The sequence below is a fragment of the Girardinichthys multiradiatus genome, chromosome 19 (genome assembly GCF_021462225.1).
Source record: "Girardinichthys multiradiatus isolate DD_20200921_A chromosome 19, DD_fGirMul_XY1, whole genome shotgun sequence".
NCBI classification, from domain to species: domain Eukaryota; kingdom Metazoa; phylum Chordata; class Actinopteri; order Cyprinodontiformes; family Goodeidae; genus Girardinichthys; species Girardinichthys multiradiatus.
The window spans coordinates 23,331,142-23,438,293 of NC_061811.1; the positions used below are offsets into that span (position 1 = coordinate 23,331,142).

The window sequence follows — 107,152 nt, forward strand, 5'->3', positions numbered from 1 at the left end:
AAAAAAAATCCAAATCACACCAAAGTTGGCAGCAAGGAGGACCTTCGGGTTCCCGACAATCCTATGGGGTCATATGCTGACATCATCAAAGCCACGCCCCCTCAGAACAGGAAGTCACTTTTTTCACTTGGAAAGTTGCCTCTCTGACCCTCTTGACCCAATCAACTTGAAAGTGTGTCAGAAGGAGGAGCGAACTCCTCCTACAGCTTTTGACTTAGAGACTTGAAAATCACTCAGTATACTCTTAAGGGATTGGGGATCAAAAGTTATCAAAAGCTTTTTGATACATGAAAGCGTGTGGGCGTGGCCACGCCTCAAAATATGACTTCTCGTCATTAAACACTAAATTTATATAGCTCCTACAAGGAAAGTCACAGACAAATGAAACCTTCTGGGATTGATCTGCCTCTAGGCCTCAACAATATTCACTGATCAGATGCTGACATCATCGAAGCCCCGCCCCCTGAGAACAGGAAGTAGCAAGTTTTCCTTTACAGAGTCAATGTTTGATGTTCTTCACCTAATCAATGTGAAAATGTCCCAAGTAACAGATAGCATGATGCTCTTAGACAGTCGACAGTACTTACTGCTTTAGCTGGAGGGTGTGAATATGATAGCGTGGCGAATTCTGATGTCACGCCACGGCCATACGTTTGGCTCTAAATTACATATGCATGGTCCGATTCACTCCAAACTGAATATGCTTGATCTTTGTCATCCCCCAAACAGCTCTATTGGATTACATTTAAATTTGGATCAATAGCGCCCCCTAGGACACTTCAAGGGCTATATCTCCCTCACACATCATCGGATCCACTTGAAATGTAGTATACATGATCATGAGTTAATGATTGACATTTTGACACAGTCAATTGATGATGTCGTTTTAGCCCCACCCACAAACAAACAAGTGAGTGCAGCTTCCATCTGGAAGGTCCGATTTACTCGAAATTTTGAATGCTCTTTGCCAGACTGAAACTCTGCATGACCAAAGATTATATGACATGTTGCTCAAAGTGCCACCTACTGGCGACGTGTTGAAGTGACGCGGTGTCATCGTATGTAGGAGGCGATGCCAGGCTCCTGCGGTCGCTCAACAGCCCAAGTTGCGCTGAGGGGTGCGAGGGCCTTCAAAGCTGCTTGCAGGTTTCTAGTTATTATTGAACCCTTTATAATGCTCATCCCGAGTTCCTGTCTGCACCTTGGTCCAACTCAAAACCTCAACATGATACTATCACATGAAGTCAAACTAAAACCAACGGTACTTTGTGGTTATGATATGACTCAATGGAACACTTCAATGATATGAAAACTTTAGCCAGGAACTGTATACTATTTTCAATAAGAGAGTTTTCTTTTCTTTTTGCTAATTAATCTTCCATTAAGTAAGATGGATCTAAATTTATACCAAATTATTTTCCTTTATAATTATTTCTTCCATCTATATATTATTTACCTTCTTTAAACAGTCACTCTTCTCAACACTCTCTGTCTTATTTCTTCTTCCTCCTTTTATTTTATCTCCAACTGAGCATTAATCCTTGTCCTCCCTGGAGAAGCCCACTCAGAGCAGCAGTAATGGTATTTAGAGACTGTTGACATTGGACAATTCGTTAGATAAATATCCCCAAATCAAAACCACAAGACAAATGGCAGGCCTGAACTCTGTCTTCTGGCAGTGGATTTACCGGTGTGGCTCAGCTGTGGCCAGCTTTCCAGCAATGGTGACGTCTTACAATTTGAAGAAATGAAAAAATGTGGAAGCAGAAGGAAGGCACGGAGCAATGGAAAAAATAGGGCATCTTAGCTTCATCTTTAGAAATTATGCAAAGAAATAAAGAAGAAAAAAAAAATAACTCATTAACCAGGTGGTGGCTTTAAATATTGGTGCTCATGACATCATGTTGAGGTGGAAGCACACAGACAGCCCTCACAAGCAGACAAGGCCACATGGCTTTGACAAGCTATCTACACACACTCAACACCAAACCACATGTATACACACAAAAACACACAGATATACAGGCCCTGCTTGACAACCACCAAGTTGCCTTGGCACTGGTCAGACTGGAGCGGTTCGTGAAAAGCAAAGGAGACTCACGAGAGAGTTGGGGCTTTTGTGTTTGTGGAGTGTCACACTTCATCACGAGGGAAACCCGTAACAGGCCCGGGAAGACCTTTGAAGCTGTGGGAGGGGTGTGTGGGAATCGCCTCTGTGGCTACCTCTGATGTCAGATTCAATATTCTGATTGCAGGCCATTTCCTGGATTAGGATTGTGTTTGTCGGCTGAAAGGGAAACTGTCAGGGGGGATAGTATATCAGAGAGCAGACGAGCTAATCACCGAGTCCCACTAGACAATTTGCAGATTATAAACGTTTTCCCCAATACTGTGATGCTTCTGTTTGTATTTTACAATGGCATCCATATAAACTGAAGCTTTTATGCTTTATATTTTGTATCTTTGGCTACTCTTTTTTGCATACCTTCTAAAAGTGTTCATATGTTTTATGGTTATTAATAATGATAATGAACTAAACAGACTGCAAGACATGTGGTTTCTTTTGAGGACTTATTTAATGTTTGATTTGGATAAAACTTCAAGTAAACCATATATCTGAGGAGTTTGGATTTCTAAACTGAGAATGTCTTTGTATATACTTAAGAGTAGTTTTAGACAGCAGGATCAGGTGAAAGCAATGCATGCAGTTTGCTTTGACTCCTTGATAATTAGAGGAATGGTGGCACACTGTAACAGACCACATCCTTTTGGCCGGAACTTCACAAGCCTCAACCACTAAAGCCCTGATTTGATTCTATGAGGCTAGTAGCAGGGAAGGACAATCTAATCAGGGAGAATTATGCAGGAAAATACATTTGTCCTTAGACAATAAGGGATGGTTGGCTGGCTTGGCTGATGGGAAGTTTCCATTTGTAGTGCACTGCGTGGATAAGGAATTAGTGATTTCTTTTAGATTTATTTTGAAAGTCCTGGTTAAGGCAAAAACTTTCCATTAAGTGCAATGTTTATTTTTGTACAAGCAGATATAAACTGCCAGTCCATTAGAGCAGCATTGTTTTTTCCCCAATCCCACCAAACCTTTTACAGCATACTTATTTTGATTCTGCTGGATTTTGACAAAATGACCCATTCCTGTACATCCTGGCTGTCCAGAAATGGTTTTACTGATTATGTGCCTTACCACATCTTCCATATTAAACAATAACAAGATGTAACACGCATTCTTTGCGGCACTAGAGGCCTTTGTTTTGTCATTTTTGTTGAAGGTTGGCAGACAGGAAATGGGGTGAAGAGAGGGGGAAGACATGCAGCACAGGTTGCTGTGGCTGTGACTCGAACCAGGGGACAATCGCGTCGAGGGCCGAAGTCTCTCTATATATGGGCCACACACTACCGCCCCGCCAAATTTGCATCCCTGTTTTTGCCTTTCCAGTTGCATTTCTCTTATTTGATTTCATAAGGTGAGTTAGGGGGAAAAAAGGGGGAAAACTGGTTCTGCCAAATCCTGCATGCAAAAGTTGCATCAAGCAGACTTATGAAATCCGAGGCCAAAGCAGTCTTCTACCCCTACAGGAAGTAACAAAAATACAAATATGCCAATGATGTGTTTTTAATACATATTGTTCATGTAATAATGTTCAAAGCTGAACAAGCTCCACCTACCATGCCTTGCGAAAGTTTTCAACTGTCACTGCACGTCACTCTGATCTCACCATACCAATGGGAAGCACAGTGGAGAAAGCATCATGCTGTAGGGAATCATTTTGTTCAGTTGGGACAAGGAAACTGGTCACAGTTGATGGTAGGCTGGATGGAGCAAAATAAGGGGCAATCGTTGAAAGAGACATGTTACAAGCTGCAAAAGACTTGAGACAGGGACATACGTTCAATGTCCAGCAAGACAGCGACCCTAAACATACAGCCAGACAAAATGGAAAAGTTTGGGTCAAGGCATTTTTATTTTTTTGATATATTACATATAAGCTTTACCATTAATATTTAGCTTTCAGGTTTGATTACTGAAGAGGATCGCAGGACTAAACACCTGTGAATCTGTGAACCAATCCCATGTTTCTGAAACAATGCCCTAGATGTGCTAAACTGTTAAAGGCATTCTTTGTTTCACTTTACACTTTAACTTCTTTGTGTGGATCTGTTACACAAAATGCCCAATAAAATACATTAAAGTTTGCTGAAATCCACTTTGAGATATGTTCATGACTATATTTCTGAATTTCATTGGTCTTTTGTTGGAATCCCAGTAGTTGGTCACAAACTATTTGAACTGTTAAATGTATGTCCTACTCATTTATATATGATCACCTATTTTTTTAGCTGTTATTAAATATGAAACACATTTGCAACTTTTCTAACTGCTGCCTAATAGATCTACTGTTAATCATATCAGAAGTGCAAGATAAATAAAAGCAGCACTCATTCAACTTCACTTTAATAATTCTTCTCTAAGCAAACAGGCACTTTCCTTGCAAATACATTCTGTATAATAATCAAATGTTAGGCTATCAGTAAATTATCTCATGGCTTTTACTAAACAGCAGCAGCTTATGAAGCAAACCATTCTTCATCCATTTCATCCAATTCTTTTCTTTTGTTTAGAAGCCAACTGGAACAGGCATACAAGCCAGATTTTCATTGGGCAATTTAGAAAGAGCGAGAAAAAAGCTCCCTCAGTTACTGTTTGCAGGCTGGGGCTGTTGTTAAGGACGATGTCATGATCAAACACAATTTGGATCAAACCACGACCTTATTTAAATTCTCTCACATTTGCAATCAAGGACCGATTAGCCTCAGACATTAATGAGCCCACTAATCCATTTGGACCCTCATGATAACAGTTAATTGTCTGTAAAAATGTGTACAGATCCCCGTTTGGGTTGTTTACTAACTGATTTGGATGTGGTTGGGCCCTAAAGAGATATCATTATGCTGATAGTTCTTTGGAAAATGAGCCCCTGATGGAGAAAACACCAGAGTGAAGTAGAGTTAAAAATACTCAGGGCTGCATTCTGCTATCACTCACTTGAGTACAAATATATCACTGCTTCAGCATAACATTTGGCTGTCATCAGTGCTCATTCAGCTTCATCTATAGTTAAAGTTACTTTTTTGTTCTGCCCATTACACTTTAGAGAAAGAAGTCAAGGATCTGTTTCCTTTCTGTGATATTTTGTTAATTTAATATGAACAAAAAAAGAGAAGAAATTGGACAACCAGATGTTCCAGAGAAAGGGATTAAAGATTATCCATCTTTGCCACCTGCTTTATGGTTGCGGCTTCTTTGATTCTTCCGTCCTTTATCCAAAAACAGGAAAAGTATGGCACCACTGCAAACCTAGCAGATACATGGCCGTCCAACTATCCTGAAAGACCAGACAAAGAAAGCAATCATCAGAGAAACAACCAGGAGGCCCATGGTGTCTCTCAAGGAGTTGTGGAGATCTACTACTCAGGTGGGAGAGTCTGTCGGAGGAACTGCTGTTTATAAATTCCACATATATGGAAACAAAGAAAATAAGCCATGTGGAGGACACAGTGAACATGCGAAAGAAGGTGATCTGGACAGATGAGACCAAAGGTGAACTTTCTGGCCCACATGCAAAGCCTTAAGCGTGACAGAAAACACCACACATTACCCTGAAAGCACCATCACTACAGTAAAACATAGCATCACACTTTATCAATACTTTTCTTTAATAAGAGAAAGAGAAGCTGGTCAGAGTTAATGGGAAGATGACAGTATTTAATTACAGGTAAATTCAGGAGGAAAACCTGTTAGTCTGCAAAAGACTTAAAACTGGGGCAGAGTTTCAGAAGGACAGCAACTCTAAACCAACAACCAGACCTACAATGGAATGGTTTAGACCAAATTATATTCATGTGTTGGAATAGCCCAATCAAAGTCCAGACATAAATGCATTTCAGAATCTGCGGTAAGTTAAACGTTGCTATTCATAGACACTTCAAATAAAATCTGGCTGAGATCAGGTTTTTTCAATGAGAAGAACAGGCACATTATAATTGTAAAAAAAATGGAAACAATGGATCATTGTCCTATATATATCAAGAAAAGAAATAAAGAAAGACAGGTTGTGATAGTGCAATGAGCTTATTTTGTTTCACAGCAGAGTAGCTGACTACTCAGGCTGTAAGGTATTTGCAAGAGAGACAGGCTGGGGGAAGAAACTGTCTGTAGTTTTTGCAAATAGTGCTCTGTAGCGCTGACCTGAAAGTAATTCAATTCAATTCAATTCAGTTTATTTATATAGCGCCAATTCACAACACATGTTGTCTCAAGGCACTTCACAACACTCAGGTACATACATTCCAATTAATCCTAACCATTGAACAGTACAGTCAGAGTTAGTTATTTATTCAAATTGGATAAAAAGTTTTTCTGTGTAAGGAAACCCAGCAGATTGCATCCAGTCAGTGACTTGCAGCATTCCCTCCTCCTTGATGAGCATGTAGAGACAGTGGACAGTCACTGGCAGCAATCCCTCATACTGAGCATGCATGTAGCAACAGTGGAAAGGAAAAACTCCCTTTTAACAGGAAGTAACCTCCAGCAGAACCAGAACCAGGCTCAGTGTGAGCGGCCATCTGCCACGACTGACTGGGGGTTAGAGAGAACAGAGCAGAGATACAAAGACAACAAAGAAGCACTGATCCAGGAGTACTTTCTATGGGAAGGAAAAGTAAATGTTAATGGATGTAGCTCCTTTAGTCGTTTCACCTAGAAAGAAAGAACAGATAAACTCTGACCCAGTTTTCAAGGTTAGAGTCTGAAAGAAAGCACATACAGTTGGTTACAGTTAAGCTCAGTCAATCGCCATGTCTAGGAGAGAGAAAGGGTTAAACACTAAAAGACAGGACTATGTGGATCATTGGTAGAGAGTGAGCATTAAAAAGTAACAGTCCTAACAGTTGTTGCCCATGATATGTGGTCTGCAGATATGTTAGCTGCCCTTTTCCTGACCATAGACTTGTACAAGTCCATTTGGAGGCAAGGTTAGCCCCGATGATCCTCTATGCAGACCTAATTGTTCTTTGTAGATTTGACCTGTCTTGTTTGGTTGTATGAGCCAAACCACACAGTGATGAACGAACAGAGGACAGACTGAATACTGGCGTTGTAGAAGATGACTAGCAGCTCCTGTTGTAGGTTGTCTTTCTTGTATGGTCTCTGTTGGGCCTCACAGTGTCAGGTTAAGCTCCAGGTGGTTGTGACCGCACCAGTGGACCAACCAATCCACTTCATGTCTGTATGCAGACTCGTCATTATCCTCGATCAGACCAGTGACCATGGTGTTATCTACAAACTTCAGGAGTCTGCTGAGGTTCAGTCATTTATGCAAGGGGAGAAAGGGAGTGAGGACAGAACACACCCCTGGGGGGTGCCAGTGCTGCCCAGCTTCACAATCAGAAAGGTGGTGATCCACTGACAGGTAGAGGCCAGCACTGTAACAATTAATTCATGTAAGCTGTGCATTCATTGACCAAATTTGATTGGTTGAATACTTTATACATTCTTGCTATTTGTAGAATCCTTCCACTTTAATACAAGTTTAATTAACATATTAAATTTATAAATTTATATAAAACTTCCTATTGTAGGAAAAAAAGATATTATGTTACTGGAAACATTATTGATTCAATTTAATTCAATTCAATTCAATTCAATTCAAAAATACTTTATTCTTCCCAAAGGGAAATGAATTGTTGTTGTAGCTCATATTTTAAAGGTTTCTTCAAAGAGCTGTTTCATTTATGTAATTATTTTCTTTTGTACAAATACCTGCAGGTCTCAGCTATTGTGTGTAGGACATAAAATGCATAATATTCCAGGCACTATTTGCTTGTTTTGTCATTTTCTTGAGGGGACTTCTACCACGTAAGTGAGTCTGTATTCTGGCCAGTCAGTCCGCAACCTTGGCCGGCCTGTTGTGACACTCAATTTATTGGCTTGTGATTTGAGGCCTTCGTTTCTCATTACACCCAAAGTTTTTGTGTCCTTGTGTGGCAAAAATTAGCTTGTGTCTCTGTGTAAATCACCTGTCATATGTACATGCTCCTTTAAGAAAAGGCCAAGGGTGTCATTTGATTCCCGCTGCCTTGCTTTCATATTTATGCGTATCATATTCACGTCCGCTGGCTGTGTCTCTGCTGAGCTATCTATCAACACTTTTTATCCCCATCGCACAAACAATGTGGACATAAAACGTTCTTTTACGTCAGCAAAATGCGGCCACAAATAAAGTGTGAACAACACACCTCTTTATTTGTCTGGGTAATAAACAAAATAAATTAAAAGCAATAAGTGACACAATTTGCATTAGTCAAGTACTTTGGGCTTGGGCTTTAATGGGTATTACCTGTGGGACAGAGGCTGTAATGTAAAGTATAACTCAAGAATCAGAAGACATAGATGATATATTAACGAGTTCAGAAAACTGAAGGACAACCAGACCCAGGAGGATGTGTCCTGCTTTCCCAGGACAGGGCAATTTTTCAAACGAACATATCAAAGGAACATTTTGAAAACTGTATCACTCATTTTATTGAAAGACATTTGTAACTGAGGTCAAATAAAAAATTTATTTGCAGTTGTTTGTCGTCATGATGAATCAGATGCACTTTGGTTCACCTGCAACACTTTGTCAGATGTTCATTGTGGTCATATTAAATAAAACAGGAAATTGTTATTGTAAGCTATCATAGCTAAGTGGAAAATAAACAAAGAGGTAAAAAAAAAATAATTATGGATTTACTCCATTAATTAAAAAAATGTTATGATAAAATAATGACAATAATAACTTTTGGGGGGTTTAAGTGCATATATTTATCCCAATTGGAGATTTCTTCAGTTGCCTTTTTTAACTAGATAACCCAAGTAAATGCATAAGGCAGTTTGGTACATCCTGAATTTAAAACAGTTTTGAACAGCTGAGTTCAACTTCACTCGTCACACTCAAGCCTGATTACTGCCACACCTGCAGAATCTAAAAATCACTGGACTAGATCATCTCTAAAGGCTTAAAGATCTCAAAAACAACATAGAAAACAGGTCCTAATCTGGAAAAAATTCAAAGAACAGATAAGAAACAAAGTCACTGATATCTATCAGTTTGGAAAGGGTCACAAAGCCATATCTAAGGCTTTGAGACTCCAGCAAACCAAACGTAGAGCCATGATCCACACATGAAAAAGACATGGAACAGTGGTTAAACTTTGAAGGACCAAAATTATCCCAAGATTATATTGATGACTCATCTAGGAGGTCACATAATAACCAAGAACAGCATCTAAGCACTGCAGGCCAGACTTAAATCCAACTGAGATACTGAGATGACCATAAATAGACCTTTCATGTAATTGTGGCTGAATAAAAACAATTCTGTAAAGACAACTGGGCCAAAATTCCTTCACTCTGATGCAAAAGTCTCATTGCCAGTTATCGCTAACACTTGATGGCTGTTGTTGCTGCCAAGGGTGGCACAACCAACTATTAGGTTTAGGGGGCAATTACTTTTCACCTTGGGCCAAGATAGTTTGGGTTGCTTTTTTCTATAATGAATAAAAATCAACATTTAAAAATGTTCTTTGTATTTACTCAGGTTATCTTTATGTGGCTTTAAAATGTGTTAAGTGATCTGAAACATTTAATCAGACAAAACAAGCAAAAACAGAAGAAAACTGTAAGGGGGAAACACTTTTTCACAGCACTGTACTTTATAGCTATATTTATCTTTTAATAAAGAGATCTTTACATTCAGCCTGTTCTGGCTGTATTACAACCAAAATGATGCCCATCTGCAGGTTGTTGATTTTGTCAATTATTCCCAAGGAAAAAATAACACAAAAGAAACAAAACAACAGCAAAAAAGGGAATCTAGTTAAAAGTAAAGGGATGAAAACACGTCTCTCTCAATTTTGTACTCTCAGACGGAATTAGTTGCCTTTGGCCTGCTTAGGGGTAGAAGGTGAGGGAAGCGCACAAAAAGCAGTGCAATTATTCTGCTCTGGCACAACAACAGAGAGCAAAAGGAGCATCAAAGACTTTCCTCTGAGCAAAAAAGGGCTCCCTCAGAGGAAAAGCACAACCTGTGTGTGAACACCACTGCCTGGACTTTTTTGTCCTCCTTCAAAACACACGAAGAAGTACAGTATCTACTACTGTAGTAGATTTAGTCTACTTTAAACTTTGAAATTGTTTTTTTTCAACCTTTTTGTAAAATACATACATATAATATATACATGTGAAACAAGACTAAAAACAATAACTAAAAGCATTTAATTTTACATTATCTACTGTTAGGCATGTGAAACAGACACATTTTCTTCCTATATTTTAATTCAAATGCAACATACCGTTCAGGCCACGTTTTTTTTTTTTTGCCACTGGTAACATTATCTCACAATTTTCATGCATTAGTTATTGTGAGAAAGATCCCAAAGTTATGTGCACACCTGACAATCCCTTAAAAAAACTAACTGAAGCATTTGCTATTTTTGCCACCACAACATGCACAGTGAGTATGATGGTAAAGAAGGTTAAAAATTTCTCCATTAGAACAATTTGATGCCAACTCGTTGTTTGGAAATGATAATAGGACAAAAACGCCTTTTCTGTCCTACCATCATAAACATAAACCTGTAGAGTTTTATGACTGAGCTTTTTAGCAGCAAACACTCCAGGAAGAAAACAAATAATGAACATGTGGTAAAGCACCTTCTGTCTTTTTAGGTATGGTGGAGGGTCTGTTTCAAATATCAGGAATTGTTTTTCCAAAAACAACCCATGGTCTTTGCTAATAAAGTGTAAATATGTTGTCTTTGAGTTTGGTCCAAAACACATAGCCAAATCACAGAAATGGCTCACCAGACACATATAAAGTATGATATGTTGTTTTATTAATTATAAAATAAACATGTCTGCACATGCCCATCGAACCTGCCTGAATTGTTGGTTGTGTTAAATGCTAGGACTATCACATTGGCTTTCAGTTAGTTGTAAGTATTTTGATTTTATGCATTGCTGTTAGTTATTCAGTTATATTGTTATTGTGTTGTGGAATTATGTTACCTTAACACTTCATAATAATATTTTCTGCAGTGCACAAAGGTGAAATCTGAGACCATAGGATCTCATTGAACTGTCTTCGTTTTTATTGTTTCTATCTTTTTCTGTGATTATGTCTCATGTTTTTTATGCTTTTATGCGGTGCTTTTTTCGTTTTTGATGTATCAGGTTTCTTATTACTTGTTTTTCTCTCAAAGCATTTTTAATTACCCTATGTATAAATGGTGCTGTACAACTTAACTTGTCTTGCCTTGTGAAGCACTTTTATTGCTTTCACTAAAAATGTGCCTCTTAAAAACACAATAACCTAACCATTCTGTGAATACTGTTAATGCATAATGTAAAGAATTATATTTTATTGTTTGACGTTACACTGACTGAAATTATTATTATACAGCTTTGGTATTGTTGCTGGAACAACAACCATTTGGTGTTCATCAAAACTTAAATAAAGTTTTTATTTTAAGGTTAAAATAGAAGCAAATTTTCTTTCAGGCACATTAAAGGCCCTCTAACATTTCCAACGGGGTCCTCGTCGACCCGGAAGCTTCCTCTCACATGTTGTGTACATTTACCGGTTGCTAAGCGCACTGTCACTGGTTTCTTCTCCGTTTTTAGAGGCTACAGACTCATAAACGGGTTATAAGAAGATGAAAGTGGTCGCGTTGATCAGGTAATCAAAACCCTTTGTCTTAAATGGCTCATAGTTCCGTTTTGTGTTCGCAGAACATCAAAACGAGCAACTTAAAGAGGCTACCATCATTCAAATCTAGACTTTATAAGTTTTTAATAATTGACAATAGAAGTGTATACAATTAATTCAAGCGTGATATTTGCATCTGCAACTCAGACCTTATGATAACTGCTTCATTTTCACTCCTTTAACTCTGGCTTTACCTCTGTGCCTGTCTGGTATGCTGTGTTCCAGTGGGGGCAAAGACAGCTGCTACAACATGATGCAGTGTGTTGCTGCTGGACACAGGATAGTGGCTCTGGCCAACCTGCGCCCCGCTCACACAGGTGAGGAAAATGCTCTGATGTGGTTTACCGGGGTTCCACAGAGGTCCTCAGAGGCTACATTTTGTATTTGGGTCAGCCAGTTGGACCTCTTGTCGACATATATTTTTCTATGTCAAGGAAGTCTTACACTTTCTCTAAATAACTTAATTTAGCTATTTTGTCCAGTTGCATTGTTTTAGGTAACTTATGAGCATGTTCATTTTTGAAATATAAATGACATATGATATATGAAAGTCTTTTATCAAAAAGAAAACCTAAAACAAATAATTTGAATAAAATAAAGCCTGTGCAATAAAACTTGCTTTTGTGTTTGCTACACTGAGAGATTTGGTTCATCTTAAAGAGATAACAGCAACAATTGGCCTTTCCTTTTTTCTGCACAGTGGTAAGTCCAGCCATCCATCTATCCTCTATACTCACTTAAGCCTTACAGTGTCAAGGGAATGCTGGTGCCTGTCTACAGTGGTTAAAGGCTGAGACGCAGGGTACACCCTGGATAGTCCATTGTAGTTGTATGCAGAGCAACACAGGAAAGCCACAATACCCGAAGAGAACCCACGCATACACAGAGAGGACATGGAAACAATACAAACGTTCCCGAATGGGATACAAACCCAGGACCTTTATGCTGCAAGACAAAATTGCAAACCACTCCTGCTCATGCATTGTGGTGGGATTTCAAATAGTTGTCCACACTGCTTCAATTTTTGTATTGCTATGTGCTTTATTTCTACACCTGATTCTCGAATAAGACTAAATACACTCACTTTATTAGGTACACCTGTCCAACTGCTCATTAACGCAAATTTCTAATCAGCCAATCACATGGCAGCAACTCAATGCATTTAGGCATGTAGACATGGTCAAGACGATCTGCTGCAGTTCAAACCGAGCATCAACATGTGGAAGAAAGGTGATTTAAGTGACTTTGAACATCGCATGGTTGTTGGCGCCAGATGGGCTGTTCTGAGTATTTCAGAAACTGCTGATCTACTGGGATTTTCACGCACTACCATCTCTAGGGTTTACAGAGGATGGTCGCAAAAAGAGAAAATATCCAGTGAGCGGCAGTTCTGTGGGCGTAAATGCCTTGTTGATGCCAGAGTTCAGAGGAGAATGGCCAGACTGGTTCGAGCTGATAGAAAGGCAACCGCAACTCAAATAACCACTCATTACAACCAAGGCATGCAGAGGAGCATCTCTGAACGCACAACACGTCGAATCTTGAGGTGGATGGGCTACAGCAGCAGAAGTCCACACCAGGAGCCACTCCTGTCAGCTAAGAACAGGAAACTGAGGCTACAATTTGCACAGGCTCACCAAAATTGGACAATAGAAGATTGGAAAAACGTTGCCTGGTCTGATGAGTCTCGATTTCTGCTGCGACATTCGGATGGTAGGGTCAGAATTTGGCGTCAACATGAAATTTCAACATGAAATCCAACCTGCCTTGTATCAACAGTTCAGGCTGGTGGTGGTGGTGTAATGGTGTGGGGGATATTTTCTTGGCACACTTTGGGCCCCTTAGTACCAATTGAGTATCGTGTCAACGCCACAGCCTACCTGAGTATTGTTGCTGACCATGTCCTTCCCTTTATGACCACAGTGTACCCATCTTCTGATGGTTACTTCCAGCAGGATAACGCGCCATGTCATAAAGCAGGAATCATCTCAGACTGGTTTCTTGAACATGACAATGAGTTCACTGTTGTCAAATGGCCTCCACAATCACCAGATCTCAATCCAATAGAGCACCTTTGGGATGTTGTGGAACGGGAGATTCGCATCATGGATGTGCAGCCGACAAATCTGCAGCATATGTGTGATGCTATCATGTCAATATGGACCAAACTTTCTGAGGAATGTTTCCAGTACCTTGTTGAATCTATGCCACGAAGGATTAAGGCAGTTCTGAAGGCAAATGAGGGTCCAACCCGGTACTAGCAAGGTGTACCTAATTAAGTGGCCGGTGAGTGTATATACAGATGTAAACATGCTCATCAAATCCAGCACATGTAATTGCCACTGTTTTTTGTTTTTGTTTTTGCACCAAATCACAAATGATCAGAGAGATGGAGAAAAACACTGTATTAACTCTAGGTCCTGATCATAGGACCTTACCAAATGTACAGTAATTATTTATGTCCTTGTCTTTAGATAGTTTAATTTTATATGATGCTTTTCTGTTTTAATTAGGGGAGCACCACTTTTCTGGCCGATCACTGATTACGATCTTTAAAAAGCTTGACCTGCCAATTCCGATTTTGGCCAATACCGATTTTCTTTATAACTGACACTGTCAGGTGTCATGAGGCCACAACACACCTTCAATATTCCAATCTTATGTTATCAACAGTTGTGAACTGTGCACGTGGAGATGTGACCTGGTGGGCAGAGTAAAAATTAGCTGGCAGAGCAAAAGAGGACATTGGGTGATTTTCAGACCATTGCGGAGGTAGATGAGATCGGTTTCACATGTAAGTATCCGCCTATTACCGATCACCCAAAATTAAGGAAATCGGGGCCAATCGGTGCACCCTTAGTTTTAATGTTGAGTTTAAAACAAATTGAATGATTAGGACATGATATCCAATAACTTTATTCCTTTTAGGAATTATGTATAGTCCTAAAGGGAGCCTATTGTATTTGTCATTTCACAGTGAATTGCTACACTGTATTTGCATTTTGTTTCACTCCTGCTCATTTCGACTCCACTTTGACAACACTTTCCCTCATGCTATAGATGAGTTGGACAGCTACATGTACCAGACGGTGGGTCATCAGGCTATAGAGCTGTATGCTGATGCAATGGAGTTGCCTCTTTATAGACGTACCATTCATGGTTCCAGCTTGGACACGAGCAGAAACTACAGTGAGACAGAAGGGGATGAGGTGGAGGACCTGTATCAGCTACTGTATCTTGTTAAGGTAGGGTTCTCCTCAAGATTTTATTTTAATTTTTTTACCATTGCCTCATCCTCTCGTTTATTGAACCTGCACATGAGTAAAGGGGCAGTAAACTGCTGCACAAAGAATGTAAACTGCTGAAAAAGGGTTTAGAAACCTTTTTGTACTGTAAAATGTCAGCTAAAGGAAAAGGTTGAATAGCATGAACTGGCAACTGCAGTCCAATCAGTTTAAAATCCCCTACATTACAGGAACAGCCATCTCACACCTGCAGCCTACACCAAAATCAGAATATTTTTGTAAAGGTTTTGATTAACAGGCCTGTCCATTTCCTTTATATTCACACAGGACTGAGTCTGCACAGCAACATTAAAAATCAGCTAAAATGAGAATGGTCTCTGTAGAACGCCACTGTGGGACATCAGGAATGCAGTGCGCTCCCCAATATGAATGATGGAGCTTGAGAGTTCCTTGATCTTTTGTACATGAACAAAGCTTCTATGGCGCGATCATGGCTGCAGCATGTTAGGATCCTGAGTGCTGTGTGGAGTCCTCACACCTAAACATGATTAGCAGTGATCCAAGTAATTAAATATCAGCATGTGATCTCCACAGTGCATGAGTAAATGTATCTCACCTAACAGCTTAAATGACACACAATCTAAAATGCCTTGATCCATCCCTTGCACATGGAGATCAGTATACGCTGGGCTCCTGGAGCAACAGGGCTCCCAGTTGTGGACAGGCATACACACCTCCAAATTGTGCATGTAGGCTGTTTGAGCGAATTAACTTGCTGCAGTTCATGTGCAGTTCATGTGCAAAATGTTCCTGTCAAGAGAAATCCTGTTACTATATTTAGTTACTATAGTTAGTTTACTATAGTTCAGAGAATGAGGGTGGGAATGAAGAGAAGGAGAGAACATCTGAGCAGCAGCTCATAGGGTTTAGAACATAATTTTACATAATCAAGGAGCAACTCATAAAAATCAAATTCAGACTTTGGTCCTTCGGCCTAATTACAAAAGCAATCAATGAAAAACAAACAGTCTGAATTTTGTGTGCAACATCCTTTTCTGTGCACTCACTGAGATATGTGCACCAGATGAACATGTTTGTGGAGGGATGGCATTGTGGATGGTATTCAGCGCTCTTTACAGAAACCATCCTAATCTGCATCTCACGTTGCTGAAAGTTCTGATTGTATTATACATCCACCACAAAGCTGAAACTGATGGTACACGTGCAGAAACTTTTCATACATTGGAAGAATAAAGAGATTTTAAAGAAAATTTTTAGTGCAAATGTGATACCTATAGTGTGGGCAATGTGGTTGAGTCACGTGTGAAGGTGGCCCTAGTGAATGGTTGATAATGTTTTCTGCATCACAAAGCCTTTTATGCAAATATGCATACGCTTAATTTATCAATCCTGAACTACGTAGCAAGATTTGTGACTTATGAAGTAATTTCAGGATCTGTTTGGAGTTTTCAGTATTATGAAGCTGGTTCACCTCTTATCTGGGTGTGTAATCCAGGCCCACGGGCTTTAAGCTTCACACGTCTGATCTATGATGTGCAGTATGAAGCACTTCCACGGGTCTCTTGAAGTTGCTGTGTTTTGTCAGGTATTATTTCTCCAGATGTTTTTCAAAATGCCTTTTTTAAATGTGAAACCGTTCCTTATGTCCACCCTTTTCCTTCTTCCTGGTGACGCTCACTTCCTGCCGGTCAAAAAGATTAAGTCTCATTGGGTATTTTCAAACCCTCCCCATCCACTTTTACGCTTCCCTCGTCTTCACCAAAACCACAACTTTCTTTTGGCATGGAGTCCTTTTGACTATAGTTATCATAATTTTATATGAGCCTTTATTTATTTTCAGTCTGCTTTTGCTAAAAAGAAACGTCATTAATAGATTAACGTAACCTATGAATGATGTATGATGGATTCCTAACCTTCGGTTTGCTCATACTGCCACAACGAGCTGCTACTTATGTAGCATCAGCTGAGCTGCTGCACTCTTCCTAACACGTGTTATCATGTGCAACTAATCTGCTCGGAAAAGTAAAAAGTCATGTTAGCGCTTTTAGTCTGTCTCATTTATTATGCCATAACTACACTTCTACGTGTAGTAAGTTTTCTATTTGCCTCGGTCTGGAACAATGGTGTGAATGCTGCATCAGTTGATCAAAGTTTTATGTGCAAAGTTGGAGAGAGGTGCCCTTCAACAATGGCTTCACAGGAAGTTCCTTTTTTTTAAATCTCAGTTGACAGAAGATCAGAAACAAAAATTAATCACCGAATGAATATTTCATCAAATAGCCCGTTTGCCAGGACGCTGAGAAAATATTCATTTGATGGCAAATTATGTATGAGGACCTCGGTGGTCCAGTGCGGTGCAGGGGTGGCTGACTGACAGCTTTGAGATAAGTGCATGTGTGGTTAACTCAGCGCTGCCTATCTGACCGCCTGCAGCCATTAGGAAGCTACCTGGACAGAAACTTCAACAGCAGCAAAAGCTCTTCCTGCTGTCAGCACAAACAGCGTGCGGGGATTGATCCTGTGTAGTGTTACACGTTATCCCCGCTGCACCCCTACACAACCTCTTATTTTAGCCAGATATGTCAAAATTTAAAAGCCTGTTATGGATTGTGGGGGTTATTTTTCAGAGGAGCGTTAGCTTGATGTGCTGGAAATGAGACGGACAGTGTTTTCTCGTGGTCCTTTCTAAAGAGCTGATGTAGAGACATGTTTATCTGAAATGCAGGGCTGCTCCGGGGCCTTAGCATGTCCACACATTCAGACTTAGTGGCAAGGGCCAGTAAACCTGCCCAGGGGCATTTCAAACCCTCTGTCTGCCTTTTTATCATCTCCCATATAAATCGCCTAGCTTTACACACTCTTTTAAATGGGGAAACCTCTTGATGTAGTCTTTTGCTGTGATTCTAGGCAACTTCCCACAGCCTGGTTTCTGTTTTTTATACCGTCTCATAATCATTTACATTTAAATCTTTCTGTTGCATGTGATGCAATGCCATCCTTGCCTGTGGCCATTCCTCTAATTGCAAAAGCCTGCTAATTTCCCATTTCCAGGGCTCGTCTGGCCTGACCTCTCCAGTCTGACTGGCTATAGATCAGGCCAGTGGGACTCCCATGGGGCCCTTGCAGGCCTGCAGAAACTCCAGTCATGTCCCCATTTACCCTTCTCACCGTCATCAACAATCCTTCACCATAAACAACAGGCTTCCTCTTTTGCTTACTGAGTGATGGCAACCATAAGAGTACAACTAGATGGCTCAGATTTCAGTTTCAGCTGCCACTCTCTAAAGCTGTTTCCCACTTGGACCTTGTGCTCTGCATTTATATCAGTGATCAGTTTCATTTATTTTGTCAACCTTCCTAAAATATGCAACTTTAACCAAATCATTTAAATGTTTTATGGTAATTTTCTGTGTGGTGAGATTCTGTTATTGTTTTTAAAGACAAAAAGCAAAAATTTATATTTGGGTTTGCAAACTATTTATTTTCAGGTAGTGGATAAATTGATGGGTGAATGAAACTACTAATTAAAATATTTTCAAATTAATGTTTTGTCATAAAATAATTAAATAAAAATCAATCATTTCTGAAAATAGTTTAAAAGCAATCTATCAGTCACACGTTTTTATAGTGATTCATAAAACACAGAAAAGGTCACCTTAAGTAAACAAAGAAAGCAAGGAAAATACATTTTATTTTAACAGATGTAGTGAAGAAACACTAGAAATAAATAGAAAATAAATAATAAATAGTAGAAAATAAAATAAATAAATAATCCAAGCTTGAAAGTTACTCTTAAGAAGTTTAAGTTGATTTCAAGTTACAAGATCATATCTGGCAAAGAACACTTGCATACAGATGAAAGATTTTTTTCTTCTCTTCTCAGATGCAAAGTTGATGACTTTTAAAAGCGGATATTCCTCCCTCCTCGTCCTCCTCCTTCTGCAAGGCATACACAAACCTGTATCATGAGCCAACAGTGCCATCTATGGCTCATTCCCATTATCTGCCAAGCCAAAGTTGTCTGAGAATGTTTTAAGCCATTCAGAAAATTCAAAGGAAGAGATCATATTCTTAAGAACCTTTGTTGATAGATGGGGGAAAAAAACTGCAATTATATTACAAAAATGAGCTTTCCTTTCCCTGGCAGTGGCAATATTGGCAGAATGACAATGTGGCTCTTCAGTTGGCCTCTTTGCTCTCATCGCTGGCTGTGCATGGCAGCATTTCTTTGAAGTGTGTAACCTGATAGACATGCAAGCCATGCCGTACCCTGTCCCATCCTGCTAGGTGCAGATCTTTGAACTCTTCCTTTGAGAAGCTGAAATAACAGTTTTGGTGAAGTTTTCGACGTATTATTTGTTTCTCTTTTTTTTTTTTTTTGCTTGATGCTGCATTTTCACTGAATAAATTGCATCTTTGTGTCATCTGGGTGAAAAAAAATACAAGACTCTTAAGTGCAAAAGGATTTTTTTTTGTTGTGGTTTAGGCTTTAAACCCATTTTCTTTCAAATGAGAGTGCTGCCATTGTGAAGGCTCATGAGTTACAAAATGTGATTTTGCGAGTTGTGTGACCATACTTGACTGTGAGGTTGGTCTGCTCTGCTTTGTATGATCTGCTATGATGTGTGATACAGATCAACAGTGTCAGTCACCCCTGGCTGTATCGCCAGTCTCCCTTCTGCCCAAAGCCTACAAACCCCTCATATTAGTCATATTGCATCCCTCAAGTCCTATATCCTGTGACCTGACATAGTGGCTCTTTATGCCCCGTGACCTCATTTTGTGTGTGTGTGTGTGCTCCATGCACGCTCGTCTGTTCAAGGTCATTTCTAACCAGGACCCCTGTTACATGATAACAGGTCTATCTCTGTTCTCCTTGCACACCTTTCCACAAGTTTGCCCACTTTCAGCACTTCAGGATAGACAGAAGTGCTCTCACTCCTCTCGCTCCTCTCATTCATCCATGCACTCCTTTTCTCTTTGTTAGATCCCACTCCCACATAGCTGTATTTAGTTTTTCTTGAAACATAAACAGTGTTTTTAGAAGGAAGTCAACATGTACAGAGGTGAGTTTAAAAATATTGCGTTTTTTATCTTTAGTTGCTCAATCTAGCGGTAGATAAAGTACATTACAAAAGTGTCAAGTTATTTATTTAATTATTTGTTTTCAAAGTTTTATCATGTTACAACCACAAACTTCAACGTGATTTTATGAGAAAACTGTTGAAGTAAAAGTAAAATGTGAAAGTGTCCTGTGCATTTTTAATTATTCAGCCCCCCCGAATCATTACTTTGTAGAAACCTTATTTGTTGCAATTACTGCTGCAACGTTTTGAAACCATAGTCAGCCAGTCTTGCTTTGCACATCAAGGGAGTAACATTTTTGCCCATTGTTCTTTGCAAAATAGTTTAGACTCGGTCAGATGGTTGGAGAGTCTCTGGGTACATCATTTTTCGAGTCTTGCCACATATTCTCAGTTGACTCTAGGTCTGAACTTTTACTGGGCCATTGTAAAACATGAACATGCTCTGACCTTACCCATTTTATTGTAGCTCTGGCTGTACGTTTGGGTCGTTGTCCTGTTGGAAGTTGAAATTCTGCCCAAGCCTGAAGTCTTTTTCAGCCTTTAACATGTTTTCTTTCTCTACCATGTTTTAAGGGTGGTGTGCAGTGTTAGTTTTCCACCACATACAGTTGAATTATGGTCTGATCTCACCAGAGAAGATTACTCTACATATCTGCTGTCTCCCATGTGTGGCTTGTGGCAAACTGAGAACAGCCCCTCACAGAATTTTATCAACAATGGTTTTTTTTGCCATTCTTCCATAAAGGCCAAATTTGCAGAGTTTAAAACTAGTTTTCCTGATGACAGTTTCTCCCACCTGAGCCGATGATCTCTGCAGCTCCTCTAGAGTTATCAAGGGTTTCTTGGATGCTTCTCTGATCAATACTCTCCTTGCCTGACTTGTCAGTTTAGGTGGACAGCCATGTCTTGATAAGTTTTCAGCTCTATCATTTTTCAGACTATTACGGGTGAAAATAAAGTTTGAAATTATGCATAATTTTACCCTGACGTTTGTGGTTGTAACATGACAAAATGTGGCAAAGTTCGAAGGGTATGAATTCTTTTGCAAGGCACTGTAAAAAATAGAAAGCGAAAATGACTCTATCACATCGACTCTGCAACCTTTGAGCTGATGAATAAAGACAAAGACATTGAAGCTCATTAGAGTGATGAGGAACAATAGATGATATCTACGCATATGTTCTATTCCGCCAGCTCTAATTAGCCAGGCTGTAACATCTCTGTCACAGTGAGACCCAGCTCACAGGAAGATAGAAATGTTACTCTCACATCTAATTTTTTATTAATCCTTTAGTGTTTGACCTCTCAGAAATAGAACTTTGAAAATAGTTATTTTTACTGTCATAGATAATCTTTTCACATATGAGTCCATTGTTTTATATTTGCTTTCAGGGGTCAGGGATGGGATATGTTGGAAGAAGTCTTGAGGAGGCACACTGAGACCTTTAGCCTTTTTAGATAAAAAAAAAAAAAAAAAGCCCTCCATCAGATGTGGGTTTAAACACCTTAGCGGGATAATTCTTCTCTTGAACTCCATGTTTCCCCTGACCTTTATTAAATACACTCCCTACTCCCCCCCCACTAACGGTATGTTATTGACATCTGCACACAAGAGTGGGGCCCTTGGTGATTGTCGAGGCAGCCCGTCCACAAGTCCAAACAATCCTCTTCTTTTAGTCTTCCCTCACACTCATGCTTTCTACCTTTCCTTTTCTCTCTTGTACTGCTATCGCACTTTCATCCGGACTCTTCAGAAGCCGAAATGCGAGCGTCCTGATTGAGGTGCCTCCTGCTGTGAAGAGAGAAGGCAGAATAACTGAAGGTAGTGGAGGAAGAATGGAGAACAGTGGGGCAGGCAGGAATCTGTGGTTGAACCAGGAGCCTTGTAGTATTGATTAGGCAGCCGAGGTGTTATGAGACAACATGTTGAGGTGCGGTGTGAACCATGAAAGGTGGTGGGGAGGGGTGGGTCAGAATCAAACACCCGGCCGTTCTCTGATTACCAGCATGGTGCCGCATTAGACGTACATTGGGGGCTCAACAGGAAAATGGATTTCTTTAAAAAGCTGCTTAATACATAAATCATGACCTCTGGGGTCACTGTGAAGGTTTAGAAGATCAGATCAATAACAAAGCTAATGCAGGGTTGTTGTAGGTGCTTTGCGGTGCAGAGAGACATCTAAATGGTGTTATTGGAAGTCGCTTACAGTTAAGGGCCAACAGACAATCATTTCTGCGAAGGTTTTATGGTTGCAGGTCCAGTTCAGTGAATTTGAAAATCATCAAAAACTTTGGTGTTTTTAGTTATTTAGTTTGTAAGGTAAAACAGGGACAGATTCATTGCATCCAATATGACATATTTCAAGCGTTTATTTCTGCTAATTGTGACGATTATGGCTAATGAAAACCCTAATGAAATGAAGCTAATGAAAACCCACAATTTATGTTCTTAGGGAATTTAAATATTGTATTAGAATAACGATAAACTGTATTTTTAAGGCATGAATTTCAGCAAGGATGCACAGTGGGGCAGTTGGTAGCACTGTTGCCTTGTAGCAAGAAGATCCTGGGTTTGACTCCTGGCCTGGGGACTTTCTGCATGGAGTTTGCATGCAGAGTTTGCATGCATGTTTGCATGTTCTCCACACATGCACTTGACCATGCATGCGTGGGTTCTTACCGGGTACTCCGGCTTCCTCCCACAGTCTGAAGACATGCCTGTTAGGCTTATTAGTCTCTCTAAATTGTCCTTAGGTGTGTATTGCCCTGCACTGGACTGGCGACCTGTCCAGCCCATAGGCTGCTGGAGATAGGCACCAGCTTCCCCGCGACCCACTATGGAAGAAGCGGTGTAGAAAATGACTGACTGAATTTCAGCAATGTCAATATATCATACAATGTATGCACACTATACTTGGTTGGGGCTCCATTTGTGTAAATTATTGTATTAATGTGTTGCGGCATGGAGACGATCAGCCTGTGGCTCCGCTGAGGTGTTAAAGAAAGCCCAGGTTGCTTATAAAGTGGGTTTAAGCCTATCTGCATTGTTGGGTCTGGTGTCTCTGGTCTTCTTCTACAAAATACTCAATAGATGTTCTTTAGGTTCTAGGTCAGCCCAGTTTGCTAGCCCATCAAGCAAAATGAACGTAGTCATTAAAACAGGTACTGGTACTTTTGGCAGTGCTGACTTTGGACTTGACAAAACCCAGTGGATAAACACAGCAGACGACATGCCAGATCAAACATGACTGTAGATATTACTGGGCCTCAAGCAACTTGGACTCTGTCTCTCCACTGTTCCTCCAGATAGTGGAGCCTTGACGACACAACAAAATTAGCTTTCGTTTTAAAAGAGGACTTTGGACCTCTGAACAAGGTGCCAGTCCTTTTTCTCCTTTGCCCAAATAAGACGTATCTGATGCTGTCTTCTACTGTTACAGCCATGTCTTGCATATTTCTGTGCCTGGTTTGTGTCCCGTGAAGCACCGATTCCATCTGCAGCTCACCCTCGTGGATCTCCAACAAACTGTTAAATAGGCCTTGCTTCACAAAGCTTTAATTATTCCTGTTGCTTTTCTACTACTGTTTTTCCTTACACTAAACTTTTCATTAATATCTGTCTTTTATTGGTTTTGTGGAATATTGTAAGTTTCTGAGAAACATAATTTTTGGTTTTCAATTTCTGTATGGCACAATAATAACAATAACAGAAATAAATGGTTGAAATATTTATTTTTGTAACGATTTCATATAAAGTACCTGTTCTTTATAATTGAATTCCAGAAATAAATAAACTTTTCCAAAGTTTTTTACACTGAGATGCACCTCGGCATTCAGTTAAGTTAAGGAATGTGCAACACTTTTCACTAGTGTAGATTCCTTCAAGCAGCTGAATCTCTGGTGCTGCCTCTTGTCCTTATTATCTCCTGTTCAGGTCTGAGATTGTTGCATTTGTATTGTTCGACAAACTTGTTTTGAACTTAAGGAAGAATAGCATTAGAGGGGAGATAATGGCACTGTGTATTGTTCGCATGGCCGTGTGAAAATAGTGGGACAGGATCTATTAAATGCAGGCCCATTTCCCACAAGCTGACGCTAACAGTTAGCCACAAACATTAGATAAAGAGCCGAGCTTCCCCGAGCCTTTGTAATTTGTTTGTGTTTTTCTGCTTAATGTACTTTGCTCAATCTTGTTTAGCGATGATGGAAGCTGATAGTCTTATCTCGCCTTGCCAAGGGCATGAGCCCCCACACTCTGCTTGATTTGAACATTGTCCCAATGAAGAACAGGGTGTATTGTTTTGGTCTTTGTTTTCTGACGCTAAAGACATCATTGAACTTATTTGCACTAAAGTTTTTGGTATCGGGTTTTCCTTTAAATAAATTTACAGTGATCATAATTGTATTTTTGCATTTCCCGTTTTTACCCTCTGGGTATTTAATCTCTATTTGCCTCATAGCAGGCAACATATTAAGTATTTCAACTCCCTCCCAGTCATCTACTTAACTTTTAGAGGACTTTTGTGTTTTGTTCTGTGAACCACTCCTCCTCAAGAAATATTTGCTGCTGGCCTCATCACCTCCAACAGTTAAATAACATCTATAGAAAAAAAGCCACCGTCTGGAGTATGAACAGTAGGTTAAACCAGCAACGGTGCTATATATTCTTTCTTGTCTCTCTCTGGGGATCAGAGGAGGGGTCAGTCACGTCTTTTGGATCTATGGAGGATGCAGGGCAGAAGAGTTATATCGGCAAAAGCCGGAAATGTGACCTACCTAAAGGAAAAAAGAAAAAACATTTACAGTTTGGAGGTTGTGTGTCTGTGTGTGTATATATGAACAAAAGTACATGACCGTGTGTAGACCCTCCGGACCAGGCGTTTTGTTTTAGGCCATAAAAAACAACTGACATAGTTTACCTCTTGGTGGCATGAGACCCACTATTTGATTTTTGTCCCTCTCACTTTCTGAAAGTAGCTTCCTGTCTGAAATGCTCGAACAAACTTTTTTTCAGCCAAATGGGAATGTTGCTATATGACTGTACTGGGATCATAACTTAGCTAATGCTACAACCTATTTTTGGAATGTTTTAAGATTTTACCAAATATGATGAATTAATTAAAAGCAAACTTTCAGTGACAGTTTTATTTAAACCTGGTGGGAAGAAAGTTTGTTTTCTGGAGCTGCAGATTCATATATCTATATCTTTCTTCTGCTTTTCTTCATTTAGTTTTCACTGTTGGCTGATAAGGAAAGCTTCTTGTCCTTGGCCTGCTGAAACAAAGTGTTAGTGCTTGCTTTGGCTAAAGACCCGTTCCTCCCTGTCTCACAACTGTCTGGGCGTGTGTTTGCATAGCCGCATGTATTTTAAGAGGAAACGTTAATCTCTCTACATTTTCAACCCTGATGGAATTCTGGATTTTCCAGCTGTGATGTATTGCGTATTATTGCTCAGGGTGTGTTGCCGAAAACGATTCTGTCATTGTAAATAAGTTACTTAGCAGGACTTGGCACGTGTGGTTGAATTCTGTGGTGGGCGCTTCGCGAAAATAATTTTTGCCTCTTAAACTTTTTGCATTTTCAATGTAATTTTTTAGGATTTAATGTGAGAAAGGTTGATGCTTTAAGTTTGGACAAATCTCAAGAAGCTTTGTCAGATTAGATGAAGAGCATCTGTGAACATCGCCTTCCATGTTTTACCACACATACCCAATTGTATTTAGGTCTGAACTTTGACTGGGCCATTCTAACACATACGTTATGATCAAAACCATTTTATTGTAGTCCTGGTTTTGTGCTTCGGGTTGTGCTCGTGCTAGAAAGTGAACCTCTACCCGAATCTCCAGTCTTTGGCAGAATCTAACAGGTTTTCTTCCGGGATTGGCCTGTGTTGATCCATCATCCCATCCTTTTGACCTGCTTCCCTGTCTCTGTTTAAGTAAAGCAACCCCAAACCATGTTGCTGCCACCACTATTGTTCACCCTTCGGACTGGGCCATATTTATGAAGATAACATTACACACACAGTTCATGGATATTAAAATAAAGGAGGCTAAATGTAAACATTTTTCAACACCATTTAGTATTTTTCTTCAGTTATGCACCACTTTGTGCTGTTATGTTATATGAAGTCTCAGTAAATTACTCCGTGTTGGAACCTGCACAAACACAATCTCAGCAATAGAATGCCACCGTAGCACCTCTATGAGTAAATTCAATATTTTTCCTTCTTTTTCAGGCACCAATCAGTTCACACTAGCCTCTCACTCCTCACATTTCTGGTTGATGAGCATATAGCGCTCGTCGGCCTGAAGAGACGTGTCATGTCATTTCCTCTGTTGGCTGGTCACACCTGCATCGCAGCCTAAGCAGAGGATTATGCTGTTCTGCAGTCTGCTTCCTCCCTCCACTTCTTCATGTCCTGACCTACATCATCGTTGGAAGTTTATGCACAGCTGGCTTAGTGGGAACTTTGTTTTCCTTGTTTCAGCACTGTGCATGGTTGAGACCTGACACGTGTTGAGTCATCTAGCCAGCCTGTCTGCAAGAGCAGAGGAAGAGACCATCATTCAGCAGCTGCTTCCAACACACAGCAACACCAGCATACCAAAGGGAATTTGTTTTTGAAAGGCTTTCCAAACAAGAGTTTGACTAATATGTGTTTTATACAGGCACCTGCTAAGCCTCCATGTCCTTTTTGTATTGTTTTTTTTATAATTGAAACCTTTAGTAGATACTCTTGAATCAGAATAGAATTTGTTAAACTTTGAATGTTTATCATGTATTATAATTTAAAAACGCTCCAAATATTTCTTGTGTATAGTTTTCCACATGCTCCTACTTACCTCTGTCCTTACTCAGGCTGTCACTTTGTACCTTACAGAAAGATAAAGAGGAACAAATAAGCAGTCTCCTTCTTTGCTGAGCCTCCTGTCATTTTAGTACGTCTAAGCTTTCAAGGCACCTCATCGAGCCCCAGGACTTTGTCAGTATTCCATCAAATGAGATCGCTTAACCCTAACAGGCCCCAACTCTGCACTGCATCCACTTTAGGTGCAACAACAACCCCCATCTCAATGTCCCCACTGTGGAGACAAGCACAGGAGAACAATCCCATTACATTAAAACGGGTTCAGAGAGCATCTAATGCGGACAACATTAAAACTGTGTCACATACTGTCACTTACATGATGGATGCTGGGAAGGTGGGGCAGAAAGGAGGCCGGATGGGGTGGAATGTTGAAGACAAGGGGGATGTGGGATTTAAAGCTATGGGGTCAGACGTGGTGATAATGTGATGTTGTGATTGCAGCATTGGGGAGGAGGAGACAGCATGCCCTTGCCCTTGTGCAAACTGTCATTCAAAGCACTTTAATTGAATTCCTCCAGCTTCTCCAGTTTCCCACTAAACTGATAGCACTTTAATTTAACAGAGGGCTTTGGATTTTTTGATGGTCAGGACATTCCGGAAAAGTTCGAAATTTGAGTTGGCAGTTTCCAATACTACAGTGCCACAGTTTGTAGCACTGTTGCCTTGCAGCATGAAGATCCTTTGTTCAAATCCCGGCCCGCGGCCTTTCAGCACAGAGTTTGCATGTTCTTCCCGTGCATGCGTGGGTTCTGTCTAGGTACTCTGGCTTTGTCTCACAGCCCAAAAACATGACTTTTAGGTTACCGGTAATTGTTTTTTTTCTAAAATTGCCCTTAGGTACAAGTGTGTGTGTGCATGGCTGTCTGCTCTGTGTCTTTGCGCTGCACTGTGATGGGGACTTGTCCAGGGTCTACCCAGTCTCTTGCCAGTGACCCTGCAAATGGGTATGGACGAATGGATGGATATTTCCAATTTGGGTATAAATATTTAGATTTCCTGATTTAAATGCCCTTTGCCATTGTCTAAAGGTTCCATCCACCCATTAATTTTTGTAGGTTTCATATTTAAAGCCTGATACCTATAGAACTGTTTGCCATGAATTCATAGTAATCTTTTGTGTTTATACGTTAGAAATAAGCTGTTCCTGTGCATTTTCCATGTCAAAACTCCATCTTTTTCCAGACTGAATTTTCTGTGTAGGAACACTGGGTGATAATTTGTTACTTCTGCATTTGTAATAGGTACAATCGGGCAGCTCGGGGCTCAGACTAAATCTGGTATTTTGGAAAACCACCATTCTGCAAATTGGAGCTTTGTATTGTTAGAGTGTATAATTAGAAGCTCATTGTGACAGCCATTCAGAGAGCATTAATGAGGGTTCTGATGGATTCCATATGAATATGAATATTGAATTTTTAATATTTTATGGCTTTCTAATTGCCTTGGTTGCTGTTAATGGCTTTGGCTGTTACACATTTCCCTGACTGAATATCTAGCCAAGTGAAAAGAGAAAATGCAGCTTCCCTCAGTCAGATTTTTGTATGTATCTTTAGCACAGATAGATGGTGTCTGAAGGCATGTCTGTGACCGTGAATACATTTGAACCAGTCTTTTACTCCCTTACAAAGATAAATGTACATATAATTATAAAATACATCACACACGCTACCTGATTTAATGTTTAATGGCTGTATCGTTTCTTTGTGGAGCAAGTCTGTTGGCCTTAATCTTTTTCACAGCTGACATCCAAATAACTCATGCCTCTCCATCTTTTTCACAGGAGACATCGGATGTGTGGGAAGAATTAGTTTAATGAATTTGACAATTAGCAATACAATTTAATGACTGCATGGAGCTAAGTATCCTGATGGACATAGCTGGGGGACTAAGGGCCTCCATTGCTGTGGGCCATAGATCCTCATTAATAGCTTCTCTCCCTGTCTGAGAAGACATGGGAAGTCAGGCCATCCCAATCTGCAGCCTGCCTTTGATGGAGCTCCTGTGGGTTTGGACTGCTGCACACCACCATGGCAGAATATGCCTAGGAAGGAGCTGATGTAGGGCCCTAATGCCTGAGCAAGGGTAGGGTCATTTATATCCAAACTAATATGAAAAAAGTAAAAGAACACAGAAAATTGCCTTCAAAAGATATTCATACCCCATAATACTTATACATATTACAACCACAAATTTCATTGTATTTTATTGGGATTTTATGCAATAGACCAACAGAAAGTCCTCCATAATTGTGAGGTGGACGGAAAATGATGCATGGTTTTCAACCAATATCTGAAAATCTGCATATGCTTTCAGTCCCTTTTTCTCTAATAACCCTAAATGGAAATTCAAAGTGACCCTTTCATTTTAAGAGTCACCTAATTATTAGATGTGTCATCTGTATGTACAGTACAGACCAAAAGTTTAGACACGCCTCATTCAAAGAGTTGTCTTTATTTTCATGACTATGAATATTGTAGCTTCACACTGAAGGCATCAAAACTATGAATTAACACATGTGGAATTATATACTGAACAAAAAAGTGTGAAACAACTGAAAATATGTCTTATATTCTTCAAAGTAGCCACCTTTTACTTTGATTACTGCTCCACACACTCTTGGCATTCTGTTGATGAGCTTCAAGAGGTAGTCACCTGAAATGGTTTTCACTTCACAGGTGTGCCCTGTCAGGTTTAATAAGTGGGATTTCAAGCCTTATAAATGGGGTTGGGACCATCAGTTGTGTTGTGCAGGAGGTGGATACAGTACACAGCTGATAGTCCTACTGAATAGACTGTTAGAATTTGTATTATGGCAAGAAAAAAGCAGCTAAGTAAAGAAAAATTAGTGGCCATCATTACTTTAAGAAATGAAGGTCAGTCAGTCCGAACAATTGGGAAAACGCTGAAAGTGTCCCGAAGTGCAGTCGCGAAAACCATCAAGTGCTACAATGAAACTGGCTCACATGAGGACCGCCCCAGAAAAGGAAGACCAAGAGTCACCTCTGCTGCGGACGATAAGTTCATCCGAGTCACCAGCCTCAGAAATCGCAGGTTAACAGCAGCTCAGATTAGAGAACAGGTCAATGCCACACAGAGTTCTAGCAGCAGACACATCTCTAGAACAACTGTTAAGAGGAGACTGTGTGAATCAGGCCTTCATGGTAAAATAGCTGCTAGGAAACCACTGCTGAGGACAGGCAACAAGCAGAAAAGACTTGTTTGGGCTAAAGAACACCAGGAATGGACATTAGACCAGTGGAAATCTGTGCTTTGGTTTGATGAGTCCAAGTTTGAGGTCATTGGTTCTAACCACCGTGTCTTTGTGTGGCGCAGAAGAGGTGAACGGATGGACTCTACATGCCTGGTTCCCACCATGAAGCATGGAGGAGGAGGTGTGATGGTGTGGGGGTGCTTTGCTGGTGACACTGTTGGGGATTTATTCAAAATTGAAGACATACTGAACCAGCATGGCTACCACAGCATCTTGCAGTGGCATGCTATTCCATCCGGTTTGCGTTTAGTTGGACCATCATTTATTTTTCAACAGGACAATGACCCCAAACACACCTCCAGGCTGTGTTAGGGCTATTTGACCAAGAAGGAGAATGATGGGGTGCTGCGCCAGATGACCTGGCCTCCACAGTCACCGGACCTGAACCCAATCGAGATGGTTCGGGGTGGCTGGACCGCAGAGTGAAGGCAAAAGGGCCAACAAGTGCTAAGCATCTCTGGGAACTCCTTCAAGACTGTTGGAAAACCATTTCAGGTGACTACCTCTTGAAGCTCATCAACAGAATGCCAAGAGTGTGCGGAGCAGTAATCAAAGCAAAAGGTGGCTACTTTGAAGAACCTAGAATATAAGACATATTTTCAGTTGTTTCACACTTTTTTGTTCAGTATATAATTCCACATGTGTTAATTCATAGTTTTGATGCCTTCAGTGTGAAGCTACAATATTCATAGTCATGAAAATAAAGACAACTCTTTGAATGAGAAGGTGTGTCCAAACGTTTGGTCTGTACTGTAACTTAATCTCAGAACAAATCCAGTGAATTCTTCAGAGGTTTGTAAGAGAACATTAGTGAACAAACAGCACCACGAAGACCAAGGAACACAACAGACTGTTCAGGGATAAAGATGTGGGGACCTTTAAAGTAGACTAAGGTTATAAAACAGTATCCTATAAACATTTCGCAGAGCACTGTTCATCCAAAGGATTGAACAGCTGGTCAGAGTTATAGGCTGGATCAAGCTAAATACAGGAGAGAAACCAGCTAGGAGCTTACTTTTTAGCAAGACAAAACTACCAAACATACAGCCAGAGCTGCAATGAAATGGTTCAGATCAAAACCATATTCATGTTTTAGAATGGCCCAGTCGAAGTCCACAACTATATCAAATTAGCATCTCACCCTTCTGAGAACTATTGCCCTTATTACTAATACCGCTCAGGTTTCATCTCTAACACAGTCCAATCATTGTTTTGTCAGAGAAGCTCTGACTTCTTATAAAGTTTTTACTTTTAACTTTAAGTTTTTTTTCAGCTGTTCTAAAAAGTCAAAATCAGTTTTTATTGAAGTGTGAATTCACCAAGCAGTCATTTCTAATCTACTCCTTATTCAAAATATTTAATCCTATGTCTTGGAATAGACTTTGTAAAACAATTTTCAGAGCAGTGCTAGCCCTCATCATTCCAGCCTGTCTCCTGACGATTCTGTAGTGGCGACAAAAACACAGTCATATCCAAAAATAATCATTTCCCAAAGACATCCCCAAATGCTCCAGTAGCAAGAGTCTGCACTGTAAACAGAAAGGGATGTATAAGAAATACATCTCATGTTATAATTAGTGGTGAGTAGGCTGTAAGGCTGTGTGATGGGATGTAATGAGAGCCTGGCAAAAAAAAGAGGTGCCATTTAATTAGACGAGGCAGAGTTGAACCTTAGAGGTCCAAGTACCCACAACCGCCTGCCTCCTGAGAGAGGGGAGATAGAGGGAGACAGATGGACTAAAATACACAAAGAAGCTGTTGTTTGTTGTTGCTCTGGCGCTCTGATACTCTTGTCAGGTCCTGCCAAGTTTAAAGCCGAGGGACTAAATTGGTGTTGATGTTGCACGCTCCTTTACAAACTCTCTCCTTTGTGAATCTTCTCAGCTTTCTGTCTGTCCTCCCTAATTCCACTCTTTGCCTCGTAATTTGCCTCTTTAGAGAGTGACAGTTGCATTTAGGCAAAAGGTTATCATTGTATTAGAGTGGTGTTTTCCTCGAGGCTTACCTAGAATTACATGACACCGCCTGCAGCCACCTTTCCTACTATGCTGGCCTGAAATGTTATCAGTCTGACTTAATTACTGTCACCGGGCAATAAGATTGACTCTAATGTATGTTCTGGTCCTGAACTCTCTGGAGAGATTTTTAGAACTTAAGGAAAATCCCTTCTTAAGATATGTCTGTGTTTGACTCTGTGTTCAGCTTAATACCTCACATCCTCTGCTGCACAGTTAGTACAGTGCACATGCACAGAGCACATCCTTTATCTGATTAGCTGGCATGCCTATGTGGAGCTGTGTGAGCGTGTTTGCTTGTGCCTCTGAGCTCAGCATCAGGCCCCAGGCAGGGCATGGATTTCATTTAGGAAAGTATCAAAGCTTTACACGCTGTTCGCTTTAATCAGCATGTTTATCAGGCAGAGAAAAATTGCAGGAAGAGACCACAGGGAGAGGGAGGGTCGTGGAGGAGGAGAAGAAGGAGGGGGGGTGGGGGGGTTATCTTAAGGACCAGTAGCCAGGGAAATTGATAATGGCTACAAGGTAATTTACTGGAGGCCTGGGCCTCCCTCCACTGCTTCTACCCTTGCCTCTCATTCTAATTACAGCCCATGTAATGTTCTAATGAATCTGCAGGTGTGTGTGGGTAAAGGAGGGGGGCCATGGAGGCATTTGTGAGGATGCATGTCCATCAGCATGTAGCTCTTGCTTGTGAGAGTGTGTGTTCGTGTGTGTGTTTGAGTGTGTCACTCCAGATCAAGCCTGTTTTCCTGTAAGAAGATTGAACGCATCTCAAGGCTGCGCCAGCATCTCTCAAGTGTATTGTTGTCCCACAGTTTTTGAAGATTGACTATGATATGAAGAGCAATTAGATCCGCCTTTAGCAATATTAAAGAAACATGCCACTCACAGAAGGAAAGTTTAGCTGTTGCTTCAAGTCATCAGTGTGGCTCCATCTTTTGGCTGGATGTGCAGAGGGTGGAAGGTTTGGACCAGATGCAGATCTGTGCTTATACAGTTGCGTCTCAGCAAATTAGAGTATTATCAAAAAGTAAATTCTGAAATTCAGTTAAAAAAGATTTTCATCACACAGATTCATTACACACAGAAACTGTGGTACCATAGTAATTAAAGGTATTGGTGCTTTTGGCAGTGTGGCTAGGCACTAAGCCTTGCAGTACAATAAAATCATCGTTCCATAAAGTTTGTCAGCAAAAGGTAGTACGACAAGCTCTAAAAAATAAAACAAAATCCACCCCAGATCATACTTGACTAGATATTTCACACTGGGCCTCAAGTAACTTTCTCTGCCTCTCCACTCTTCATCAAGACTGTTGAACCTTGATTTCCAAATGAAATTCAAAATGTTTGAAAAGAGAACTTTGGACCAACGAGCTACAGCCCATTTCTTCTTCTCCTCTACCCAGGTGAAATTCTTCTGAACATCTCTGTGGCTTAATACAAGGAATGCAACAGCTGTAGCCAATGTTCTGGATACGTCTGTGTGGGGTGGCTCTTGAATCTCTGACCTGAGCTGCATTCCACTTTTTGACAATGTCCCCAAACCCTTGCTTCTCAATCTTCTCTAAGCTGTGGCTTTCTGTGTTGCTCTTGCAAATTTTTATCGTTCCTGTAACACTTTTAGATTCCATTTGAGTTTAGAAAAGGACAGTTTGCACTCCTCATGGAACTAAATACAAGTTTATTTTGACTTTATGATAAAAAAATGAATCATAATGGCATTTTCTTCGTCTGTTTGTGCTTACAGGAAAAGGAGTCCATTGAGGCTGTGTCTGTAGGAGCCATTCTATCCGATTACCAGAGGGTCCGTGTGGAAAATGTGTAAGTCAAACACTGGAGATTTATAACAGCAAAGCTTACTTGCTCCTCTGAACTCAAGTGAGGCACATTCTGTGGTCCACCAAAGGAAAACGGTACGTGTTCCAGTTTTTAGCTCACTTGTGTGCCTAAACTAAACTAAGACAGGGTTCTATTTAAACACACACACGCATGTACACACATTTGTTTTGTTTATGCTGTTTTTATTTAGACTAGTTTCATTTTAGTGTTTGTGTTTTCATGGGGAGAAGGGGTTTTAAATGGAAATTTAAAATTTAAAATGTTAGCATGTTTTCTTCTTTTTTTTTTTCTCCCAAGTTTTTCCCTGCCTAGTCTCTGTTTTTTTCTGCGCACAGCACAAAAGCTACGCTTTTAATAACAAACATTAAATTAAGTTCATCGTATTTGTGATCTAGAGACACAACCACATTTATTGGCAACACTGGTAAAGATGTACAATTTCAAAAGCAAACTGTAACAGTAAAAATGTAGAAATACCAGCCTTTTAATTGAGTCCCATTATACTGGAAAATAAGAAATCCCCACATTAAGATTTTTTTTCTACATATGAAATCACATGTGCCTCAATTTTGCTCTGTCCACAGTCCTCGCCCCTCTCCTTAATCGCTTCTCTTTAGCTCCACTCACAGTTTTTCATGGAGGAGAGGTGGTTTTGTGTCTGATAAACCATGTCTGTGCTGATTTTGCCATAGGCTTTGGATCATTTTCCTGCCAAAAGAGACAGTGAAGATTTTAAGTTTGCTAGCAGAGTGTACCTGATTGTTATTTGAAATGACCTGGTATTTAAAACGGTACATGATGCCATGCTTTCTGACAAGGGTCTGTCTAACGAGGGTCTACTTCTGCTATTTGGAGCAGAACCAGACCCACAGCATCATAGATCCTCCACCACTCCACCGTACTTGATGGCACTACTTTTTCACATATTCACCCTTTGTTTTGATCAGACCAAACCGGATTATTTGTTGCTGAAAAACTCAGTGTTGGTCTCATCCTGTTAATGCAAATGGTTCCAGTTACACTCCCAGTAGAGAACGGCAAACTCTGCCTGTTGTCATTGTAGGAAATAAAACGTTTTGGGTTTTTTTGGCATCCCTCCCATGCAACTGGTTGGCATGTACATTATGTTGTGGATATTATGGAAATTTATTTAGATTGCTTTATGAATATACACAATATGAATGTCACAAATAACTGTTTGGACTTCAATAAATATTAGCTTATCATAGTTACCTTGCTTTTAAAGCTCTCTGTGCCAGTAATAGATGATGGTTAAAGTCATTAAGAAACTAAAACAAGTTGTTTTATGGCCAAAGCAGCACACGTCAGCCATGAGCGACTTTTTCAATGAAACTATGTTGTTTAGAGGAAAATAATGAATTTAATTACATATTTTTCCAGTGGCTTCCTCAACGGCTCACGGTCTGGGGTCTGTGTTTGCAGTGAGCCCAAAGCAGAAAAACTTTATTGTTTTGCAAAGTACATATTTATTGCATTCCATATCGTCATTGCAACAATCACCAACATTATTACATATCCCAAATTTTCCTAACATTGTGCAACCCGAGTTTTTGGCCAACTTAGTGGTCAGTGGCTAAAATTGATGTGCCTCTATGTGATGTCATATTTATACCCTGGGGAAACTGAAAGACTTGGGCTGTGAAGAAGAGATTCCCAGATACTCTGATCAGCCTAAAAAAGGAAAACATGAAATAAAAAAATAAAAACGCTTTGGTTACATTTATTTTAAAGGGATTGTGTGGGGTACCAAGAATTTAGCCCCTGTTATTTAGTTAAAAACTATTATTCTAAACATGTTTATTTCACACTAATTAAATATGCTCTAATTAAAGGTTGTTTTTCTAAAAAAAAGGTTTTACTGTGAGATTATGCTGTTATTGCAATAAAAGCTGAATTTTTTGCACATTTGTACCAGAGATGCAGACAAATATTGCAACATCTGTAATAGACCCATCTTTGAGGAGTGGACCTTTTGAACAGACAGGTCGGCTCCTGTTACGTCCTCCTTGTTTGTTTCATTTGCATTTGGTTTGATGTTGTAACAAAAGCCCTTAAATGGGGTTTTTTGTTTCCATTAATGAGGCATGAGCTGTGGGCCTATCGAGGGTGACAGCATTTGTGTAATTAGAGAAGGTGCTATGCCAGGATGGGGTTATGAAATTGTTCTGAAGTGGCCAGATATTCAATAATAACCACTTTGCATCCCTTCCACTTGTTTCATAGATGTCTGCGGCTTGGTCTGCAGCCCCTGGCCTACCTGTGGCGCCGAGACCAAGAGTCTCTGCTGTCCGAGATGATTAAGTCTGACCTATATGCCATCCTCATCAAAGTTGCCGCCTTTGGTGAGTTTTTTTTGTTTGTCTTTTGTTTGTGCTCCAGCCAGTTAACATCTGTTCTAGTCGCCTTTTTCCCACCTTTTGTTTCCTTATTCTTGAGGTGCCTAGCTTGTCAGAAACACAGACTTTGGATGAGTAAAAGATGGTGAAAAAAAGTGGTGTAACTAAAGGGAAAGGAGGAGATGAGTGAAGTAATACCCTACTCATTAATCTGTGGCTTAGCGGCGGTGTTGAGACTTGCGCCAGCGGCAAAGAATTGAACCGGAGAACAGTATGAAAAGATAAGAAGCACAGAGGAGGAGGGAGCTGTTATTGTGCTAGAGTATTGGGAGGGTGGGTGGAGAGACGGTTGGCAGTTGAGAAATACTTGTAGGTGATTGCTCCGCACATTAATGCAAGCTGTCAATAACCGGCGCATGTCTGCACCATGTAGGAGAGGCTCACTTAGGCATAGCTCCATTTCTGTGGTCCGTGAAGTGAAGATTAAAATCTTGTGTCTCTCGTTTGCAGTCTCCAACTGCTTCAGCTATGAGGAAAGAGGTTACAATGGAGTCACATGCTCTCTTCTTGCCTGTTTTGGAGCCTGAGGACAGAAAGATCAGATTACTGTAAAACAGTAGGGATAGAACAAAGGTTTTCCTGTTTTCTTCTCTCAAGTACATGATGTCAGGATCTGTACCTATATCTACTTCATGGTGCAGCTGGATCCTCTTTGACTGTTCCAGTGACAAATGATTATTATGGCTACAAATGTTTCTTTTTTCTCTTAAATTACTTGCAGGGGGTGATCATTATACACACCCTGTTTAGGTGCTGTTAAGTGCTTGTTGTCACCTTTGGAAGCAATCAGTCGAATGAGGGTCTGCAGCTGACTGATGACCTGTGGAGCTGATTTACATGTTTGGGATATTCTGATTATCTTTTAACACTGCTCAAATAACTTCTCATGGTTGAGGAATAATGTTAAATTCATGTTTGCAAGATTTTCTTTTCTTTTTAGATTAAACAAGCTGGACAGATTTTGCTTTAAATCAATGTTACATTTAGTTTAAACCATAATATGTAAGTGTATATATATATATATATATATATATATATATATATATATATATATATATATTGACCCCTTTTCAGTCTATATACAGACTGACGAGGGGTTCAATGGAACTGTCAAATGTACTTTTTGTAAGAACTTGCACATATGGATATTAAGTTCCTCATCTACCGTTTGTAATCCAGATGTTTTCCAATGAAAGAAATGTTTTTGTTAAGAAGTCAGCCCACTCTTAAGATGTGTCACCCTGTAACTCTGGTATCCTGCTAAGCTTTCTAATCTAAACACAACTTGGTCTGAAAGCAAATTCCCAAAATATTTTAAAAGATTATAATTAGAATAGAAGATCACCTCGGGTGCCTTCAAGTGTATGTCTTGGCCTCCGTGCTGAAGATGTTTGTGTGAGTTGGTGTATGTGTGTGTTTTGGCTACAGGTAAGGCGAGCAGATCGTATCAGGCCTGACTTCTCACCTGTCCCAGGGCAGTAGTAATTAGAAAGGAGAGAATTGAATGGAGGGACATGCGCCAAAGGCGTTTTAGGCAGCCCTCATAATTGCAGCTTTAGTGGGAGCAGGTCTGAGCAGTGAGGTGTGCTGTTTAGGGGAGATTGGGTAACAGAAGGGCGTACCTGGTGGGCTTCGTTTTTTGTATGTTTGTGTGTGGTAGAGAAAGAAAATGAGTCTTTGAGGGATTTGCTTCTGCAGACCTTTAGAAAAGGGGGTGGGGGACTTTCCTGGGGCAAAGGTTAAATCTGCATCTGAAATCCCAACTGCTTATGATATTCTGTAGAAGGCTGGAAAGTTTTTCCCCTTTGGTTCTCAGAAATGAGAAGTCATTCAAGATTTATTTTCCATCATTAGTTTGTCCAGTTGACCAAGATTCCACTAACTCCAGAAATTCTTGACGTGCATCTGATTATATGCAGATTGATCCTCAAAGTCAGTCTTCTTGAAAGCATATTTGTATGCTGATGACTATGTAAAACCTTTTTTTTAAGATGCCAACTCTCATAGTGGGGAGAAAGTTCAATCACCCAAGTTTATGCAAATGAGTGCTAGGAAATGCTTCTAATTAAAGGAAAATGTGTTGTGTGGTTCTGGAGCTGTCTTTTTAAAATGCAATATCTCTTGTGCTGACTGTGCTAATTGGCATTTCTAAAAGGTAATATAAAATATTCATGTGATTAGATAATTGATTGATCAGTGCAGGTATGTACCAGGGCATAGGTTCAGCAGTTAATTGGTCCTGAGCTGCAGGAAAAATTGGCACGTGTAAAATCCAGATCTGTCTGCATGACTTAAATGCTACCTTTGAACTACCAAAAAAAAAAAAAAGAATTTAGTATATCCTTAAGGACAATTAATAGCTCGTAGCTTTTAATTAAGCTCAGATGGTTTCAGAAGATAATGAAAATGACACTTATGTTATATAAAAATTATAAAAGATATTTTTCCTTTTCTTTTGTTATCTTCCTAATTAAAAATTTTAAATGCGCTGTCACAGTAGAGAAAAAAAGATGAGTCTTTTCCTAGAAGTACAGAAACAAACGGTTGCAAATTTGTATTTAATATATTTTTTGCAAATATTGTGTAAAATGTTTTCCCAAAAATAGATTTAAAGTTTGTGTTTACTTCTTTATCATAAGTGCCAGTGGTATAAAGGTATTAGATTGTGAAGGATTAAACTTTGGATATCTGTGCTGTGGAAAATGCAGATGTAATTTGCAATAGAAAGGGAAAACCACTGTGATACGTGGAACATCATTGAATTTGTTGAATGGTGGATGTGAGCTAATGGATCTAGATTCCAAGCATTTTTCATCCTTTACACTGGTGTGAAAGAGAGGCTGGACTGGCTTCTGCCGATGAGGATGAGAGAGTTTGGTGTGAATGAGCTTGGCTGGTCAGTTCTCAACCCGATAGAGCGCCTTTGGGATGAATTGGAGCGGAGACTGAGAGCAAGGCCTTCTTTCTATTCACTGATAAATGTGCTTCTGGAAGATGCTGGAATTGTGTGGAATTTTGAAATGAAAATTGTACATTTTGCTGAAATCTATACATTAACTGTCTGATCGAATATTTTCTCTTAGGATAAAGAATGTGTTGACTTTGTAGAACATGTTAACCAAAAAATGTGGGATAACAAAAATAAGAATAAATGGATTTCATAGAGCCCTCTATAAGGCAGGTACTGTCCATTAGTGTTCTGTGCTCCTTTGCAGACACATCGGTATTATTTTCATCACTTACTTTTAGTTGATGAACATTGTTTATATTGTGAGTGTGCACGTTAACTGTGAGTGGTTGTGGTCAATCTTATAAATTACAATAAAATTTTATGTTTGGCCAAACAGTGTGCTAAACGTTGGCAACATTGCCCAAATTGGTACATATTTGCTCAAAAAAACATTTTTTGGCCTTAATGCTCTTCAAGTCTATGTTTTTAGATTGGTTTAAAAAAAGTGTGACATGATATTTTTGCCATATCCTACCCCTGTATGATGTATAGTATAGAACTGCCAGTATATGAGTGAACACAAAGGTTCAATGCTGCACACTTGACTGAAGTTTATTTCTTTTATTTTACTTTTTTTTTTTTTTTCTGAAAATAAGATTACGTCCTGATGGGATTGCAGCAAAATTCATGCTGCCTTATTTTGCTTCTCACACCAACAGAATTTGAGATAAGAGCTTGACAAATTTCACACATCCTGTTAATCTTACCATCCTTTATGCTGTACCACTTCCCTCTTCTCCTTTCTTATTTCGCTTCTATAATCATCTGTCTGCCTTGCAAAGATTAGGTGATAGTGAACATCTATTGTTTTGGCAAAGGGTCTTTTAGAACATTGTTTAAAGGCTGATACGGCTCACCTATGAGGGAGGAGATGCTTATTTCATCCATTTAAAGGCTAAAATGTTACACATCATGAATCCAATTTTCTCTGCATTCTCTCTCTACAGGCAGGGATTAAAGCAGAGCTGTCAGCTCGCTTCACCACATCTTAAGACAGCCGTGGATGTTTGCAATACTGCGCTTAGCTCAGTTTAGACAGTATCTAGAATCTCCCAGCTTTTTAATTTGGCATTAGGCTCAGTAAGCAAAATCACAAGTAGTTTTAATTAAATAGGTAACCCAGTGCTGCAGGGTTACAAAAATCTACCTTATCAAGGATTGAAAGACTGATCGTGGTCTCTAAAAAGATACGGAGGGAAATTGTGGTCTGGAGATAATTGTGTTTGACTTTAAAAAGGATAGAAGTGAGAGAAGTCTTTTCTCTTGAATGAACTTCTGTTGAGTAAACAACAGATTTTTTTCACAGTTTTTTTAATTATATTGTCAACTTCTGTTGTTTCTTCTTGCTCTGACAGAACAGTTATGGCCTATTGGTTCACAGACAATGGATATCTCATGATATAATTAAGGGTGTGAAGACAGGCATTATGATGGATGGGTTTGTTCAGCCTGCAGGGTGGTGCCTACAGGGCTCATGAGGAGTTTGCATCCATGTTTTACGGACATTAATATCATATTAATTTTCGGGTTTTATAGGTGCCTTTGAACCATTCTTATTTAGGGTGGACTGATTATACAACAATCAAATAATTTTTTTTTAAATACAAAGAATTTAGTGCTCAAGTTTAAATTTATTGTGAATGTTCTCCAAATTTACAGTCATACACACACATACACACATGGACAAAATTGTTGGTACCCCTTGGTTAATGAAAGAAAATCCCACAATGGTCACAGAAATAACTTGAATCTGACAAAGGTAATAATGAATAACAATTCTATGAAAATGAACAAATGAAAGACAGACATTGCTTTTCAAACATGCTTCAACAGAATTATTTAAAAAAATAAACTCATGAAACAGGCCTGGACAAAAATGATGGTACCCTTACCTTAATATTTTGTTGCACAACTTTAGCAAGGAGGGTGATCTGGTGAGATACCTCACTCATGTTTCAGAGAACCGGGGTTAAATCCTTAACCTAAAGTTCTCTTTCAACATTTGTTTCGGTATCTCACTATGGGATATTTCTGCTCCCATATTGCCAGATAAGCTCACTCGAAGACCAACAGATGCATCCTGCATTCATGGCAATGTGGAACCCACACCCAGAACCGTGTGAGCCAGTGCGGGCCTGGTGGCATCCAGTTTATAGAACCTAGTGAAGGTGTGAGGGGTCGTCCAGCTGGCAGCCTCATATATTTCCTCCACAGGTATACCCTGGAACAATGCCCAGGATGAGGCCACACCACGAGTGGAGTGAGCCCGCAGACCTGCATGGGGTGCAAGGCCTCTGCTCTCATAAGCTATAATAATAGCCTCCACTACCCAATGCGAAAGACGTTGCTTTGTGAGAGGCTTTCTTTTATGTGATGAAGCCCACAACACAAACAGCTGCTCTGATTTGCGAAAATCCGCTGTTTTTTCCACATATAACCGCAGAGCTCGTACTGGGCAGAGTGTATGCAGTCGTTCATGCTCCTGAGAGGAGAATGGTGGTGGGTAGAAAGCCATTAATTCAAGGGCACGGCATGGCAGAGCCGTAGCAACCTTAGGTATAAAGGCAGGATTAGGTTTCAGTAAAACCCTTGACTCATCCAGAAACTGCATACAGGACAGGTTAGCTGAAAGCGCTTGAATGTCACTCACACGCTTAGCAGAAACCAGAGCAATCAATAAGGCCGTTTTAAAGGAAAGCACTTTGAGCTCAACCTGCTGCAACGGTTCGAACGGTGCACGTGACAACGCATCGAGTACCATAGGTAAATCCCACGAAGGAGTGAGGCTCCTCGACACTGGACGGAGCTGTGGTGCACCTTTCATGAATTGACACACCAGGGGGTGCTGCCCCACTGTTTTGTCACCAAAGCCAACGTGCCAGTCTGAAATAGCAGCCAGGTACACCTTCACAGTGGAAAAAGCCAAGCCTTTATACAACAGTGCCTGCAGAAAAGTTAAAACGTCCGACACAGGGATTTGCATTACGCTCACCATAGGTTTTGCGCACCAACCCACGAATGCCTGCCATTTACCCTCATACACGTTACACGTGGAAACGGCCCTTGCATTTTGAATTGTGTCAATAACGTTCTGGGGAAGCCCACTGGCAGCCAGATTTAACCCCTCACAGGCCAGGCCCATAGGGCCTTGCGCTCCGGATGCGGATGAAATATTTCTCCGCGTGCCTGCGTCAGGAGATCTCTGCGGAGGGGAAGCTGCCATGGCTCGCCGTGTAGCATCTGAAAAATCTCCACTAGCCAATGTTTCCCTGGCCAGCGGGGAGCTATCAGAATGAGTGAGTGTTTTCCCTCTCGCACCCTGGTGAGAGTAGGAATGATCAGTTCCAGCGGGGGAAAGGCGTACAGTAGGACCGGTGGCCATTTGTGCGCTAGAGCATCCAGTCCAAGTGGAGCCTGTCGCTCTGTCAGTGAGAAAAACATCGGACACTGAGGGTTTTCCCCTGATGCGAAGAGGTCGACCTCCGCTCGGCCGTACCTCCTCCATATCTGGGACATCACCTCGCTGTGGAGTTTCCACTCTTTGTAGCGGGGATTGCCCCTTGACACCTCTGTTCATTACCCCTCGCACGTGAGTTGCTCTCAGCGACAGCAGGTGTGAGCTGGTCAAGATTATCAGTCTGTATGCCAGCTCGTGTAAATGACGTGAGCGCAGACCCCCCTGTCTGTTGATGGAAGCAACCACTGTTGTGTTGTCCGTTCTGACTAAAGTGTCTCAGTGCCAGCATCACGGCCAGGAGTTCCAGACAATTTATGTGAGCTGTCTGTGTTTGTGGACTCCGAACGCCGTTTACCATCATCCCCTCGTGAGTGGCTCCCCAACCTGTCAGCGAGGCATCTGTGGTAATTACCTTCCTCGTCAGGATGGTTCCCATGGTAATGCCGGTGTTGAGAAAACCGGGGCGCTTCCACGGGCTCAGCGCGCGTGCACATATGAGAGAAACCAGGACGCTGCGGTGAGCATGGCGTGTGGGGCTCAAGCTGAGTGACGCCACCCTTCTCTGAAACGGGCGCATGTGTAGTCGGCCGAGTGTGATGACCGCCAGCGCAGATGCCATCAGACCCAACAGTCTGAGGCATAATCTGAATTTCTCCTGTGTGCCTCTGCAAAAGAGTGCCAGACAACCCTGAAAGGCTTTTACTCGGTCCGCTGAGAGGCGCGCTCTGAACACGGCTGAATTCAGGGACAGGCCAATGAAGGTGATTGTTTGTACTGGGGTTAAAATGCTCTTTTCCCGGTTTATTGTGAATCCCAGAGCTGTCAGATGTAAAGTAAGCATCTCGGCGTGCATCATGAGCTCCTCTAAAGACTGAGCTGCAATCAGCCAATAGTCTATATACGTCACCAGACGCATCCCCCTTCCCCTCAGAGGTGCGATGGCTGCCTTTCGCGAACACACGAGGGCTTAGTGAGAGGCCAAAAGGAAGTACCAGATACTCGTATACCTTTCCCTGAAACGCAAATCTGAGGTTTTTTCTGTGAGGGGGGTATATAGGGATATGGAAATATGCGTCTTTCAAGTCTATGGAGACAAACCAGTCTCCTTGACGCACAAACCTTATCAGAGCTGCGTGTGTTAGCATCCTGAACGAATACCGATATGTGTTCAGAGCCCGCAGATCCAGTATCGGTCGCAGACTCCCGCCCCTTTTCGGCACGAGAAAGTATCTGGAGTAAAACCCGTCTCTGCTTTGCTCCTGCGGTACCAGCCGGACAGTTCTTTTGTGCTGCAGGGAAATTATTTCCTCTTGCTGACGCGAGCAGACTCTCCCCGGGCGCATGACTGTTCTATGCCCTTGAAATGGGGTGGGGCTGTCACAAATTGGAGCCTGTATCCCTTGGATACAGTCTTTATCACCCAATCTGACGCTCCACACGCTCGCCACAGCTGAGTGTTGTTTGCCAGTGGACCTAAAGGTGTAAACACTGCGCGACACCGGCTGAGGGATCTGCTGTTCCGCTACAACTGCTAGCTGCGCTCCACCCAGGTCTGCTTCTTCCACAGAAAAAGCAGCCTGCTGTGTTAGAGGTAGGGTGAGAGCTCCCCCTTGAGGCCTCATGTGCAGCTGCACAGCCACGTCCTGCCCGTGTGTTATGTTTCACATATTTTTCATGTTTTTTCGTTGTGGCTGCGCCCTCGGCTCCAGGCCTGGATGCGTGCCAGAAAACAACTTTATTGAACATGTTGTGAAGGGGGAAGGTGTTTTTAGACACTGGCATGTGTTTGTGCACTGTTGTGGGCTTTCTGGCCACAGCTGCGGCTCCACTGAGCTCTCGGTGGCTTTGATCCTCCTCCGCTTCGGTCGGCTCTGAACGATGAGCTCCAACGTCGGCTTTGCAGGCCGTTTGAATTGCCTTGAACGTGGTGTTCTGAACTCAAACTGGGACAGGATGTGTCCTGGTAGGGGAGTGCAGGTGTCCGGCAGATCCTGCTCTTCCATCCCGAAGACAGCTCCTTAGGTAGCGCGCCTCTTTTTCTTTGCGCTCACAGTAGCGGAAGGGGTCGCTTGGTTTCCCAGTGTCGCCGGGGGAGCGACTGGCTTCCTTCCCCAAGCACATTTGAGTTTGGTTTGTTTCCCACAGTCCATTGACTCCGGCTGAGGCTGGCGTTTGGGGATGCGGTAGGCCGGTTGAGCCGCCGCTTGAGCAAACGGCACATGGGGTGCTGGGGGGGTGGGGGAGCTGCGCTTTCCTGGGCAGACACAGCTTTAGCGCTTCACCTTCCCTCTTTTTTTCCTCAGCGTTTTTGCAAGGCTGCCACGGTGGGGCCGAATAAGCTCTTCGGGGTCCATGGGGGTGTCGAGGAGCTGGTTCTTCTCTCTTTGAGACAGGCTAGACAGGTTCAGCCATCTAGCTCTCTCCTGAGTGACCATCAGGGCCATGGCTCTCCCGGAGGCTTGGACAGCGCTTCTGTGGAGACGCAGGCATAGGTCTGTCACCACGCACAATTCGTCCCACAAATCGGCCATCGGTGTGCCAGTCATCTGCTCCTGTAACTCCGCTTGGTAAGCGAGGAGAAGAGATGAAGCGTTTAAGGCTTTAACAGATGCAGGCACCGCCTTGTAGCTTTTCTCATTCAGAGCGGACTGAAAAGAATCAGCTTTGAACGGAAGGGTGGGTCCTGCCGCTGTCATGGCTGACTTCCGCAATGGGAGCAGGTGAGATGCCAGCAGAGGTTCGACGGGAGGCAGATGTGAAAAACCGCCGGCCTCCATGCCCATCCAGTCCAGCGCCGACCCTCCCAGGGCGGGGTTCTTGGCTGTGAGAGGATTGCTCCAGGACCGAGTTGCTTCCTCGAGGCACTCGGGAAAGACCGGCAACAGCGTTCTGCTGGAAGATTTGGCTCTCGTAAGCCGCTTCCCCTCATATCGAGATGTGGTAGTTTCGGTGAGGGTGTCCGGCCACTCGATGCCCAGCTTCTTTGCTGCCCTTCTGCAGACATCATGCAGGTCCGTTGCAGTCGGGTTTTGGGAACCGCAGCGACTGGTCTCATCCGTCACCGAGGGCTTTGCAGCCGACGGGATGGCATAAGGCCCGCAGTCCAGCTCGTCGTCGTCAGACCCAAGACTGATGGACTCCACTTCAGATTCGGACTCAGCATTAGCAAGAGTGCTGAAAACTGGAAGTGCGGCCTCGTCTTCCTGTGGGTCAGTCAGTGGCACGACAGCGTCGAGCTGATCACCCCAACTGGCTCCAGCCAAAGTGGGCTCTCTCTCATCAGTACCAGGAAGCTCAGGTGGCGGGGGATTGGCTACCCCCATCATAGGATAATCCTCCGACAAGCTAGCTTGGCGTGCTAGCCTGCGCCGACGAGATTTAAGGGAGAGCCGGGCACAGTGCTCGCAGCTCGCTGGTGACGCTAACGTGTCCTGGGCATTTGGCAGCCCCAGACACGAAGCACAGACAGAGTGGGTATCTGCCCCAGCTATGAGATTGCCACATGTGCAGGTTCTAGATGGTGGTTTGACTCTGTTCATGGTGAGAACGAGTGCAAGTTACACAACTTCGTAAGCTTCGTTAAGATTGCAGCTAGTTTGGTGACCAGTTGCAGCGCTGCTGTTTGGCGACAGACCAGCGTTGAAAAGGACTCAGAACGGTCGAGCACAGTTATTGAGAAGCGCTCGGCGGCTGAGTTGTTGGCTCGCTCTGTGAACAGTTAAGCTAACTCAAGTTACTGTAATGACCGTCTGAGAGGTGCTTCTGGGAGCAAGAAGAGGTGTTAGGCTGAAGATCACCTACGTGATGCCGGCTTCTATACTGGGAGGAAGTCCCTCCCATGGGAGCGGACGTCACTTCCGCCTGCCAGTCAAGACTGGCGTAATGTAATAGAGCTTCTGGGGGACAGGCGCTGGAAGCGTGTCCCTTAGTGAGATACCGAAACGAATGTTGAAAGAGAACCTTTTGAGGCCATCACTGCAATCAAACGATTCCTATAACAGACAACCATTCACAGTGCAAGACCAGATAAAATATTATTTTAATAGACTAATGTTTTAAACCTTTCAGTTAAATACTCTTTAGTATCAAGCTCGTGTTCTTACCGGTTAGCAGTTGAGCTGACATAAGAAGCTGATAGCTAAGCACCAGAATCAAACACATACCTTTAAAATACCAGGGTTAATAAAAGGGTTAAAATGCATAAGTGCGGACGGCGCATTATGATCAATGTTCTGTTTAAAATCACCCTTTTGATAAAGTTTGTCTTAACTTTAAAAACACAAACAAAGAACACAAACTGAACATGTGTGCTGCAGATATTCTGCTAGCACCAAGATAGCTGAGTTCAACACAAACAAAACCAAACTTCATAAAATGAAAAACATTTAGATCATTTCAATCTAAATCCTTTTATTTCTCTGTCTCTGCCCAAACACTTAACCTCATGAACCGTGGTGAGGAACGTTGTCCAAGGCGGCGAAGTTTGAAGAAATGTCCACAGTCTTTAAACGGTTAGCTTCCAGCTAACTTCTGTAGCTGTGGATGAAAGACGGCTCGTTGTGTCCGCCAACTACACTGCACGTTAACACGGTGACGCGGCTCCTGTTGTCCTTCTCTCAGACAGGGAAAACCGCTCCGCTCGGCTTCGTAGTGACCGTGTCTCTGTAGGGAACTTCTCTGGGACAGTTTGCTTCTGCAGGCCTCAGAGAGAAAGTAAGCAATGCTTACACCTTAATTTCCCTGTTCATGAATGAAAATACCGGATACACATACAGTATTTCATTCGTACTTAACTTTGCATATGATGGATGATCGTATGACATCCTTGGATCCAGTTTGAATAGTTTTGTCTTTTTGCCACCAAAGAGACATCAGCGCGCTTTGCCCCCCTCCTATACCGATGAACACCGGTGTGGAAGAGATCGGACCATTGAAAAGGGGGTGCTTTTATTTGGCCAATGATGTCACAGGAAGTCCTCAGTTACCCCCTTCCTCAGTGGCTGGAAGTAGGTTAATGCAATTTATTTTGGAAGTTCCAGGAAAGTCTTTACCGGAGTTTAATGTTGAAATCCATGTCTGCCATGGCTGGGTCCCAACAATTCCAAAACCAGTTTTCATGATTTTGTCCTGTTTTATCACACAATATGTAAATATTGAACATTTAAACCATCTACCTATTGATTCCATGTGAAGTTGAAGAATTTGGAGGTAGATTTACATTTTTATGAATCCATCCACATTGTGCAATGGATCTAGTACTGCCAGGTACGGCACAAACCCCCCAGCATGATGCTACCACCATCGTACTAGCCACATTGTACAGTTTTAAAGGTGGCCTCACCTTGACTCCTCCAACCATACTGGTCTTTGGAACCAAAGGGATCTGACCATAAAATCCTTATCCTTGAGGTATATAGCTTGTCAGATTTTTATTATTATTCTTTTTTATGTTTTGGATTTTTATACTCTTAAACACTCATTTGTGCAAAACTGTCTAGCTGTAGATTTGAGGTGACATTATTCGATCCACTTGTGCCAGGAAACAAGCCAATTTGCCAACATTTCAGATCAGTAGAGCAGTCAATTATTCAGGCCAAACCTTACTCAGGGTAAAAAAACAAACATGCTACAAAAGACATGGAGCTTCTCTGCAACTTACTAAGTGACATGTATCCAAAGATATTGGAGTCTGTTTATACAATTTTGGCCCTGTGTGGCTTTGAGAAAATCCACAATGAATTTGAACTTGTGCACCCAACTCTTTTGCTTTTATAAATACATCTTCAAAACCCTAACATTAGTATGATATTCATGGCCATAATGAGTGGATGTAAACCTCTCACCAGCACTGTAAGCTGGCTGGTGTTGTGCAGCCACATCCCAGAACTGCTAGAAAACGTTGGGGCGATTTGTGTTTCTGGAGTTGGTTCTTGATCGTTGTTTTTATTATTTGTTGGTAGACATTGTCCTGCTTTTGAATGGGGTGGACAGCTAGGGGGGCAAATGTTTTTTATTAAAATGTTTTATCAGTATTTAGGCAATTGGTTAGTACTGGAGTGATATGCTTCTTTGTCTAGACTCACTATTTCTGAACAGAACACAATGAACTTGTTTTTAATGCTTTTTTTATTCAAACGCAGTGAAAACAAACTCCTTTTCCTGGTTTCCTGGCAAACTTTGTCTTCTGCCTTAATATTGCCTCCTAAATGCCAACTGTGCTTCTAAAAAATAGTCATTAGTCATTACTGGACATTGAGGTTTTAAAGTTCACTGAATTTAACAGGACTTTTATGGGATAATAAGATGTAAAAAGGCCCTTTTTAAAAGAGAGTCATTCCTTTCAGTCCCGCTCAGGAAAGCTTGTGTCTCTCCAAAGAGTGGTCTTGCTGTCTCTGGAGGCAGACTAATGGCAGCTTCTAGTGGGCTTATTTGGGTTTAATGTGGCATAATGAGGTTAGGTAATTGGGTTTAGGTCAAGTTGTAAAACAGGTTTAGAGGAGACGGAGATGTGGAGATCATGCAAATGAATGGTGTTAGATCGCCAATGGCTCATACTGATGGCTTCTTTAAGACTTTGCAAAGCATATATTGTACAAGTGCAGCCTCATCCCAGCTTCCTTCATGTACAAATGGTTTCAGTAACCTTAATTCCATCCGGAGCATCAATTAGGAAAACACTCACACAAGTGCTAAGTGGTCTTTGGAGAAATAGTTCCACATTAATGCCTTCTTAGTATGGTTTTATCACTCACTCCTGTCGTCGTAGATTTCAGTCATCCCTTTCTCTCCTTGTAAATATCAAATCATGTGTTATATATTATTTAAGAGCTGGGAAGTTAATGAACATATTAAGAAATGTTGCATCCCCCTTCAGGAGTTCGGAGCCAATTTTCAAAATTTCTTAAAAGGCATGACTAATTAAAGAGGATGTTTTAATTGGATTGAATTTTAATGCATTTCTTCACCCTTCTTATTACCTTTGTGGCGGGGTTAAGATGAGAGGATGTTGAGATTAGATATTCTCACACTAATTAAGAATACAGATCCCCTGGGAGGAGAATAAGGGCCTGCTCATTCTATCCTTCCACACCCTGTCTACTCTGCTCCTTTCCCCTCCCTCCTCTCTACCGTGGCCCTCTGTCTCTCCTCCCTGAAGCGCTGGACCACGGAGACCCACAGGAGAAACGCAGCTGGGATTAAGATGAACGCGGGATGGGATGCGACATCCCTCCTTCACATCTCCTTTCCATTTTCCTCTCGTCTTCCAGCCGTCGCTCCCCATGGGGCCTGAAGATGACACATTAACCTTTGAGGTTGTCAGGCCATGAGAGACGAGAGATTCTCACATTAGGATTAACTTCATTCGTCTAATTAAACACATGACCATGCCAATGAACAGGACCATGTGATCTGCAGTTGTAGAGGAACTGTATTGGATTTTCGGGGAAATTATAAGCACATTTCAGCAGATTTTGTTTAGAGTGGCATTGCTGTCACAACTTCAAAGTCCATCCATATAGGTATTCAGTTACTTGTTAATAATTATGTCAGTGATAGAAAAAGCAAGTAGATAATGTGCAGGTGCCTCCCAAACAAATTAAAAGATCATCAAAATGATTTATTTAAACCACTTAAGTCAACAAAGGGAAACTTGTATACTATATACTGTAGATTAGTTATGCATAGGAGGCTTTTTTTATCACAAGACTTTATTTCTGTTTATTTTTTATGATAATGGCTCCTATGGTCTGTCTCAGGGTGGCCTTGCCTGACAGTGAAGGTGATCCATCTTTTTCAGACCTCAAGCAGCCACAAAACACAGTTGTCCAGTTTTTATAATGATTTATTTTCAAAATGTTATTTTTCTTTTCAGATTCACTGAGACAGAGCTGGGGGTAACTTCAGGGTGGACCTTTGCAAAAACAAATGAAAAGAAAAAATTAAAAAAATCAACCAAACTGACTAAAAATAAAGAAACCAAATAACAAAAAGCCATATTCATAAATAATATATACAGGAGAGAACTAGGGCCAAAATAAAAGCCATTCCACCCCTATAAACACCTCAGCATCATGTACAACATCGAAGTTGTTCTGAGAGGTGCTTCACAGGTTAAGTGTTGGGATGAGCAGAGCATGAAAACGGGTGCTCTGCGTCATACGCTATCTCTTGGGTAATGAATCTGCATCCGTCCATCTTCTGGCTCCATCAAATCATGGAGAGGGACCTGCACACTCAAATTTCCTTTTTTTTTTTAAAACAGCACCTCTTAACAGCAGCCGTAGGCTACTGAAAACCCAACATATTACATAAGGCCAATTTTAACGCAAAATATCAGCCTACTGAGAAGTATGTCCTGGTAATGTTCAGTATATGCCCTCAGTACTTGGTGGGAACTGCTTTTGCATGAATTACAGATGAGACTGTGAATCTGCTGAGGTGTTAAGCCCAGGTTGCTTTAATATCTGCATTCAGATCGTTATCTCAGGTGTCTCTCATCTGCCTCTGGACAGGAGGACATAGATTCTCTGTGAGGCAGTGTGGGCAGGTGCCAAGTCCTGCTGGAAAATGAAATCAGCTTCTCTGTTAGACTTGTGAGCAGAGGAAAACATGAAATGCAATAAAAGTCTTAAAGTCTAACTTTAGACTTGATAAAACACAGTGGACCAACACAAGTAGATGACACGTCTCCCTAAATCATCACTGACTATGGAAACTGCACATTGGATTGGATCACAAGCAACGTGAATTCTGTGCCTCTACACTCCTCTTACAGACTGTTGGACATTGATTTCCCAAGTGAAATATCAAATTTTTTCACCTGAAATGGGGACTTTGGACCACTGAGGAACAGTCCCGTCATTTTTCTCCTTAGCCCACGTAAGACTCTTCTGACTGGCTTAACATGGGGGAAGCAACAGTTGTATCCCAGGTCCTGGAGACATCTTTGTGCATAATGGCTCTTGAAGCATGTGCACCGGCCCCAGTCCACTCCTTGTAAATCTCCCTGAAACCCATGAATGGGTTTGCTTCACAATCCTCTGAACATTTAACATCCCCTTTTTTGTTGTTCTGATGTAGTATTCTAATCTTCTGAGAAGCAGAACTTTGGGTTCACTGACAGCAATAAATCATTGAGATTTACAGAAATAAATCACTCTGTGTTTAAAAGATCCATACAAAAATGAGTTTCACTTTTTGATTTTAATTCCAGAAATAAATAAACTTTTAAACTATTTTATTTAATTGAGATGCTGCTGTAGAACAAGCCATCGTGAAACACCATCAGCTACACTTGTTTGGTTCCAATGGTGCTACCCTCAGACTGTTTTTCTAACATTAAAAGTAGGAGAAAGGGCAAATACTACATGGCTTGGAATTTCCTCAAATTTTGCATTTTATGTTCATGTCCTGTTATGTTTTTATTGTTCTATTCTTTGTCATTAGCACCTGGTACTGTAAGCTTTGTTTTTAGTCTGAGCGGTGAAGAATGTGCTGTAGGAAACCGAGGGCTGTGCTTTCTCTCAGGGTGAGATAGAGTTCATCATTGTGGCCTCAATTTCAAAAAGGCAAACTCAGGGCTTCGCTGTCACAATGGAGTAAAACCCCTCCAGTGCAAGACGAGCTCAGTAAATTGTTGACTGATTTATTTTACTTTTCATTTCTAAATTAGACCAGTCAGTGTGTTAATCCTAATCTGAAGCCGCAGTTTTTTATTTCTGTAAACAGGAAGAGTGTATTTCATTTTGTAAATGGAAACTTAAACGCTTTTGTCTTAATGTCTGGGGAGTGGGGGGGTAGCAAGCCTGTATTTTAGGAGCATGCCACCACTGAGTATGCATACAAAACTGAATTGGGGCATTTTTTTCTTTTCCCTCCTTCTTTTCTCTCCCATGCCTATGAGTCACTTCCATGCACCATTTCAGGGGAAGGGGAGACAAATAAACAATATCCCTTTCCAGAGTTTATGTTCTCAAAGAGAACTAGATGTGCAGGGGGCAGGCAAGGGTGAATTGGGGAAGTTTTTGGCTTACAATTGAAATGTGTTGCCCTTTAGAGAGAGATCTGTGTACACTACTTGCAAAGTCAAACAAATAGATACGGGGTGCAGGTTTAGTAGTGTTTTTGTGTGACTGCCCGTAAACCTCCCTGCCTGTCATCTTCAATCACTGAGTCAGTTTCTGATCAGACCTCTTGCTCTCTCTCCATCTTTCTCTCTCCTTCTCTGTGCGTGCGTGTATTTGTCTCTGTTTGTGCTGCTTTGTGAATGTTCCTCTGTGTTTTTCATGCGGAGGCCAGGCCTGGATCCAGAGAAGCACTTGGGAAAATCCCTGGCTGACATGGAGCCCTACTTGAAACAGGTCATACACTACATACACACTACCTTTCCAACTATCTGACCTTTGCACTTTTTGATATTTTAGTATGCACTTAATTTTCTATTCAAATGCTTAGACATACAGTTCAGAAGTTTACATATATCACCAGCAGCATATATGTTATATGCATTTGAAGCTCCTAAAGAGACATTGAACCTTTTCTTTCGTCTTCAAGATCTGAATGTATTTTGTGGGTTTTTTTTCTAATCTACAGGGGCCAAATATATACATGCAACCCCATTAATATTTGGATTAATGTCACTTAGCGAATGACAGAGAAATCCCAGGCTTTCTGTACCCATCAACAAGCATCTTGGTGGATATTTCACCACTGCTTCTGGCAGAAATGGTACTGCCCATTTGAAATATGTTAGTTTCCAGACATGGATATACCTTTCAGAGATAGTCCCTTAATTTTCAGCACGGTTGAATTTGTGACCATTCCTGAAGATTAATGTTAGCCTGCTTTATCTATGCAATTACTTGGGATTTTGCCATGTTTGAAACCCACTTATGGCCAATTTATAACTGGCTCATAATTTCAGATACAGTTAAAAAAATGAGGTAGTCCTCCTTCAGTAAGCCATTAAATTTGTGTAATACATTAGTACCACTGGTAGCCAAGTAGACCATCATCATGATGCTACCCCTACCATGCTTGCCAGTTTATTCTTAGGTTAGAAAACCTTGCTTAGACTGATCCGAGCATACATGTCGTCATTAAGTGCAAACAGCTCAATCTTTCTCTCGGCTGAACATAAAATTTATCTCCTGAAGGAATTTAGACTGTTCTTGTGGGCAGCTGCAAATTTTAGTCAAACTTAAACATTTTGATTTGGAGCAGTTTTTTTTTTCTTCTTTCGATTAATTGATTTATTACTTATTGCAGCTAGAATAATTCTAACCAATATCTTTTCACAATTATAAAAACTAGTATTAGACAAAAAAAGTAGTTTTGGACAAAACTGGTATTATTAGGCTAGCATTACTGTCTGAATAGCTATTTCAAAACTATTCTAATTATAAATTTGTGGACTATGCTTAAAATCCAGGTCCAAGGCAGTAAATCAATTTATATTCTGCCAATTCTGCCATGAAGAGTGCTTCAATTTCCAACAGGAATTTCACCAGAAGCTTGTTGATGGAGGTGCAACCTGCCAAGAAACATTTAACCAAATGTTAATATGTATTTATTAGTTTATTTGGGTCATTTCAGCTATGTGTGTATCAAAGAAAAAAAAAACAATAGTTTTAAACTCAATCCTTGCTTCTAATGCTTCTTGTAATGTACATGTGCAATGACCAATAAAAATGATTTAATTTAATTAAAATTGATTGAAATTGTTTGTTGGAAAAAAAAGACATAAAGGGAGAAAAATGTATACGAAGTGTCATAATTAAATCCTGATGAAAGAGTGGTTTAAATTAATCATTAACAGCCCCAAATAAAGATGACATTCATGGTCAAATTAAGTTTTTATTAAAATTTTAACTTGAACTAAAAGTTACAAAAACTGCTGTTTTCCTATTGGCTTAAATAGTTTTCTATAAAATTGTCAATCCTGAATCTTTTGTATATAGTGATGTACTGTAGCACAAATGATATATTTCTCTAAACTGATTACCGTCTTAGGGCAGAATGTTTTCTATACCATTGCATAGTGTTTAAATAAAGGGTTTTGCTTTGTTTGAGCAGCTTTCCAACAAGTATGGAGTCCATATTTGTGGTGAGGGAGGTGAATATGAAACGTTAACTCTTGATTGTCCACTCTTCAAAAAGAAGATAGTTATGTGAGTAAACCAGTACAACACTGTTGTTACATGACAAAATGTTTTATTCTCCCAAATATCTGGATGTCTGTACATTTGTTTTGTGCAGCGATGAAGCCGAGACCGTGATCCACTCGGCAGATGCTTTTGCTCCTGTTGGCTACCTGCGCTTCACCAAAATGCACACAGAGGACAAACACAGAGTGAGTCTAATTTCCACTAATTTAGGTTGTTTTAATATATAAAGTCAATGCCATATCAATAGTTTTGCAAGGAAAAGTTTGAGCTTCTGTGGGGTTGATTACGTTCACACAGCTCTTAGGGCCAAACAGTATACCAGAACACAACCCTTTGGTGCCTGATAACTTTGTCGAGGAGAAGGGAAAAACACAAATCTGCAGGGTAGGATCCAGATCAACCTCCAGAAGGCCATTCTGACTCTACTTCCACACACTCTAGCTCTTGGTCTCTCCCTTCATCTCTTGCTCCTCCAGCCCCACATGGCCTAGTTTGACATCTGCAATATTCGCTGCAGCCGGAAACTAGGCCCAGCTTAATAAATATGTCTGCTCGCATTAAGGCGCTTTGCATTCAGGTAGCTGGCTAAGCGGTCACAAGCAAGGATTGTGGGGAAGGAGGAGAAATTGGCTTTTGGTAAATTAGGGGCTGAATTGGGCCTCAAACTCTAGAAGAAGAAGATGCATTTCACTCTCCCTGCATGAGTGGACAACAAATTCTTAAATTTCTTAAATAGTTTATAGAAAAGATTTAGATAATTTAGTTTTTTTTTTTATTTACTTTGTTTTAAACTCATGTGTTTAATTAAAATCTCAGTGGCAGATAAGTTTAGCCTTTTCTTTGTATTTTGTCATCACATTGAGGGATCAAGTATGTGATTTGCAGAACACACTGTTACATGCTCCTCTGCATTTATATGCAGACATTTTTACAAAATGTACTGAATGTCCTCATGTTGGATAAGGGAAGGACACTGGTATGGACAGAAAACATACCCCCATCCAACAACCCCTGCGACCATGCAGCCTCACCCCCTTAAGCGATATATTTTTTCCTTCTCCCCTCACAGCCACTTCCACCCCCAAAATGCAAATAGATGCTGCATGCTCCTGCGACCCCTCTAGCCCCCCCTAGGTAGCTGGAGAAAGAGCAGGGATAACCAAAGCCTGAAACGGTAAGGAAGAGGAGCGAGAGAGGGGTGGCGGCGGTGGGGGGACAACCAGGGGAGAACCTGCCCTCGTTCAGCTTTCTGAAGCTCTTCTCGTCAGGGTGACAGATCTGCGGTGACACCAGCACTAGAGGAAACTGCACTGAGCTCAGGGGGTGGGGATGGACCACCATCATTTGCCCTCAGTTAATGCTAGTCAAGCTATTTTTCATGCTGGCCAGGAGAGAGGGGCTGAAGTATAATTAATTTGATTATCATATGGCCTAATGCGGCTGACAGGAGACAAGGAGGGGGGTGAATGAGTGTCATGCGGCGTGAGGGTTGCACTGAGGAAATATGAAATATGTATTTAAACGTGTGACACCCTTGCAGGATTTGGCAGGTAATATGTATGCCTTAGAGAATGGTAATGATTTGTTATTCAAAGAAGTAGCAGGCAGCAGAGGCAAAGTATAAGCAAACAGATGCAAAAAAAATGGTGGAATCTAAAACATGTCTCAATGATCTAGTGTTGAGTCTTGACTGACAGCCGCTATGATTGGATCTACAGTATCAGAAAACACCACTCCCTGTTTGCCCGAACCACGAATATGTTAGCAAGTTGTTTCATATTCATTCACCTTGAAGTTATGCGTATTTGGGTCCTTGTCATGTAAGACTGACACGCACACGCAGCCTGCTCGGCGGCGTACGTGGAAAGGTTGGCTAATTATACAGCGTTTTGTCTGCCTTTGCAAACGGCTCTGCGCTCTTCGGTGGGCACTTGGCCTGATGTATTCCCCTGTGGTGCTTTATTGCAGGATGCGATGGCGGGAGCTTTGCCCCATGGTAGTTGTCCTTGCCAGAGCGCCATTGACAAGATGACTGAGGAGGTGGAATATGCTGATCAAGCTGAAGACAACCAGCACAAATTTACATCAAACTGTGACCTTAGTTGTCACTGGGGCCACGGTGAGATTCATTTGTTGTGAGATGCGCGCATGCAGACATGCATGCATGAGTGTGTATTTATGTCTGGGTGTGTCAGATGATATCTTTGTGTGGTGTGTGCTGCTCTGGATCTGTGTCATATGTGGCTAGCATCATAATGCTGGAGCTTTTGCACAAAGGTTTGACAAGAGTTGTCATTCAAGTAGTTTATGTGTGACAGTGTCTGAATTAATTTCTTATCTGACCTGCAGTGCATATATATGGCTTGTTCATGAAGAAACAAACATTTAAAAATATTTTAAACATTATGATTAACTTATTTAATGGTGGGAATCCTAACTTCCCTGCTATCGCTTCCCACAGACAAGCCTCCATCCTGCTCAAAAAGATGTTCGAGAGGCTATCAATGGATCTCAGGCATTAATGGACTTAAGAGCCAAGATCTTGGGATTGAGGGCCAGACACTGGCAGCTTTTACTATGCTTCAAGGTAAGGAGAATATCAACAACAATGCCTGAACAAGAAGGAAATTCATTCACACTCGTTGAACTTTCCCACACTTGTGCAGCGTGACAACCAAGCAGCTCATTTTATTGGGGTTTTATGTGGTAGAAGGGGATGGAGAATGATGGCACATGGGATTCTGGTTTTTTTTTTTTTTACAAATTGTGTTGATAGATATTTATCAAGCCACCTTTGGTCTGTTACCCCTAAATAAAATCCAGTTCAACAATTTGCCTTCAAAAGCCCCCATTTAATAAATAGTCCACCTATGTTTATTTTACCCTCAGGATAAAGACAGCTAATCTAAAGGCCTCAGAGGTTTGTTAGAAAACATCAATGAACAAAACATCAGTGAACAAATAGAACCATGATGACCATAGGGTAGACCAGATGGGTCAGGGAGGAGGTTGTGGAAGTTTAAAGCAGAGTTGGGTTATAAAATAATATAATCATCTCACAGAGCTCCAGTCAATCATCTGAAAATTGAAGCAGAACAGCTAACTGACCAAAACATTGCTATCCATCGTAACTGACAGGCCGTGCAAGGTGAGCATTATTTAAAGAAGCAGTTAGATGGTCTATGGTAACTCTGGAGGAGCGGCAGAGATCCTTAGCTCAGGTGGAAGAATCTATTGAAAGGTAAACTATTAGTTGCACACTCCACAAATCTGGCATTTATTGAAGTGTGGCAAGAAGAAACCCACTGTTGAAAGAAAGTCAAAGAAAGTCCAATTTGCAGTTTGCAACAAGCCATGTATTGTAGAAGAATGCCCATCCGGTCAGATGAAACCTAAATTAAACTGTGTTGCCTACGTGCGAAGCACTATGTGTGTGGAGTAAACAAACACTGCACATTAGTATAAATCCACCACTCACCATGATGCAATGGAAATGCTTTTCTTCAGCAGGGACAGGGAAGCTGGTCAGAGTTGAAGATGGATGGAGCTAAATGCAGGGAAATCCTGAAAGGAAACCCGTTAGAGGACAGTGGCCCTAAACCTACTGCCAGAGCTGTATTTAAATTCCTTAGGTTAAAGCGTAATCATTTGTTAACATGTCCCAGTCAAAGCTCTGTGCCTTTATCCAATTGAGAATCTGTGGCATGAGTTGAAAATTGAGGTTCACGATATATCGGCATTGACATCGATATCACGTCCGATAAGCAAAACTAGGCCGATATTAATTACCAATATTTATTACCATGTTGTTGCTGTTTGTGTATGTGTTTCTGGAGGAGAAGGGGTTGGCCATGTGGTATTTATTTGGCCATGTGACAGTGACAGTGATGCAGTGCAGGACAGTAGGGTGTTTAATTGAAGCAGAGAAGCAATGTCAGCAGTGTGATCATTTTTTCATGATGTTGAAAGGGTAGTTAGATATATATGATATATAATATCGGTAAACATTGGTTATCGGCCATAACGGCAATAATAATATCGGATTTTGATATTGGCCTTGAATTTTGATATCGGTGCATCCCTAAATCAAAAGTGCGAGTGTAATTTCAGTAAGAAGGCGTTCTACAAAGCATTCACTCTGGCAGGCTGAGTTTTATTTGTGAAACAAAATCTTAAAACCATCTTGACTTTTATTTCTGCCCTCCAATTATGGACTGATTTGTGTTGGTCTATCACAAAAAATTCCAAACCAATATTTTGTTAAAGGACTCAGTTATGTTTTTGACATTTAAAAAAAAGGACGTGGCTCTGAATTGTTTTGTTCTGGTGTGATGTAAGCATCAGTATCTTTCTCTATTTGTGCTGTGTTAGCTGGACACACAATAAGATAAATAGCAGAACTTGAGAACTTTAACTCCACAGGCAGACCCAGTGTGTCACAGATTCTGTCAGTCAGATGAATGGGATATGTAGCTGGCCACTATACAAGGACAAGCATTTTAAACAAACACAGAACCAGCTGTTTTCCAGCACACTCTAGCATACACAATGCAAACATGTGGAGTGGGTTTATCATTTTTGCCATGCAGAAGTTTTAAAGTGCACAATGTTTTCCCACTGTATATCTTTTTTCTCTTTCTTTTTTTGATGGAGATAGAAGAGCGAAAGATGAAAAGCATATTTAATGTTTATGGCGGTGCTTGGCTGAACAGCCTTCACAGGGCAGAGACAATATTTAACAAGTTAATATTTAATGAACAACCTTTATGGATGGAGTGTGAGACAGTAGTGTTGGCAAAGGGAAAACAAACTTGAAGCTCTTTCAGATGATTGTTGGGTGAGAGGGAAGCTTTGCTTTGAGCCATGGAGCTTGTGTTTGGATCCAAAACCTCCAATATGCGGACATATTGCACAGGATTGTTCTCAGTGGAGGGGGTCACTTGTACTGCTTTATACTTAAATCCAGATACAAGTGTTTTAGTGTGAGTTGGTACAACTTAGAATTATGTTCAAATAAGAGGAATGACCAAACTAGACGTTTTACAAGGTAATAGGTTGTGAAACCAAGCGTTAAAAAGCTAAATACAAGTAAGATTCTACAATTCTTATCTGATGTTTAGAGACTTAAGTTTGTTAAGTTTAGGTAAAGTTTTCTGATTTCACAATATACCGTTTTAATGTTTGTAATCTTCTACCTGTTACCAGATGAGTTGAGAAACAAGGCTTGGAACATGAAGAACATCATCTTGGTTCATCTCTATGTGCGAAACATGAAAGATTTTGTTTCTCTTAATGCAGTTTACAGAACATATTTCGACACAAACCCTCCAGCCAGGTAAAAGGTTCACATTCTTGTATTTTTTGTTATACTGCTCCAACTTTTCTTAGTTTTCTTTTTTTTTTGTATTCTTTTTTGTTGTTATGTAGGGTTTGTGTCCAGGCAGCTCTGCCGGCTGGACAGCTGCTGCAGATGGACTGTCTCCTCCATGACTGGATTGAGCCCCTGGAGGAGGGCTGTTTCCGTCACAAAGAAGCCCTGCATGTGCAGGGCCTGTCCCACTGGGCCCCGGCTAACATCGGGCCGTACAGCCAGGCCTATAAGGTGAGGTTTAGTTACCAACGGCAACAATAAATGGATGCAATAGCAACAGGATACATTTGGGTAGGACACAGGATACATTCGGAAACGACTAGAAAGGAAAAGTGTAGGATAAAGTATTTTTGTTTGAGTTGTAATTTTGATACAGTTGAGCACAACATTTTTCATAGCTCTAAAAAATGCAGATTCAAAATAATTTTTATTGCAAGATAGCTTGATTAAGATTTCTTATGAAAAATTATTACAGTCGCTTGGGGTCCTAGATGATGCTCAGCTTTTAAAAAGAATCTATAGTGTCATAGCTTGCATGCAGTATACTTGACTGCATTGACTTAAGTTGATTTGTATTTCTCTTTAAAACTAATTATCAGCATTCAAAAAGTATTATTTACTGACACCGCTCGGGGCCAGGCAAGCTGAAGATTAGACAGTACTGGTCACTATCCATTTTCTGGGTGAGTCTCCATGATTTTTTTTTTTTTTTTTGGCACTAGTAGCCTTTATTGACCCCAAACAGGTAATGAGCAGGGGGAGAAGTGGAAAAAGATATGCAGCAAAGGTCTCAGTCAAACCCAGATAGATGTGTCGAGGACCGATAGCCTCCCTATATGGGGCTCCAGCTCTATGTCACACACCTCCCCACATGATGGACTTTTTTCTTGACTAGTTATGTCTTTACACATAATTATGTGTCCTTTCTAACATAGCTAATGCGTACCTACCCTTTGCACTTGTTTGTAAAGCAGCGTGTCTTTGTCTCTCATATTGTTTCAACCCCTTAAAGAATGTGGAATTCAAAGGCCAAGCAGAGGAAGCGTGGGCTGTGGTTGCACGGTTGAGTTGGTGTTGTGTTTACCCAGTGTGTATTATATAGGATTACACTTGTCAAGGTACTGTCAACAAGGATAGTGTCCATCTCCTCCACACGTCCTTGATCCTTCAGCCAAATCCATCTGTGAGTGAGAACATGTGTGGATTAGCCATTCACTCGGGTCTTGATAGGCGTATCTCAGTGGTGTGTTGCTGAAGTTCAGTTTGGATTCCTAAAATGTAACCTACAGAGTTTGGTTTGCTTTTACCAGTGTTTGAAATCTTCAATGAAGCCTCATTGAAACATAAAATTGAAGTCAGCTGCTTGCAAGCCCTTTTGCTCCATAAAAAAGTTCTGATCCCTCATTCGTTTAATTAGAATTCATATTCATTGCACTTTGAGCAAATAATGAAAGGAGGTTGTTTACTTAGAGCTGTGCATGACTCTTCACACAACCCCTGCACGGTTTCTCTGTGTCTACTCCCCCTCTATGCGACAATGGCTTAATTTGATCAAAAATGTATTAACAACTCTTCAGTGCAGTAGAGAGTTTTACATATTGATACAATTAGCCCCTTGCTGTGAGCAAGCACGCAGATCACTCACCCCCACTGGCTCATAACAGCTCTGCTGATTGTCTCCATCTTAATGACAATTTTCCTTGATGCTCAGAGAGGCACAGAGACAGAAAAACTGTGGACTGACACCAGATTTGACAGGAAGTGTCTCCAGTCCACCTATTAATTAATTTGTGATCTTAACCATGGACATGGACATGATGTCTTTTTAGGTAATGAGTGAAACCTTAATAGAGGAACACATTTCAGATTCATTAACTGAACAGTTCTGGGTAATTGTTTACATTATTGTTCATCAGTTGGGGGGACTAACCAGTTGATTCAGCTGAGTAGGGCTTTAAGCACAATGTTTATTGTCCTGCTATATTGGGACCATTCCCTTCCTCTGCTTCTAATGATCTGAGAGCGAGCACATGGCTAGTGACAGAAAATGGCCCTGTAGAGTCTAACCACCGAGGGCCGCTGCTCGTAGAAGGATAGAGGAAGTTCATATCGGATTGGCATGTGATGAATGCTGGACCTTCAAACTCCATCCATCCATCCTTTCATCCATTCATCTGTCTGCTTGGCTTGTCATGTCTCTCAGCGTAAGCTCTCGGAAATGGCAAACTGACTCAACGTCGACTTGGTCTGGCAGGATGACAGATTCAGATTCAGATCGGCCTTGATTTAGAGAATTAGTTAACCTTTTTAATGTCAAAGCTGGGGGGCTCTCGGTGTATTGTGCACTGATATATAGTTGTCCATCAGTTTACTTTAGAGCCACAAGCGACAAAAATGAAACTGTAATTTAATTTATGATTTTTTTTTCTCTCTCTCTGTCACATTGTTTTTTACATGACTGATATGTTTTTATGTATTGCAGAATAATTATATTAAGTTATTTGGGAGTGTGAAAATTACTGAAATGCTTGGGACAAACTGTTTTGTTTTAGGCACATTTTTGCGTAATCTAAGTAGCTGTTTAAAATAAAATAAACGTATTAGTCATTAAAGTTTTGAGAACAAAACAATTATTTTTAGACATTTACATTTGTTGCTAAATTTTAAACAAATTCTATCATTACAACAAAACCCACGTTATGGCATGCTTTTTAAGTAAAGTTATTTGCTATGTTTACTGTTATTAATGAAAAGAAAACAAACTGATAATATAGTTGATGTTTAATAACTTAATTGAGCGATAAGCATGGTTAGCATAGCTAATTGTAAACAACAGTCTTTGTCTTTATTTCTAGATATAGTTCCTTGCCTTAACTCTGAGATTCAAAAAAGCATGCTAACATTTCCAAGTCCAACATGTTTTCTATGATAGAGAAAGGTTCAATAAAATGCCCAAAGGTGAGCACCGAAATTATTAATACTGGCAAATTTATGCTTAAATTAATCGTAATTTTACCGTGTTTCTTCTGACTGGTGGTAATATGTTTTGGCGTGGCCCAACTAGAGTCCTGACTTGAGTCTGATAGCGAATCTGTGGAGGGAGCTAAAGATTAGGTTGACAGCAAGGAGGCCTTCCAACCTATAGACTTGGAACTCATCACCAAAGGTAAATCATTAAAACACCAGTGGAAACATAGTACAAGCAGCAGGTATTTCTGTAATACCAATAAAGATTCTTCCATTAAATATTGAGAACACAGACCTTATTTGTATCAAAATTGTACTACTCTTGCATTCTTTTATCTTTTGAGAAATATCTATTAGTAAGTATCAGAATTCGACATCTTGGCTGAATGAAAATAATTTTCTATTTAAATCGGCCAGGAGTTGGAATAATTTTGAGAATAACTGTAGCTTCTTAAACTTTCAGCACTTCATTTTAAACCCATGGTAGTGTACCAACGATAAATCTCAATCTTGCTGTTACAACTTCCAGCCCAACCTCTTGTTGTTAGAGTGACCTGTTAGCCCTTAGGCGTGGTGCATTTACTGATAGGAAAAAGATAGAAGGCCAGTTTTTGACTGGCCTGGTGTTTTAAAGCAGCAGTTTCCCATGCAGTCTGGAATTTGGTTTGATCATTTTCCAAGTCTGGATGAGAAGGAAAAAAATAAAATTGACCAAGGAAAAATGTGTGAGTCTCAAGCCTTTAATAATTATTCCCTAATCTAAAAGATGAAATCTTAAAAATTACATCTTGTTGACATTTTTATATTTGGTTTATCACACCACACTTTACATCTTTGTCTAATGCCCCGTTTCCACTGGCTTGTTTTAGCCGGCGCGCCTATGCACCACTCGGTTTCGCTCTACTCGGTACGGTAACTGTTGTGTTTCCACTGACCCCCCAACAGCTGAAGCTATGGCGACTGAAGCCATGAGTGTAGAGCGCTGTGCTGCTATTAACATTACTGTGTTACATTGTCACATTAAAGTAATCTGCATAAAATGATAAAAAAAAAAAACATAATTAAACGAAATACTATCGTTTGTATTAATGTATATGCAAGAATGTCTTATTTATACAGCTACTGTCTGCCTGCTCCCTCCTGCACACGCTGGTTTGCTAAAGGACCGTAAATAAATGTCTGAACCAAACACGTTGTTTCATGGTGGTTTTGTTTTGTGTGTTTTGGGGGAAATGTTTGTTCCTCTGAACAGCTGATTTTATGTGTGATCAGCTGGTTTAGGATGTTAATACATACAGTGCTCTGCCTGCATGTAATTCAGAAAGGTGATTTGTCCTTTTTCTTTTCTTTCAGCCTTCAGGCATGGTTTATGATCTGTAAATGGTAAAATTACATGTTTTACCTGCTCCGGCCACTGTGGTCCTTAATATTATTGTAGTTGCTCTTGAGTTGTATTAACTTTTCCCTGCACTGTCTCAACGAAGACCTTCTCATTTCTCCTCCTCCCACGGCCAATCAGTAAAAAAGCTGTCACGTCACATGTAGTCCCTACTCAGCCCCGGTCGTACCTGCTCAAGAGCAGGGACCAAAAAAGTAGGTACCGGTATGGAAAAAACTGTAATGGAAACGCTCACAAAACGAGCCGAGTGGAGTCAAGTAGGGCCAAATTGAGCCAGTGGAAAAGGGGCATAACTCATTGAACGTTTTGATGCTTGAGTCACTGACGGATAAATGTACACTCATTAAGGAAGGGGTGCTTCACTGCCTTTTTGGCCTGTAGACCCTTTTAGATCTGGGTTTGAAACTGGACCTTTAGTTCTTAAACTGGGTTACATGTAGATGGCAAACAAACAAATCCTCAAAAGTCCTTTTTTTTCCTTTTTTTTATGCTTTAAAAGGAAAGTATAATTCGGCATTAAATGACTGACTGAAGGGAGCTTTACTCCTTTTTTAGCAAAAAAATATATATATCACATCTAGAGTAGTAAAAAATATTACTCCTATAAGTAGGTAAATTAATTCGATTAATTCATAATCTACTGAAGCCAGAGTTTGCAACAAGGGTCTCAAACTGCACATTTTCTCCTATGTTTATTTAAATTCATTCTGCCCATTTAGTCGCATTCCCTTTGGAAGCACATTTATGCAGGCGAACACAATAGCCCAGGTCTGAATAGAAGGACTATCAGCTGAATGGTTGTTAAACATCTCCTCTTTCCTGTTAAGGCAAGTGGCTCACCCCTGGTGCCAGAAAATTATACTCACTGATCACATTCTACGGGGTGTGTTTAGAGAGCTGACGGTACCAACCACAGGTTGCTGTAGTGCCTACCAACGCTTTTGCTGTGGTCTCCTAATTCTGAGTGACAGTCAGTATTATGGGACACTGTCTTGTTTGAGCCGGCGATAGGATTTGCAAATTGTCAAAATGGACTGCGAGGCATCAGCAGGGATGTGGATCTGACGCCGCCTATTAACGTCAAAGGGAGGGGTGTATTTGGTGGAATTTGAATAGTCTTCTTACAGAAATCTAAATATCTGAAAACAAATTAATTGTGCTTTGTTTGGCTCTTTTGGAGTGGACGTTGAGAGTTCAAGCTGTATGATGGTGGGCCACCCATACCGGAGAGGAGAGCATGTTTGAAAGAAAATGATGTGTTGAGATTTCCATCCTGCTTGAAACCTAAGTTTTATTTATATAAAGACAGGGACTAATTAGTAAGCATCCCTGGTAAAGAGGTCTAAAATTTCTTGAAATAAATTCAGTTTTAGTTGCAGTAGTTTAATCCCACACAGGAAAATATGAAAAAATGTAACACTGAGTGTATTGGAAAGCTCCTTTATTGTCTAAGTGGGTAAATTCACTTCACACAAATTTTAGTTTGATCTTCATCCCCGCTGCTTCACACTGGGGCGGCTGCGAACCGCCCCAGTGTGAAGCGGCAGGGATGAAGATCAACTTCTCCAAGGCCATGGTTCTCAACCAGAAAAGGGTGGCTTGCCCTCTTCAGGTTGGAGGGGAGATCCCGCCTCAAGTGAAGTATCTCGGGGTCTTGTTCACGAGTTAGGGGGGAATGGAGCGGGAGATTGACAGATGGATCGGTGCAGCTGCCGCAGTAATGGGGACGCTGTGCTGGTCCGTTGTGGTAAAGAAGTAGCTGAGCCGAAAAATTAAACTCTCAATTTACTGGTCAGTCTAGAAATAGGGTGAAGAGCTCAGCCATCCCGGAGGAGTTCGGAGTAGAGCGGCTGCAACTCCACATCGAGAGGAGCCAGTTGAGGCGGCTCGGGCATCTATACCGGATGCCTCATGGACGCCTCCCTCAGGAGGTGTTCCAGGCACGTCCCACCGGTAGGAAACCCAGGGTGCGGCCCAGGACATGCTGGTGGGATCATGTCTCTTGGCTGGCCTGGGAACACCTTGGGCTCCTGCCAGAGGAGCTGGAGGAGGTGTCTGGGGAGAGGGACGTCTGGGTGTCTCTACTGAGTCTGCTGCCCCCACGACCCGGTCTCAGATAAACCGGAAGACTACGAGTAACTAAAGCATATTTTAGGTTGATCAAAGTTTATAAGAACTTGTAATCCACACCTTCCAGTGTCCTTGGAGTATAAGTAGGACATGACACAGAGGCCTTTTTCTTTTAGCCCCTAGCCACAAGACTGAATGAAGACCCACATCAGTAGTGCCACCATACATAGTGAGAAACTGGGGTAAACAATATCTCTAAAGGTCACTGTTAGACTATGGTCACACTGTAGCATTTGTGGCCAAAATCCGACTTTTTGCCAATATGAGATCCATGTCCAACTTTTTCATGGCAGTCAGAATGGCCTAATTCCGATCTTTTTACCTAAAAAAAAAAATCAGAATTGTGCCACTTTCATTTGTGGTATTAAATCGGTTATGTATCCAATCCTTTTCAAAGTGTCCACAGTCTGAATGGTCATGTCACATTTCATCTGACTTTTACATTATTGTCCTGGTTCCGACTGCTCATCCACACAGACTTCTTTACAAAAGTAGCAGTCACTACTCCACAAAGGTCAACTCTTAATAGTTGTGCTGTCTTTTTTTTTTTTTTTACCTTTCTTTGTCTTGTTTTAATTTGATCATAATATTGTTGGCTCCCATTAGTCAAAAACTTAATAACAACGACATCCATTATTACTTCCGTAAACGGTGTGCTGTTGTGTGATGTCTACATTCTCCTTCTGTGCATGCGGGTCGCTTTGAGGTCATGAACCGTTCAGACTGAAGTCTAATGACAGTTGCATTTAATTAGTAGTTTGAATGACTACACACAGAAAATCGAAATTGAGCATCATCTTGTGTGGCCACCATTATTTGCCAGCACTGCCTTAACTCTCTTGGGCATGGCGTTTACTAAACCCCTTTGAGCATCTGTGGGGCATCCTGAAATGGAAGTTGAAGAAGTTATCTACCATCTACCAGCTTCGTGATGTCATCATGGAGGAATGGAAGAGGACTCCAGTGGCAACCTCTGAAGCTCTTGTGAACTCCATGCCCAAGAGAGTTAAGCTAGTGCTGGAAAATAATAGTGACCACACATTTTAACTTAGGGGTGTAATCACTTTTGTTGCCAGCGGTTTAAACATTAATGGCTGTGTGTTATTTTGAGGGGACAGCAAATGTACACTGTTTACTGTACACTGACTACTTTGTATTGTATCAAAGTTTCATACTATTAGTGTTCTCCCATGAAAATTGGTAATAAAATATTTGCAAGAAAGTGATGGGTGTACTCACTTTTGTGAGATACTGTAAGTGCTGTTCCCTTGGGAAAAAGGGGGGTGTACAAAGTATTAACAACACGAGTGCCATTAATTGAGCCCACATACTGTAGATTTTGTTAAAAACAGGGATTTCTTATCATAAGATTTTTTTCCCCACTAAATAAATGTCCTTAAATGGCATTCTTTAAAATGTTTGGTGTGAGATTATTCTACAGCAGTATGAATACATTCTCAGCCATTTTATAAGGCTGTCTGTGTCTATGATTTCACTAAAGGGACCAAATCTACAAGCCAAAATAACTGAGTTAAAGGCAGTACGTGTGACCATTTGCACTAATATAGTTGAGCATTTTCGAATACAAATGTAAGCTAAAAAAAAACAATGATGAATAGCAGAATTAAAAGTTATTGCTTTAGTTTGATGTGTGAATGTTCTGCTGAAAAAGAGCCAGCTTGCAAAATAAAGCAACACTCACCCACCCACCTACCCCACCCCATCTCCCCAAACTTCCTCAACCCACATCTACCTTAATTATCACAGAAGAGTAATTAGCTAAAAAACTGTGTGCGCATGCATCTGCGTTCAGGGAGCTATTCAGGCAGCACGAACAGATTAATTAGGACATTTAACTTCATTTCTAATACAACAAAATGAATCCCATAAAGTACACGGCATCTCAGAGGAGGTGTCTGTCAGCATCTGATGCCTCTCCCCTGTTTGCCACAATCTATTAAAACCGTGCTTTTATCTCTTTTATGGATTTTTTCATAAACATGGCCCATACTTCATAAATGTCTCAATTTTCTAGTCTATTAACATTACTTCAAAAACGCCTGATAAAACAGGAGGGCATGCGTGAAATAATGCACCAATAATACGAAATGCTGCAGGCTAAAAACAGTAGGGGCGGCTCTCCAGCAAGCACGCTCAAACAATGCAAGGGGATGTTATCAGGTTTAATAAAAGAACAAATGATCACTTCCAACCTAGGAGGAGGGGAGATAAGGCAGAGGAGGAAGGGTTGGGCCGAGGAGAAGAGTTGTCAAGTAATTGAGCTGATGAAAAATGAGGTCTTGAAGGCTCAGCAGTTTGAGAAGCCGCGAGATTGAAGGCTACTCAAAGCTGCGGTGTTCTTCAGCACATGTACAGGTCCTTCTCAAAATATTAGCATATTGTGATAAAGTTCATTATTTTCCATAATGTCATGATGAAAATTTAACATTCATTTATTTTAGATTCATTGCACACTAACTGAAATATTTCAGGTATTTTATTGTCTTAATACGGATGATTTTGGCATACAGCTCATGAAAACCCAAAATTCCTATCTCACAAAATTAGCATATCATTAAAAGGGTCTCTAAACGAGCTATGAACCTAATCATCTGAATCAACGAGTTAACTCTAAACACCTGCAAAAGATTCCTGAGGCCTTTAAAACTCCCAACCTGGTTCATCACTCAAAACCCCAATCATGGGTAAGACTGCCGACCTGACTGCTGTCCAGAAGGCCACTATTGACACCCTCAAGCAAGAGGGTAAGACACAGAAAGAAATTTCTGAACGAATAGGCTGTTCCCAGAGTGCTGTATCAAGGCACCTCAGTGGGAAGTCTGTGGGAAGGAAAAAGTGTGGCAGAAAATGCTGCACAACGAGAAGAGGTGACCGGACCCTGAGGAAGATTGTGGAGAAGGGCCGATTCCAGACCTTGGGGGACCTGCGGAAGCAGTGGACTGAGTCTGGAGTAGAAACATCCAGAGCCACCGTGCACAGGCGTGTGCAGGAAATGGGCTACAGGTGCCGCATTCCCCAGGTCAAGCCACTTTTGAACCAGAAACAGCGGCAGAAGCGCCTGACCTGGGCTACAGAGAAGCAGCACTGGACTGTTGCTCAGTGGTCCAAAGTACTTTTTTCGAATGAAAGCAAATTCTGTATGCCATTCAGAAATCAAGGTGCCAGAGTCTGGAGGAAGACTGGGGAGAAGGAAATGCCAAAATGCCAGAAGTCCAGTGTCAAGTACCCACAGTCAGTGATGGTCTGGGGTGCCGTGTCAGCTGCTGGTGTTGGTCCACTGTGTTTTATCAAGGGCAGGGTCAATGCAGCTAGCTATCAGGAGATTTTGGAGCACTTCATGCTTCCATCTGCTGAAAAGCTTTATGGAGATGAAGATTTCATTTTTCAGCACGACCTGGTACCTGCTCACAGTGCCAAAACCACTGGTAAATGGTTTACTGACCATGGTATCACTGTGCTCAATTGGCCTGCCAACTCTCCTGACCTGAACCCCATAGAGAATCTGTGGGATATTGTGAAGAGAACGTTGAGAGACTCAAGACCCAACACTCTGGATGAGCTAAAGGCCACTATCGAAGCATCCTGGGCCTCCATAAGACCTCAGCAGTGCCACAGGCTGATTGCCTCCTTGCCACGCCACATTGAAGCAGTCATTTCTGCAAAAGGATTCCCGACCAAGTATTGAGTGCATAAGTGTACATGATTATTTGAAGGTTGACGTTTTTTGTATTAAAAACACTTTTCTTTTATTGGTCGGATGAAATATGCTAATTTTGTGAGATAGGAATTTTGGGTTTTCATGAGCTGTATGCCAAAATCATCCATATTAAGACAATAAAAGACCTGAAATATTTCAGTTAGTGTGCAATGAATCTAAAATATATGAATGTTAAATTTTCATCATGACATTATGGAAAATAATGAACTTTATCACAATATGCTAATATTTTGAGAAGGACCTGTAGTCACTCGTTCCAATTTGCAGCAAAGGAAGTAACCCAATTTTTTGTTTACCCTTTTCTTTTCACTGGAAACATAAGCAGAAAATGCTCGTTCTTTGATTCCCCGATGCCTGAATTGTGTGCAGCTCTGTCTGAGGAGAGCCAGGAGAAAAACTGACTGACAGTCATGCTTCACCTCAAAGCTTTTCCACAGCGAGCATTGAATCAGTTTCTTTCGCTGCTCATCTCCTTCGTAGTATCTCTGCAAGTTTGTTCCCAAACATCAGGGTCAACTGTCTTTGCTTGAATTAGACAAATAGGAAGCAGACTGATCAAACCTAGTTAGACCCGAGCATAGAGACGTGACTTTGCTGCAAGGCTTCTGGCAAAATGTTTCAGAGACACACACCTATGGTCTTTGGGATAAGACGTATGTGACAAGCTAAATTGTCTTAGCTTTTTAAAATGGTGTGCCTGATGCAAAAATAATAATAATTGAAAATGCTCGCTTTGTGTGATTTCAGACATCTGAAGCTTGGTCTTTCAACAATATCTGGTTTTTGGAGAATTATCCAGTTCAGATAGGATCAGTTTAAAGGGCAACGCACATCAAAAACATTAATTTCTTTTAAACAACCCACACTGCTAGCCGCTGCTTGGCGGCCGATGCACCATGGTGCTGCATCCAACAATCTGTTCTACTCAGGAGCAAGAATTCAGTCTCTGCACACTTCAGCAAGATGCATTTGATGTTCTTTAAAGGTGCCAATTGTGTGTTTTCCCCTCAAGTTTTTCAGATTTTGAACAAAAGATCAAATGCAGTCCAGACTCGTTAAAAAAACTGTGAAACAGCCCTTTAGGTTAGTGCTGTTAGGAAGTTCAAAGAAGATGCTAACTTTGGGGATGCTAGCCACTAGCATTTGTGTCATCTTTATTACTCTGTCACTGTTTCTTTTATAACTGGGTACCAAAGATTCTGCAAGATAAATAGTTTTAAAAGTTGTCGAGGCTTCTTTAATTCTGATGCAACTAAATGTTAGCCTTAAACCCCTCACCTTTACATCCATGGCTTATAATAATACTATTAGCTTACACTTATTTTGCCAGAAGTCACATGCTGGCATCAACAGGATGGTGCTTAGTGAGACAGACCAACGAGAATTATCGTGACGTTTTAATATCACGAGATATCGTTACGCCCCAACAAAATCCATGCAGTCATAGCAGGCACATTGCATTGTTTATATAGATTTATATATAAATATTTCTGGGTCATCTTATCTTCTGCTTCTCTTATCGCATATACATATGAAAGAGGTCATATCACACCACCTTATTTATCTGATGAGGGGGCAGTTTTATGCCAATTGGTAGACAGCAGTAAGGGAAATTATTTTGCCTCCAACCAATATCCTCTCAGACCCCTCTTGTTTTCCCCTTCCTTACCCGCTGTGACTGCGTGAAGGCGGACCTGGCTTGGCAGTCATCATTTTCAGAAAACATTGCCTCCCTTTTTTTTTTTTGTTGTTCCATCATGGGCACAGGCTGGTATCAGCTTGTACCGGGCGAGAACAGGGGAAGGACTGGATCTGTCAGAGCGCATTGGCTCTCAGGCGGCAGTGTTCGCCTGTGCTGTGCCTTCGCCTCGGCCCCTGCCACACTCCAGCTCATTAATGGACCCGGCCCTCACAACTGATCCTAATTGTCTTTGAACAGCTCTTCATGTATTATTGGTGCCTGACTGCCTTGCTTCATGTCAACAAGCCATAGGAATTTGGGATAGGATAGCTATCGTGCCTCTTTCTCTTTTGCACATAAATAAAGATTGTAGCAATACTGAAATTTCAAAGTTGATAACAATACTAAGAAACATACTCGATACTCAATACCATTTTCAATATGGTGGCAAGATTTTTTTGAAGGCAAAGGGTTCTTTCTAGTTATGATTAATGACAAAATGACAATGTTTTAACATGCTTAATTTGGGGCAAGTAGAGGACAATTCAACCCTCCTTTAGAACAAATATAGAATTTAAAAGTGTAATTTCCCTGTTTTTCCAAACAGTAGATAAGATAGTACTTAGTAGAAGTTGTAATATCGTAAGGAAGTATGTACCTTGGATTCAGTCATACAATTATTTGAGTACTTGCTTATCTTTAGTGTGCCATTGTGTGTTTCCCCTAACCACAGTAGAACGAAGCGTTGCATGATTAGAACGGAGCATAGAGTAATGCAGTGCTGCCCCGCCCCCATCTATTGCTGTGGACTGCAAGTCCGCCAGCAAAAAATAAGCCTTTTCCCCTTGTTTACAGGAAAGGCCATAATTGGCTGTTTGAGAATATTTCTACCCCCTACCTGTTGCTGGGGACTGCCAGTCATCTGGTTGAATTAAGGGACATTAGTCTTGCTTACAAGTAAAGCAAATTCTTCTTTTTTGGAAATGTTTCTAGTTGCAAATAAACATCGGCAGTCATGGCGTCGAAAACAAATAAGCACCACCCATCAGTTGTATTAGGGCAGCTATTTTAAAACAGTTGTCCAGCTGCAAACAGCATGCCTTTTCAGCTGATTGTATGCTCTACTAGGGCAGATTAATGAATTACTTATCAGCTGACAGGTTATATTACTCTATTAAGAGGAGAACAGCTACAAATGTTATATTCTGTGCAATAAGCACTTAAAAACTGGTATTTATTTTTCCTTTTTTGTTTAAGTCTGTGTATCAAAATCAAGATATGAGTAAATAACTGTTAGAGATAACATTATAATTTCAATATTCAACATGCTGTTTTGCAGAAGTGGAAATAATAATTGCTTGCCATTGATATAAAAAAGCTATTAAATCATTTTTGTTTAAGGTTTTTGTGAAAAGATTGTGGTATTTTCACTCAAGGTTTTCATACTTTTTGAACCTCCTTCTCATAAATAAGCAGATTCTCATAAATAAAAAGATTGTGTTATTGTCTTCATTCATGAAGAGATTGTACTAAAACATTCAATTATATTTTGATTATTGCAATCAGTTATAGTGTTTGAATATAATTACATTTGATAAATGATCGGCACTGCTTTTTAGTCTGAGGCAAGCGCATGTTGCATTGGTGTGTGTGAGAGTGTGTGTTTTAGAAAATCCTTGTTTGCATCTCACTTTGTCACTGCTGATGAGCAGTGGGGAGGCGGCCAATGGTTCAGAGACATCAAGAAGGCATCTGAAAAGCATCATGTAAAGATCCCAACACTGCAGACATCTGCCATGACACTTGCGCTATTACAATCGCAATTGCAAACACCCAGTCAAAACACATCAATTATTTGTCGTCCCGTTTGTGAATTATTACCCCGTACCCAACTATTTACTTCCCATTTCAATCCTGCGATTCCGATCCAGTAAAAGGAGCTGTGGGATTGGCATTTTGTTTTTGATTTTTTTATTTGTAAAATGAAATAACTGAACACCAGATGCATAGATAAAAAGCATAGCAGCGTGTCCTGTCCACTCCCATCGATGTCTGAGAACGGAGAGATGTATGACCATCCCATTACTATGGTAACTAGCCACTATATTCAGAGCTGCCTGGGTGTGTTTCTTCCCCCTGCAGTGACGAGAGGGTATAGCTGACAGGGACTGCCTACACACACACACACTCACACACACACACACAGTAGCAAACAAATAAAGAGGATCTGCAAGAGCTTTCTGCTTGTTTGCCACATATAAACAAAATAATACAGGAACAACTCCTACACAAAGAATGTTGCAGACATACATACTCTGATCAGAGGCAGCACTAGAAAATGTAAATTTTTATTTTTGTTGTGTAGAAAAACCTAGAGTTTGAACTAAAATTAACGACATCCTAAGGTTTATTTAAGATTGTATTAGCATACTGTAAATCCTGAATCAAAAATAAAAAGTGACCCATGTTGCTAAGAAAAACTAGGTTTATAACTCTGCAAATAATTTTTACTTTAATGCAAAAATCTCTTCTGCTGAGGGAAATTCAGTGTCTCTTGTATAGCCACAAGTGCTTTCATGGATAACTCTTGTAATTATGTCAGAGCTGCTGCAAAATTCCATGACTTGATAAATTTCAACCGTCTATCAACGACTGCCTCCAACATATTCCTACTAAAAAATGTCAAAATCGAGTAGCATCCTTCATAAATTAAGATATTTTTTGTCTCTACAACAAATGACTCAGGAGAACATAAGTGTTGATGTTTCATTGAGCCTCTCACTTCACAATGAATTTCAAGTGAAACGGTTCTCCAGAGTATTAAATTTTAACTCAAGGTATTCTTTTTTCAAATGCTGTTGTCATCAAAGCATGCCTTGCTGCTGTAAAAAGAAAATGGCTGCAGATGAATGATCTACTGCTTTTTCTTTTCTCCTGAAATGCCAGCGCATACACTTTTGATATTAATTTATCATTCATGCCATACATTTGTAATAAACAGGAAGTTTATTGTAGCCCTGTGAATTTGTGCAATGTTATGAAGTAGAGACGTTAAGGGTATGGGTTCATTCTCCTGATATGGACTAGACAATATTTACTACATGTCAAAATTTATTGAGCTGATTTTGATGCAGCAAATGTTAATATTTGCTGTATTTTTTATATGGGATTTTGTGCATTTTAGGAACACTATATCACTTTGCTGTGGTGAGAATATTATTTTGTTATATATATTATTATGTTATAAATTATGTATTTCAGGAAAAATATACAAATTAAATGTATACATTTTCTTTTGAAGCTTATCGTTCTCAACTATTTTTTGCAAGGAAAATGTTATTTACTCTTTTTTTTACCACTGCTGTTTTTCCTGCAGGTATTAAAAATATACATAAAGATAAAATAAATATATATACTGTGTATATATTATAACAGAATCACAGTCATTATTGGTCTTTTTATTTTATTTTTTATGGTTCTATTCTTGCATTTTTTTTTAGGAATTTGTAGATTGATCTTGTTTAGGATTTTCCCCCCAAAAAACAAACAAAACAAGTAAATCCAAGGGGACTGCTGATGCTCTCTGGTTAGCCTCTCCTACGTTTGTGGTGTGGTTTAGTGCTGCTGGTGTTCTGTGCACCTTTTTAATGCAGCCATACTGCCATCTGTTGATCAGAAAAAGAAATGCACGTCCTTACCTTACCTACATTGTATTTATTATTAAATTGTTGTCATTCTTCGCATTATTGTTTAGGTTTTGAGGCTATGTTTTTTTTTTTTGGTGCTGGGCTACATATTATGTCCACTAAAATTGTGTGAGGAAGGGATGCAGTGAGACAGAGGTTAGAGGGTGTGTGTTTGTGTTTGACTATGTCTTATTTTCTTTCAGACAAATTAGTTTATTAGAGAATTAGCTAAATATTTCTCATTAGCTCCAAATGTTCATGTTATACATTTTCCAGAATCTCATGTTGTCCCTCACAGACACATGAGGTCATTTAGCTTCTGAACCTCCTTCAATTACACTGTTTTGATTTTACTTCTCTGATTTCAATTGAGATTACTTGTTTGTGTCCAGGTCAGATTTACTTTTTTTTCCTACCTGCCAGGAAAAGAGATGGAGCTTCACAAAAAAGGAAAAAAAAAAAATCAGAAAAGAAAAGAGATGAGATGGTCACAGCTGGGAAGAGAGACAGAACGGGGGATGAGGGTTGCAGTTTCAGCATCATTCAGTCAGACAACATGCCCCTCAGCTTAAACAGCAAGAGACCCTCCCCGATTCTCTCGAATTAGGGAGATTAGCGGGGGAAAGCGCATAATGCAGGATGATGGAATTTGTCATAATTTGCATTGTCCTGGAAAGATTCAGCTTGATAGAGCGATGCGTGGAGGGGGCTTGTCATGTCCCACGGGCAGGTCATAGAGGAAGCTTGGCAGAACTGATTTTTGCGATATGTGCATCAGTCGTAAAAGCCTCACAACCAATTTGTCAAAAAATGTGCGGACAGGACAGTTGAAGGCAGCGGGGCATTTTGCCTAACCCGATGAAAAAGCATGCCCCTCCATCACTCCTCTTTCGCAGCCTTGACTCTGTTGTGGCACTGCGCTGCATTGCAAAAGCCAATTTCATTACATCCGCATCGGGGAGTTTGTGTTTTATTTTACTGTTTCTTGACCATTATATGTAAACAACAAAATGCAGAAACAAATAATGTTTTGAACCTAGATGCTTTTATTTTATTTCTTATCTATTAAAGCAAGAAATGTATTTTTTCTGTTTATTTATGCTGTTTTCCTTGCAGACACATCTCCCTGAGCATTCAGTAGGCAGCTCCTCTCTGACCTTGGTTATAGTACTGAGTGGCAGCTTCTGACCAGCATAAAGTTGAGCAGAGCTGACAGTGCAGTGTTACAACTCTGCACAGTTCAATGTCTATAGAGTGGACATGTCGAGGCCAGACATAGGAAGCAGAAAAAAAACAAGACATACAAGCTTAAAAAACTTAGGGGGCAGGGATTAGCCTCTGTCCCCCACACTGACCACACATCTACAATACCTCCATAAATTTCTGGACTTTTATGTATCTAAACTTGCCAGCATTGTTATTTCAACTTTTTAACATGTGCTTCTGCTTTGTTTTCTGAACATTTGTACAATTTTAGACAAGCAAGAATCAACTGAGAAATGTCTTATATTTGCCTTTTCCTTGCGCGCTTTATATGGCTATTTATGTCGCTGTTTAAGTAACACTAATGTTGTGTGACAGTTGAACATACAAGGGTTAGGCTCAAAGTAGAGCATGAACAGGAAGAAGAGGAGAGAGAGAGAGAGGGGAAAAAAGAGGAAGGCATAATAAGAAAAGGGCTAATATATTTCCCCCTTCCAATCCAAATGTACAAAGTTAAAGGTTCTTTAGGAAAGAGAAAGATTGCTCCTCTCCTGAAAGGTTTGCATTTGTAGAAATGAGGTGTCGGAGGAGGCAGGATTTCCTCGGGGCGCGGCACAACACGAACCCGTTTCTTATCTTTTCCCACTCCCAGACATGATCTGCTTTGAATTCGCTAATGCTGAAAGAACCCCACAGACTTGAAGCCGGTTCAAGATGGAATCTCGGCACACATCCCTGACAAACTGCCATCCACGGCACAAGGATTAAACAGTCACTGCATTTCAAATCCCTGCCAAAAGGAAGTAATATATGCACTTAAATGCATGCAACAAAACTTCAACCTCAGTTTTTTTGATCTTCACATTTTGATGTATTTTGAGCTATTTGTCAAACCTGAATTATTCAGCGAGCGGGGGATTGAGAAAGTGAAAGCAGAATCAAGAAATAAATCTTGAAATCTTGAAAATGGATTAAAACTTATCAAAATATCTCCCAATGAAAGTAATTTTATTTCTTCAATGTTAGACTATATTTTAGATGGTGTATATATATAGTGCCTTTCAAAAGTATTCATAATCCTTTGGCATTTTAACCTTTTGACATAATTCAACCACAGACATCACTGTATTCTATTGGGATTTTATGTGACAGACCAATGTAAGTACAGGTCCTTCTCAAAATATTAGCATATTGTGATAAAGTTCATTATTTTCCATAATGTCATGATGAAAATTTAACATTCATATATTTTAGATTCATTGCACACTAACTGAAATATTTCAGGTCTTTTATTGTCTTAATACGGATGATTTTGGCAAACAGCTCATGAAAACCCAAAATTCCTATCTCACAAAATTAGCATATCATTAAAAGGGTCTCTAAACGAGCTATGAACCTAATCATCTGAATCAACAAGTTAACTCTAAACACCTGCAAAAGATTCCTGAGGCCTTTAAAACTCCCAGCCTGGTTCATCACTCAAAACCCCAATCATGGGTAAGACTGCCGACCTGACTGCTGTCCAGAAGGCCACTATTGACACCCTCAAGCAAGAGGGTAAGACACAGAAAGACATTTCTGAATGAATAGGCTGTTCCCAGAGTGCTGTATCAAGGCACCTCAGTGGGAAGTCTGTGGGAAGGAAAAAGTGCGGCAGAAAATGCTGCACAACGAGAAGAGGTGACCGGACCCTGAGGAAGATTGTGGAGAAGGGCCGATTCCAGACCTTGGGGGACCTGCGGAAGCAGTGGACTGAGTCTGGAGTAGAAACATCCAGAGCCACCGTGCACAGGCGTGTGCAGGAAATGGGCTACAGGTGCCGCATTCCCCAGACCTGGGCTACAGAGAAGCAGCACTGGACTGTTGCTCAGTGGTCCAAAGTACTTTTTTCGGATGAAAGCAAATTCTGCATGTCATTCGGAAATCAAGGTGCCAGAGTCTGGAGGAAGACTGGGGAGAAGGAAATGCCAAAATGCCAAAAGTCCAGTGTCAAGTACCCACAGTCAGTGATGGTCTGGGGTGCCGTGTCAGCTGCTGGTGTTGGTCCACTGTGTTTTATCAAGGGCAGGGTCAATGCAGCTAGCTATCAGGAGATTTTGGAGCACTTCATGCTTCCATCTGCTGAAAAGCTTTATGGAGATGAAGATTTCATTTTTCAGCACGACCTGGCACCTGCTCACAGTGCCAAAACCACTGGTAAATGGTTTACTGACCATGGTATCACTGTGCTCAATTGGCCTGCCAACTCTCCTGACCTGAACCCCATAGAGAATCTGTGGGATATTGTGAAGAGAACGTTGAGAGACTCAAGACCCAACACTCTGGATGAGCTAAAGGCCGCTATCGAAGCATCCTGGGCCTCCATAAGACCTCAGCAGTGCCACAGGCTGATTGCCTCCATGCCACGCCGCATTGAAGCAGTCATTTCTGCAAAAGGATTCCCGACCAAGTATTGAGTGCATAACTGTACATGATTATTTGACGGTTGACATTTTTTGTATTAAAAACACTTTTCTTTTATTGGTCGGATGAAATATGCTAATTTTGTGAGATAGGAATTTTGGGTTTTCATGAGCTGTATGCCAAAATCATCCGTATTAAGACAATAAAAGACCTGAAATATTTCAGTTAGTGTGCAATGAATCTAAAATATATGAATGTTAAATTTTCATCATGACATTATGGAAAATAATGAACTTTATCACAATATGCTAATATTTTGAGAAGCACCTGTATAATTGTGAATAGAACTGTGTGTAAATCAGAATCAGAATCAACTTTATTGCCAAGTTCGTACATACAAACAAGGAATTTGACTCCGGTACACTTTGCTCTTTGGTTTTGTTTTTGTATAACAGAATAGACATATTTACAATGTACAATATACACATATATATTAAAATGGTGCATTTGCAACATCTGTATGCTGTTGTTCTGTACTCTATTGAATGTTCAACAGAGAAACAGCCTGGGGGAAGAAACTGTCTCTGTGGTGGCTGGTTTTAGTGAACAGTGCTCTGTAGCGGCGGCCTGAAGGTAAAGCTCAGAGCAGTTTGTGTGCAGGGTGTGTGGGGTCTCCATATTAGTCTCCATATAAATGCATCGGTTCTGTGATGGCCTCAGAGGTATGTTACAGAACATTAGTAAACAGACATCATGAAGACCAATAAACACTACAGATGGGTTTAAAAACAAAATTAGATAATGAAACGATATCCCAGCCTTTGAGCATCTCATGGAGCACCATTCAGCCCAATGCCTAAAAATGTTAAATGCGTAGCACAGCTACAAACTTACCGAAAACGGCTATCTACCGAACTCTGGAGGAGCTGCAGAGATGCACAGCTCAAGTAGGATATTCTGTTGAGAGGACAACTATTAGACAAATCTGTCCTTGATGGAAGAGTTTGAAGAAGAAAGCTATTGCCAATTGGAAGCCACAGAAGACTTTGCAGTTTGGTACAAGTCATGTAGGGGACAAAGTAAGTGAGAAAGGAGGTGCTTAATGCAAAATGCCATCCGATTAACACTGCATCTCTTCATGCCCTGTGGCAAAACATGGTGGTGGCAGCATTGTGCTGTGGGATTGCTTTTCTTCAACAGGACAGAGAAGCTGGTCAGAGTTGATGGGAAGATGGATGGATTAAAAACCTGTTAGAGGCTTCAAATGATTTGAGATGGTAGTGGAACTTAACCTTCCAGTGGGACAAGGACAGTAAACACAAAACCAGAGCTACATTGGAATAGTTTAGATCAAATCATATTCATGTGTTCGAACACCTTAGACAAAGTCTAGACCTAAATCCAGCTGAGACTTGGAACATTGCTGCTCACAGTTTTAATGTAAATAAATACTGCAAGGCATTGTAACACAGAAGTGTAACAAACATCTGGTGGAGTACTTTATGTTGTAACATTTATATGATGCTCACATGTCCAAATAAGATAATAAAAAACGTTCACCTCTTACTTTCGTGATGCGTTTATTTTCTAATAAGTAACATTAAACTAAATAGATGAATTAAAAATAATAAACAGTTTTGATTTTAGCTGTTGCTTTGCTCCAATAACCCTTTTAAAGGTATATTAATCCAAACTGTTTTACACACGTTTTCCTTGTTAAATTATGCATAAGGTCTCAGTGGGGAGAAATGTGACCATTAGCATATCTGATAGGAATGGTGGAGCCATTTTCCACCTCTCTCTGTCCTTGGAACCAGGGAGGAAGAAAAAAAAACTGACTGTTCATCAATACCCAGGTCATTTTATCCAAGCCAGGCTAGTTAATCCACACCATTCCAAAGTTTTGCTAATGACACTCCTCGGCGTCCTCTGTGTGATGGGGGGACCCAGAGGGCTCCATCACCAGTATGAATATAGTCTAGCACTGTCTGGTCAACTCTGGAATCCTTTGGACAAAAAAAGCTGTAATTAGTAACACCTCAGACGTACCAGTCTGAAATGAGACACCGCCAAGTTCCTTTTGAGAGCATTTAATGATGTTACTGTCTGCACCTAAAAGACAGAAGAAATGTCATTAGGGTGTTGACCTTTGGACATGCCATAAGGTTTGTTAGAGAAATTATGCAGTTTTTAACTACAGGGTGAAGAAATATGAAATACAAGGTGAAAGCACAGCTCAACTACACATTTGAAAATCATAAAAAGCGAACTTTGCTTTGTTCTTGGTTGTAAAGCTTACTGGAAGCCTGTTTGGCACAGATAATATTAACTGGAGACTATTATGGCTGTTGGATAGATGTTTGTAGCTCTGTTATATTTTATATGTATGGAAAAACATTTTCTATTCTGAAATTATCTTTTAATCAGCCGAATGACAAAGATAACCCAGCAGAAACATGTTGCATTCAATCCCTATGGCTTGTAAAAGAGAGCACGTTATCGTTTTTCTCTCTGGGCCATTTAGAGAGCTAAGGCCAGCTTTTGAAAAATACTTACCTTGTTAAAAAAAAGTTTAATGTCATATGCAATTATTTGACCCTAATGAATATTAAAGGTTCCCATCTCTAGCTTATTAAAAATGCATGTGGCATTGTGGTTGTTGATCACATTTAGAACAGCCATGCAAATTGGACTGTCTTCGCTGTCAAGGCCTCAGATGAATAATGTAGTCGTGTTGTATATTCAGGGACACACCATTGACAGTCAATTAACAAGTTTGATTGGTGTGTGAACTCATTCTTTTGAACTGTTAATTTTATGTAAATAGTATTCTCTCTTTCCTTTCCGCGGTCTCTTCCCCCATCCACGACCATCATGGAAACAGCAAAACCCAAGATCCCCAATTCCACCTCCCACTAAGAGTAACTAGAGTGGGATCCTTAATAATTGATCATCACACACCTGCTCAGTAGACGCTATGGGAATCTGCCTGTAACAGTCAAGAGGACCCATGCTTTCACCTTTTGATATTCAAATAGACAAATGGCATTTGGTCTTTATGAATTCAAAATGCAGCAAGCACTTTTTCATGGGAAGAGGTTTTTAAGATTGTAGCCACACGTCCAACCTGATGGACCTCCTCTTTGTTGGAGTGGATATGATGGCATTTGATGGCTCATAAATGGAATGCCAATTGACAATTTGTTGTTGATGTGTGGTAGTCTGGCTTTTATGTTAGGCAGTCTCCGTAACGCAGGCTCCTGGGCAGATCGTGCTAGCAGGTAAATGATCCTGTGATTGATCCAAATGGTTGAAAGCAGCGAGGGCCCTATCTTCCCTTTCACTCACTCGTGCTTCTCTAACTTGCCTTCCTTCTATCTCTTGTCTCATACACTGTCCCAGTAATTTGCAGCAGCAGAGATGGAAGCTAAAGCTTCATCAAAGCTGACAAGTGAACCCAGGAGCTGAGGATCATGGTTAACCCATTCAATTATGGAAATACCAATGACAGTGTCTCCCCTTTAGCTAAACAGTTGTGTGGCTTACATCTTGTTCTGTTTGTAGTTTATAAAATACAAAATTTGTACTATAAAAGGCATATATCATTATAGTTCAGAGTGATAAATCTAAAAATCTTGAAAGTAAGAAACAATTGGCTTTAACGTTGTTTTTCAAAGTGAATAAGTAATTTTATAACATTATTTTCGGAAACAAAAGGGGGTCAGTGCCGCATGTGGATGACAACGTTGTTTCAATAATGCTCCTGTTTCGAAATCTTTTTGCTCTTCTTGATTAAAATGAACTTTTTAATAGGAATATGTAGAATGAATGTGGGGCAACTTATTGACGACACAGAAACATTATGTACAATGCTATCTGCAACAAAACAAAGACAAGGGTAGATTAATTTCTTCTCACCCACAACAAATACTGTCACTGTTTGAAACACTTATTGCCCCAGGATTGTGAAACAATTGGAATCTTTGATTTAGAGGAAGGGACAACACAAAGCTAAGGGATGAGGACACAACATGGCTTAAGAGTAAGTAGTCAGACCAAGAGGTGACTGCAAGGGTTGTTTATGAGCATAAAGTTTATCGAGTAAGAAAATGCTTACTTGCACAATCAGCTTTACCATATTTTTTTTTCTCTGTATCTGTATCAAATAAAGAAGGAAACATTTGACTGAGTGTTCAAATTTTCCATCCACCTTCTGTGCATGTAGCATAGTGGCTGAAAGGAAGGATGTAGCATTAGCTTGAGGGGACTTCATAACAGAAGTTATGAAGTCTAACCTTAAAGCTGCAAGAGTTCTAGTATTTCGAAATACAGTCATTGTCACAAGTGGTCTTTTCCCGCTGTGTTCAGTTGCAGGCAAACTAGGCTCACTATAGGGTGCTTTTTTATCCTTCCATAGAGTGCTAGTTTGTTGGACAAATTGCACATAGATGTCTTCACTTTATGAACTTTAACTCCAGTAGGAGACTTTGCTATCTCTACTTTTGCCTTGGTTGGCTGTTGTGTTTTGCGTTGATGCCCGAGTATGTTGTTCTAGATGTAACAGATTGAGGTTTGGCTGCATTGTAAATGCATTGGTGCTTGTTTTTTTTGTTGTTGCTTTTTTACATTTTTTACCCTTTGGTGAAAAAATTATATAACTATCGCAATCTACAAGCCTGAACACAGTTGAAAAAATTAAATCTGCCCCTTTAGGAAACTTTTTTTCATTTCAAACAGAAAAACAATCTGTTCCTTCTGATGCTAGAATAGAAAACATTGATTAGGAAGTATGCAGTGTTATCCATCACATTTATTTAAATTTTGGTGTAGTTTTTCAATGTAACACTTTTTCTGATCTATATATTATAGAATAGCAGAATTGTGACAAGCTGATATTAACTGGTTTATAATTTTGCTATTAACCTTCGTCGCTAGCCTGCAGTCTGCTGCTTAACAGACATAGATTAAGCAGCCGGGTCATTCGTTGCACGACTACCTTGCTGTCTATTAAATGTCAAATAAAGGCCGTCAGTGCGACAAAATGAAAAAAAAACCACATACAAACATAGAAACACATCCTTGGTATTTCTTTATACTGGTAATCAGCCAATGCCTAATTTTAAATGTAAAATTTTGTTTATGCTAGCCCTACTAATCTCACTTAAAAGGCGAGGCAGGGCAAGTTTATTTGTACAGCACATTTCAACAACATGACAATTCAAAGTGCTCTAAAAGTCAAAATCCCTTTGCTAGGTCATTTGTAATTGGTAAAGGGGCTAGTTAATGTATCAATTGATCCTTGCTAGAGATTTGCATGTGCATACCTACAGCATCCATTTGCATTGACCAGTACCCAGTGTCCAGCTGTAATGCCGTCCAACCTCAGACACTGCTGATCTACTGGGTCTCTAAAGACCTGACCTCTATAATGCCACCATTTATGGCTACACGTCTGTCTGCATTAAGCAGATAGATTTTTTTCAGCTTCCATTATTCAGGGAGCTTAATTCTAACAGAGGCATTTAACTGAGAATTGAGCTTATTATCACATGGTTAATTATGCTTATGAATAACAGCAGCACCACTGAGATGTATTTGCAAGCATCTAGCAGAATACCTTCTTGTGTTAGACCTGTGAAATATGAGTTTTTGGTGATAAGATGCTGAAAAATGGGAGAATTAACCTGTTAATTAATGTACTGCTAATGAACCATAGGTTTATTATTAATATTAATTTGATTATACTACATCTGTAGTATAATCAAATTAATGATGTACTTTTGTTTGTTATAACAAACCTGTTTTTCGAGTTTCCAGGTTAAGTTGCATATTTATAAGAAACTAGTTTATAACTTCAAACTTGCTCAAGCACAGGACGGATGTTTTTAGCTGAATTGGTAAATTATAACTCTCTTCACAAAATATAACACACTTGTCTTCATATTTGTTATTTTTAGGCTTGTTCACAAAGTTTCATCGTTGTTTTTGTTCAGCAGCTCTGAAAAAATATGTTTGTAATTAAGCACTGAGGTTAGTGGGTTAAATAAACTTTTAACATTTGTCTTGTTGGCACTTTTGCAATGTTGTCAAACTCTAACCAGTAACTGTTTAGGCAAACAAGGACAGTTTGAGGAGATTTTCATGGTTTCTGACTGACATATCTTAAAATTTTCTTCAGTTTTTGAAAAGGTTACTAATCTGCTTATTAGCCAATTCCAATTTCTTTAAGAACTATAATTAACAATATTCAAAATATTTTGCTGTCCTCCTGTAAGCAGTCATCGTTTCTTATATTTGGTATAAAACATGGTCAAAACAATGGAAAACAAATTTGTAGTTCATATTTTAAAGTGGACGTATCATGCTTTTAAATTTTTCCTTTTCTTATTTAAATCATTCAGATGTGGTCTTATTACTGTAGCTCCCCAGGTGTTTATTTTACTCATTTTTTACCCCGCCCCCCTCCCATACAAGATTCCATTACTTTACTTGCCCTCGATAAATATAAACATAAAAATAAACAAATAAATATAAACAAGAAGTACATACAAAATATTTGCACCAACAATGTGCTATGTTTATTAATGCATGAGAACAACAGCACTGAAGCTAATATTGTAGCTGTGAGCTATCATAACCAACAAACAACAGCGATGATTGATTGACAAGCTTTTGTTGAGCTGAAATCATCTAAACCAGGTGTGTTAAAGTAAGGAAACATCAGGACCTCGCGAGGACTGACTTTGAACACCTCGCCCTAGTAGGCTACATGAAAAATGTAAATTCTTAAACAATAGCAGAGAAAGGTTAAGGAATTCACAGTAGTAACAAAAGCTGTAATCCCATTACTAATGTTACTGACAATATTTTTACACAAACTACGTGTAAGATACCTTTTAAAATGTTAATGCTACCACAAATTGAATGAACACTACTTTTAAACAAGACCCCAACATAGTTAACAAGTTAGCTAACGCTAGCATCAATAACTTTACTGAATGCATTTGCATCATGTGTTTCCCAAGGCAAAAAGGGCAACCAAACAGATTGCAAAACTGTTTAATATTGTTATTGAAAATATTCAATAAGGTGATGTCCTTAAGGAGCTAAAAGCGAGCGCACAGCGCTAACATTAGCAGGAGGCATGAAGCTGTGCTATCAAAACAACAGCCAGTAAGTTATATGAACACCTCAACAATCAAGATTGCTGTCATTTCACCGTTATCTATCAGAGTTTTTCGGCTAATCCTCCTTCATATTGGCCAAGGTTGCTGAAACACTCCTCCCTAGGGTTGCCAACCCCTTGATAAATAAATAAGGGACACCTCCTGGTAGGGCCCTCCAACCCCACTGTCTGCACCTCTACCGGCCTGGTGATTTTTTTCACCCTTTTTCTTTGTGTGAAATGACTTTGGAAACATTGGACTTGAACCCAAGTTTAATTCGATGCATGTTTTTGACTGATACAAATATCCATGGAAAAACAATTATTCAGCAATTTATAAAATAATTTATTCTTTTTGCAAAATACAATTACTAGACAAAAACAAATATCCTTCTAAAATAAATAAACCACTATTGAAAAGACCTCCATCCTGCTTAACTTAAAACAATATAAAAAAAAACACAACAGTATAATGCAAAACATTTTCGTAATAGTGCATTTAGTGGAAACAAAAAGTCTGTAGAAAAGTTGTAAACATAAACACTTGTGCCTTAAAGGCCATGACTGTAAAGGTGTAGTGAAAAAAATATTGAACTATTGAACTAAAAACTGCAGTGTTGAATTATGTAGAAACAACCTATTTTTTCCATTTATATTTCATTTGAGCTCTTGCTGCTGCAAGGAGTTGTTTGCTTTTCAGAACTACTGAGTAAAACTCTGAGCAGGACATTTCATTAATTAGACTGACAATTAGCTCACTTCTCATTAATTCAGTAAAACATGTGTTCCTCACATCAGTCCACTTATTATCTATCTATCTATCTATGATGAGAGCACAGTTGCAAAAAAGTGGGACAACTTTGCCGAAGCACGTTGTTTGAGCGGCGGAAGCTTGGTTACAAGCGCTGAACAAACACGGGCCTTTTTTGTCACGTAAGCGGTGAGGAGACGCTGGGGAAACCGTATCTGATGGCGAAACGCGAATCGACGTAACACCTGTATCTATCCTTAGCAACGGTACCTGCTGACCAATGAGATGAGCCAAAATATTCTGTCAGCTCATTGGTCACAGAGCAGGATATGGCTGGTAATGAATTTACCGTAATATTAAATATAAAGCACCCCATCATTTATTAATTCTATTGACATTTTAGTGAAGATTTTTGATCCACCTAATAATACGGGACGTGAACGTTTTATTCTAAATACGGGACGATTCCGTTTTTCAAGGGACGGTTGGCAACTCTACTCCTCCCTGAAGTGCTTCGCGCAAACAAAGAGGATTTTCCCCAATGAGTGTCGGCACGTTTCCATGAAAAATAAAATTTAACCAGCCACTCCGAAGAGGTTCTGATCCTGGGGGACGGTGTAATGACTGGTGTGGGTTAATACACCCGATAACAGAACATTTAGATTTTTCCGCTTACTAGTTCAGCATCCTTCAACTTGAACTACAAAAATACTGCGAGAAAAAAATGGCGGACTCACTGGATTGGTTAGACGGAGGTCCATGACCGTCTTTAAAAGTTCCACAGAAATTACGGTGACGTAATAGAAAATAGAGAAATCTGTACAGACTGACCAAATATGACCCAATAAACATCTAAATATATCATCGCAGGATCTGGACTGAATAAATTCAAAATTTCTAGACTTTCAGAGATTACCAATACACAAAAAATTTGTTTAAAAGCTAAAAAAGTGGATTTTGCATGGTATGTCCCCTTTAACTGTCTTATGCATCTTATACGAGCAATTAGCCCAGACTGAATGAGTTTGTGTGTATTACTTAAAGAATATAAATGCTTATATTACCTCTGACATTTCTCAAAGGTTACCAACATTTAAGCATCTTTTAAGACAGAGATTTCTGTTATCTGCTAAGGTCGGGCTCTCGCTTTTAGTAGCATGAATGAACCACAAATGTCTCAACACCCTGTAGAAAATACATTTTTCTTTTAAATCATGTCTTCCACTATTTTTGCTTCCTCTGAATTCATTTTAAACATCTTGCTGAGACTAACAATAGCTGGGTTTTAGTGTTTGTCCTTCAGTGACAACCTCCACACTGAAGACACACGCTTAGGGAAGGTGTGTTCACTGATTAGAAAAAGATCTGATTTTTTACTTTCTCCAGTCAGTCATTGTGGCAATGTTATATCATTTTGTTTTGTACTGTTAGGTCTTAATTGTTGATATATTTTTGTCCTGTCTTGTATTTGCATTTTAGATTTCGACATTGTGAATTAGTTTAGGCTACAAACGTAAAGTGTACAGCATTTTTTTACTTGTCCCTATTACAATTGAAGCAATAAACAAAACAAACAAGCCGATTTCTAAAAAACATCTGTTTAAACATCTGTTTTCAGCTCAACCCACAGTTTCACTGGATTTCATGTCAGCTATACCACTTTTTCCTTTCTTTTTTCTTGTCCAGGTAGATGAGCTGGTGTTCTGTGCAGGTCAAATTGCTTTGGTCCCCTGCACCATGTGTTTGGTAAAAGCTGGCACATCTGTACAAGCTCATCTGTCCTTCAGCCATGTGAAGAAGGTTCTGGAAGCTGTGATCCACAACTTGACTCTGGCTCATGTCGTCCAGGCCCACTGCTACACCACAAGACACCAAGACATTGCGACCATCAGAGCTGTGTGGGAGAGCATGCTGAGGGGTCCGGAGGAAAAAAAGGTCAGTCGCTGCCAAGTGAAGGTTTTGATTATCTAATGTATAACTGTGGCTAAGCATGGGAATAATGACTGTTTTATTATAGATGCTGAGGAAACATTAATCATACTTATACACCTATATAGGATGAGTTAATTTTTAATAGATTAAAAGATAAATGAACCCATGCATCAATTAATAAATAAAAGAATAGAAACTTGCTATGACAACCAAGTTTTCCAAAGATTCCTTTCAGAATTGTGTTTTATAGATGTAAAAAAAAAAGTGGGGGCATGTTTCATGTCCTTCTCTGCTCCCATGAGACCCAAGCCTTGCTACTCATATTTACCAGTGAGTGCGCTCATGAAAAGTTGATGATGTGGGAAACGCTGGTGTCTTTGATAATGCAGAGCTTGGCACAGAAGCAGATGTCTTCCTCGGAGCCCTGCTAATCCTTTGCCCCCACACACCATTTTGGAGCAGCGTTCAAGTCTCAGAGCAGCTTATCCCCCCTCCTCCTTGCTCGTCTCCTGTGCCACCACCCTCCACCCTTTGCTCCGTTCTCCTGCGCTGTCTAACAACCCTTGCTCCATACTTCTAATAGGGGCTTCAGTCCCCCTTGGCAGGCCTTCTCCTCCCCCAGTAATCTGTCTAACCATGGGAATAGGGCCTCGGGGAGAGCCCACCTCCAACATGTGGTTTGTTACAGTGCTAAACACTGTTGAAGACTGGGGAGAGAATGTCAACTTTATGTCAATTCTTAGCAGATTATCAGGTCAAACTATATGTAAAATTGTAATCATATTTAAAGTTAGTAATCATATTCATACAGCTTTGACATGCTTGATGGAAACTTCTAAGTTCCAAAACCTGCGTATATGCTTCACATATACCTGACAAGAGCTGGTATGGTTTTGGGATTTGATGCATTTTGCCACACTGTGTAAAGCTGGATAAAAAAAAAAATATTGAAGCCTTGTCAGTGCAGATCAAATTTAACATATACATGTAAAAATATTCATACTTCTTGAACTGTTTCACATGTTTTCACATTACAAACCACATTAGAAACACATTTTCCTGGATTTACAGCTACAGTGTTTTTAGTATCTCTCTACCAGCTTTACAGATCTAGACATTGCAGTTTTTCTTAAGTTCTGTGAGACTGGATGGACAGCATCTTTGAACAGAAAGTCCTGCCACAGATTCTCAAATGCATTTAAGTCTAGACTTTAACTGGACCATTTTAGCACATGGATTTGGCTTTATTCAAACCATTCCATTGTAGCTCTAGGAAAATGTTGAGGGTTGTTGTCCTGCTGAAAGGTAAATCTCTGACAGGTTTTCTTCCAGAATTGCCTTGTTTTTAGCAGTTCTTCTGTCCCTGCTGAACAAAAACATCCCCACAGCATGATGCTGCCACCACCATGTATCACCATGGTCACGATGTGTTCAGGATTATGTCAGGTGCCACACGTTTTGCATGTAGTCTAAATGCTTTGTTTTTGGTCTCATCTGAGCTGAGTACCTTCTTCACCATCCTTGCTTTGTCCCCTGCATGGCTTGTGGTAAACTTAAACAGGGCTTATTGTGAATTTCTTTTTAAGAATGGCTTTACTCTTGCCATTGTTTGATAAAACCCAGGTTTATGTAGTGAACGGCTAATAGTTGTTTAGTCAAACATTTGTGGTTGTTATGTTATAAAGTGTGAAAAAGGTCAAGAGGTGTCAATACTTGCATGGCACTATGACTTGTTTAGTTAAAAAGACTACAAACTAAGCATTGGAAAGTGACAACATTAAATTCATACCAGAGGTCAGTTATGATGGCTACGTTGCCCATCTGTTGAGGTTCCCTGCAACCTGTCACAACAATGTAAAATATTTATTTAACTGACCCAGGATTGCTACCAAGAGACCATTGTTTAAGAAGAAGTTCTAATTGACAGCTCAGGGTCTCATCTGTAAAAGTGATGAATTTTTTCCCTACTTGGTTCTAACACTTTGGCACATTGTTCAGTTCAAGAGCAGATTTGTAAATGCGAAGGCAGCCACTGTTAAGAGGGTTTCTGTTTAATACCAACTTTGTAAATAGTTTGTTCTCTGGCTTTAACATTAGAGCTCAAACTCTTCAATTGACTCTAATAAATATACATAGATCTCGTCAAACCATAGTTGCTCAAAACCCCACAAAGTCATAATTATACATACCGTCTCAATTAAATACATATAGTCCCAACAATATTTGGTTAAATGTTCCTTTACAAGTTGTACCCTGACCACATGCTTATTGTAGCCATTAATAAGCTTCTGACAATATTCAGCCTCTATGTTTAACCACAGATTTGGCAGAGTTCATTTAATCCGGTTGTTTTCCAGGCACAGACTCAGCTTTTACGGATATTCCACAAATTTTCAGTTGTGTTGAGGTTGAGGCTTTGGGGAGGCAATTCCAAAAGGTTAATGTTAGCCTGCTTTATCTGCTCCAAAGCCAATCTTAATGTATGGTTGGGATCATTGTCCTACTGGAACACCCAGCTTTGTTCAAGTTTTTATCAACTAACCCAAACCAGAATTTATGATGTACAGAAAAACTCAGAGCACCAAGACACAAACCGATTATAAATTGGAAACTGCTGGAATAAAATAAAATTTCTTGCCATGGACTACGAGAGTGCTGTCCGAGAGGGAAGGATCTGCTCCAAAATTTTAAAATTCAATCTGACAGTCCAAATTCCTTCTAGAGAAAAATTGCATGTTCAGACGAGCCAAAGATCAAGCTGTTTGGCCAAAATGATAAGGTCGTTAGGAGGAGTCAAGGTGAAGCTTTTAAATCTAATAACACCATATCATCTGTCAAGCCTGGTGGTGGTAGGATCATGCTGGGGAACTGTGCAATAATAAGGATGGGAAACTACCTCCAAACCAAATGTTTCAAATTCCATTTCAGTCAGCAGCTAGATGGCCCAATGACCCCAAACACATCAACCTTGGTTTTGGAATGGATAAAGTAGCTAGCAATAAGCTTTTGGGTATGGTCTTCCCAAAGCTCCGACCACAACCCAATTGAACTCTGTCAATTCTGCCAAGAAAAGTGGTCAAATATCCAACCAGCATAAGCCAAAAAAGCATGTGGTTCAGATTAAATTTGCCATAGGAAATATTAATGGGGATTTATGTATATATTTGGGCTTCTTTGTTAATTTTTCACCTAATTTTCAATGTAAAATACATTGAAGTTTTTTGTTGTCTAATCATTATACCCTAACAAGAAAAATTGTTCAAATAAAGAAATATAACTCCAACATTACTATGACATTCATGTTCATGGTTAGTGTATATAAACTTCTGAGTGGAACTGTCAATGCATTACATGCATTTATTGTTCAACCCGTTGCCCTGTGACCAAATTGAAAAGCTCTGAAGATGATGTTTAGAATAGAAATGCCTGGCTTGTCTTTGAAGCCACAGGGTTCCATAGTTGTTGTGCGTTGATAATTACTCTAATCAGATGGATGAAGATGCTTGCAGGGTTAATTGGGAGCATACTGGAGTCGCTACATGTGTGAAATTGTACTTACGCCGCATTAAACCACCAGGAGCCCGTTTGTTAACCTGCATCCAAGAATGTTTGGTAAAACAGGGATATACATGTGTGTATAAAAGCCAATAAATGTTTTATCCGCATCCCTTTGTGAAGGTCTAAATCAGGTCCAAAACAAATCCCTTTTTTTAAATAGGTTAGTGCTAAATATTTAGTATGAAGTTTCTGTTTTAAAAGCACGACAAAACTTCTTTAGAGTAATTCTTGGGAATGTAGTTATTCCTGCAATATAAAAATGGCCACATAATTATAAACTCTTTTACACCCCACTGGCATTGCCCTGTGCATTTCATTTACACAAACAATCTAACAAGCCTCAGAGTGGAGTCTGAGAACAGCTAGTGAATAAAAGAGTGAATTGGGGAGGGGGGTTGTATTATAGCAGACTGACAGCACTACAGTAAGTGCTGAGACATAAGAAGCACAAGCTGAAGGCATCCTGCTGGGCAGGAAATGTAGGGGAACTGGCTAAGCTGTGCAGCCCCATCAGCTCCCTGCTGTTCCCCTCCTTTACACCACTTCCTTATTACCGTGTTTACCGTTCGGCTTTCACGCCTCTCGGCCCTCCAACCCACCACACGCTTCAGGCACATGGGCACAAGTTGGATGGAAGAATGGGGGGGGGGGGGGGGGGGGGGGGGGGGGGGTGAAGAAAAGGAAAACAAACATAAAGAGAAGCAGGTCACGCCCAATCAGTGTAGGGAGCTGAACACAGCAGATTCAGACTGTTTGTGCTTTTACCTTGCTACCTACAGAGTGAAAGAGTACAGGAGGAATGGTGCATGCCCTGAAACTGAAATGGCATAAAGTAATGAGATGGATTGTGTTAAGTAGCTGGCGTGGAGTGGAAAAGAGCCCTTTGAACACACACACACAAAAAACACACACGTTCCTGCCTCCCGCCAGCCCTCGCAGCTTGCCTCTCCAGCACTCAGGCTCCATCATATATAAACTCTGTGTTTTATCATATTAATTTAATTAGTTGTGTCTGATCGAGGAGGAATGAATGTGTTTCCCCCTTTTCTCAAGCTCTGAGACCTACAGTCACAGAGTTGTGTAAACAGGGTACACACAGAAACACGCATAAGCTGTATGCCATTAATTTGGATGTAATCAAAAAGTTGAATAATTTCTTTAATTCAATTCAAAAAGTGTTGAGTAATTACACAAACTGATATATTTGAGGTTCTTTATTTCTGTTGATGTTAATGTTTATGGCTTACAGCTAATAAAACTCCAAATTGTAGTTCCTTAAAATATTAAATTACATAAGACAATTAAAGTAGGATTTTTAACACAGAAATATTATGTTATTATTATTAATTTTATGTTCCTACATAACTATAAGAAAGACTGATAACTTGACAGTTGTCCATCAGACAGTCATCAGCACAGTCCACAAAGAGGTTGAGCTGCAAAATCTCATTGCTAAAGAAACTGGCTGTTCTCAGAGTGCTGTATCCAAGCATATGAATGGGATGTTAAGTGGAATGAAAAACTGTGGTATAAAAAGGTGTACAAGCAGCATGGATAACCACATCTTTGAGAGAATTGTGAAGCAAAGCCCTTTGACAGAGATTCACTCGGGTCAGTGCTTTAAGATCCACTACACACAGATGTGCTCAGGACATGGGCTAACTGTCTCATTCCTTATGCTAAGTCATACCTGAACTAGAGACAGCACCAGAAGTGTCTTACCTGAGCAAAGGAGAAAATGGGCTATATTGTTTCTCAGTGAACAGTTTCTTTTATAGATGAAACTACATTTTGTATTTCCTCTGGTCCCAGATTGTGGACAAAGAGTGGGGAGGAAGTCTGCCCAGAATTTTCATTATCCCCTCTGCTGACAAACTTTATGGAGATGCTGATTTCATTTGCCAGCGGACTTAGCACCTACTCACACTGCCAAATTTATCAATACCTTCTTTAATGATCATGGTATCTCTGTGCATGACTTTCCTGCAAAGTTGCTGGACCTGAACTCAACATAGAGTGTAAGAAAGAGGAAGATGAGAGACACCAGCACCAACAATGCAGACAAATATAAAGGCTCCTAAAAAGCAACCGGGGCTTCCTTCCATCTCAGCAGAGTCAAACCGGCATGCTACGCCATAATGATTGAATTGATGCGAAAGGAGCCCTGACCAGTCATTGAATGCAGTATATTTCTTTTTAGTTGACCAACTTTTCTTTATTGAGATCTTTTTTTATTGGTTTTATTAAATAATATAAAAGTTATCTGAGAAACTGATTTTTTTTTTCACTTTTTTGTATGAAATAACTGAAAAAGTTAAACTTTTCATTTCTATTGTAATTCACTGAGATGCACTTAGTACATTTAGAGTCACAGAACTGTTGGGTGAACCTCCCACCTCATGCTGAATCGCAGCAGGTAGGTTGGGAAAAAAAAGAAACAAGGACTGATTTAAGCTTATCCGACAGCTCTTATAAAAGTCAGCAACTGTGCTGTGGCAATAAAATCCTGCCAGAGGCTGAAGCACTATGCTGAAGTCCTCAAAATCCCCCTCACAGGCTTCCGGTCGGGTATAGTGCCCTGGCACCCAAGGCCTGCAGGGTGGCCTTTAAGCCTGGCTGAGCAAGAACTCCCCATCCTGTCAGTTCTCTCCCTACTTTGCACTCTGTTCCATGTTCAATCACTATTGACAAGTGCTGGAGCAGTTTCCTCTAGGAGAATACCCAGCCACTGCCAGAAGTGCTAATATAACATTTATCAAAGCGCTGGACGTGTATATGTGCTGTCACTCTGCCTGACACGCAGACCGGTCTGTGCTGATATGGCTGTTGTTGTGGACCTCTTTGATTCCACTACAAACGAGCTCTCATCAAAATCAGCCAAGTATAGAAAGTCTTCAGCTAACCATTTCTCACATGCTCATTAAAAACACACTGCTTTCTATTTTTGTTTCTTTTATTTTTGTCAGAGCTTGCTTAAGTTTAATCTGAAGCTAAGTGCTGCTTGGGCGGCAGATTGGGTCATGACGAGCCCCGTCTTGTGAAGAGACAAAGGGGCCATCATCTGGTCTTGTCAATGATTTCTTTATGTTTTTTGTGTGCGTGCGAGTATCAAAATAAAACGTAAGCAACCTGTTATTATTCTGCACTTACAAAGTGGGGTGTAAGTGGATGAAAATTGATCCAGCAAATTGAAAAGGGGGTTAAGTGTTTGTGCCCTATCGACTCCGACTGCAATGACGGTTACATAAAACACTCATTTCTCTCCCATTAGCAGATGAAGCCACAGCCAAGTATCATTAGAAGGCCGCATTGTAGCACTGCTCTAAGACATTTCGTTTTTGATAATGGCCTTCCCATCCAGAGGAGAAGAAAAAATAAAATAAAGATATTTTGCCCCCAATTGATAAAATTGGGCATCTAAATGTGTGTGATGAAACATGTTGTGAATGATCTTCTCAAAAAGGTGAGAAGTCATTTTGCAGAAAGAATTCTGCCATTTTGGCAAATGCACCTCAAAGAGAATTGCATTTTACTTGTGGTAAAATGACTTTCCTGATGCTAGATTCTTTTTGAATTGTTTTTACACTATGATTACCAAGGGTCATTTCACAGTCTCACATTAATTGATATCCTGTCAATCTGTCAAATAAAAAGCCTTTCTTAGTGCAGTGTGGTAGCAATTTTCTTTTTTATAATAATGTTGATGGGTTAGTGCTTATGTTCAGAAACTGCAACATGCGTCTCAGCAGGAGGGCCATGCATTTGATTGATTGTAGTCTGAGGTAAAACACACAGTATGTAATTTCCGATGAGGTTAATTTGAATACCATCTGTCTACTTGCAGGAGTTGCTGTGGGAATCTGAGATCAAACTCGTGCCACTGCTGATCGCCGTGGTACCTGCCCTACCCAAGGATGCAGCTGTTGAGCTTCATGTAACTGCAAGTAATGATGATCCCTCCAGAAGAACTTCCTGGGACATTACAACAAAGGCATCGTGCGGATCCATAGAGTGCCACATAGTGTTGTCTGCTGACCGCAGTAGCGCTTCGCTATCACTTTCACTGGTCCCCTGTGGCGACGTCCTGGGAATCACTGATGTGAAACGCATAACAGAGGAAGTTAGCACCATGTTTATGAAAGCCACAAAGATGATAGAGGCTGAGCTGGTACCCCAGTGTGCAAGGGTGTTCTACAAGTGCAGCCCCTCACCAGTTCAGCAGATAGTTCAAGGTATGCCTCTAAAGACACCACCACCAATCAGCCCTAATATTATACATATACCACATTTTATACCCTCTGTTTGCAACCCACGGCACAGGATCTGTCTAATGCTTTGTAAATGAAATCTTAGTACTGAGCCACTTGTGTTTGTAGAGATGGAAAGATAAATTGGGGCTTTTTGTACATTAATGATGGCACTGCTCCTTCGACCTTTTACTTGTTTAAAGTCCATTTAATGAGATACGACAGAAAATTTTGGCTTAATCAGAATTTTCTCCAGTTGTGTGGATCATAGAGTAACTCAGTGTCAACCCACACCCACTTGTCACTGCACACTGCTGATCAGATGGATGAAAGGCTACAGCCCTTTTTCCTTACTTACAACAACGAGCAGTTCGAAAAACGTTTTTTCCTCAATAAACAGGTACTGTCATGGTTGGCAAATTAAAAGGGCACCACCTTTCACACTTTAAGGTAATAATGTTTTTAAACTACCATTGGTAAGCCCTATGCAGAACAGTATTCTGTGGAACAACTGGGTCCTAAAAAATAATTTTCTCTGTTTGACCTATCCCTTTCTGGTAACAGCGTCAGCTTCTCTGGTAAGGCTCAGGAGTGTGTTTATGTGAATATTTGATCATTCCTTCAGGAATGAGGGTCAGACACTGATGTTGGACAGGCAAACCTGACCCACAGTCTTCATCCTAATTTATCCCAAGGTGTTCTGTTGGATTGAGGTAAGGACTCTGTGCAAACAAGTTAAATTCCTCTACACCAAACTCGCTCATTCATATCCTTAAACCTCTGTTTTGCACTGGTGCCCAGTCATGCTGGGACTAGAGGGGTAATCTCTAAACATTTTTCCCAAAGACTCAGGATCATAAAGCTGTGTAATGTCTTGGTATGCTGAACCATTAAGATCCCACTTATAATACCACCAATAGATGACTGTGACTGGACAGCACCACCCTGAAAATAGGCCCCTGATATTGTTGTAAAATGGCAGCAGGTTTGTAAAAATACAGAACATCATCCCGCTGCCACTTCAGCCAGCTGCGAGGTGGAAGTGGCAATCAAAAAAAAAAAAAAAGGAATGCAATACTATGCATAATGGTGTGCTGGTTTCATGTTGATTTATAACCCCATTTAAAGAGTTTACAGCTAGATTTAGTTAGAAAGCAGTCCCCGGGATGTTGTTGATGCATGTTGTTAGAAGAAACAGTTTTTCGCCTGTCGCTGCTTTGAGGCGGCATGATTGCTGATTGGTTTCGGATTAATCATCTTCAGTCTAAACCTCCAAAGCTTTGAAAAGTTTTCTACTAGATTTGATATAATTTCTGGTGAGTGAAAGAGATGCAGAACCATTGTAAGAGTTTAAAGACTGATTGGGATTTGATTTATTTTACCTTCCCTGTTAATTGTGGCAAACTGACCGATTGAAGAAATCATGAAGGAGGGCGGGGCTCAAATTCAACAATTTCTTTGCTTGGCAGTTGCATATGATTGTAGATCCAGTTTCTTCAACACATCCCTACAGATTTTAAGTCACATTAGCCATTGTGAAATGCTCAGCCTACTACAGTCATTTGTGTTGTACTCGGTAAAATACTAAGATCTGTCTAAATACCAGAACAGACAGTTTCCCAGTTGAGCTTTGAATAATAACACATACATCATTCTTCTCTTCACCTGTTGGTGGTTTATTAGCTATCACCAATTTGTGTTAACACCAGATTAATCCTATTGAAGCCTTCCTGTCAAACATAACACTTCTGCCATGTTCTGGTATTGCAAGCTGAGCTCCATAACCCTCTATTAATGGAAGCGAAGTGTCAGCTTGTCTTGCTCTGTGTTCTGTTTTCAGAACAAGTTTGAGCTGACATTGGTTAAGCCAACATAAAGTATTCAAGGAAACAGTCTCCCCAAAGGATCTCCTCTTCTTCCTGTGTTTAATTATTGTAAGCCATTTGTTGTGTCTTCAGTGTGTACAGTAACCCAGGCAGCTGGCACAGTCTTTTGTCATCATTAGACTTTTATACGCCGCCGTCTCCGGCTCCCAGGATTCTAGGATCTCGTCGAGGCAAAACGTGGAGCGGTGTTTGTTTTATCCTGAAAGATGTTCTCTCTAAAAGAAAAGGGGCAATGAACGCATCGATCAATCGAGCTCAGCTGTCAGGCCATTGCCAAAGCACTCAATTAGCATTTCTGAATCTTTGCCAAACCAGCCATCTTTCAGTCATTTTTAACTTTGACATAACTTCTCATTCTCACAACGTGGAATTATGGTAACCAGTAATGAGGAGGAGAGGGTCAGTGTGTGTGAATGTGTCTTAAAATGCATGGCAAGAAAACCGTGCTATTCATGTAGTTACCTGATTATATGCTTGTTACTGAGCGTTTATGATGCTTGTCAATCTTTTGTTCCAGTCATTCACAACAGGAGATATATTCAGCATTTTATCAAAATGTTTTTTTTTCTATGTATATATATTACACTGCAGTAAAAATAGGGCTGAGCTTTAAATGTTTTCTGTATCTATTTTTCAAATGTTAAATATTTTATTGATATTTTAGAACCAGTTTCATAACAGGTTAAGAAAACAGCCAAATTTATTATCTTTCACATGTATGTTCCTTAGATTATGGTCTTCACAGAAAGCTTCCCTAAAACCATTTATTGACTCATCGTTAATGTGAAATTGGTTACCTTATGATGCTTACACAGCCAGGCCCTACAAGCGTACCTTCTGGCATCTTTATGGGTCAAAGCTGATGCTCATTGGGTGATAAATCCAAAAAGTCAAAGGGGGAAAAGTAACACCTCTGGCGCAGCAGTCACTGCCCTACTATTGTCGCTGTCACTGCAGGGACGTACAGCGGAGCGAAATGTGACTGCACAACCCCTCCTTCTTTTCCGTGCTGTAGGATTCACAGTTGATAGACGTGACATATGGCTCAAATGAAACCTTTAAACATCTTGTCTCAACTTGTTAGTTATGTTCGAAAGGTTTTTTCTAAGATATGACCCCACAGCCTAATAAAATCTTCAGCATTTTTCAGAACAGATAAAAATAATACCTTGTAATTTCAGAAGAAACTTGAAGAAGAAACTTAAAAAATCTTAATTCTTGTGATGTAAAAAATTTGATAGCTACATTTCCTTACAAAACTTCAATGCTTTTCATTGGGATATTATGTGATTGACAATCACAAGGTAATGCATAAGTGTGAGGTGGAAGGAAAATTAAATATGGATCCGTACGACTATAGCTGTTCTGTGAAGGCCTCAGAAGTTTTTAGCAAACAGTCACCATCATAAAAGACCAAGGGGCTAAACCAGATATGGCAAGGGGTAAACATCTAGAGAGGCTTAAATGAGGGTTGCATTATAATGCAGTAACCCTGGAGGAGCTACATGGATTGACAGCTTAGGTGGAAGAATCTGTTTACAGAATAGCTATTAGTCATATATTCAACAAATCAGGCCTTTATGGAAAGGTGGTAAGAAGAATACTTCATTGAAGGAAAGCCCTAAGAAATCTTGTTTGCAGTTTGTGTTGGAGACCCAGCAAACGGGTGGGAGAAGGTGATCTGGTGAAATGAAACCAAAACTGAGCTTTTAGGCCAACATGTAAAGCACTGTGTGGCCGAAAACTACCTCTGCACATGACCCTGCGCCCACCATCCCCACACTGAAACATGGTTGGGACTCAATCATGCTGGGGGAAGTTTTTTCGGGACAGGGATGCTGGTCTGATTGAGTTAAATACTGGGCAATCGTGGAAGAAACAACCAGAGATTCACCTACCAGCTGGACAACGGGACAATGCTTACAGCAAGAGCAGTGGAGACATATGTTAAAATACTTGAAGCTGTAATTGTAGTGAAGGTGGTTTTGCAAAGTATTCACTTAGGGGAACTGAATACAAATGCACACCACATTTTTTAAATGTTTATTTGGGGAAAAAAATGAAAATCATGTATGCTTTTCATTCCACTGTCTATCCCAATACAATACATTGAAGTTTGGGGTTATACCGTGACCAAATTAGGAAAGGCTGAAGGTGTTTAATTTCTTTTGCAAGGCTCTCTATAGCTGGCTAGCTAAATTAACCCCTACATATAAGGTGTGTAACCTAAAACCTTAAAACCTCCAAGGTTTGATGCCCTTAGGCATATCAACATACAAAATTGTTATATTGCTTGTCACAAACAACAATAGTACAGAAAACATGCATAGAAATGAAATGATAACCAAGATAAAATGAACAAATACAAGCTGTTTTCTGAGTGTTTACGCTTAAACTAATTTACTAAATGTCAGTGTTTTTTTATTTATTTATTTTGTAATAGATGATCAATTTTTTAAGTGTCTTTATAATTTCACACTCCCAGAGCAGTCTCTTTTTTTGTTTCTTTGGACCACATTACCATAAGCCTAAACCTCCTATTTAGTATTTTTTTCTAATTGCTCTAATTCCATTAACAAAGATTTAAAAAAAAAAAGGAAACAGTGATAAAAAAAATTGCATGGTCATTCATGTCACCTTCACCACCCTCGTTGTCTCCCTTTTATCGACACAGACCTGCCGGTGAGTACCGGCACTGAGAGCTACTCAAAGAGAAAGCAATTATTTCCCATCCGGTGGTACAAAGATTAAAAGATTCAGACATTAAACAGGCTTAGTGTGCAAGGTGTGATGAAGGGTTTGTTTCTTCTCTTAATAAAACCATCCCCAGTCTGTGATCTCTGCAGCCTGTTGTGTTGTCATCCAGCTTTCTCCAGAGGACCCTGCTTCCCATGACGCTCTTATAACATATTTAGGCTTTTTACACCCTCCAAAAAGGCCCTTGTTCAGTGGGGGTATTCTAGGTTGTGGTGTATATTAGCTAATTAGGGTTTGGGGTTCTTTGTGAGGGATTTCGGCATGCTGTGTGTGCATCAAACGAGAAAGAATTAAGCTTATTAACAGCCTAACTGCTCCTGTAACCTCCGTTTGCTGACTTTACTTTGTGGAAGTTCACTCAAATGTCACAAAGTAGTGCAAAGTTACAGCAGATGTTATTAAAAATGTGTGGTCTCTTTGCCTTTAAGATTATAATAGAGATGATATTAGCATGATATTATTTATGGAAAATCAAACATCCAAGTCTTGTCCAACATTTTGGAAGAGAAGGAAGAAGTCTGGACAGGAGACGGTGAGGCTCTTGTGACCAATTAGTGCAACATCCCAGCTGCCTGCTGCTAAGCGGACGGACTGTCATCGGACCTAAGTCTGATGTGCTCAGTTAATTCTTAAAGGTCCACTATCCATGCAGTCTGGCTACAGACACAATAACGTATAACAAAAGAAAAGCTTGGATGTCCCCAACATCCACTACAGAGAGAGGGTTTAGTGGAGAGTAAGAGGTAGCCATCCACTGTTTAAAGATTATCTTAATGTGACCTCTGGCTGAAGCTAGACCACCTTGAACCTTTAGACATTTTGTCACCTTGCACCACACGTTTAGTTGCTTTCAGGTATAGGCTAATAGAAAGTAGCATATTACAGTGAAATGGTATAAAACCTGTACATGTTTTTTTTTATTTTTTATAAGTAAAACCTGAAAGGTTTGTTCTATTCAGCCTCCCTGAGTCAATATTGTACTTTGTAAAATAACCTTAAATTGCAATTAAAGACACAAGTGTTGAGGTGTGTCACTATCAGATTTACCCCCATCTACTCTGACTGGCTTTCCCTTCTCTGCCGAAGAAAAGCATTCCCACAGCTACCAGGCTTCCCCAAGAGCTGATAATGTGTTCAAGGTGATGTGAAATGTTAGTTTTCTTTTAAACATACCGTTTCTCATCCTGGCCAAAACGTTCATTTGACCAGATCACCTCCTTCCACATGTTTGCTGTCTGTCCTAAATGGAGTTGGGCGAACTTTAGTGGGACTTCTTATGGGGTTCTTTGAACAATGGCTGGACTAATAGTTTTCCTGTTGACAGATTTTCCCACCTGTGCAATGGATGTTAACTCCTTCTCAAGAATTACCATGGGCCTCTGGGTTGTTTCTCTTAATAATCTTCTCCTCGACTGGCCAGTTGGTTTAGGTTGGCCTCCATGTCTTTGTATATTTGAGGATGTGCCTTACTCTTTTCATTTTCAGACGTGAGTTTGATCAGTGCTCTGTAAGATGTCCAAAACTTGGGATGTTGAATAATACACCTCAGCCTGGCTTTTGTTTAACAGATGTATGTATTTACTGGCACTGAATCAAACGTAAGTGGGCTCTGTTAACTAATTGACTTCTGAAGGAAATTGAGTGCACTGGATTTTGTTTAAGGGTACCAGATTCAAAGGGGCTGAATACAAACGGATGTCAGTGCAAATCGGCTGTTATTTTCCTTCCAGTTCAGAATAATGCAACACTTTTTGTTGGTCTGTCACATAAAATCACAACAAATTAGACTGTTTGTGGTTTCATGAATACATTTAACACATTTTAAATGTACTGCAGGTACACTTTCGGGTTGGGTTCTCATGGATTTTACCTTTCACCATCTATCTCTTTCTCACTCTTTATGTTTTACAGGACTTGAAGAAAGCTTACGAAATTGTTTAGGAGAATCCAGTCCATCCGTGGCCCTGGTTCCAGTCCTGGATCTGCCCAACTCCCAGATCCTCCACTTGTCCTGCTGGCTCAGTTTATAGAAACACACCTATAGTCATGGGGGAGATTACCCCAGTCCACATCGGTATGACTCAGAGGGGCTTTTGTGGAAAAACAATTCTTAAAGTGGATAACTTTAGACTTAAAGAAACATAAGGGATTGTGGGAAGTAAAATTCCCAATCAGTTTGGACATTGTTGCTTTTCATCAATGACATATAAAAAATCTGCAAGTGTGCAGCTTTGAGGATATATATATTGCACCCTTTGGAGCATCTGTAATTTAAAGGTGCATACCAGAAAAAACCTATTTCATTCCAACCGGCAATAAAATCCCTCCCAGGATATATTTCTGTTTCTGGTGGAATTTCTGTGTCATAACGGCTGAGCTCCACCTCTGACACCATCTGTGTCAGTTGCAGACCTTAAGATTTACTATGTCACTTCTTTGGAGCTGTGCGTAATGTATTTGAGGTGAACGAGTTTCTTTCTCATGCTCCACGGGGCACTGGGTGTGTTATTATTGTGTAATAGGCAATCAGCACCGAGCACCTCAAAAGATTAGGCCTTTTTATGTTTTCTATTGATTCTAAGGCCACCTGGTTAATAGAAGAAGGACACAAAGCTGCAGGGCAAATGTGTGTCCACTGCGTGTGTTGAAGAGGATGTCATGGGACGAGGTGTAACAATGTTGAAAGAAAATAACACCATTAACCATTTCAACTGGAACATTTTTTTTTCTAGAAGATCATGAACCGTATTGATAATCTAAGTTTGAATGCATCTTCACTCTGGCAATTCACTCCAATGTGTTCTCTGAGTGGAGTGGGCTATTGATCTTCACCCACTACGATGTTGTTTTGATTGTTGTCATCAAAAATTGAACAATAGAGGCAGCCAATAGAGCCTTAAGACTTTCATTGAAGTTTGAAAAATACAAACAAGCAATTATTTATGGGAGCAAGCATCTGATACTGCATGAAAGAAAAAAAAAGAAAAAATAAATATATATATACATACATATATTCAAAGAAAAGTGTAAAACAAATCATATTCCTTGTTTGTGTGCACAAACTTGGCCAATAAAGCTGATTCTGATTCTTCTGCTGTAAAGTTTTACACTGCCCCAATAAAAGAAGATATTGTATTTTTGACTGATGTTCCTAATAAATCCATGCAAAAGTATCATTAAGAAGGAAGAAATTTGTCTGTTTACGCTTAGGGAATTTTACTAAATGTTGCACCTAAACAGCCACACAAATGGACCCCAGCATATTCTACACATTTTCAGCATAGTTCACCTATTCCATTAAAGGTCATTTTAAATCACTGTCCTGTTGGAACCTCAATCTATGTCCAATTTCAAAGGTCGCTACGTTGATTTTGAATGACGTTCAAGAATTTAGAGCAATTGTGGCCTTATCAGGTCCTCGAGGGCCAGTGTCCTGCATGTTTTACATATGACCCTGCTCCAAAAACAGCTGATACAAGTGCCTTAATTACGTCATTATGTTTCAAGTTCTACAAAGGCTTGGTTTTGTACCATTTATATAAACAGGGTGTCTGGGAAATGTGTAAAAACCTGGAGGTCACCGGCCCATCAAGGACTGAACAAGGATACAGCTGATTTAGAAGTAGTTGTCCTTCATTCATTTTAGTTGGTTCACAGTTCACACATATCATTGGTGGTAAAGCAGCCCCATAGCATGATGCTGCCACCACCATGCTTAGCAGTTGGTACAGATGGTTTCTGGCTTGTCCATGTGATCAGCTGCAAATTTCCTTTGTGCCTGAAGGTGTTCATGTTGGAACAGCGTCTTCTTTCTGTGGTTCATTGTGAACGGTGACGCTGGTGTTCCAGGAGTTTCCAGTTCTTGGCAGATTTGAACCTTGTTGGTTTTTGAGTTGTTTCTGAACATCTAAACCATATTTTTCTGTTACTGGAAACGGAAAATTTGCATGAGACAATTGTAACTTAGATACAGTTTCGAACAGGACAATGATCTGAGACACACATTGAAACTGGTTTTGGAATGGTCAAAACCAGACTAGCATTGAAGCTTTTGAAACAGCCCCAACCTGAAGCTAAATCTTGGACAAGTATGGAGTGCCCTTACAGGGTGGGTCTGTCCAAGCAAACTAACCAGTTTAGAAAAACTCCACCATTCCTGCCAAGATGACTGGTCAAATATCCAGCCAACTATGCCAGGTTGATGGTTAAAATGTGTGTTAGAGGTGCATCCTGCTAAAGGACATTTAGTGAATATTTGTAAGGGTGTATCTATAAAGTTCAGCCTATATGTGGAATTTTGATCATGTGTGGATTAGAGAAAACCCACAGTAAATTTAAATGTATGCACACAGTTTTTTTTTTTATTTAGAAGAAAAAAAGAACAGATGTACATGTCTGATCAAAGAAGTGAGTTTATTTGTGTTATCAAAGAAATCCCAATATCTTACTCAAATCCCAGTCATGATATTTGTCAAGAAAGTGCAAAATAAACAAGCATGTAAGGAATATTTTATTTTTTATAAAATCACAGATCTTCACGTGTGAAATCAGTTGAGCTGTTTTAATTATAGCACAGCAGGAGCAGATTCTCGATATTCATGTTTTTTACAATACGGACTTCTACTAGAACTCTGTTCACAGTAACGGTTCCATCATATGTAAACCTTATAGTCTGTCTTTTAGTAGACGTGTTTTCCTGTACACAATGGCTAGAACTACGTCTTCACAGCCTCATCACCGCCAATGTGATGACCCATGGCAGACATGATTTTATGTGTCCTCACCACTGGGCCGCTTTACAAAATGAATAAAGACAGGGTGACATTTATCTTTTTTTTTATGTGTTTTGTCAAACGTACATTTTCTACCAAGCTGACCTGCAACCATACCACAATGAAATAGGCTTTCATGGCTAATACTGTCCTTTGTGTGGAGTGTACCAGCCTGCGGCCCTTGTCATTGTGGCCTTGCACATGGACTTTAACTGTGTTTTTACCTCCAGGCAAACCCTGCTGATGTGTGTGACGTTGTTTTTTTTTCCCTTTCCCC

The 107,152-nt window shown here is 40.3% G+C and overlaps 1 protein-coding gene across 1 annotated transcript; it reads left to right on the forward strand.

The window, feature by feature from the left end:
• The first annotated feature begins 11,662 nt into the window (after positions 1-11,662).
• dph6 (diphthamine biosynthesis 6) lies at positions 11,663-105,276 on the forward strand. The gene is made up of 15 exons (XM_047346241.1): positions 11,663-11,795; positions 12,051-12,142; positions 14,886-15,070; positions 34,086-34,159; positions 36,422-36,540; positions 53,361-53,422; positions 55,137-55,231; positions 55,320-55,413; positions 57,197-57,347; positions 57,690-57,815; positions 60,434-60,563; positions 60,656-60,830; positions 89,410-89,658; positions 97,058-97,445; positions 104,015-105,276. The coding sequence occupies exons 1-15, from the start codon at positions 11,773-11,775 to the stop codon at positions 104,131-104,133; spliced, it is 2,082 nt and encodes a 693-aa protein (XP_047202197.1). The 5' UTR covers positions 11,663-11,772; the 3' UTR covers positions 104,134-105,276.
• The last annotated feature ends 1,876 nt before the right edge of the window (positions 105,277-107,152 follow it).

Excerpts from the sequence above, each read along its gene's own strand:
- dph6 (XM_047346241.1), top strand. The coding sequence starts at position 11,773 with ATGAAAGTGGTCGCGTTGATCAG. Across the intron at positions 34,160-36,421 it reads AGGGTCCGTGTGGAAAATGT|ATGTCTGCGGCTTGGTCTGC; the intron begins GTAAGTCAAACA and ends CTTGTTTCATAG. Across the intron at positions 97,446-104,014 it reads AGTTCAGCAGATAGTTCAAG|GACTTGAAGAAAGCTTACGA; the intron begins GTATGCCTCTAA and ends TATGTTTTACAG.